The following is a 144,179-nucleotide window of genomic DNA, read 5'->3' as shown; positions in this document are numbered from 1 at the left end:
AGTGGGGTGTACCACTGCAGCACACGCCCCCCTCCCACTGTTATTACAGAGTCTACCCCTAGAGCGTAAGGGGTCTTTGGTTGAGTCCAGGCGTAAGCGTGGACACGCAAACTAAGCAATAAAAGGCCCAGGGAGCTGGGCGTGGCCAAGTTAGTTGCCGCCACCAACTGCAACTCATGTGTCCTGTGTCGTACTTATTCAGGCCTTGACCGGGACACTACATTGGCGACGAGGGTGGTCTATGTTCCACCCTACAGCGTGCCCTGCTGCACCACCGCGACCCAGGCGTGCTCCGCTGCCTAGCGCCGTGCAAGCCTGCACGTTGCGTACCGCCCGGCACCCCGGCACTCCACTCACCGGTGCCGGCTGTAGTATCCGGCCCGCCTCCCGAGCCGTCCTGCGTCACCTGCAGCTCCGCGGACCTGGTCGCTCTCATCAGGTACCCCCGGGTGCCCCCGCTACTCCACGCTGCCCCCAGCCCCTGGCTGCACCGCTCTACTCGGCCCCCCCGGGCCCCGGTCGGCTCATCGGCTTTCCCACGCATGCGCAGTGAGTTCCCGCAATACACTCCTGGCGCGCGACGCGGCCGCTCAGCCTTTTCTCACGCTTCTCGCGTGAGCACGGACCCTGCCAACCCTCACGCATCTCGCGGAACGGAGCCTCGGAACACTCCACACTGCTGGCTTCCATTCCCAGGTGACTGCAGCAACCTACGGTGCCTTTTGAAGCCCCTCCTGTCACCCAATCGACAGTGCTTCAGCCATCATGGCCACCGTGCCGCATCTAGAGCCTTTTGCTGTCACAGGAAGCCCCCCCTCTCAGGCTGCCCGGTGGAAGAAGTGGGTAGAGCGGCTTGAAAATTACTTCGTCGCAGCAAATATTGCGGTGGGGCGTCAACGCGCAATGCTGCTACACCTTGGGGTTGAACCAATCCATGACATCTCCAAGGACGTTACAGAGGGTGCCCCGCCACACACGTATGCAACCCTACGAGACGCCATCACGAGGTATTTTGAGCCATTTGCTAGTGCGGACTACGAATGTTTTCTACTACGCCAAGCACGCCAGCTCCCAGAGGAGTCCGTAGATGTGTTCTACGCTCGGCTCAAGAAATTGGCCAGCACATGCACTCTCCCGGATGCGGAAGATGAAATTCGCGCCCAATTCATACAGGGATGCGCCTCCCTGAACCTGCGTGAGAGGGTGCTAGAAACGGACGCGATGCCGATGCGCGACATCCTGGCCCTGGGGCGGTCCAAAGAGCTCTCCAAAGCACGTGCCGCCCACATGGAACCGACTCCAACTGTAACAATCAAGACGGAGCCCGTGTGTGCCGTCAGGTCGCAACCTACGGACAGCCGGATGAGAACCCCCAGGAAAGGGCGACCGAAACCAAGCCAGTCCACCCACGACCAAGCCTGCATGTGGTGCGGAGGTGTCACCCCCCACAAAGGCGCCTGCCCGGCCCAGGGAAAAATCTGCAGCGCGTGTGGAAAAGCAAATCATTTTGCAAGTGTCTGCTTATCGTCCCAACGGAAGAAGCAGAGTGGCCCGCCCAGGAGGGTACGACAAGTGGCGCCACTACAGAACACGTCGAACAGCAGTGACATGGACGACGACGAAGAAGACGCCACGACAGTCCACGTAGTGCGCATGCTCAACGCCCTAGAAGCCGCGTCGTCGACCGAACCGATGTGCACCGTCCAAGTGCATGGCCAGGCGGTCAGGGCCCTCATCGACACAGGCGCCACGATAAACCTCATGGCTGCCAGCGTGTACCAATGCCTCGAAGACGCCCCCACGCTTCACCCCACAAGAGTGCAAGTGTTTGCCTACGGAACCCGGCGCCCGTTGCGCCTGTGCGGAGTATTCCAGACGACTGTGGCCCACGACTCAACGCAGCTACAGACAAAGATCTACGTATCCCAGGAAGGATCAGGGTTCCTTCTTGGTTGCAAGACGGCACGGGAGCTCGGGCTCATACACTTTGCCCTAACAGTGCAAGCCCAAGGTTTGGACCATCTGGTTACAGAGCATTCCTCGCTGTTTGAGGGCATCGGATGCCTACGAGGCCCCCCCGTCCGGCTCCACATTGACCAGTCGGTAGCCCCAGTAGCCCTCCGGCACAGACTGATCGCTTTTCACCTCCGGCCGAAAGTCGGAGCTGAGGATGCTTGAACACGCCGGTATCATCGAACGAGTGACTGGACCCACACCGTGGGTGTCCCCCATCGTTGTAGCCAAAAAGCCGAAGCAACCCGAGGCTGTGAGGATATGTGTGGACATGCGCCTCCCCAACCTAGCAATTAAGAGGGAACGTCACCTGACACCGACCATTGACGACATCATCGGGGAGCTTGCAGGGTCAAAATGGTTCTCCAAGATGGACCTGCGGTCGGGGTACCATCAGATCCCTCTTCACCCAGACTCACGCCCAATAACAACCTTCTCCACCCACGCCGGCCTGTGGAGATATACGAGGCTAAACTTCGGCATCTCGAGTGCGGCGGAGGTGTTTCAGAACATCATTCACAATGTCCTCCAAGGCCTCGACGGTGTGCTCAATGTGAGCGACGACATCCTGGTACATGCCCCAACCTTGGAAGAACACATCGCACGCCTCCAAGCAGTGTTCAACCGGCTAAAAGAGAGAGGACTAACTCTCCACAAGGACAAATGCGAGTTCCTACGCAAAGACATCAGTTTCTTCGGATACAGGTTCTCCGACCAAGGAGTTGGCCCCGACCCGGACAAGGTCAAAGACATTCACGACGCGCCAGCCCCCACATCCGTGACAGCCGTCCGCAGCTTCCTAGGTATGGTGACATACTGCGGGCGTTTCATCAAGGATCTGTCGGATCTGACGGGGCCCCTCCGCGACCTTACGAAGTCAAATGCCGCCTGGATGTGGGGCCCGGAACAGCAAGAGTCGTTCACGAACACCAAAGCAGCCCTGTCGGCTGACACGACCCTAGCCTACTTCAACCCGCAACACGAATCACAACTACTGGTGGATGCCAGCCCCACTGGCCTGGGAGCAGTTCTATCGCAGCGTCAGGCATGCGGAGAGTGGGCCCCCGTAGCGTACGCCAGCCGCACGCTGACACCGACCGAACAACGGTACTCGCAAATTGAACGTGAAGCGATCGCCATCCTATGGGGGTGCCGCCATTTCCATATCTACCTCTATGGACATCCCTTCTCAGTGATCACTGATCATAAGCCCCTCATACCACTTTTCCAAGGTTCGTCCTCTCGCCCACCACCGAGAATCGAGAAATGGGTGCTGCAATTGCAGGAGTTCCACTTCACCGTAGAATACAGACCCGGCACGCGGAACCCCGCGGATTATCTGTCAAGACACGCCCGTCCAGTCACCGACGCTGAAGCAGCTGAAGCAGCAGCCACGGAAGAGTACGTCCGGCTAATCGTCGAACGCTCAAAGCCACGTCCAATGTCCCTGGAGGATGTAGCGAGAGCCACCAAGGACGATGACTGCCTCCAGATCGCGATCCATGCCATAGAATCCGGCGACTGGAAGGCGCTGCAAAGCCCAGCATCCTTTCGCACTCAGGACGCCCAAGCTGTTCTGAAGGCCCTGTATCAAGTCAAACATGAGCTATCCGTCTCAGCCGAAGGATGTCTCCTGAGAGACCCGCGCCTTGTACTGCCCAGTAGCCTCGCCCAGCAGGCTGCTTTGCTGGCCCACGGATCGCACCAAGGGATCGTCAAGTCTAAAAACAGACTCCGAAGCAAGTTGTGGTTCCCTGGACTCGACAGAGCCGTCGAGGAAGTGGTTCATAGCTGTCCGGTGTGCCTAGCGACGAGCCTACCAAACCCTCCAGCACCGATAATCACCGAAGAAGGGCCAACATCCCCGTGGGTACGAGTGAGTGCAGACTTCGGCAGCCTTCCCGGAGGCAAGTACATGCTTGCCGTGGTGGATGATTTCTCCCGCTACCCCGAAGTAGAAATTGTGACATCGACCGCAGCATCGGAGGTGATCCCAAAGTTCGAAAAGATCATTGCCACCCACGGGATCATGAAAGAAGTCCGCACAGACAATGGACCCCCGTTCAATGGCAGCGAGTTTACAGAGTACCTGCAGAGCCATGGCGTCAAACACAAACGGATAACACCAAGATGGCCGCAAGCCAACGGAGAGGTCGAAAGGCTAATGAGAACTCTGAACAAAACAATCCAAATTGCAGTCGCTGATGGTCACTATCTGGAGCTGGCCATCTACCAATTCCTCCGAGAATATCGCCAGACCCCGCACTGCACTACTGGAGTCGCCCCAAACAGGCTCTCCTTCAACCGGGCTATTGCGGACACCATCCCACACCACCCCACGTGGAAGCTGGCCCCTAACCCCAGCAACCGATCCATGGAACAGCGCACCAAGAACAACCAGGAAGCATCCCGAAGACGGAGGGCCGCAGACAGCCCCATTCAAGCCGGAGACGCAGTTCTTGTAAAAGACCGCCATCCCGGCGGGAAGTTCCGCCTGCCATTCGAGCTGGACCCCTGGAAGGTCACCGAGGTAAACGGAACAATGATCACAGCCGTCAGGAATGGGGAAGTAGTCACAAGAAGCATTTCGTTTTTCAAGCAAGTGCCCGAGAGAAGAGAAGACCCGGAACCGGATGACAGGCACCTGTGCCCACCGCGCAGACCATCAGGACCAACCGAAACAAGCACCACGACCCACCTAACAGGTGACCTCACCCCGAGCAATAATGGGCCAGAGAGACCAACTGAAGTCCCCAGCGCCGCTGAGTCTAGAGAGGCAGAAGAAACCCCCGCAGCCACGGCAGAAGGTCGCAGCCAAGCAAGGTACAGCTTACGTCCGTGCCCCAAGCCTTCCCAGAGGTACCGAGACTTTGTGGCCCAGTGCTGGCAGTGAAATGATCCAGATGGCTGACCCCACCGAGAATAAAGTAAGACTGTTCTATTTTGTATCTGATATGTTATGGTTTTGTCAGTTAATTCAGAGACTGCACCAGAGACTATTCAGCGGACTTTGTCAAACATAGCAGAGTTAATGGTCACAGCGCCTCCGCTGACCAAAGGGACTTTTGTGTGCCATTGTGTTTTTCCAGTTTGTTTTATCCCTAGGTAAAGGAGGAATGTAGTGTTGCTGCCAGTGGGGTGTACCACTGCAGCACACGCCCCCCTCCCACTGTTATTACAGAGTCTACCCCTAGAGCGTAAGGGGTCTTTGGTTGAGTCCAGGCGTGTGCGTGGACACGCAAACTAAGCAATAAAAGGCCCAGGGAGCTGGGCGTGGCCAAGTTAGTTGCCGCCACCAACTGCAACTCATGTGTCCTGTGTCGTACTTATTCAGGCCTTGACCGGGACACTACAGACGGTGTCCCATGACTCCATGCCCACCACCTACCTTTCACCATTAATGCGTGCACTCCAAGTCACCAGGGTCGCGGTGCACCAACTGGTAAGATATCTCAGTGGGTTCCGCACAGAGATCTCTGTGGAAGCATCCGGCAGCAAGTTTGATTTCTAACTGGATCGTCCTAGCCTTTCATCCTCCTGGAGTCGATAGAGTGAGCAGCGTTGAATTCGGTCGTATTACCACCAGTTATTGCAAGCCCCAAGAGGCCCTGCAGCTTGTGCTGAATGAGCTGTGTCTCTCTGTGGGGTGCAGGCAGGGATCTTCCCCCAGTGCCTCAGCTGTGCACTAGCCTGGGAGGAGATTTGCCTCGGCAGCAGCGACCCCCCCCCCTTGTGCACGGGGACATCATTCATCTCCTCAGCACTGGCGGGCCCTGCACGGCAGTATTTTGAATAAATAAGCACAGATGTGGACACAGAATGTGCTCTCATGTTGATGTTACACCTCACACTCACGTGGCACAGGTAGGGTGACCAGCTGGCATGAAGACACATTCTGGTCAGCGGTATTAGAAATTTCAGGCAAAGTGTCAAAATTCAAAAATTCAAGACAAAAGTTTAATTTCACGGGAGACACGTCCACACAATATTATCAAAGTAACTAAACAGATGGCCGAGGCAAGTATAGCTCAAAACAGGTCTATGTGTTTTTTATTTGCATAATGCCTGGAAGTCCTGAAAAGGCAAACTCGTGTCTGGGCTTATTTAAAGATGAAAACATTAGCAAACATGCACTCGAAGCAAAGTGACGTCACTGACACGAGGGGCGGTGTCACTATGCTCTACCTCTTATGAATGTCGGTAGCAGAAGCAGTGCTCTGTCGCTTCATGTTGGACTATTGTTCAAAATTGGCAGAGTGAGGAAGCGCCCCAGAAACAACAAATGTAAATCTGTGTCTGAATGTTTCATATCAGCCTGGATTCACAGCTCCAACCTTTGCTGTGCCCCTCTGGCTGGCAGCCCCTCTGCTCACCCACATGCAGTGTGCTCTGGGTGGCAGCAGGCTATTTCTCACACAATTAATCAAACCGGGCTTATAAAGCGCTGCTAATCACCAGTGAGCGTATCCAGGCGCTGAGGACCCTTCTGCTTAGGGAGTGTTCAGATGAACAACCTGAGTGATTTTATGAGTTCCAGAAGAGAGGGTGAGGTCCAGAGGTGAATGGGGGGGGGGGGGGGGCTGGTCTTCCGTCCTCCCCGGGGTTCCTTCTCCCACACATAGGGTCTCGTTGACAAGCCCATTGCACCGCCAGTGCATCACTTATTTTGACACACCGGGGGCACAGTGTGCCCACCCATATTTACAAGGCCACGTTAAGTCACCCTGCATGACTTTTCATGGCCTTTTAACCCCTCCCACGCTGGTGACGGAACCGCTCCATCACTCCCCTCGGGTGGGCTATGCTGGTGACGGAGCGGTGCTGATTTTGTGCCTGCGCGGAGCGTTCTATTGAGCGGGCGGGGTCATGACGGAACCGCTCCGTCACAAGCACAGCCCACCCGAGGGGCGTGACGGAGCGGTTCCGTCACCAGCGTCGGAGCGCCGCGTGGCCCCCCGCCCCCCCAGCGCTGCGGCGGAATTGCCGCCGCAGCGAAAGGGTTAAATATGGACCCCTTTCAACCATTACCCTGTGTGAAAGGGGCGTTCCATGGTTGTTGTTGTGGGTGTTCCCAAGCAACATCCATGGAACCTGACACATTTCCTTATTTACAATGTTTTGTAAATCTGGGAATGCTCCCCTGGGGAGGCGCCGGAGTGGCGCAACAAGGAGAAATGCTTTTATTTCTCCTAGTTTTTTCATCTTTTTATGCATGTTGCATTCTACAGTATGAATAGAACTAGGAAAATGTAATCAATGATTGCTTTTGTGCAGGATGGTTTCCCTTCCTGCAAAAAAACAATCATCCCCGCAACCCAGGCACCCTTGCACCATGGCACAAGGGTTTCTGCATTGGTGCACAGCTGCTGTTGTGTGCCGGTGCAGGGGATAAGGACAGGAATGCACCACAGTTTTTAGATACAGCGCATTCCTGCCCTTTTATTTTGATGCATGGCAGTGTAGCAGGAAGGCCTGCTGTGCGGCCATGCATCAAAATATGGTAAATGAGGCCCTACGGCTTCAGGTCCCTCTGAGAGGCACACTTTCTACACATCACCTATATGTTCCAGGTCCTCCAGTTCCTCTTCCCCCACATGCCATGTGCCCTGTGTGTGCCAGCCCCTCTTGAATGAATGAATGAGTTGATTTTATAAAGCGGTTAATACCCGAAGGTGTCTTAGCGCTGAGCGGATCAAAGACGGATAGGGGCGGCAACCAAGGAAATAAGTCAACAGGACACTTGGCTCTCACCGATGCCACTATGTATGCCCGGTGCACTTCTGCTACTAGATAAGTATCTTACACCCTTTCCAATTGGAAGCAGTGTCTCCACTCTTCTCATGTGGTGGGTGGGGGGTCTGGATTTCATTGTAGGATTCTCTTGTAAATAATCAATTTTATGAAAACATCGGGGTCCCCAGCCTCATCATGCCAATGATTCCCAAGCATAGTGATAAAAAGTTTTTTTTAAAGTTACCCCTGTTAAGTCTTGGGTTTGTTCACAGAAGGATGTGAAGCAGAAGACAGAAGAATGGAGTAATCGAGTTTGAGTCAGTGAAGAAGAGGTAAGAAACAATTAATTCATGTGGATACGTGTAATAGCCGCAGTCTGGTACAAAACCAGTCAAAAGAAGATGCAAAAAACACACCTTGGCCTAATCTATGAGATTCCATGTAACAAAATATCTGGCTGTAGGCTTTAACACAAACTAATAACACTCCACTCTCAAATGTCTATTGGCTTTAAGATTTGTTCATAACAAACTATGCCAGGCCTACTGCATAACTAACTGGGACCTTTGTTGGGCATAAGCCTTCTGACAAAGCATCCATCAGGCATAGTGTGATAAACTTACAAATATGCACAGAATTACAGTTGCCAAAACAATGGCAAATCCCCCGTAAGAGAACATAATAATCAATCAATAAATCAATCAATCAATCTATTTGTAGAGCGTGCTATTTACCCATGAGGGTCTCAAGGCGCTGAGGGGGGGGGGACGCGGGAGCTTCGCTACTGTTCGAAGAGCCAGGTCTTGAGGAGTCTTCTGAAGGCGAGTAGGTCTTCGGTCTGCCGTAGGTGTGTAGGAAGGGTGTTCCAGGCCTTGGCGGCAAGGTAGGAGAAGGATCTGCCGCCTGAGGTTGTTCGTTGGATGCGGGGGACGGCGGCGAGGGCGAGGCTGGCGGAGCGGAGCTGGCGGGTCGGGGTGTGGAAGCTGAGTCTGCTGTTCAGGTAGGCTGGTCCGGCGTTGTGGAGTGCTTTGTGTGCGTGGGTGAGGAGTTTGAAGGTGATCCTCTTGTCGACGGGCAGCCAGTGTAGGTTTCTCAGGTGGGGGGTGATGTGGCTGCGGCGGGGGACATTGATGATAAGTCGGGCGGAGGCATTTTGGATGCGCTGTAGTAGTCGTAGGTGTTTGGCTGGGATTCCGGCGTAGAGTGCGTTGCCGTAGTCCAGCCTGCTGCTGATGAGGGCCTGTGTCACCGTTCTTCTTGTTTCGGTCGGGATCCACTTGTAGATCCTGCGGAGCATGCGGAGGGTGTTGTGGCAGGAGGAGGAGACAGCGTTGACCTGTTTGGACATGGAGAGGGAGGAGTCAAGGATGAATCCAAGATTGCGTGCGTGGTCGGTGGGTGTCGGTGCTGTCCCCAGAGTGGTTGGCCAGCAGGAATCGTCCCAGGCTGAGGGGTTGGGTCCGAGGATGAGGACCTCCGTCTAGTCCGAGTTCAGTTTCAGACGGCTGCTCCTCATCCAGTCGGCGATGGCCTTCATTCCGTCGTGGATGTTGGTTTTGGCAGTGCGTGGGTCCTTGGTGAGGGAGAGGATGAGCTGAGTGTCGTCGGCGTAGGAGATGATGTTGAGGTTGTGGTGGCGGGCCACTTGTGCGATGGGGATGTAGATGTTGAACAGCGTCGGGCTGAGGGAGGAACCCTGGGGGACGCCGCAGATGATGTTGGTAGCTTCAGATCAGAAAGGTGGGAGGCGGACGCTCTGGGATCTGTCGGAGAGGAAGGATGTGGTCCAGTCGAGGGCCTTCTCTTGGATACCGGCTTCATGGAGGCGTGTTTTTAGAGTGCGATGGCAGACCGTGTCGAAGGCGGCCGAGAGGACCAGGAGGATGAGGGAAGATGTTTCGCCGTTGTCTAATTGGCGCCTGATGTCGTCTGTGGCGGCGATGAGGGATGTCTCAGTGCTGTAGTTTCGTCTTTCGTCTGAAACCGGATTGGGACGGGTCCAAGATGTTGTTGTCTTCGAGGTGGCGGGTCAGTTGCATGTTGACGATTTTCTCGATGACCTTCACCGGGAACGGGAGCAGGGAGATGGGCCGGAAGTTCTTGAGGTCCTTGGGGTCCGCCTTGGGCTTCTTGAAGAGGGCGTTGATTTTGGCGTGCTTCCAGCTTTCCGGGAATGTCGCTGTTTCGAAGGAGATGTTGATGATCTTCCGTAGTTGAGGTGCGATGGCTGTGTCTGCCTTGTTGAATATGTCGTGTGGGCACGGGTCTGTCGGTGATCCTGAGTGGATGGAGTTCATGACCTTGCGTGTCTCGACGTCGCTGACGTTGGACCAGGAGGTCAGGCGGTTGGTGCTGTTGGTGTTCGGGAGAAGGGTGGAGTCTGGCGTGGTCGGGTCGGTCGTGGTGTTGAAGCTTTCATGGATGTCGGCGATCTTACGGTGGAAGAAGATGGCCAGTGAGTCGCACAGTTCCTGTGAGGGCGGGATGTCGTTGGTGTTGGCGCTGGGGTTGGAGAGTTCTTTTACGATGCGGAAGAGCTCTTTGCTGTTGTGTGCGTTTTTATCCCCGCGGTCTTTGAAGGAGGATCTCTTGGCTGATCTGATGAGGATTATCATAGTACGCGTCCTCTATTCCAAAGTTTTGTTCATGTTAGCCACAAACTCCAAAGTTCTTACCTACTATGGGAGAATTCATGTAATAAAATACCTCCCTACTGGCGCTTGCACAGTGTAATAACAATCCACTCTTAAAAGTTTATTTCGGTTACCACATTCTTTTCGCAGTAAGTCAGGCCTACTGGCTTTGTTAAACATTTCCTAACCTACGGAGTCTGGCATGACTTTTGCCAATGAACCGATAATGCTGATTGCCTTTACCATTGACTTGACACCATAACCACCACAGGCTTGTTCAAGTGCACATAAATTGGCAACCATCATGCATGCAGTCGTAAAATTACAAATATATGCAAACATACTATATTCAAAACAATATATGACCCCTCTGAACAGGGCATAATAAGAACAGTGAACCCAAACCCACCCCCACCCCACAGGGTTGCCAAAGTGAGTGGCCAATGGCAAACCCTTGCCTACTATGGTAATCTGTGAGAACGAAATACCTGTCTATAGCCTGTTAAGCAATGTGAAAACAACCCACCTTAGAAGGCCTACTGGCTTTAACAATTGTTTTTCACTATACATAAGGCAGGCCTACTGCCTTTGTCATAAATGTATATCAAGCACCTATGGAATCAGACTTAGGGGCCCATTAGGATGGCGGGCGGACTTTAGTCTGCCCGCCACCCTAGCAGTGCTGGGACTGGGACTGGCCACCAATTAGGATGCGACTGCCACCCTGGCGGTCGCATTCATGCCAAAGAGGCATGTTGTGCATTGCCATGCACAACATGGCAGGCCCTGCGGGGTGCCTGCCACCTTGTGCATGGCAATGAAGGGGGTACCATAGTTACCCCCCAAGAGCACCACCCAACCTCCCTGGGGGCCCGCAACGGGCCCCCAAAGCACATCCCTGCCAGCCTTTCCATGGGGGCATCTGCACCATGGAAAGGCCTTTACAACCAGCCATCATAATATGGATGGTGGTACCTTCCATGCACCGCCACCATATTATACCCCAGCTCCGCCCGGCCGGCAATCGTAACGATTGCCGACCGGCGGAAAAGCGGCGAACGGACTTTCCGTTCGCCGCAGTACCCCCGCCATGGTAATATGGCAGGGGTAAATGAGGTTGTGATGGCGGGCGGAACACCACCGCCGACCGGGCAGTGGCAATCTGCCCGCCATCACAATCACCCCCATAATGTGCACCAGTACATAGGTTCAGTACACACACTATGACAGGCCAGCCAAAAAGAAATGCTCTGTGGTACATACTCCTTTACAATCAAAGAACATATTCACAAGTTTCCCATGCCCATATTAAATGTGTACGGCTCCAAGATGGAGCTCGATTGAGAAATCTTCAGCCTGCCGCTATGTGATGCAGGCTTGTGTTTGTGCTGCTGTAGGAAGCTGGCTCTGTATGTACTATAACAAAGTTAGGTATAGTGTGCACAGAGTCCAGTAGAACCCCAAAGGTAGGCAGAGGTAAAGTAGATAGCAGTAGCACCTCACTCTCTATTTGTGGTAGTGTGGTCGAGCAGTAAGGCTTTATCAGAAGACAGTGTTAAGCATTTGCTGCACACACTCAATCAGGAAATGATATCACACTCCCAAAACTGAACTTCTGACCGATTGGTTTTGTATAAAAATATTCTTTTAGTTATTTTATTTTCTAGAACCAACCAAGCCTTGTCCAGGTAAGCAATAAATACTTTTCAGTAGTAATGCAGTTTGTAAACAGTTTGAAATGCAATTGTACATGCATCAGGGTTGTGGGAGTAAAGTTCCTGGACTTAAGCTCAGGGCAAATGGGGGTTCGAACCACCACCAAAGGTGCACCCTCAACGGCACTGGGGCGGCCGGGTGAAGAGTGCTGTTTTGGCTTCGGGTGCCCCGTAGCTTTCAATGGGGAATCACACTGCAGGCTCGGGGACAAAGGTCTTCTGGGTGCGACCACCACTTGGAGAGGTAAGTTGGGATGCTGGGGGTTGGTTACGCACCATCAGTTGGGCCATCCATGGCCGTGGGGCATCAGGTGCAGGTGTTCCTTTTAGGGTCTGAACTTCTTACCAGCTCCTGGTCGCGGTTGGGGGACCTTCCGGTTTGAGGCTGCAGGCATTGGCTGGAGGTTTGAGGCAGGTCAGGTTTCACCGGCCCTCGGGTCAGTATTGCCAGGGAGACCTCCTCACGTTGTTGGGCCACTCGAACGTGGGCCGTTGGCATCGGGTGCCGAGTGGTGCAGACCCGTGGATCCATGCGGAGCTGGAGTCTGTTGGTGAACAAATCCGGTGTTAATAGGAAACAGAGTCTTTAGGATGATAGGCAGGCAGGTCTCCGGGTTTCTCAAGGTTGCTGGCTGCAGGACACACCAGGATTTCGCTGGAGCAGGTTCGAGGTGGGGACAGTCTGATAGGACTGGGGCCAAGTTAGTGAGCATCCTACTCTTGTTAGGCACGGCTGTTCGGTCCTTCTTCTTCTTTTTTTCTTGGTTGTGGCTTGTCTGAGGAAGTAAGGTTCAGGGGGCTCGTAAATACTAGATTTAGGGGTGTTACAGGTCTTCCCTGGGGTGGGTACACCCCCTATTATGCCACCCTCTAGTGGAAGGGGAGCATATGCCTCACCCTGGTAGGCTGGGTCCCACCATCCGCTAGATGGCGTGGACTGGGAGTTGTGCTTTACCTCGCCTCCCCACCTGAGGGGTGGAGTTGGCAGAGGTGGCCACACCTCCCTTCCTCACTTGGTTTTACTGCTGGTTCTCCCATCCAAAGTGGGGGTCAGAACCAGTGGGGACCAGTTGCTGGAAGCAGCAAGTGGCCTGGGGAAACTCACAAAGGCAGCAAGCCTTTGAAGCTTCCCCTTTGTGGACCCTGCCCATCCTCGGGGAGGAGGCTTGACACCCTGACCCAGGATGTGCATTGTTTAAGGGCCCCGAGAGCAGCAGGCTCTCGACCCAGGGGTCCAGAAACATGTCTGGTGGTGGCACCTGAAAGTAGCCACTCAGCCTGGATGCTAGTGGTAGGTCCTTTTTCAGGGGACATCTCTAAGATGCCCTCTGTGTGCATTTTTCATTAAATCCCACACTGGCATCAGTGTGGGTTTATTGTGCTGAGAATTTTGATACCAAACTTCTCAGTTTTCAGTAAAGCCAATATGGTACTGTGAAGTTCGTAATGACAAACTCCCAGCACCATTTACTCTTAATGGCAGCGCCGCACTTACAATGCCTAAGAATTGGCTTAGACACTGTAGGGGTACAGGGCTCTTGCACCTGTACCATCACCACTGGTATAGTTCACCCAGCTAGTGGGGTGACTGGTCTATGCCAGGGCAGTGGGTTGTAGGCTTGGCACACAGGGATGTGTGCCATGTTGACTCTTCACCTTGTTCTGCACTGAAACACGCAGTCTGCAGTGGCAGTGTGTGTGTGTAAAGGTACAGGGCCTCTAAGGGTGGCACAATAATTCCTGCGGCCCTTAGAGGTCTTCCCTGGTCACAGTGCCCTGGGTACCTGTGGTACCATTTACCAGTGACTGACCTGTGGCCAGAGATGCCAATTGGGTTTGGTCTTCTATGCGGTTTTAGGGAAAGAACATAGGACCTGGGTACCTAATTAACAGGAGCCCAGGGCACTCAGTCAAAGTACATCAGCAGTTCAGCAAAAAGTGGGGGCAACCATGAAGAAAGAGGGAACTTTCTCACAGTGGTGCCTACTTAAAAAGCCACCTTATATGAGTTGTGGTGCGAGTGTCTTAGATCGGTCTGAGTTTCAGTCTCTGTTAGACCTGGCATCCTTGGCGTGGGTCTCCTTACATTCCTTCCCCTAGGCCACCCCGTGTATGTCCCTTTCTTCCGGCTAAACTCCTTCATGCTCCACCCTCAGAACACCGTGCGAGGCCCCTTACTAATAAGTTAACCCCGGGGCTCACGGATTCACCCGACCCCGGGGAAGTAACAGAAACTCCAGTGTAGCGCCCCATCCCCAGGGCTCATGAAACCTATACATAGCAAAGACCTGTAGCACCCCCCAGTGTAGGAAAAGCACTGTCCTGTAAGATCCCGGACTCCCTAACCCCCCCACCGTACTCCGGGCCATGAGAACCGTGGGGGCCTGAAACATCCTGCCAAGTCTTCTCCCAGCCTGGTGTTAGCATGCAGGCGCTAAGTGAGGAGGGTGGAGGAGTTCCCCGCTGGCTGTCTGATAATCCTGCCCCCAACGTGAGAGGAGCCAGGTGCCATCTGGCAGGAAGCCTGGACAATCAGGGTGAGGACATCAAAGAACTCCCTAGCCCGATCAAAGAACTTCAAAGGGGTGAGGCCCTAAAACTGGAGGCCCCTTCCCCACTGGCGGCAGTTGACTTTTGGATCTCGAGAGCCCTGATGACTTTGTCGCGGCTCCGTCGACCCATACTGCAGTACGCCCGTATCCGGACCTCCAGAGCCCTGCTGACTTCGTCGCGGCTCAAGCCTGACATCTCCTCCTCGACGTGCACACCTCGGACGGTGCGCTTTGCCTTGTACAATCTGTAAGCCCAGGAACGTAAAGTACGCTCCGTACTCCTGGCCCGCACCCGCTGGTGCGCAACGAAACCTTTAAGCCCGGAACGTAGAGTACGCTCCGTACTCCTGGCCCGCACCCGCTGGTGCACAACACAATCATCAGCCCAAGAACACGAGTACGCTTCGTACTCGTGACACGCACCCGCCGGATCGCATCGCGTCTTCGCCGTCTTCAACGATGCTACGCCTCGGACGTTCCTCAGCCCAGCAGAATTGCAACTCCGGCTCGTGACCCATGAGCCAGACGCCAGGGGCGCCCCGCACTTGGTCATCCTCGTATCGCGCGGCTCGAGGATTGAGAGCCATACGCCTGATACTCCCCGCATCAGTCAATCAGAAATCCCCACGTGGCTCGAGGATTGAGAGCCGGCCGCCAGACCACCACATCACCGCTGCTCTTCACAGTCTTGCAGGATCGACCCGGGCGTTGGACATCTAAGGCCTGAGGACTCGTGACCCCACCCCGCCCTTGGCGGACTGTGAGTACCGCGAAAGCCACCACGATTATACACCGATCAACCTGTCTCCTGGTCCCCTCGTGTTGAAGAATGCCCCTACCCCCCATCCTCATTATACAGTGTACCCATGGACTTTGCAAACCTGATAACCTCTTTCACATAAAGAATCCTTTTATTCCTATAATTAACTGGTGTGTTGTCCTTTTGTGGTATAGTGGGATCTCACTGTGTGCAACTATCAATGCCTAACTCTCCCATCTGAGGGTCAGACTCCAAGTGCTCGGCAACGTTCCTGGGAGAGGGAGGTCCCTGTGTGGTCAGGAGTAACTACCTTTACCACCCAGAGATCACCCCCTTCCAACAGTCTCTAATAGGGGAAATACATGCAGGGCCAGCTTATTTCTACATTATCTGCAAGAGCCCTGTCAGTGATGCAGTGAATCCTTAGACAGTGAGAGAAAAAAGAAGTCGGCTGTGGGAAGGGCGTGTGCATAGCTGCCAGGTTTCCCAGGTTCATGCCTGATTCGCTGCTCCAGCCCGGATTTTGTTCCTTTGAATTCTAGTCCTGTTTTATAATGGAATGAGCAAAAAATACAAGTCCCAGAATGTAAAGAAAAAACCTGGAAGAAGTAACACATCACGCATGGATCTTCTGAAACTTGTCATGCCTTGCGTGTACTTTTTGTACACGATTTTCAGCAAATAGTTACCATTTCTGTGGATAGTGTGGCCTGTGGAAAGCGGGTATGGGCCAGGACGGCAGTGGTGCAGTCTTATCTACCAGCCTCTTTCAAATTATAGACTGATGCTGTCCGTTGAATACAAGAAGAACGGTGACACAGGCCCTCGTCAGCAGCAGACTAGACTACGGCAACGCACTCTACGCAGGAATCCCAGCCAAACACATACGACGACTACAATGCATCCAAAACGCCTCCGCCCGACTGATCGTCAACGTCCCCCGCCGCAGCCACATCACCCCCCACCTGAGAGACCTACACTGGCTCCCCGTTGACAAGAGGATCACCTTTAAGCTCCTCACCCATGCACACAAAGCACTCCACAACGCCGGACCAGCCTACCTGAACAGCAGACTCAACTTCCACAACCCCACCCGCCAGCTCCGCTCCGCCAGCCTCGCCCTCACCGCTGTCACCCGCATCCAACGAACGACCTCCCGCGGCAGATCCTTCTCCTACCTCGCCGCCAAGACCTGGAACACCCTCCCTACCCACATACGGCAGACCCAAGACCTACTCGCCTTCAGAAGACTCCTCAAGACCTGGCTCTTCAAGCAGTAGCAGCACCCCCCCTCCCCTCAGCGCCTTGGGACCCTCACGGGTAAGTAGCGCGCTTTACAAGTACTCTGATTGATTGATTGATTGATTGATTGATAGTTACCTATGGACAACGGACATTTGTCCTAAATAATAAACGATCTGTGTAAATTACGGACGGGTAGTCACCTTGAGCGCAGGGAAGATTACCAGATGACTCCTTGTCAACATGGATACAGTGCTAGATGGTCACTGAACAACCTAATGCATTCTGGGAGTTGTAGTCCTGGTGTGTTTTAGTTGATCTCATTCGACTGACACACAAGAAAGGTTTCCAGGTGAGTCCATGTCATCTCGGATGCAGTAATGGGTTGTCACCCAACTACCTAATGCATTCTGGGAATTGTAGTCCCAGCTGATCTAACTGAACAAGAGCACCAGAAAAACGAATATTTGTAACAGAAAAGCCCAGGACTGGAGCCCTGTGTCCTTGGTGACATTGAGCCTCAGGCACACAGGCCAGCGAGCTCCATAGGTACCAGCTGCCTGTGACGTGTACCATGTCATATTTTAGCTCTTCAGCACTGCCAGGGAAGAGTGGGGGCGCCCTTGGTTGTGCCCTATGAAATGAAAGGAAAGGAAGTGAATTGAAAGAGATTTATAAAGTGCTCTCTTTTGAGGGAGGTTCTGGGGGTAAGGGGGCGTAAAGGGTCGTGCCTCATTGCCGTGAGAAGGCTGCAGAAGCCTCACACGCTGATGCAAAGCACTAGTGTCTTTTACCTAAACACACACCTGCAGAGACAAACACACCTGTGTGCAGACAGGAGGCGCGGATAGGGGCAACCGTCAGAGAGCAGGCAGGGCACTACTGTATGGAGGGAAGGAAGAATAAAGGGGGAGGCAGAGGTGCATAAAGGGTTACTGGGCAATTGTGTACTGAAACCAGGACAGGACGCAGTCCCCTGCGGCACTCTTGTGGTGTTTTTGTGCGTCAGTGTGTCACACCGCGTGTTGTCCCGACGTCTGCGTCCCAGTGCTCAGACAGACGTCCAGAGGAGCAGGTTCACCCTGGGATCGCTTATCTCCGTTATTGTGAACTGAAACAAAACGTGCCCAGCCCTGCACCTGATCCTCTTATAGGTAAATCTGGACACCGTGTAGGGCGCGTGAGTAAAGAGCAGGCAGGGGTAATGGAAGACAGGCCTTCTGGGGTCTCAGGTCCTATGTCTGAACGCCTCCCCCCACAGACCACCTGCAGTGCAGTAACCCACTACCTGGAGATTAACCAATGCAATCTGGGGGTATCACATAACTTGTAAAGCACACCTTCACCCAAGGGTATCTTGGCACTGAATAACAGATGTTTACTCAATGGTACTCATTTTGTCAACCTCAGAAGGATGAAAGGCTGAGAAGACCTGCTGGGATTTGAACCTGTGACCATGCAGTTGAACACAGGCCTCTACAGCAGACACATTACTCCACTAAGCCAGCAGACCCAGCATCACACGACGCAAAGCGAACTATACAACTACCACTTGTTCTTGCCACTGCACAGTGCCAGTCACAAGGATGTGTGCAGAGCCCTACTGAGCTCCGGACAGACCCAAACTGGAGACAGCTTCACCTTTACCAATCAGTTACCACCTCAAATCAGGTGCCACAGAGTGGCTTGCGACCGCGGATTCCTACCATTCTCTGGGGGCGCTCTTTCGTGAACGCTCCTAATGCCCTATATCGGGGCTCAAAACTCCTTTTGCGAGTCAGAAGGACTTTTCTGACTCTCAAAAGACATTTGTACATTGTAAAAAGGTGTTCTGCAGCCACATAACCTGTTTGAAGGCTTTGGGACTGCAAAATACTTTCCCCCAGCAGGCCCTAAGTTCTAAAAAAAAAATGAATGTTCACATTAAAATAGATTATAGTTATGATATTTTTCTATTTTGTTCATACTGCACAGTAATTAATTCTTAATGATGTGTGCCACTAGTATTTCCCACCAAAAATGCAGAATCTGTCATCAGACTCCATAGCCTATTACTTGTCCTTTATGTGGCCCCGCTGCTAGACTGCAAAGGACCTGTGGTATTCAGTGCTCTTAGCCTGATGCTTTTAAAGTGGGGATGAGGGGGCGGCAAATGCAGCCATTGTGAAATATTTAAAAATGTGGGCACTGGCCACCAGTTTTATTTATTTTATTTTTAGTTCTGGTGTGAGCCAAGACCTTTGAATTTTACTAAAATGATATGTATAATGTATTTACTTAAACATGCTTGGGCACCTCTCTTCATCCATTGGTCTGCTATTGTGATATTCACTTTTTTTTCCATCCACTTTGGCCAATGGCTAACTTCACTGTGAGTGACATCATCCCGCCCTGTGTGCATTTTGCGACCACAACATATTTTTTAACCCTGGGCGTAGTCCGCGAAGTAGCGCTACGCATAGCTACGCGAAGTGCACTTCGCGCTACGCGAGCTATGCGTAGCACTACATGAACTGCGTAGTACCCTGTTCGCAATGTGCAAGATGCCGTTTTCAATTATTGCACAGGGTGGACAAGCATCCGGCACTGTGCATTCATTGAAAACGGCATCTTGCACAGTGCGAGCTGTAGTTTTCTGCCGCACAAGGAGATTTTTACTCGAGCGGCAGTTTTCTCAACGCGGACTTGTAGTTTCTCATTGCGAGCTGTCGCGAGCATGCGTGAGCTCTCGCAATGAGAAACCTGACCTCCCCGCGTTGAGAATCTCGTCGGGAGGTTTATTTTCCACGCTCGTGATCGGCAACTTGATGTTGCTGATCGCGAACGAGGAAAAAGTCTCGACAGGATGTCATTCTGCTTGCTCGCGGTCGCCATCTTGACGTTGAGGACCGCGAGCAAGCAAAAAATGACCGCTGCAGTACGCTACGCTATGTGTGTTTGCACTTTGCTACGTGCAGTTCGCGTAGTGCGAAGTTGCGCAAACTTCGCAAACTACGCGAGCGTAGCGCAGTGCTTTGCCCAGGGTTAATATTTTTGCTTTTAGGTCTTCTTTCTCTATCATAATAATAATAATTATTTATAATTGTTACATTTTTATATTACGTATAGGCGCATTGTCATTACTATGATGCAAGGCATCAAGAAAAAGATAATATCAGGATGAAAAAAGATGACAAAATGTGGGCACAGCAACGAGGTGTAAGGAAATATGGTGAATTATATGGTGTGGTTGTGAGACCTCACCGTGTGATACACTTACCAGGCCTTCTTAGGATCAGTCAGGCTTTGTTTGTCAAATTGTAGCTCAACCCTGGGTAGCTGTGGCTTCAACCAGCCAGGCTTCAACAAAAGAACAAGTGTAAAACATTTAAACAACACCAAAACAACTGAAGAAAAACAGAAACACGACTCGCTAAAAATCAAAAAATCAAAAACTGATTTGTAAAAATAGCTCATATATTTATGGATACCAAAATGAAATAGGTCCACCAGAGGGTTTCATAGATATAGATTTTACGAGGATCACTAGGTCAAGGCTTTCCACTAAATCACAAACAAGAATTGGAAAATTCAACAAATTTGATTCCTAGAGATGGAGTTACTAAGAAATACTTTGGGCAATCAACTCCGGTGGGGTGCCAGTCAAGGGGACAAGCACGGTCCAAAGAAACAGCTACCTTGGTCAGAAAAGCAGCCTTCAGTCCAGCTACAGTGTCAATGGTCTCTTCCGATTGGCTTCTATGAAGTGGTCCTGATGCAAGGGATACAGGATGTTGAAGATGCTCAAGGAGGCCGAAGAAGCTGTGTGATCAATGAGGATAGGGTTCCATGGGGCCGACTGGGGTGTTCCTTGGGGCCACTCCTCTGTCAATGGTCCTGGTGGGGAGAGTTTGGTTACCAGGATTGACGTTCCTCAAAGTCCTCCTTGGTCCAGCAAAAGTTCGGTATGCACTGTACTACTCGTCACCGGGTACAGCGAAACCAGCAGTTCCCTTCTTTTGGCGATAACTTTTCTTGTGGGTGACCAAACTGCACTCCAATGACTCTCCTACAAGATTCTGGTACAATTTTTGAGCATCAGGTTTGGGTTGCCTGGGCTGCACTGCAACGATCTGGTGATTTGGGTACCAACCCGCCCAGGCAAGCTTTCTCAGCTTTTGTGGCCCTGTGCTGCAAATAGAAGTCAACCAACTGACTGTTGGAGTCTCTGCTTCTGGATGGACTCAGGGGACGACCCTCTACGAGAAGGACACCACAGGGACAGTCCTATCTTCGCTAGCCCAAGGAGCAGCAGGTGCAAGCCAACTTCATGTATCCTCTTCTTTGCCGGTTCCAGGGTCAGCGGGCTGTCCTCCTTCGGTCCTCTTCTCCAGTCCAAGCGAGATCTGAGCTCTGGGTCCTAGTGGCCCAGAAAGTGCCCTTAGGGTAGGTCGCAGTCACTAGCCGATGGGCTACTTGGCTCGGGAAACATCCTTTATCACGCAACTTTTACCACGCAGTGCTTTTACAACGCAGGTTTTACAACAAAAACCATTACAACGCATTGCACCGGGGGGCGCTCTAGGATAGGGAATAGTTTTAATTTACTATCCAACACCTTCCCTACTATCCACGGGGACTGGAGTTGGAATAGTAAATTAAACTATTCACTATCCAGCACCCCAAAGCACTATGCGTTGTAACAGCATGCGTTGTAAAAACTGCGTTGTAACAGCATGCGTGGTAAAAGCATGCGTTGTAATGTCATACATCCCTTGGCTCCCTCCCGCCTGAAGACAACTTCCTGTGAAGTATAACATTTAGCTTTATTCTGCCCACCCCCAAGATTGCAAAGCACCTTTCTCTGTGTGCGGAGCTTGGCAGCCACCCTAAGGGTGTGGCTGCCTCTGGGCTCCATGCCCACAGAACACCTGCTTTGGCAACTGCTTTCCCTCTCTGTCCACACCCCCTGCCTGTCTATCTGGTGGAGAGGTGTGGTGTGATGTGGTGCAGTGGCTAGGGCAGCTGACTTCGGAGCACACAGTTCACAGTTTGATCCCCGGCAGCAGCTCAGCTCAGCACCATGTGACTCTGGGCAATAGCTCACTTAATTGCCACGACGCCCCCCCAGCACCTTGAGACCCATAAGGGTGAGTAGTTTGCGCTTTACAAATAATGGATTTAAATGTTACCAAAATAGAGCAGTCCCTTCTGCACGTGTGTACTACTTGCCCTTCAAACAAGGCCTTGGCACCACATACTAGGGACTTACACGTAAGTTAAGCTATGCCAATTGGGTGTTATCCAATCAACCATACACTTCTACAAGGGCAGGAGCGGCCGGTGCAGGTAAGGGTGGTGGGCAGGGTTGGAGGTTGATTCGACAGATGATCACGAGTGAAGATTAAATAAATAATTTCCCCTCATCCTCGTCTGTTGAACTCACCATACCCCCCCCACACACACACTGCACTTACCTGCACGAGCCGCTGCTGTAAGCGTCAGAGCACCTGTGTTGAGTCAACATTGCCTAGAAGTCAAAATGTAGGCAAACAGTGGGGGTTGAACCTGCAAGGAACCTAATCAAATCAAATCAAACAAATTTGTATAGCGCGCTACTCACCCGTTAGGGTCTCAAGGCGCTAGGGGGAGGGGGAGTCGCTACTGCTCGAACAGCCAGGTCTTGAGTTGTTTCCTGAAGGAGAGATGGTCCTGGGTCAGCCGTAGGTGGGTGGGGAGGGAGTTCCATGTCATGGCCGCCAGGTAGGAGAAGGATCTTCCTCCGGCGGTGGCTTTGCGGATTCGTGGGACGGTCGCGAACCTGTTTCCTAACAAAAAGTAAGAAGGAGGAAGAAGGGACCACGAAACCATAGAGCATGAACCCGTGATGCCTTGTACCTGAGTCTGCTGTCCATTTACTTACTTTCACTTTCACACGTGTCTGTGAACTTGATCTTTTGTGCTGAATGTTGACCCCTGGACCTGAACCTTTACTTTCACTGCCCAGAATCTGCCTCCGTGCCAGGTGCTCGCACTGGGCATGGCCTTTCATCCATTTCAGCTGCAAGCGGCCAGTTGGGGGTGGCGGCATGGGGGAGTCCCATGATGCAAGGCGCTTCGAGTCACCACTTCCAGCAGCACACAGATGGGTGACATTTACCTCACATTTTGCTAGCTTTATTTTTTGTAATGTTGTACTATTTTCCTCCACTAAAGTGCTTCAAAGCCTCAAGAAGGTTATGAAGCGCTATATTTATGCTACAATATGCCACACTGCAATGCAGTGTGATACCCGTGCTCGGCCAGGGTCCCCTGCTGCTGTAGTGTGGCCCCCACACCGATCTGAAATGACCCCCCTTATCTTCAGCCGGCCCTCGTTTTCCCCGCGGCTGCCGATGAGTCCTATTCTTAGGGCTGAGGTTTCCTCACTGGGCAGCTGGCAGGAAAGGGAGCCCCGCTGAGCCTGCAGATAACCCCCCCTCCCTACCAAGAGAGCCCCCCCCCCACCCATCCACCCGCAGAGCTGGCCTCCATGCCCTGATAGGCAGCGGACAGATGAGGGCACAGCAGCCGCCGGAGGGAAGGGAGACATGCCGAGGGCGGCCTGGGTGCTGCTGCTGCTCCAGGGGATGCTGGCGGGGCTGGGGCGGCTGACAGGTGAGCAGGGCATCACGGGGGAGGGAGGGGATGACTTGAAGCGGGGGGAGACATGGGCTGAGGTGTGAAGGTATAGCAGGTTGCTTTTGAGGAATAAACACATTAATCTATGGGGAGTCAATATATATATATATATATATATATATATATATATATATATATATATATATATATATATATATATATATATATATATATATATATATATTTATTTATATAAAAGCAAAACCCTTTCAGGCATAGAGTGAAGCATAAATTATGCATATATTACCTACTGGCGGTCGCCAGTAGGTATATATAGTTAGGATTTTTTCTCTATGGGTTTTTTGAAAATTCTATGTCTAATAACTTTGGCGTTTGTGGACGGAATTGGCTGAAATTTTCAGGAAAATGGCACATTTTGTTTCTGAGCAGCCCTTGAAAATTTGGGGGGGGTTCGTCAAGGGGGGGCCGAGAAAAAAGGGGGGTCCCAAAACGTGTTTTTAACATTGAGTTTTCCATAGGGCGGTTGGCCTCACTTTTAGCCCGAACGGCTGAATGGATTTGCACGAAACTTGGCAAAATTGTAGGGACTGGTAGCCCGATGTGCCTTTTGTAGGTCTCAATATATGTGCTCCAGTGGATTTTGAGAAATTAACGTTTAAAAAAAGATATATATCTGTAACAGCGGACCGGGCAGCGTCCTAGGACGCGTACTTTTCGCGCAACGGAGCTTTGTGAAGCGAAGCTGATTGGTTCTCCGGCGTCTGTCAACATTCCAAACAGTCCGTAGCGGCCGCCATCTTGTCTCTCGGTAGGATCGAGAGACAAGAGGAGGCCAAAGCGAAGGGGCAAATGACCATAAGGGGGAATAGTAGATCCTCGCTGACCCCCTAGGTTTGATGTGGAGGTTTTAAAAGGGCCCCGCGGGGCAAAAAAAAATAATAATAATAATAATCGAACACCTGAATGGATTTGCACGAAACTTGGCAAAATATTAGGGACTGGTAGCCCGATGTGCCTTTGCTAGGTCTCAATATATGTGCTCCAGTGGATTTTGAGAAATTAACGTTCAAAAAAAGATATATATCTGTAACAGCGCTCCGCTTCGCGTACTTTTCGCGTTACGGAGCTTTGCGAAGCTGATTGGTTCTCCGGCGTCTGTCAACATTCCAAACAGTCCGTAGCGGCCGCCATCTTGTCTCTCGGTAGGATTGAGAGACAAGAGGAGGCCAAAGCGAAGGGGGAAATGACCATAAGGGGGCATAGTAGATCCTTCCTGACCTCTTAGGTTTGATGTACCATTTTGCCAAGTTTGGTGTAATTCCGTTCAGCCATTCAGGCTGTAGACGTATGTAAATGTCCTATGGAAAATTGCATGGGGAAAACACATTTGAAAGTGTTGAAATTTAGAACCAATTAAAATGTTACTTTGGTTTTGTATTTGTGTGTGATGAAAGTTAATTGGTTATGTATATATGTCAAATGAGAGGAAACCACAGCCATTTTGTGATACTACTGTCTGAGGTACATTTGTGAGGAATTTTTGGTGGTGAATTTCTGGTGTTTGATTTACACAGTACTAACACTTCTGCTACTTTTAAAAAGGTGAGTTGTTAATTTGTAAGGGGAACTATGTTGTACACTTGAAGATAATTTGAAAAATGTTTTCTGTTATTTATTTGCAGTCCTTCTGTTATACTAAATACTTGATGAAGTTAGTTTTATATTATGTATTACTAAAAACGATAAATGAAAGTGATTATTTTTTTCTGCAATTTACAGCAAGCAATTTCAAAATAAAATGGCTCACAATGAAGAGACCGTGGCAATTTCTTTTGAATTGTCCACTACATTGATTGAAATTGAGAGCACCAATAATGAAATATTGTCACAAGGAGGACATGACTTGTATGATTCCATTAGATTGATTGAAATGGACAGCACCAAGAATGAAATATTGTCACAAGGAGATGACTTGAATGATTCCACTACATTGATTGAAATTGAGAGCACCAATAATGAAATATTGTCACAAGGAGGAGATGGCTTGTATGATTCCATTAGATTGATTGAAATGGACAGGACCAATAATGAAATATTGTCACAAGGAGGAGATGACTTGAATGATTCCACTACATTGATTGAAATTGAGAGCACCAATAATGAAATATTGTCACGAGGAGATGACTTGAATGATTCCACTACATTGATTGAAATGGACAGCACCAATAATGAAATATTGTCAGAAGGAGGAGATGACTTGAATGATTTTTTTGATCAATCTCTTGATGGCGAATTTATCGAGTGTTTGGAGACCATAGAGTTACAAGAATCATCATTGCAGACTTTTAATGAGGAGATTCCAGATGAGATGATTGAAGAGGAAATTACTGATGAGGACATGTTACTAGTTGTTTCAAATTTAGAAAATTTTGAAGAATAAATTTATATTTAGAAATCAAAAATTGTTTGAGACATTATTTATTTTTATTTTTAATTTATGAGGTTGTAGCGAAGTGATTGTAGTATAAAATGAGACTTATAGTATAGAGTGCAACATTTTTATGTTACATGGTAAGTTTACTCATATTTACTTCCCTTCTGCCACTATATTATCTCCAATGTGTATTTGACATGTCTTCTTCATCTCCGGCCTCCTTTCTCTCACTGTGTGTCTCCGATGCATCTTATCGCTGGTATTTTGTGTAATTACAGAAGAGAGTAAAATAAAATAGTTCGGAACGTGAAAAGGGGGCAAAGTAGAGTACTCCTCACCCCCTAGGCCTTTTTAGGCGGTCCCAAAAGGATCAGTTTCTGCTTTCCTGAGAGATTATGGTATGAGTTCCATATACCACAATAACTTGCATTACAACATGCAAGATATCTATCTCCTATTACCAACTTTTGGAGATATTCGCGCTAAGCGCGAATATCTCCAAAAAGTAACACCTGCCCTGAGCAGTTCTTAGCCATGTTATCCAATGGGAGGTGGATAACATGGCTAAGAGTATTAGCTCGGTAATGCATGAATATCGCTGAGTTTTTAGCGATATTCATGCATTGCGGCCGTTTATTATCGCATTTGCGATAAACCTTGATAATAGTAAGGTTTATCTTCGATAATTTCTGACGATGCTTAGTGGTAAAAAATTGGTTGGTAAGCATCGTTAGCGATAAATATCGCTTAACTTTGGTAATATGCCCCAACGTCTGTTAACGTTCGATTCGAAGGAAATGAGGAAGTGTTGAAAAACATTGTCTGCGCCATCTTGCCTTTTTTGAAATGCCACACTTTTGTCGTGCACGGCAGCCATTTTAGATGTCTTGACCAGACCCACTCTCTGCACGCTGTCGATTCGTAGCATGGCTCCTCACCCTCGCAAGCATCTTCCCCAGGCACTGGTCACCCCCGCTCTCTGTCTTATGCATGGGCAATAAACCTCCCCCCATCTGCGCTGCTCTTCCCTGAGAATCACACTGTGCCCGCCCGACACCTCCCTTTCGCCCTATTCACTACCGCACCCTGTGACACTCCTCTTCCTCTGTGTCCGATTGTCCAGGCTATCAGCTAGCCCTGCAGATGTAGTTTATGGCCCCAGCTGTAAAGAATCACCCCTCTTCAAAGGAGTTATAGTAGATCAAGGCCCACACCCGATGAGATCCGTCACACCACACGTGTTCCTACTATCTGAAAACTATCCTGTATTGTGATTGGGGAGGGGACCGAGCCTGAAGCGGAAGATTCCAGGAATGACTCTTTGTACATCAAAGTTTTTACAATTATGTGTCACATAAAAAATATATAGCACTCCAACAAAGTAGTAGGAATATAAAACTTTAATAACATATAAATATATACAACAAAACAAAAACAGTAATAGATTTATTGAAATTGACAGCACCAATAATGAAATATTCTTGTCAGTAGCGGTCTGTTGTGCGAATAGTTCCAAGGCAGCAGAACGCGCTGAAATCTGGATGTCACGAAGGTGATGTCTAGCAAGTTGCCGCCCAGCAAATAACGGCGTGGGGCGCCGCGGGGGTGAGTGAGTCCAGTAGGCACCACAGCTATTCTTACCGGCATTGCAGAATTACTGCTGGGGACAATGCCTGTGCTGGAGCAGGGTCACAGCAGAAACAAAAAGGATTCTGTTGAAGATGTTGTTGGTTTTCAATTTGAAAACAGTTCTGGTGTCAACTGCTATGCTAATGTAGTGGTTAATGTTTTGTTTTCTCTAGAAAATGTAAAAGAGGGGGAGGCAGTCCAAAGTTCCGTTAAAAGGGCAAAGGAAAGGATCGGTGGTTTGAACTATCAGTCAAAAAGGGGAGGGGGTGCAACAATTTTTCCTACCGGGTCACACTGTGCTTTCACCGGAAGTGAGGTCTGCAGGATTCTAGTAATTCAAAGTGAGGCTGGCGCCGACGTCCCGCGGATACAGTTTCGTCACTCCACGGGTGATCATGGCAGTCATTCCCCATCGGGGGTGGGAGACTCCCGCGGCTCCTCTAGAATCTTCAAGGTCGTGGAGGACTACGGTGGTGGAGTCAACCAGTGACCGGGCCATTTCTTTATGCTGGGCCCGCTCTTGCCAGGTCGACCGCCATTTTGAGAGTTCGGTAGCTACTGGCGATCGCGGGGTCAAATGAACGGACGGGCTCCACCCTGCCGGGCGAGACGTTGCAGCATGGCCACAGTGGAAGAACTCTTTTCCGGGCGCCTGGACCGCTGAGGGTGCAGCTGGGAAGCCTACACTGGGGAGGCGGGAGAGGCCTGTTCGCACCGTCTCTCCCTCCCAGTGCACCCCACGGCGTCTCGCTTGAGATTTGTTATGGCCGGACCAGGCGATGAGGACGAGGGGGGGGTCGGAGGCATGTGCAAGACATCCCCCCCCAGTGTTGTCGCAGCCATTATAAAAGAAAGAAGTGTCCCGTCCGTCTTCGGGCCGGGCTTCCGGTGGATGTCGGCCGGACGCCCCTGGCTCTGGCCCCATGAACGGGTTTCTTGGTTTATCGGCTGCAGCCGGATTCCGTCGGCCTCGGCCCCCCGACCGTTGGTGGCCGGACCGGAAGAGCATGTGGCGGGACTACCTGCAACTCTCAAGGGCCACCGCGGCCGGACTGGGAGAGAGAGGGGAGGGTCGAGGAGACATTCCCCCCCCCCTGCAACTGTTCAGCGTTGTAAAGGCAATCCCCTGGCCGGGTCCCGTTGGTCTCGGCCTCTCCTCCGGCTACACCCTACGTTAGGATCTCCTGGCCGAGGCGTGGCAGCAGGACCTGCCTTATATGGGCTGCTCCCGGCTGGGCGTAGCCGGAACCCTGCCCCACCTTGGAAGTTTCCAGAGTGGGGGCGGATGTTCTACTGACTTGCATTTTCCCTAGTCTATCGATTTTTTTGCCGTGGCAGGCGGTGGGACAGCGAGGGGTGATTTGGTTTCTCTTACTGTTTTTCTGGTCTCTCACCACTGGCATATTTTAACGTTTTCTTGTTTCTAGGACATTAATAGGTTTTATCATTACGTTATGTTATCGTTTCTTTGTTCGTTGTTTAATAAAAGTTCATGTTCATCAGTGGCCTACTGATTTTCGTTTTCCTATTCTTTTCTTTCCAGGTTGTTTCATGCTAAAGTTTCTGTTAACAGGATACAGTGATCACTTCGTTATTATTGCATATGTCCTTTTCACTAGGGGTGCTCTCTGGTCGGGCCAGATGACGTATGTCTAGTAAATGGTCCGGGTGAAACAGGTGCATCAATCAGTGGGGATAGGCATGATAGATTACAACGGGGGAGAAAGGTCCGCATTACGTACCCTTTCACTACTTGCAAAGATTTTCCTACGTTTATTTGCAAACAGGGAATACCTCCAAAAAGAACTAATTCCCAAACAGTCAATGTTCGGACAATCAATCAATCAATGAGGAATGAAATAGGTACGACGTGTTAAAGGCTTGCGTTACCTACCCTTCACTATCTGCAAAGGGAGAGAGAATATTCCTATTCTTCCTCGTTTGCAGGTAGAGAAGATCCTTAAGAGAATTAACATCGAACAATTCAATGCTCGATTGAAACAATCAACAAGGGGTACTGTGAACACAAATGAACGCCGCTTATGTACATACGCATTGCTATTTTCAACAGGTTGTTCCTAATGTTTCTATTTTAGCGAGGTCAAAAAGAGATCCCATTAGTGGCCTACTGATTTTGCTCGATTCCTTTTGTTTTTTTACACGATTTTTCGCTATCTGCAAAGACTAAACAGAGTATTGCGACTCTGTGCTTGTTTGTAAATAGAGAATGAACCAAAGAGAACAATCAATCAAATGGAGAGAGAAGCAGGCACGACGGATTACAAAGGGGGAAAGGGCTGCGTTAACTACCCTTCACTATCTGCAAAGAGAGAGTACTCCTAATAGAAATGAGGGGTGGGGGGCAGCAATCAAAGCAGATCAGTGTGCATAAACACGAAAAAAAAAATTCTTACCACGTACTTGACATTCGACAGCTTATGATATTTGCTATTAAAAAACCATTGAAATTCACTGAAAAAACCATAGGTTATAGACCATATATAGTTAGGAATTAGCATTTACAAAACCTTGAAAATTCACTGAAAAAACCATAGGTTATAGACCATATATAGTTAGGAATTAGCATTTAAAAAACCTTATTTTACTCACACAAAACCATTGAAATTCCATATATAGTTAGTTGCACTAACTATATATTGCGCACCCGCAATCCACTGCTGATGATGTCACATATTACATCATTCATGACATGGTCAGTGACATCACTGATGACATCACTGATGACATCTCAAATGACATCACTGATGACATCTCATTTGACATCAATGACCACATCACTGATGATATCATTCATGTGACAATACAATGCATCTCCTCACATTTTAATATAACCTCTGTTTCACCCAGTGTTAAAAACAGAGTATAATTTTTGAAACCATTGACACACCAATACTAGTTACTACATACGTACTCACTGATTCCTACGTCTACACACACATTCACTCATTCACCCATACAATCATTCATACATACAATCACTCATGTTTACAACACAATCATATGCACTCATACACCTATACAGACACTCACACTCTGCCACTCATCCATGGAGTTACTCACACACCTAGTCAGTCCTGTAAAGAATCAATCACACTTCCATTTTCTACTCTATACAGTTAAACATAGAGCACCTTACGTTTTCAACCATATACTAACACATACTTACTCTCTTATACAATCATTGATACAAGTACACATTGATCTGTACAGAGTCACACACCTCCCATCCAGCCACACACACACTCAGTCTCCCATGCAAATACTTGGGCAATCAATCAATAACCCATATAGTTACTCATATAGCTACTGATCAACACATGCAGCAGTTTACAGAACAACAGACATAATGATGCACAAATTAAGACAGTTTAGTCACTAACCCATGCACTCAGTGAGACACATTTAATCACTCACTCATACATTCAGTCATGCACCTACTAAATCCTTCGTCCAGACACTTATACATCCACTCATTCTTCAATATGTAAGACATATTTTAACTTTACAGAAACATAGTCACTGGATGTTGTCATCAGTGATGTCACTGACCATGTCATGAATGATGTAATATGTGACATCATCAGCAGTGGATTGCGGGTGCGCAATATATAGTTAGTGCAACTAACTATATATGGAATTTCAATGGTTTTGTGTGAGTAAAATAAGGTTTTTTAAATGCTAATTCCTAACTATATATGGTCTATAACCTATGGTTTTTTCAGTGAATTTTCAAGGTTTTGTAAATGCTAATTCCTAACTATATATGGTCTATAACCTATGGTTTTTTCAGTGAATATATATATATATATATGCTTCAATCCGTGATACCGCTGCAGCAATCAGTTAGTCGCGTTTGCTTTAGCCAACACAGACACGGACCAGAAAATTCGATGCGTAGTTTTCTTTATTGCGTGCTACTGAGTTGCCATATGTATATATATATATATATATATATATATATATATATATATATATATATATATACATTTTTTTTTCTGGGGATTGAGCCTTTACCGGCATAGGATTCATCAACCAGTGATGCCCTGTGTAGAATCATCAGCAACAGAGGACTAATCTCCTAATAGAGCACTCTATAGACCATTATCCGTAATGGGTCACTCTCTCAATTGTGCATTGTGTAGAACCATCAGCGACAGACTCGCCCTCCCCTCGCCGAAAACCCGCGCATCCGCAGACCCAGAGCGGGTGGAGGTGCCTTCTCCTACATTGCGGCCAAACCCTGGAACAAGCTTCCGATCAACATCAGACGCTTCCCTACTCTGCACACCTTCAGGAAGAGCCTCAAGACCCAGCTCTGCGACAGACTCGAAGCTGCAACCCCCCCCCCCCTCCCCCAGCCCCTTGAGGCCCTCACGGGTGAGTAGCGCCCTTTAAAATTCCCTGATTGATTTATTGAGTGATTGAGAGGATTCATCAACCAGTGGTACATGGGACAGAACCAACAGCAGCAGTGGATTAATATCCCAATGTAGTACGATGTAGAACCATCAGTGCCAGAGGATTCATCAACCATCGATGCACAGCACAGACCCAACAGCAGCAGTGGATTTGTCTCCCGATGGAGCACGATATAGAAGCTTCAGTGCAAGAGGACTCATCAACTAGTGGTGCGCAGCACAGAACCCACAGCAGCAGTGGATTAATCTCCCAATGGATCATGATATAGAACCATGAGGGCCAGAGGATTCATCAACTAGTGGCGTGCGGTACAGAACCAACAACACCAATGGATTCATCTCCCAATGGAGCATAATAAAAAAAGCATCAGTGCCAGAGGATTAATCAACTAGTGGTGCGCAGCACAGAACCAACAGCAGCCGTGGATTTGTCTTTAAATGGTGCCTGATGTAGAAACATTAGAAACAATGGGTTCATCTCCAAATGGTGCATGGTATAGAAATATTAGCAACAATGCATTCATCTTTCAAAGGTGCATGGTATATTAAATTAACAACAACGGGTTAATTTCCAAATGGTGCATGTATAGAACCAAATTCTGGGCAATATATGAGCCTTATGGGAAAGGGGTTCATCTGCCAGTAGAAAACCTAAAAAGGTAAATATTTTGTCCCCACTTTTTTAAGTTGTATTTGTCCGTCAGCTGGTGCATGTTCATTCATACTTAGCACTCTAACATCTGTGCGCTTTTCATGGCTTCACACTTAGGTTTGAGTGAAGGAGGGGGCAGTGTGTGGCGGTGACAGCCCTGCAGGACCAACCCTAGATGCAGGCTATGGGAAGGCTATGCATGTGCTGCTGAACAGAGTCTCTCCTAGCTCCTAGAAGTAGATTCTACACTGTTCAGCACTGGAATCTGCATCCCTTGCTCAGTTAAGACATAGGGTCCTAGTTTGAATTTGTATCCAGGGAACGCTGTTCTTGACCACTAGTGGCTCCGTGTGCCAAGAAGCGACTTATTGTGTCCTAGGCGCTCCATAATTTCAAAACCAAATACAGATAATTGCAAGGCCTTCAGATGGACCCCTGGGCATCAATTAGAGGTAGCCACTTGAACCAGCATGACGCTTGGGGCAGCAGTAGAAAGAAAAGATGGGTCATTGAGCTCTGCTTGGTGTTGAAAGGGTCAACCCTGTGATGTCACCGGGGAAGGGGAAAGGGTGTATGATCTCACTTCTGTGAATCAACCTCAGTGGGTAGGTCATCTCATTAATGGGGTCTGGTAGAAGTAAACAATTGAGTGCCAGGATTGACTTCATGCCCTGGAGTCGATGGTTATCCATCAGGTCTCAAGCCCACACAGCCCATGGAACTGCCCATGGAAGGGCCATTGTTGACAGGTCTAAGCGTTTTGAGCGCACAGAGAGCTTCATTCAACCAGACGGTGAGATGGCCATCTTTCAAGGTACCGGAATGAACTTTCAGGGTAGACCTGGATTGTAGTAGTCTCATACCTGAAGATGGTTTGCTGTGTCTCCTGGTGGGTGGCACACTGTTGATGCCACGGAGGGAGAATGGTCCCAGGGTTTGCCAGGAGGGACCAAATTACTTCCGTTGGTGATCTTCAGATGTGATATCAGCTTAAAAGAAGAAGATGCCCTTGGGCCTTGTTCGTTGCATCGCTGCGCTAGGAGGATGGGAGGATGTAGGAGTCCTTCAACTTTCTTGAATACTCTACTGGTCTGCTGATGCCTTGCCTGGCGTAAGGTGTGATTGCTTCTGCTTTAGCGTGAGTATCTTATTTCTTGAGGTCCAACAAGATTTGGTACGGGGCATGGTTTGGTTTTGCCTGGAATGATGTTGACTGTGTGTAGTTTATTGCTGAGTATGCGTTGGTTGCACATTCTCATTGGATTGTTGAGTCTGCCAGTGCTACCCAGGCTGTGGTTTCAGATGCATGTCCTCCATATACTGCTTCCTTGAGGTTTTTTGTTTGTCCGTATATAGGCAAGTCTCATCCGTTCTCTCCTTCCATCTTTGGCGGTTGTCCAGTTGAGTTGGTCTCCTCCATCGGCTGATTCCTTCTGCAGTGTTTTATTTGCCCATCTATAGGCAGTTCTCCTACATCCTCTCCTTCCTTCTTTGGTGGTATCCGGCTGAGTTGGTCTCCTCCATAGGCAGTGGTCTGTGATGGTGGTGGTGTTTCGTATAGCTATTGGCAGTCTTAATTTTCCATCTTTGGTGGTTGTTTGATTGAGCTGGTCTCCTCCATATACTGCTTCCTTGAGGTGTTTTGTTTGCCCGTATATAGGCAATTCTCATACATCCTCTCCTTCCATCTTTGGCGGTTATCTGGTTTATTTACAAAGTTTTATATAGCGCTGGCTAGACCCGGAGGTATCAGAGCACTTTACATGAAGATCAGAGCGTTACAGGTTACATAGTTACATCAAGTTACAGGCTTCAAGTAAAGATATAGGAGAAAACAAAAACATGAGATGCGGGTGAGGGAAGGAAACATAACGGGGGGCCGAGGAAAACAATGTCAGATGTCCGGCTGGGTAAGTGACGGCCGAGGGGGTGAACCAGAGCCAAAACTCCTCTAATGCTGCATAGGACAGCTCCACAGGGGCATCGGCCAAGGTTGCTCGAGCTCCGAGGTTAGTACAAACAGTTATGTTATCTGCCAAGGAGGCATCGTCAAAGGTTGAGCTGGTCTCCTCCAAAGACATTATTCTCTCACACTGGTGTTTTTCCCAAATACAGGCAGTTCACAGGGTGCCTTAACTTTCCCCTTTGGGTGTTCTGCATGTGACATTGGTCACCTTCATACACAGTGTTATCTGTTTTGAGGTTAGTTCCATGTCACACTGTTGTTGGCAGATTCACACTCACTTCCTGAAGGTCAGTGTAGGAGCGCTGATGTAGGGTGTTTACATGTTAAACACTAAAATTTGAGTGAGGAGTTCAGGCACTGTGCCTTAAATTGAAGATTATAATACTACACTCCCTTCTCCATTCTGCCTGTTTTGTTGCCCTTGTAGTGAACTGCTGAGTGCCTTGACGCAGTTGTGATGTGGTGGACCTTGAAGCGGTATTGCCAACTCTGGACCTGCAAGTGGTTGTATCCAGTCGGGAGCCTGGACACAGCTGTGTTGACCCATGGGACTTGATGTGGTTATGATGTTGTGGGTCTGGAAGCGGTTGTGGCAGCAGTTCACCTGGAAGCGCTTGTGGCCAGCCATGGGCCTGGAAGTGATTGACATGGCTGACAACACGGTTGTGGCCAGCTGTGCACGTGGAAGTGTTTGTAGCCAGTCGTGCACCTGGAATGTTTGGTGTACAGCCATGGACCGCGAAGTAGTTGCAATATCTGGGTCTGGAAGCAGTTGTGATGTCATAAGCCTGGAAGCAGTTGTGACCAGCCCCTGAGCAGGAAGTACTCATGGTCACCCATGGGCCTGGAAGTAGTTGTGGTCAGCCGTGGGCCTGGAAGTAGTTGTGGCCAGCTGTGGGCCTGCAAGTGGTTGGTGTACCTTGGTCCTAGAAACTGTTGTGATCAGCTATGCACCTGAAAGCTGTGGTGGCCTGCCATGGTCACGGAAGCAGTTGAGATGCTGTGGTCCTGGAGGCAGTAGTGATCAGCTGCGAGCTGTAACCAGGGATGTTCCTTGAAGATGTGGTATCCAGCTAAGGGCCTGCAATCGGTTGTGGACAGCTAAGAGCACTAAGTAGTTCTGGGCAGCCATGGGCCAAGAGGGCATGTTGGTGCTGTGGACCTGGCATCTATTGTGGACCCTAATGCAGCATTGTTGAGCAGTAGGCCTGGAAACAGTTGCAATGCAGTTGGCATGAAAGCAACCGTGGCCAGCTGTGGGTTTGGAAGCGTTTGTTTCCATCATTGGTTCAAGTGGTGTCACCGGGTGGCTTATATATATATATATACGGATGTATGATGTTACAACGCACACTTTTACAACGCATACCTTTACAACGCATTTTTTACACCGCAAAATCCATTACAACGCACACCATTACAACGCATACCATTACAACGAATTCTTAGAAACTACCTTTACAACGCATTCCACTACAACGCATACTACATTTACAATGCATACCATTACAACGCATTACATGACATTGCATATAAGGTAAGTGTTTGATAGTGTAGGGGTTAAAATTACTATTCTAACTCCAGGGGGTGCAACAGTAGGGAAAGTGTTGGATAGTGTAGGGGTTAAAATTACTATTCTAACTCAGGGGGTGCAACAGTAGGGTAAGTGTTGGATGGTAAGTTTTGCGTTGTAATGGTATGCGTTATAATGACTGCGTTGTAATGGTATGCGTTGTAGTAGTGTGCGTTGTAGTGTCGTGCGTTGTAATGACTGCGTTGTAAATGCATGTGTTGGAATAGATTTTGCGTTGTAAAAGTTTAGTTGTAATGGTAGTGCATTGTAAAAGTTGCGTTGTAAAGGTTGTTTCCCATATATACTAGCAGCCCATCCCGACATTGTCCGGGTATGAAATAGAATGTGTGTAATGTGTGTATTTGGCAAGGGCAATTTATTTTAAAATTTCGCGGTAGACAACATTTTTTGTTTCATTAGAATAGGGACGGAGAAGGCCCAGCTGCAGCCCTGGTTGATGTTAGCAGGCGCGTGTAATTGGTGTAGTGATCCGCCGCCTGAGCCCCGCTACAGCCCTGGTTGATGTTAGCAGGCGCGTGTAATGTCGTTGAATGTGAGAGTTATCAGCCGCGGGTAAATCCGTTTAATGAGAGAGTTGAGTGACAGCGAGTCGGAGAGGCTGCAGTAATTGCCCTCGCAGACACGCACATTTGTGTGATCCCCCGCTTGAGGCCCAGATGCAGGCCTGTTTGATGTTAGCAGGCGCGTGTTCCCCCGCTTGAGGCCCAGCTGCAGCCCTGGTTGATGTTATCAGGCGCGTGTAATTAGTGTACTGATCCGCCGCCTGAGCCCGGCTAGAGCCCTGGTTGATGGTAGCAGGTGCGTATAATTATGTTGAATGAGAGAGTTCAGTAACAGCGCGCAGGAGAGGCTGCAGTAACGTTACTTACCAGGCCTCCAGGTGAAGGTGTTTGTCACGCCCCCAGCACACGACCACAGCAGACGATCTTCTGTTTAATGTACGACCCACATGGCATGAAGGGCGGAATGTAGCACACGCCCCAGCATTTATGACGCCCCCAGCGTGCCCCTTGATGCGGCGCAATTGCGTTCACATGGCATGAAGGTCGGACACACGCCCCCAGCGTTTCTCACGCCCCCAGCGTGCAGCTTGATGCTGCGCAGCAACGTAATTGGCGCTTGTATGTACGACTCACATGGCATGAAGGGCGGACACACGCCCCCAGCGTTTGTCACGCCCCCAGCGTTTGTCACGCCCCCAGCACATGCCCACAGCCCACGATGTGATGGCCGTACCACACACCCCCAGCGTTAGTCACGACCCAGCCCACGCCCACAGCACAACGCAGACACGCCCACAAGGGACTACTTTGCTGGCACGGTTCTTTTACCTTTCAAATGTATAGAGGAGTTGGCCTAACGGCTAAGGCGCTCGACCTCGGACCTGGGGATCTGGGTTCGAGTCTGGGCAAATCAATCACTTAATCTCCCTGTGCCTAACAAAAATGAATGTGTGTCCTCATGTAACGTAACTGGTGCTATGTAAAGCGCTCTGATACCTGATTCCGTTCGGGTCAAGTTCGCGCTATATAAAACTCTGCAAAAAAAAAAAGAAATATGGTGGCCGTCTGCATAGCCTATGTCCTTCTGCTGCAACTGCCCTTTCCAACGCTGTATTAGGTGTTGTGATAGATGCTGTGGTTACTGAGATTACCCGCCTCAAAGGTTTGGGCTCTCTCTTGATAATATTAGTATGGATAGATATTAAAAAAAAATCAGATTCAAACATGTTTACAATTATCCTTTGCAGGTGGACCCGTCACTTTTATCTGTCTCTCAGCGCGTGTTCCCCCCCAAAAAAACACTTCGAGAGGCACTGCTGTTTGGACTTGGAAGTGGTTGGTATGCTGAGGTAGTATATCTACCAGTTGGTGTGCTTGTAGCAGCAGTGCTTACTTTGAGACTGTGGTGGCCTGAGAGAAACACACATAAGAAGGAAATAATAAAGAAAACAATCTGAAAGAGTGAGATAAAGGGGCAGAGAGTCTCTAGTGGGGGACAAAAGAGGTGGAATTCGGACTCAAGGGCATTGGTATCCTGCACCCCCGGCAATTAATAACATCGGGTTCTGACAAAAACTTTGGCTACCAGTGTTTATTATTTTACAAATTAATTACTGTGTGGTGGTAGTGGCAGCGTTTTGTCTGGAAGTGGTTGTTTCCAGTTGGCGTTGCAGTGCCATGTGCTTTGAAGATGCAGAAGCCCCTTGTTGAGTTGGAAGTGGTGAAAATGTTCTTGGCTTGGTAGTGGTTGTCCATTGTTGGAATGCCCTGGAGAGCCAGGGCTGTCAATCAGCCATGGAAAGCAAGGACCCTAAGTTCAGTAAGAGGCACATTAATGCTTCATCGATCCTTGTTGATGTTGGCACCTTCGCAGAGGACTGCCATTGCCTGCTCCGTCAGATTCACTAATGTTGTGTCTAAGAGGTGTTTCTAGTAGTATATCCAGTTTCTAGTGTTTGATTCTATGACACAAACCTCAGGGATAACTCATTCCTCTATACATATTTCACATTATCGACTCCAGAGACATGAAGGTCTAATCATTTGAGAGATCACATCACAGGCTCCTCAAAGATAAAGGATTATTCAACCAACATATCATGTTAAACAACCTCTGGAGAATTAACAATGCTCTTTTAATGGATGAATCCTTCCCAAACACCTTTCAGAAATTTGCTGTTGAGTTCTTCAATGGTAACTCTAATACTGATGTTTCTATACTAGTGGCTTGGGACTCCTTAAAGACGGCATAATCACCTGCGTATCAAATAAAGGAAGAATGCTAAATAGAGAGTTGTATAATATTACACAAAATATACAAAAAATAGAACATCTGTATTATTTAGCTAAATCCAAATCATGTTTAGATGAACTTATAAAAGATACATTTCAATTTCATAAAATTTCCACAGAAAAAGCGTCCTCTTAGGTTCTTATGTTTAAGCAAAATATTATGGCAGACAGAATATAGCTGGAAAACATTTGAATGATAATACCCCAAATGAATTCACCCAAGTTTATAATACTTTACACACTCCTGAACTAATACCTCAATACAACCAATTGATTTGGGATTGATTCTACCACATCGCAGCCAAAACCTGGAACGAGCTCCCGGTGAACATCACACGCTCCCCGACCCTGCACACGTTCAGGAAGGACCTCAAGGCCTGGCTCTTCGACTGATCATGAGCTGCCCTCCACTCCCAGCGCTTTGAGACCCTCACAGGTGAGTAGCGCGCTATATAAACCCCTGATTGATTGATTGAACCAAACAGTGGAAGGATTACAATGTTCAACCATTAGAAATGGATATCTCCTGGAAGCGATTATTAAAGCACTTAAATTAATTTTGAAAAAAACACCAGTTCCAGATGAGTCTTCTATTGAATTGCATTTATTTTTTCTCACATCCCAAAACTACATGCTTTGTACAATTACCTTTCTAAAACAGGGACATCTGAGGGTACCATTCAAGATGCATTGCTTTGTTTGATTCCTAAAAGTAGAGTTCCGAGATTCTCTAAGAATTTTAGACCAATATCCCTTGTTAATGTTATTTATAGGAGCTTCATTTTTTTGCGTTTGATCCACTCCTGCCGGATCTGTTGAAAGGAGAGCGATCTGGCTTTGTCAAATGTGGATTTATCTCTGATAGTACAAGGTTATTTTTTTATTTTAAGCAAATCCAATAGTTTTCGATCTTCTTGAACATTAATTGCACTTGATGCTGAAAAAGCCTTTGGTCCCTAAATTATCAGTTGAATATCTGTTTTGTATTCCCCATCACAAGCTTCTATGTTTGTTAATGCTTTAAATACCTGCCCTTCAAGTTAAAAGGAAGAGTTGGATAATCAATCAATCAATCAATCAGTGAATTTGTAAAGCACGCTACTTACCCGTGATGGCCTCAAGGCGCTGAAGGGGGGAGGAGGGGTGCTGCTACTGCTCGAAGAGCCAGGTCTTGAGGAGCCTTCTGAAGGTGAGCAGGTCCTGGGTCTGCCGTAGATGGGTGGGGAGGGTGTTCCAGGTCTCTTGGCGGCGAGGAAGGAGAAGGATCTGCCGCCGGTGTTCGTTCGTTGGATGCGCGGGACGGCGGCAAGGGCGAGGCTGGCGGAACGGAGCTGGCGGGCGGGGGTGTTGAAGTTGAGTCTGTCGTTCAGGTAATCTGGTCCGGTGTTATGGAGTGCTTTGTGTGCGTGGGTGAGGAGTTTGAAGGTGATCCTCTTGTTGATGGGGAACCAGTGCAGGTCTCCAAGGTGGGGGGAGATGTGGCTGCGGCGGGGGACGTTGAGGATCAGTCGGGCTGAGGTGTTTTGGATGCGTTGTAGTCGTTGCAGGTGTTTGGCCGGGATTCCTGCGTATAGTGCGTTGCCGTAGTCGAGCCTGCTGCTGACGAGGGCTTGGGTCACTGTTCTTCTTGTTTCCGTCGGGATACACTTGTAGATCCTGCGAAGCATGCGGAGGGTGTTGTAGCAAGAGGAGGAGATGGCGTTGACCTGCTTCGACAGGGAGAGGGAAGAGTCGAGGATGAATCCTAGGTCGCTTGCGTGGTTCGTGGGTGTAGGGGCTGCTCCGAGTGAGGTTGGCCACCAGGAGTCGTCCCAGGCAGAGGTGTCCTTTATCATCTATATTATTTATATTCGCTGTTGAACGTTCTTTACTGAAAATAAGATAAAATAATGATATACAATTTTTCATTTATGGTGAAAACCAAATCAAATTATCTGTGTATGCGCATGACATACTCCTATTAATTTCTAATCCAAATTTGTAGCTTCCAGCTTTTCTTGATGAAGTGAAAGGTTTTTCTCTAATCTCAGGTTACAAACTCAATATTGAAAAAGGTGAAAATTGTGTTTGTGAGAAGTTGGCCTGATGTATGATGTCCACAGTTCTGTGGGCACCCTGTATCAGACCAAACAATTCCCTTATGGTGGTGGTTGTAAGTCAACCTTATAGACAAGCTATCCTAGGGGTAGCATGGACTAAGCAGCCTTAAAGGCTTAACTCAAGAGGACATGTGAAGCCCGCTGTTTTACCATATGCAATCCTGTAATATCAAATGAAAGGACACCACACAAGTTATATATTATCAAAATATATGTATTTATTCTTAGAATAATCCCCACTACTCTTTTTGAGCAATGAAGCACAAGCGTTTAAATAAAAGCACAGTATAACATAGACAAGTTGCACGTTTTGGATGAGGCCGGTGGCCACTCAAACCATATATCAAAAAAGTGGTATAACAATCACTAATCAATCGGGGATAAGGCCTAGGGCCTTGTGAAATGCTGGGACTACACTGGACTAACGACAGTTAGGACGGGAGTAGCCCGCGGGATTCGGGTGCAGTGCGGGAAGCACGGCTTGCACCAATGTAAGTCAATGGTGCGTAAAAGTTACAATGTTATTGCAAAAGGAGTCTTCCGACTGGACTAGGACTACCAAACTTTAGACTTAGGCCCTAGAGGTGTGTACCAGTGTATGAACACCGGCGCTAGCAAGTTACCTCACCCACAGGAAGCGGGTGCACGGGTGCCAATGTGTGTCGGGTTTCGTCACGCAGTTCGATGGTGCCTGAGGATGAAGATGCTGCAGGCGTCCAGAAGAGAAGTGTCCGGTGTGATCCAAGGGTGGATCGAAGTTGATGGGTACCTGAAAGCAGAGGGGACAGAGTCTGGGTCACTAGCCAGTGACCAGGAAGGAACCAGGCGATGTCAGGCACAATCAGGTTGATGTCAGGTGCCTTGTCTGCGCTGCCACGTGGACTCTGGGGCACCGAGGATGTCCTGGAGTGGATCACTAGCTGTCCCACAAAGGGTCTCGCTGTCGGCGGTGTCGGCTCCCAGATCAAAGTCAACAAGCCTTGGCAAAGGCAACCCACGCAGGATTCAAAGAAGGCTTAACACTCGGACCGGCAAGGTCAGAGCGGGTGCTCCTTTTCAGGGGAGTGAGGGCTAGTCTGGAGCAACCAGACCAGCTGTGTAAATTCTTTGGTTCGTCGGTTCTGGGGCCACTAGCCAATGGGCAAGCGACCGGACCAACGCATCGAGCAGGAAGATGCAAAAGGGCCCCACGCAGCACTCGTCAAGTGTGGAGGGGTGAGCTTTGGTGCACAAGCTGCTCGGGGCTGGAGCTTCTCAAACTCCAATGCACAGCTTCGAGGGAGCCTCGGGTGCTGCACCGTCAGCGCTTCGTTGTTCCTCCAAGATGGCCGCTCCCACGCTTTAGGTCGCCTCCACGGGTCTCAGCTTTGCAGGAACTGTGGATCGGGCTGTTAGAAGGCAGGCACGCTGGGTCTTGTTGATCTCTGTTGCTCGAGTTCCGGCGGGAACTGCAACAAAGCAAACGTCGAGGTGCTGGATGGTGCCTGTTTGCACAGGGTGGTCACTCCTTGATGACAAGGGAGATTCTTCAGTCTTCTACGTCGAGTAGGATGTCGAAGGGTCCAGAGTTTCGTTTCATAAGTTTCAGTCAGGATAATCTGATGTGCATTGGCACTGCTTCCACCTATATTCCAAATCTGGGGGCTGGGTTACCTGCTAGGTCCCTCTTATGGGTGGGACCCAGGAAGGGGGTGGTTACACCCCTTTCCTTTGTCCAGTTTGCCGCCAAGATTGGGGCTGGAGTGCCCCAGAACTGGTTTGACTGGAATCTGCCCAGTGACACCTTGTGTGCCCCAGGCAGTGTCTAGTTTCTTTCAACCCTCCCTGCTACAATCCACTATCTCCTGTCTGGGGTGGTGTGACACCTCCCTGTGACAGGAGATCCTTTGATCAAGCCTCCTCTGTCGAGTTTCGGTCAGCAGCAGGAGGCCAGACTAGTGTCTGTGGCAGCAGCATCCATTTTGTGATGCTGGGGCTCTGGTTAGGATTAACCGCATTTGCAGTAAGTAACATGTCTTCTCCCTCTAGAAGGGTGGAATGCTACCCCCGTCGCCAGAACTGGCGAGGGGGTAGTATTCCAAAGTGTATGACACCAAACACGACATGTTTTGATAAAGCCAAACCAAAGTTAGCATTAACCGCGAGGATTATAATGCACTTAAGAGTATATGGTATGGCAGTATCACTGGAACAGCAGTAAGGAAATGGTTCCGAACACTGCAGACAGGCTCAGCTCATGCTAGAGCACCATCTCACATAAAACCAAGCACTCTGCCTCCAGGATTGTAAAGGCCTGCCATAGGAGTGACTGATAGGCATATATGTGTCCAGATATAGGTTTAGATATAGGTATACTATATCTAATCAAGGGGTGATTACACCACCTTGCCCCAGCTGTGTGAACAGCCAGTTGTGTCGATTTAAGTACCAGCCAGGGGTGGCAAAAGATATGCTGCAGCCCCTGGTAGGCCTTGGATGCACCTATGCCTTGGGCACCTATAGTGCACTGTACAGGGTCTGATAAGGTGTCCAGTACCAATTTGGTTATGCACCTAGGGTGCATGGAGTCCATTTTAAGTGAGAGCAGATAGCCTGGGGCCCTGATTAGCAGGATCCCAGGCCAACTAAGTCGAAAACCAGCTAAACACAAGGCAAAAAATCTGGGGTAACCATAGTCAGGTATCCACCTTTCTACATAGACCCCCCCAAACGAAAGGAGATAAGGCTATCCTTGACCAGGTAAGCCTATATTGCCTAAGTGGCCATATAAGGAAGTACCTGCACTAGCATGGTTACCCCCTGTCTCATAGTCCACTAAGCAATCCCTCACCCTAGGGGTATCAGAGGGTCTCCACCATAGGGAATCACTACCTTTGGTGTGTTTTGGCAAAGTAAAAGGCTGGTGTTGAAATGGAGTACTGAAGTGAGGCTCCACTAAATTAGGGCTCAGCTTCCTCCAATCCTCTTCCACCATGTATGCCTATCTTTCCTTGACTGAGTTGCACTGTGCTCTCAGGGTCAACCTCTGGCTGCCTATAGCTGGAGGCTGGGTCCCTTCTGTTGGCTTACTGGAGGGACAGGTCAGGTTTGGGGCCCTTAGGTCCCAGGTTTGGCTGTGCCCAACAGTTTCCATCTGTGGGAGGTCCCTAACTAGTGGTAAGGGGGATCCCTCAGGAGTTTTTAACTTTTTCACCTTGCTAGGGCTGCTAGCCTTGGTGCCCCTAATCTGCTGATGGGGGTGCTTTATTTGACAGGGGGCCCTTTGGGGCTCACTGACCTCCTTGACCTCTGCAGCCCTGGGCTGGCTGAGGCAGGATAGAGAGGGGCAGGTTACCTGCTCCAGACTGGGTCCCACCTTGGAAGGGTCCACTGACATCAGGGGCTCTGCCAGGCTAGGCCTGACTACCTCTGGGGCAGTTCCTTCACAAGGGGTAAGATCAGTTCCCTGAGGAGGCTGATCCTTTCCTAATGTCTGGTAGGGGGGAGATTTCTCTTCCTCCTCAATGCTCTCTGTTTGTGTGGAGTGATCCATAGTTTCAGGCTTCACAACACATTAATCGGTTTGAGTTTGGGCTGTGGCCATCACAGCCCCACCAACCTTTTCAGGAAGGGACTCAGTTTGGGTATGGGCTGTTACCATAACAGCTCTGCTAAACTTTTCAGGAAGGGATTCTGCTAAAGATGGGGCTGAGTCTTGCACAGCCCTACCAACCTTTTCAGGAAGGACATCTTGTATTGGGGCTGTGGCCATCACAGTCCCACTAACCTTTCCATGGAGATTTACCATTTTAAGAATGGGTTTCTTGTTCCACCTCAGCCCAGGCTGAGATTTCTAAATCATTCCCCAGTAGACAATCTACAGGCAAGTTTGATGACACTGCCACTCTCTTTGGGCCAGTGACACCTCCCCAGCTGAGATTTACTACTGCCATGGGATGATTTTTCTGAACTCCATCAATGTTAGTCACCTGATATGTGGCACCAGGTAAAAGTTACCTTGAGGGGACTAGATTCTCAGTCACCATGGTGATACTAGCCCCTGTGTCTCTGTAGGCCTCAACTTTTTGACCATTGATGATGGGCTCCTGTCTATACTTGCTCAAAGTGTTTGGGCAATCAGTGAAGTTGGCAAACCCCATGCCATTTTCATAGACAAGAGTATCTGGACTAGGGGACCTGGTTAGGCCAGAATCCACCTGAGCTCCAAAAGTAAACCCACCCAAATTCTTGGGGGTGCTCCCACCACCTGGGGGATTACTACTAGTAGTAACAGGAGGTGTTGGAGCTGTACTTGGAGGAATATTTTCCTTATTGTTATTCTTTGGACAACAGCTGTCTGTTTTCCAGTGGCCAGGCTTTTTACAAGCATGGCAATAAGGTTTCTTCTGGTCAGAGGAAGTGTTTTGGGACCCACCCCCATCCTTGGAGTTTTGGGGCCCTGTGGGAGACTTGTCTTTAGATTTATCCCCACCCTTCTCTTGTGCCTTGGAAGTATCCTTCTTTTGGTCATTACCCTGATTCTTAGGCCTAATCCTAGTTCTGACCCATTTGGCTGCCCTCTTACCAAATTCTTGTGGAGAGGTCAGATCTGAGTCCACCAGGTGCTGGTGTAAAAGCTGGTTCTGACAATTACTTAGGATCTGCTCCCTCATAATCAAATTATACAATCCTGTATAGTCATGTACTTTGCTGCCATGTAGCCAACCTTCCAGAGCCTTAGTAGCACAATCTACAAAATCAGTCCAGTCCTGAGTCTGAGCTTTCTGGGTGTCTCTGAACAACAACCTGTATTGTTCAGTGGTTAATCCAAACCCATCAATAAGAGCACTCTTCAGGACAGTGTAGTTTTTAGCATCCTCAGCTCTAACAGTGAGGAGCTTATCTCTCCCTTTCTCAGAAAAGGAGAGCCACAAGATTGCTGCCCACTGATCTTGGGGGACCTGCTGTACCATGCAGGCCCTCTCCAGAGCAGTTATCCATTTGTGGATATCATCCCCATCTCTGTAGGGGGGCACAATCTTACTCAGGTTTCTAGTATCATAGGACCTGTCTTTATCCTTTGGGATATTGCTGCCACCAGTGGGCATCTCCCCACTTCACTTCTGCTCTCTTGCAAAAGCTAGTCTAGCTTGGGCATGGCTAATTCCTCTCTTTCTATTTGGAGATTAACTGCTCTCATCCTGGCCTTATGCTCTCTTCTTTGAGGGGAAGTCATTCTTCTCTGTGATTCTCTTGAGGCACTAGAAATGTGAGAATCCCTGGAAGGGCTTCTCTCTCTCCTATTGCCTGGGAGAATCCTGCTATGTACTCTGGGGAGGTGCTGGCCCTCTCCATTTCCATGTAGATCCAAGTTGGCCTGGCTAAGCCTTGCCACTGGGACCTGGCTAACCCCTTGATCATGATCTGACTCTTCACCATTTGATTCAGGGTCTGCCTCCTCATTTTCTGCTTCTGGGGAGGTGTTCTCACTATCTGGGGGATGCACTCCTCCTGATCCCGAGGGAGCTACTCTAGCTTTCTCAAGGTCATCCTTTTCTAGGATGGCTATCATGATAGGAATGGTAGGGTTGTGACCCTTTCTCAGCTTCCTTGCAGTGCACAAGGCACTCAAGTCTTTGTAGCTGAATTTGTCATAGCTGGAGGTTGCCTGTGGAGGGTCAACCCTCACAGGTAGAGAGCCTGTAGGTTCTCCTGTGCCAGACATGACTCTAGTGTGGTGTAAGTGATGCACCTACCTACACTAAGTGTTTTCCTACTGTCCCTTACTAGTGAGTTGTAGTCAGGGTGTGCTAAGCCCTTCTACCTACAACCACTAAGTTCAGTAGAACTCAAATATGCTAAGCTTTTATTTATATGTATCTATGGTACTTAGTGTGATCTTTCAATTTGATAAAAAGATTGCAAAGGTAAAACAACCGCAAGCTCAAATCCGTACCGCTGCTCACCAATGTGAGAAGTTGGCCTGATGTATGATGTCCACAGTTCTGTGGGCACCCTGTATCAGTCCAAACAATTCCCTTATGGTGGTGGTTGTAAGTCAACCTTATAGACAAGCTATCCTAGGGGTAGCATGGACTAAGAAGCCTTAAAGGCTTAACTCAAGAAGACATGTGAAGCCAGCTGTTTTACCATATGCAATCCTGTAATATCAAATGAAAGGACACCACACAAGTTATATATTATCAAAAAATATGTATTTATTCTTAGAATAATCCCCACTACTCTTTTTGAGCAATGAAGCACAAGCGTTTAAATAAAAGCACAGTATAACATAGACAAGTTGCACGTTTTGGATGAGGCCAGTGGCCACTCAAACCATATATCAATAAAGTGGTATAACAATCACTAATCGATCGGGGATAAGGCCTAGGGCCTTGTGAATCGCTGGGACTACACTGGACTAATGACAGTTAGGACGGGAGTAGCCCGCGGGATTCGGGTGCAGTGCGGGAAGCACGGCTTGCACCAATGTAAAGTCAATGGTGCGTAAAAGTTACAATGTTATTGCAAAAGAAGTCTTCCGACTGGACTAGGACTACCAAACTTTAGACTTAGGCCCCAGAGGTGTGTACCAGTGTATGAACACCAGCGCTAGCAAGTTACCTCACCCACAGGAAGCGGGTGCACGGGTGCCAATGTGTGTCGGGTTTCGTCACGCAGTTCGATGGTGCCTGAGGATGAAGATGCTGCAGGCGTCCAGAAGAGAAGTGTCCGGTGCGATCCAAGGGTGGATCGAAGTTGATGGGTACCTGAAAGCAGAGGGGACAGAGTCTGGGTCACTAGCCAGTGACCAGGAAGGAACCAGGCGATGTCAGGCACAATCAGGTTGATGTCAGGTGCCTTGTCTGCGCTGCCACGTGGACTCTGGGGCACCGAGGATGTCCTGGAGTGGATCACTAGCTGTCCCACAAAGGGTCTCGCTGTCGGCGGTGTCGGCTCCCAGATCAAAGTCAACAAGCCTTGGCAAAGGCAACCCACGCAGGATTCAAAGAAGGCTTAACACTCGGACCGGCAAGGTCAGAGCGGGTGCTCCTTTTCAGGGGAGTGAGGGCTAGTCTGGCGCAACCAGACCAGCTGTGTAAATTCTTTGGTTCGTCGGTTCTGGGGCCACTAGCCAATGGGCAAGCGACCGGACCAACGCATCGAGCAGGAAGATGCAAAAGGGCCCCACGCAGCACTCGTCAAGTGTGGAGGGGTGAGCTTTGGTGCACAAGCTGCTCGGGGCTGGAGCTTCTCAAACTCCAATGCACAGCTTCGAGGGAGCCTCGGGTGCTGCACCGTCAGCGCTTTGTTGTTCCTCCAAGATGGCCGCTCCCACGCTTTAGGTCGCCTCCACGGGTCTCAGCTTTGCAGGAACTGTGGATCGGGCTGTTAGAAGGCAGGCACGCTGGGTCTTGTTGATCTCTGTTGCTCGAGTTCCGGCGGGAACTGCAACAAAGCAAACGTCGAGGTGCTGGATGGTGCCTGTTTGCACAGGGTGGTCACTCCTTGATGACAAGGGAGATTCTTCATTCTTCTACGTCGAGTAGGATGTCGAAGGGTCCAGAGTTTCGTTTCATAAGTTTCAGTCAGGATAATCTGATGTGCATTGGCACTGCTTCCACCTATATTCCAAATCTGGGGGCTGGGTTACCTGCTAGGTCCCTCTTATGGGTGGGACCCAGGAAGGGGGTGGTTACACCCCTTTCCTTTGTCCAGTTTGCCGCCAAGATTGGGGCTGGAGTGCCCCAGAACTGGTTTGACTGGAATCTGCCCAGTGACACCTTGTGTGCCCCAGGCAGTGTCTAGTTTCTTTCAACCCTCCCTGCTACAATCCACTATCTCCTGTCTGGGGTGGTGTGACACCTCCCTGTGACAGGAGATCCTTTGATCAAGCCTCCTCTGTCGAGTTTCGGTCAGCAGCAGGAGGCCAGACTAGTGTCTGTGGCAGCAGCATCCATTTTGTGATGCTGGGGCTCTGGTTAGGATTAACCGCATTTGCAGTAAGTAACATGTCTTCTCCCTCTAGAAGGGTGGAATGCTACCCCCGTCGCCAGAACTGGCGAGGGGGTAGTATTCCAAAGTGTATGACACCAAACACGACATGTTTTGATAAAGCCAAACCAAAGTTAGCATTAACCGCGAGGATTATAATGCACTTAAGAGTATATGGTATGGCAGTATCACTGGAACAGCAGTAAGGAAATGGTTCCGAACACTGCAGACAGGCTCAGCTCATGCTAGAGCACCATCTCACATAAAACCAAGCACTCTGCCTCCAGGATTGTAAAGGCCTGCCATAGGAGTGACTGATAGGCATATATGTGTCCAGATATAGGTTTAGATATAGGTATACTATATCTAATCAAGGGGTGATTACACCACCTTGCCCCAGCTGTGTGAACAGCCAGTTGTGTCGATTTAAGTACCAGCCAGGGGTGGCAAAAGATATGCTGCAGCCCCTGGTAGGCCTTGGATGCACCTATGCCTTGGGCACCTATAGTGCACTGTACAGGGTCTGATAAGGTGTCCAGTACCAATTTGGTTATGCACCTAGGGTGCATGGAGTCCATTTTAAGTGAGAGCAGATAGCCTGGGGCCCTGATTAGCAGGATCCCAGGCCAACTAAGTCGAAAACCAGCTAAACACAAGGCAAAAAATCTGGGGTAACCATAGTCAGGTATCCACCTTTCTACATAGACCCCCCCAAACGAAAGGAGATAAGGCTATCCTTGACCAGGTAAGCCTATATTGCCTAAGTGGCCATATAAGGAAGTACCTGCACTAGCATGGTTACCCCCTGTCTCATAGTCCACTAAGCAATCCCTCACCCTAGGGGTATCAGAGGGTCTCCACCATAGGGAATCACTACCTTTGGTGTGTTTTGGCAAAGTAAAAGGCTGGTGTTGAAATGGAGTACTGAAGTGAGGCTCCACTAAATTAGGGCTCAGCTTCCTCCAATCCTCTTCCACCATGTATGCCTATCTTTCCTTGACTGAGTTGCACTGTGCTCTCAGGGTCAACCTCTGGCTGCCTATAGCTGGAGGCTGGGTCCCTTCTGTTGGCTTACTGGAGGGACAGGTCAGGTTTGGGGCCCTTAGGTCCCAGGTTTGGCTGTGCCCAACAGTTTCCATCTGTGGGAGGTCCCTAACTAGTGGTAAGGGGGATCCCTCAGGAGTTTTTAACTTTTTCACCTTGCTAGGGCTGCTAGCCTTGGTGCCCCTAATCTGCTGATGGGGGTGTTTTATTTGACAGGGGGCCCTTTGGGGCTCACTGACCTCCTTGACCTCTGCAGCCCTGGGCTGGCTGAGGCAGGATAGAGAGGGGCAGGTTACCTGCTCCAGACTGGGTCCCACCTTGGAAGGGTCCACTGACATCAGGGGCTCTGCCAGGCTAGGCCTGACTACCTCTGGGGCAGTTCCTTCACAAGGGGTAAGATCAGTTCCCTGAGGAGGCTGATCCTTTCCTAATGTCTGGTAGGGGGGAGATTTCTCTTCCTCCTCAATGCTCTCTGTTTGTGTGGAGTGATCCATAGTTTTAGGCTTCACAACACATTAATCGGTTTGAGTTTGGGCTGTGGCCATCACAGCCCCACCAACCTTTTCAGGAAGGGACTCAGTTTGGGTATGGGCTGTTACCATAACAGCTCTGCTAAACTTTTCAGGAAGGGATTCTGCTAAAGATGGGGCTGAGTCTTGCACAGCCCTACCAACCTTTTCAGGAAGGACATCTTGTATTGGGGCTGTGGCCATCACAGTCCCACTAACCTTTCCATGGAGATTTACCATTTTAAGAATGGGTTTCTTGTTCCACCTCAGCCCAGGCTGAGATTTCTAAATCATTCCCCAGTAGACAATCTACAGGCAAGTTTGATGACACTGCCACTCTCTTTGGGCCAGTGACACCTCCCCAGCTGAGATTTACTACTGCCATGGGATGATTTTTCTGAACTCCATCAATGTTAGTCACCTGATATGTGGCACCAGGTAAAAGTTACCTTGAGGGGACTAGATTCTCAGTCACCATGGTGATACTAGCCCCTGTGTCTCTGTAGGCCTCAACTTTTTGACCATTGATGATGGGCTCCTGTCTATACTTGCTCAAAGTGTTTGGGCAATCAGTGAAGTTGGCAAACCCCATGCCATTTTCATAGACAAGAGTATCTGGACTAGGGGACCTGGTTAGGCCAGAATCCACCTGAGCTCCAAAAGTAAACCCACCCAAATTCTTGGGGGTGCTCCCACCACCTGGGGGATTACTACTAGTAGTAACAGGAGGTGTTGGAGCTGTACTTGGAGGAATATTTTCCTTATTGTTATTCTTTGGACAACAGCTGTCTGTTTTCCAGTGGCCAGGCTTTTTACAAGCATGGCAATAAGGTTTCTTCTGGTCAGAGGAAGTGTTTTGGGACCCACCCCCATCCTTGGAGTTTTGGGGCCCTGTGGGAGACTTGTCTTTAGATTTATCCCCACCCTTCTCTTGTGCCTTGGAAGTATCCTTCTTTTGGTCATTACCCTGATTCTTAGGCCTAATCCTAGTTCTGACCCATTTGGCTGCCCTCTTACCAAATTCTTGTGGAGAGGTCAGATCTGAGTCCACCAGGTGCTGGTGTAAAAGCTGGTTCTGACAATTACTTAGGATCTGCTCCCTCATAATCAAATTATACAATCCTGTATAGTCATGTACTTTGCTGCCATGTAGCCAACCTTCCAGAGCCTTAGTAGCACAATCTACAAAATCAGTCCAGTCCTGAGTCTGAGCTTTCTGGGTGTCTCTGAACAACAACCTGTATTGTTCAGTGGTTAATCCAAACCCATCAATAAGAGCACTCTTCAGGACAGTGTAGTTTTTAGCATCCTCAGCTCTAACAGTGAGGAGCTTATCTCTCCCTTTCTCAGAAAAGGAGAGCCACAAGATTGCTGCCCACTGATCTTGGGGGACCTGCTGTACCATGCAGGCCCTCTCCAGAGCAGTTATCCATTTGTGGATATCATCCCCATCTCTGTAGGGGGGCACAATCTTACTCAGGTTTCTAGTATCATAGGACCTGTCTTTATCCTTTGGGATATTGCTGCCACCAGTGGGCATCTCCCCACTTCACTTCTGCTCTCTTGCAAAAGCTAGTCTAGCTTGGGCATGGCTAATTCCTCTCTTTCTTTTTGGAGATTAACTGCTCTCATCCTGGCCTTATGCTCTCTTCTTTGAGGGGAAGTCATTCTTCTCTGTGATTCTCTTGAGGCACTAGAAATGTGAGAATCCCTGGAAGGGCTTCTCTCTCTCCTATTGCCTGGGAGAATCCTGCTATGTACTCTGGGGAGGTGCTGGCCCTCTCCATTTCCATGTAGATCCAATTTGGCCTGGCTAAGCCTTGCCACTGGGACCTGGCTAACCCCTTGATCATGATCTGACTCTTCACCATTTGATTCAGGGTCTGCCTCCTCATTTTCTGCTTCTGGGGAGGTGTTCTCACTATCTGGGGGATGCACTCCTCCTGATCCCGAGGGAGCTACTCTAGCTTTCTCAAGGTCATCCTTTTCTAGGATGGCTATCATGATAGGAATGGTAGGGTTGTGACCCTTTCTCAGCTTCCTTGCAGTGCACAAGGCACTCAAGTCTTTGTAGCTGAATTTGTCATAGCTGGAGGTTGCCTGTGGAGGGTCAACCCTCACAGGTAGAGAGCCTGTAGGTTCTCCTGTGCCAGACATGACTCTAGTGTGGTGTAAGTGATGCACCTACCTACACTAAGTGTTTTCCTACTGTCCCTTACTAGTGAGTTGTAGTCAGGGTGTGCTAAGCCCTTCTACCTACAACCACTAAGTTCAGTAGAACTCAAATATGCTAAGCTTTTATTTATATGTATCTATGGTACTTAGTGTGATCTTTCAATTTGATAAAAAGATTGCAAAGGTAAAACAACCGCAAGCTCAAATCCGTACCGCTGCTCACCAATGTGAGAAGTTGGCCTGATGTATGATGTCCACAGTTCTGTGGGCACCCTGTATCAGTCCAAACAATTCCCTTATGGTGGTGGTTGTAAGTCAACCTTATAGACAAGCTATCCTAGGGGTAGCATGGACTAAGAAGCCTTAAAGGCTTAACTCAAGAAGACATGTGAAGCCAGCTGTTTTACCATATGCAATCCTGTAATATCAAATGAAAGGACACCACACAAGTTATATATTATCAAAAAATATGTATTTATTCTTAGAATAATCCCCACTACTCTTTTTGAGCAATGAAGCACAAGCGTTTAAATAAAAGCACAGTATAACATAGACAAGTTGCACGTTTTGGATGAGGCCAGTGGCCACTCAAACCATATATCAATAAAGTGGTATAACAATCACTAATCGATCGGGGATAAGGCCTAGGGCCTTGTGAATCGCTGGGACTACACTGGACTAATGACAGTTAGGACGGGAGTAGCCCGCGGGATTCGGGTGCAGTGCGGGAAGCACGGCTTGCACCAATGTAAAGTCAATGGTGCGTAAAAGTTACAATGTTATTGCAAAAGAAGTCTTCCGACTGGACTAGGACTACCAAACTTTAGACTTAGGCCCCAGAGGTGTGTACCAGTGTATGAACACCAGCGCTAGCAAGTTACCTCACCCACAGGAAGCGGGTGCACGGGTGCCAATGTGTGTCGGGTTTCGTCACGCAGTTCGATGGTGCCTGAGGATGAAGATGCTGCAGGCATCCAGAAGAGAAGTGTCCGGTGCGATCCAAGGGTGGATCAAAGTTGATGGGTACCTGAAAGCAGAGGGGACAGAGTCTGGGTCACTAGCCAGTGACCAGGAAGGAACCAGGAAGGAACCAGGCGATGTCGGGCGCAATCAGGTTGATGTCGGGTGCCTTGTGTCCGCTGCCACGTGGACTCTGGGGCACCGAGGATGTCCTGGAGTGGATCACTAACTGTCCCACAAAGGGTCTCGCTGCCGGCGGTGTCGGCTCCCGGATCGGAGTCAACAAGCCTTGGCAAAGGCAACCCACGCAGGATTCAAAGAAGGCTTAACACTCGGACCGGCAAGGTCAGAGCGGGTGTTCCTTTTTCAGGGGAGTGAGGGCCAGTCTGGAGCAACCAGACCAGCTGTGTAAATTCTTCAGTTCGTCGGTTCTGGGGCCACTAGCCAACGGGCAAGCGACCGGACCAATGCGTCGAGCAGGAAGATGCAAAAGAGCCCCACGCAGCACTCCTCGAGTGTGGAGGGGTGAGCTTTGGTGCACAAGCTGCTCGGGGCTGGAGCTTCTAAAACTCCAATGCACAGCTTCAAGGGAGCCTCGGGTGCTGCAGGTCAGCGCTTCGTTGTTCCTCAAAGATGGCCGCTCCCACGCTTCAGGTTGCCTCCACGGGTCTCAGCTTTGCAGGGACTGTGGATTGGGCTGTTAGAAGACAGGCACGCTGGGTCTTGTTGATCTCTGTTGCTCGAGTTCTGGCGGGAACTGCAACAAAGCAAACGTCGAGGTGCTGGATGGTGCCTGTTTGCACAGGGTGGTCACTCCTTGACCACAAGGGAGATTCTTCAGTCTTCTACGTCGAGTAGGATGTCGAAGGGTCCAGAGTTTCATTTCATAAGTTTCAGTCAGGATAATCCGATGTGCATTGGCACTGCTCCCACCTATATTCCAAATCTGGGGGCTGGATTACCTGCTAGGTCCCTCCTATGGGTGGGACCCAGGAAGGGGGTGGTTACACCCCTTTCCTTTGTCCAGTTTGCCGCCAAGACTGGGGCTGGAGTGCCCCAGAACCGGTTTGACTGGAATCTGCCCAGTGACACCTTGTGTGCCCCAGGCAGTGTCTAGTTTCTTTCAACCCTCCCTGCTACAATCCACTATCTCCTGTCTGAGGTGGTGTGACACCTCCCTGTGACAGGAGATCCTTTGATCAAGCCTCCTCTGTCAAGTTTCGGTCAGCAGCAGGAGGCCAGACTAGTGTCTGTGGCAGCAGCATCCATTTTGTGATGCTGGGGCTCTGGTTAGGATTAACCGCATTTGCAGTAAGTAACATGTCTTCTCCCTCTAGAAGGGTGGAATGCTACCCCCCGTTGCCAGAACTGGCGAGGGGGTAGTATTCCAAAGTGTATGACACCAAACACGACATGTTTTGATAAAGCCAAACCAAAGTTAGCATTAACCACGAGGATTATAGTGCACTTAAGAGTATATGGTATGGCAGTATCACTGGAACAGCAGTAAGGAAATTGTTCCGAACACTGCAGACAGGCTCAGCTCATGCTAGAGCACCATCTCACATAAAACCAAGCACTCTGCCTCCAGGATTGTAAAGGCCTGCCATAGGAGTGACTGATAGGCATATATGTGTCCAGATATAGGTTTAGATATAGGTATACTATATCTAAGCAAGGGGTGATTACACCACCTTGCCCCAGCTGTGTGAACAGCCAGTTGTGTCGATTTAAGTACCAGCCAGGGGTGGCAATAGATATGCTGCAGCCCCTGGTAGGCCTTGGATGCACCTATGCCCTGGGCACCTATAGTGCACTGTACAGGGTCTGATAAGGTGTCCAGTACCAATTTGGTTATGCACCTAGGGTGCATGGAGTCCATTTTAAGTGAGAGCAGATAGCCTGGGGCCCTGATTAGCAGGATCCCAGGCCAACTAAGTCGAAAACCAGCTAAACACAAGGCAAAAAATCTGGGGTAACCATAGTCAGGTATCCACCTTCCTACAGTGTTTATATCATCACTTTATTTTATAACTTCTAGTTTTCCTTGGAGCCCATGTAAAATGTAATATTTGGGACTGTGGTAGTCTAATTCTGTGAAAGCTACAGTCAAAATGAATTTACCGGAAACTATTAATTAATTAAGATCATTACTAACAAGATGGGACATGTTATTTCTTTTCTGGTGGGAGTGTCTCGATTCTATAAAATTATGTGGGTTCCTGTTGTTTTATTGGCTCTAACCATAATTCCTACCAGTATACCATCTTATTTTTTTTCAGACAATGTATCAGTTACTCACATTTTTCTTGTGGAATAAAGGGAAACCATGTGTATGCTTACTGAAGTTAAAAAAGGGTAAGCACCACAGTGTAGTTAACTTTCTGGACTTTCAAATTTATAAAAATAAATTTTGTGTAAAACAATCCACTTATTGACTATTAGATAACATGGATGATGAATGTCCACTATTGGCTCATATAGAAAGATGTTTTACTTCTTCATTGTTTAAATCAATGTATATATTTTCCCAATGACCCTTAATTATGTCTCTACCCATCCTTAAAAACACCTGTAAATTAAATACCCATACTATTTCAATGTCTCGATGCTGGAGATCATTTCTTAAATTCATCTATCTGGCATAATAAACGTATTAAAATTAAAAACAAAACAATATTTTGTCAACCATGTAGATAGAAAGGGTTAATATTGGGTTGTCAGTTATTTAAGGACAAAACAGTATTATTTTTCTTTCTCTGATGCACTACATATATTTCAATTTCCACATTCACTTAACTAAAATGTAACAATTTAGCAGAAATTATATCTGCTCTATATGATAAAATTGTGATCACTAATGCAATCACGGTATCACACAATTGTCTTTTTGATGCTCTTGTTTCACGACCAACAGCATCCACACTATATAAAATAATTTGATCTTCTGATACTGAGAAGCAAAAATCATAGGTGGAACTGAAGTGGGCGGAAAATCTCAATGTTAACTGGTCTGTTAATTTGTGACATAAAATCTGGCTCAAGATTAAAAAAGCTTCAAGAGCAGGAAACACTACCCAATCCTTGGTTTAAATATATAATAGACTTGTTATAACTCCTCAAAGGTTGTCTAAAATAACCCCTAATACACCTACCACATGCAAGTCATGTAATGAATGTAACACAGACCACAAACACTTAAGGGTCTATTATGATCGCCCCGGGAAATGGGACCGCCCACTAAGGATGCGGTGGTCCCGCATGGGCAATTAGGATGCGCCCGCCACACTGGCAGGCGCATCCCGCATTTTTTGCATTGCGGCGGTTGGTGCTGTCAGCAGCCCCCGCTGCAATAACGTGGCAGGCAAAGCGCGGTGCCTGCCACGTTGTCCATGCAAATGCTCCACCCAACCCCCAACATCCTGGGGGCCCGCAACTGGCCCCCAACTCAGGAATACGCATGTTGCCACCACGGAAAGGCTGCTTCCCACTGTCATCGTAATAAGGCTGGCGGTGTCTGGCAGACACCGCCACAATATGCAACCCTTTTCCGCCCGGTCAACCCTTCGGAAAAGTGGCGGGCGGTCTTCCCATCCACCGCGGTCCCCCTGCCATCATAATATGGTGGGAGCAAATGGGAGGCGGGTGGGGGATGATGTTGGGCGGATCTCCACTGCCATGAGGGTGGTGGCGATCCGCCCGACATCATAATAAATCCCTTAATATTTAGTTGTCATTATACTCACAAATTTTAGATTAAGGTTTGGGAAGATATACATTTTGTTTCAAGCAAATGTTTTTTTTCATGTCAATCTGTTCCTTGGCAGCTTATTGGAAGACTGGAGTTATTGATGTATGTTAAATATTAAAATAATTGACCTTATCTTAGTAGTTGCATTGCAACAAATGACCAAAAACTGGAAGAACTTAAAATATTTAATTTCAAGCTTGGTTGCATGGAATATGGTATAACAATAGACTTGATAGAGCTTATATTGCATGTAGGAAAACAGCCTTTTTACAGGTGTCCCCCCACCCCACTTTTATCCCTATTTGGGCCCCAGCACTGATGGTTTTTGACTATGAAAGTGCACTGGAGCCTGCTAACCAGGTCCCAGTGCCAGTGCTCTCTCCCTAAAACTGACGTATGTAAATTGATAACTCCTATTGGCAAGGACTTAATCCCCTTTATAAGTCCCAGTGGTATCCAGGGCATGGGAGTTAAAGGGGTCAACATGACCTGAAGCACTGATTGTGCCACCATGAGTGACCCAAGTAAACAGATGACAGAAGGCCTACCATTGCAAATTGCAGAAGGAGTGCAAACTGCTCCAACTTGACTTTGCCCTCACCATGAGTGGCATGGTCGCAGTAGAATTTTTAATATATGTCCATTACCCCTAACTAAGGCCACCTGGGCCCAGGCTTCAGGGAGCATTATATTAAAGGTATGGACATATAAGTGTAAGCTTATATGTCCCTATAGTAGTGTCTTCCATTAGGGGCTACTATAAGTGTTCAGGGCCATAGGATAACATATGCTGACACCCGGTCACCGACAGGTTGCCAGCTTCATTATGGTCCCATTAAAAAGCCATCAAACAACTTGTCTCATCAAACCCAACCTTTTTCTAAAGTCGGAATTAATGTGGCATGCACTCAGATGGCTACCTTAGAGGTTGCCCACCTGGTTGCCCCAGCCTTTTCTGTGCCCTGGCTGGCAGCCTACAGAAGCTGCCGCCAAGTCAGGAATCTGACCCCCTGCCAGGAGGTGTGAACAATCCCAGGAGTCAGAAACAAAGGCCTGCCTGGTAAGCAGGTACCTACCTGTCTGACAGGATGGCTAGTGAAGTGGCATATCAAGGCGGTGCGCTTCAAAGCTTTTACAGCCTCTGATACGCATCCAAGCTGCCTCCCAGAGGAGGAAACAGCCACTTAGTGCCCCCAGGCACATTTGCTCCCACACAGGCTGAAACATGATGTATTCAGGCAATGATATAGCTTATATTGCGCCTATCTTTCTTGCTGAAACAAGGGAAGCTCTGATGTCTCCTGTTACAATTCACTTAAATAATACTTCAATTTCGTATACTTTACATCAACCTTTGACTGAAGAGTTGCCTAAACCCTCTTGAAAATCTTTCTTTATTAATTCTATTTTACATACAATTTATAATTAATTACCACATGCACCCACATTATCCCTCTCTTTCATATATATATTATTACTTTTGCTTAACTTCTTATTTACTTCTCAAAATTTCTAACTTTTAATTAATTCCCACTATTTTATCCTTTTTCTTCTATTTCCGTTTTACTTTCTTTTTATAATTTCCTTATTGATCAAATATGAATTTTCGTAAATATTCCTTTCGTTAATGCTTTGAACAATTCATAGGTCTACATGTGTTATTCTAGATATGATGTTCTATTATACACCATTTCCTATGTGAAAGCATGATTCTGTTGTCCATTATAGAATATTTATTATCTTTTATTTTAAATAACTATGATCAATAAAGTTTTTCTAAAACGTAAAAAGAAATTCAGTACAGGATTCATATCCCAATAGTTCATGTTTCAACTACTCCAAGAATGGAGGATTCATCTCTCAATCAATCATGGCATGGTTCCTGCTGGTAGAAAGGAAGAATGTTTAGAAAGATCATGGTAAACTCCTCCAGGAGTGGCACGTTCATCACCCAAGTATAGCATCTTTTAGACCAACCTAGGAGGAAGGATTCATTTCCCAATAAATGATGTCATTGATCATCTGGGGATAAGGCACTAATCTTCAATAGGAGTGCTTCTGTCCTACATTAAGGTAATTGACAAGTTCATTAATCCTTCCCCTGAGAAAGTGCAAAAATACACATGAAAATTGAAAGTATGACTTTTCAATTGTAATAATTAGTTCAAACCACTTGCTATCACCTTTGCTCCAACAATGAAAAGTGAATGGCTTGTAAACCATAGATGAAATGTTTTTTAACCTAGTGGGATCATGATGTGGGCCAACAGCTTAGAAAACAAAGAAAGGGCGCATTTCCCTTTCTTTATTGTAGCAGTTTAAGGATTTTGTAAATTGATCCATAGATTTTGCATATTGATCCATGGTTTAATGTGTCCTTGCGGCAGAGTCCAAATAGTGCAGGTTCGCAGAAATGTGAGACTGTTGACAATAAGTCCCACCAATGATGAAAAATTACCTGTAGCTTCTGATTTTTAGGAAAGTCAATACAGATGGAGTCAAACTGGTTTCAGATTTTAGCGGTGATGACAGTTCCCCTAGAGTATTTAATGTAAATCAGAAAAACTTCAAATACGGATAGGGTGGTTTTACTGACCAGGGGCCAGAGGTACGACGAGATTTTGCATTTGCAAATGGGTTTGTGACCCGTTTGTGAATGCAAAATCTGATAGGGCCATGTACTAACACTATTTTGAGAGTCACAAAATATTGTGACTCGCAAAATAGTGCTTAGCGACTCGCAATTAGGAAGGGGCATTCATAGGGCGTCCCTTCCTAATTGCAACTTGCTGCCCTATGTATGAATGTTTTGCGACCGCAATTGGGGTTGCAAAACACTCGCAATTTACCGCCCTCTTCAAGAGGTTATGCAGTCGGAAATGACCTCTTCCCCTTTGCAAATGCAGGGGGAAATATGTTTTAGGGGAAGGCAGTGGTCCCAGGGACCACTACCTGCCCTTAAAAAATTAAACAAAAACTTTTCATTGTGTTTTTTAAATGCAGCCCATTTTTCTTTAAGGAAAACGGGCTGCATTAAAAAAAACTGCTTTATTTAAAAGCAGTTCCAGACATGGAGGTCTGCTGAGCTCGGCCGGCCACAATACTTGGGAGGGCCACCCATTCCCAATGGGGTCACAAATTGCGAGTGCCTCATTAATATGCATGAGGCATGCAATTTGCGACCCCATTGGGAATCACAATCAGTGTCTCAGACATTGTTGTACATACCAATTTACGACTCGCAAATTGCAAGTCGCAAATTCCTTGCTTGTACATCTGGCCCTAAATTCTTACCATTAGGTTATTTATTGAGTTTGCAAAAGCCACAGCTTCTTTGCGCTATGTAACCTTCTATGCAAGACTAACAATTATCTAAAGCAAAGAAACTGACTGAACTCAAGGTGCAGCAGCAGGACGATTTCACAGGAGTGAAGATTATAAGAGTGCTTGTTCTTGCTGAATTTCTTAGCTAGCAGAGTGGGAGAGCCATTATAGACAACCCTAAGGCCCATGACCATGGGTTTGAAAACAAGTACTGGCTCCTGGCAGGGAGGGGGGCTATTTCACTGCAGGTGGGGGCCAGTTTTGTCGCTGGAGACCTGCTGGCCACGATCCCACTTCCAACATTTCTAAATAAACTATGGAAAAGCAAATAGTTTTAAAGCATGCCTAAAGTCTCACGAGTAACTATGGGGCATATTATCAAGGGGGTTTATCTCCGCTTTTTTTGCTTTAAAAGCCAAGAAAGCAGAGATAAAATTATCTCCCTATTACCTAGCTGTCGCTAACACCAGTTAGCGACAGCTAGTAGGAGATAGCGACCATCTTGGGCCCCGCTTTGCATGTCAGTGAAATTTATCACCAATGACATGCAAAGTGGGCGTGCCAAGATGTTAGAGACTGGAAACAGTCGCTAACATCGCTATCTCCTATTACCAACTTTTGGAGATATTTGCGCTAAGCGTGAATATCTCCAAAAGCTAACACCTGCCCCTGAGCAGTTCTTAGCCATGTTATCCAATGGTAGGTGGATAACATGGCTAAGAGCATTAGCTCGGTAATGCATGAATATCTCTGACTTTTCAGCGATATTCATGCATTTTGGCCGATTTTTATCGCTTAGGAGATAAACCTTGATAATAGCAAGGTTCCTAAGCGATAAAAATCGCCGCAGCTCGGCGATAAAAATATTGCCGCTAAGCCAACATAGCGATAATTATCGCTAGTTGTTGGTAATATGCCCCTATGTCCTGAGGCTGGGTTTTGTTGGCAGCAGAGTTTTTCTCCTTAGGGGTCGCCCCGCCGCCGCACCGCCAAACCTGCCGGAGAACCATCTGCCATATAATTACTTTTTTTGCCACTGGCGGGCGATTCCTTTGGTGTTCCCACAACGGTGCCTAAAAAATAGGCATCACAATGGGAACGTCAAAAACAGTTTTTGTAAGCCATGGACTGTTACGTCCATGCGGTGCTGGAACTTCTGTGCATGTACACAGAGGGGCACATGTTATGCGCCCCTGTGTGCATCCACAGGGCGTGAAGCACAAGGGAGCTCTGTACTGCCCCCTTTGTTTCCTCTCCACCAGGGGGTTTCATGGAGGAGGAACTACCATGAAAGCCCTGGTGGACAGGAAACTCGTAATATGCTAGGTGGGACCACAGTAATCCCACCAGCATATGGATGCCTCTGGACCACCGCGCTGTGATGTATTTCCTATGGGAACTGCATCAATATTCCTGTTTCTGACCCTTGTCCGGTTAATAAATCAATAGTAGCCATACAACGGCACGGAAACCCGTTTTCTGATTAAGTCATAGCGCATGCTATCACATTAGGCAAGCACTATTCCTCCAGCCCCCATAGAAAGCATACCGAGTTCTCAAAACAAATCAAACCTCCAGCAACCTGGGAAATCCCCCGCAGCTATTGTTTTGATTTAGGCAAGAATTCCAGTAAAGAATGTAAGAACGACCAGTTCTTATGACATCCTTATTGACGTATTTATGTCCATCCTTACGTCAATCTCGGCACCTTTCAGGTATAAATATTACCGACATTGCCCTAAGCAACACACGGTGGTGGTGACGAGATTGGAGCAGCGCGACTTGCCGAGGAGCCAAGCTGATGCAGAAAGCCCACGGACGCTGCCCCTCCCTTTTGACGCGCTGAGAGAGAGACGCTGCCTTTTCTCTTGCCGAGAAATCCAGCTCCGGCGTTTCCAGCCGCCCTCGCAGGCAGCTGGGATATCAAGTCCTGAGATAGAGATACCAACCCTCCAGCCTTCTAAATCCCAGGTACAGAACTGAATAACCCCTTACAGAGAATTCTTGAGTCAGACCCTTGGCAAAGCAAACTTAACTTAAACTGCTACTTATCTACTCCCGCCCACGTATTAGGCTTAGGTCAGGTACACCGGGGTAGGCGTAGTTAGAAGCACCAGTTGAGTACGATTAGTCAATGTATATATGTATGTATCTATTTTATCCGTTTTAAAGTATCATATGGCTAAGAAACCATATCAATGCTTTTACAGTATTATTTTATAATTCTGCTTTTACTGTATGCACTGTACTTAACTGTAAGTATTGCAATAATAGCGATTCATTTCTCTTGTACGAGAAAAGAGACTGATCAATAAATAACACCTTTTTATTGAACACGCCCGTCTCTTCCTTTTCTCTACAATCTGGTGAAGCTAAGAATGCACGTACTGACTGAGTAAAATAAGTTGTCTTTTGTTTTCACACAACTCTAGAGATATACTCTTGATTAGGGGAGAGCAAAGTTGTCATGTTCTATGGTTGTCAGAAACTAAATCCCTTCTTGTCTATCCAGGGAGGTTAAACTCCTCCTTGCCTATTCGAGAAAGTTTCTAGTGAACTCTGAGCTAGCTGGCACACATAAACTTTAAGTCTAATATCGTCAGTAGAAGACCTAGTTAACCCCAGTCCTACGTCTATACTATTGAAGATATTATTCCAATGCGCAGAGCCTATTGGGATAATAGGAACTACACTACATGGCGCCCAACTGTTTGGATAGGCGATAAATCTAACGTAAGACATTAGAGTAACTCAGTCGTGCTTTTTCACACATACCCTTTTTCCCACAATACTCCAAAGACGTCTGGAGTGGGTGAAAGGTTAAATCCGCCAAACTTAGTAGGAGGAGACTCCTATGTATGGTTCTTGGTTTATTCAACGTTGAAGGATACACTGTTCCAAAATATTGTGCATTTAATCTTTGTTTCCGTAGAAACCTGACCTGCAAATAAACAAAATAACCTTCCTGTCAGTAAAATGTCAGACAGTGAAGTAGAAAGGGAGACAGCTAGAGTATCAGCTCAACTCCTAGCGGATGACAATAGTCTCCTACAGCAAGAACCGGGGGCAATACTAATCCCGGTTGTTAGACGGGGACCTGGAGGGTCGGCCGAGCACAGTGATCGCACAGACAGGTAACTTCCCCCCCACAGATGGACACCACACAAAGATCAGGGTAACACCTTTTATAGGCACTTCTGGTAGTAGAGTGGTACGATACAAGGCGATCAGGACACGATGATCCTCTCAATTCTAGTCTCTAGTAAGGGAAGGGGGTAGCGGGACAGTCTTGGTACCCACGGGTACGGAGGTGTAACGGTGATAGCTCACAATCCTCGAGCTCGGTGTTCGGATGGGTCAGACCGCGGCAGCGCCGGCAGGTCCCGCAGAGGTCGTAGGTGGCAACGGGCCGCGGCAGCGCCAGCAGGTCCCAACGAGGATGAAGGTTACAACGGGCCGCGGCAGCGCCAGCAGGTCCCACGAGTATGCAGGTTGCAACGGGCCGCGGCAGCGCCAGCAGGTCCCACGAGGATGAAGGTTACAACGGGCCGCGGCAGCGCCAGCAGGTCCCACGAGGATGAAGGTTGCAGAGGGCCGCGGCAGCGCCAGCAGGTCCCACGAGGATGAAGGTTACAACGGGCCGCGGCAGCGCCAGCAGGTCCCACGAGGATGAAGGTTGCAGAGGGCCGCGGCAGCGCCAGCAGGTCCCACGAGGATGAAGGTTGCAGAGGGCCGTGGCAGCGCCAGCAGGCAGGACAATAGTCACAAGGCAGGGCTGTGGCAGCGCCAGCAGTCCGTCAAGGATGAGTTCGTCGCGGTGTCTCTCGACTCCAGGATACAACTGCCTTCCTGTCCTGGGGCGGCCTCAGTTATAGGTCTGGCGCCCTTTGATGTCCGGACCCTCGCTCTTGGAGGTCGGGAGGTCTGGGATGAGGGAGTCCAGACACCCAGCAGGGGGGTGGAGCCAGCGCCCGAGGAGGCTGGGGGTGCTCGGCACCTGGCGGGGGAGAGCCATCGACACTTCTTACTCCCATTGACCTGCCAAGTGGTCCGTTCACCTCCTGGGTGGAGGGTGGTGCCGGGATGTCGGGGCCTGGCCAGGCCCAGGGTTGGGGTCGGGCTGAGGCCGCGCGGCCGCGTGGTGCCGTGTCCAAGATGGCGGCTGGGCCGGGCAATGGTGCTGACGGTGGCCCGGGCCCTGTCCTGCGGGGAGGGAGCGAGCCCTTCATGTGGCCTGTCCAACATGCGTCCCCCCCAGCTGAAGGCGGGGAGAGTCACCCATCTTCTTGGGGACTCTCCTCGTCGAGGCGGAAAAAGCGGGACAGGCCATCCGCGTTGGCGTGGTCTTGGCCAGGACGATGCTCCACAGTGAAGTCCATTCCCTGCAGGGAGATGGACCATCGCAATAGTTTGGGGTTCTCCCCCCGCATCTGCATGAGCCATTGCAGGGGCCGATGATCTGTCTGTACCCGGAAATGGGTTCCGAAGAGGTACGGCCGGAGCTTCTTGAGGGCCCATACCACTGCGAAGGCCTCTCGCTCAATGGTGCTCCAGCGCTGTTCTCGGGGCAGTAGGCGTCTGCTGATGAAGGCCACGGGTTGGTCCACTCCTTCGGGGTTCAGTTGGGAGAGGACGGCCCCAATACCATGGTCGGAGGCATCGGTCTGCACAATGAACTCGCGGCTGTAGTCGGGGGCCTGGAGCACCGGAGCGGTGCACATGGCGGCCTTCAGCGTCTCGAAGGCCGCGTGACAGTCGGGAGTCCAGTTGACTCGTTTCGGGTTGTTCTTAGACGTGAGTTCCGTGAGGGGCCCCACAATGCTGCCATAGTCCCTCACAAACCGCCGGTAGTATCCGGTGAGCCCCAGGAAGGCTCGGACCTCTGTTTGTGTTTCGGGGGGTTGCCAGGACTGGATGGCAGCTACCTTGAGTTGGAGGGGGGCCACCAGACCGCTCCCCACTTGGTGTCCGAGGTAGGTCACGGACCCCTGGCCGATTTGGCACTTGCTGGCCTTTATGGTGAGGCCGGCCTGTTGGAGGGCCTGCAGGACCGCTCTGAGGTGGTGGAGGTGGTCGGCCCAGTGGCGGCTGTATACCGCGATGTCGTCCAGGTAGGCGGCGCTGAATTCTTCGAGGCCCGCCAATACCTGGTTCACCAGTCTTTGAAAGGTGGCTGGAGCGTTCTTCATGCCGAAGGGCATCACTCTGAAATGGTAGTGCCCGTCCGGGGTGGAGAAAGCGGAACGTTCTTGGGCCCTGGGGGTGAGGCCGATCTGCCAGTAGCCCGCTGTCAGGTCAAAGATGCTTAGGTAGCGGGCTGCCCCCATGCGGTCGACTAGTTCATCTGCCCGGGGGATAGGGTGAGCGTCGGTTCGGGTGACCGCGTTCAGCCCCCGATAGTCGATGCAGAATCGGAGCTCCGGCGTGGTGCCCGGTGCCGCGGCCTTGGGGACCAGGACGACCGGGCTGGCCCAGGGACTGTCCGAAGGTTCGATGACTCCGAGGGCGAGCATCTTGGAGACTTCTTCTTGGATGCATGTACGTACCCGATCCGGTACTCGGTACGCCCGGTGTCGGACAGGAGGACTGTCCCCCGTGTCCACGTCGTGCAGGCACCAGGAGGTGACTCCGGGTGCGAGGGAGAACAGGTTTGCGAACGGCAGCAGGAGGGCCCGGCAATCTTGACGCTGCTCTGGGGTCAGGGCCTCGGAGAGTCGGACCCCGTCCACCAAGCCATCTCTTTCCCGAGTCCTCAGTAGGTCAGGGAGGGGCTCGGAGTCTCCTTCTGTGCCACTGTCGGTCGCCATCAGCAGGCTGAGCTCTGAGCGCATGAAGTGGGGTTTGAGCCTGTTGGCGTGGAGGTCCCGGAGGGGGTTCCGGGGGGACTCCAGGTCGATGAGATAGGTGACGGGACTCCTGCGCTCGATCACCTTGAAGGGCCCCGTCCATTTGTCTTGCAAGGCACACGGTTAGATGGGGGACATCACCCATACCTGCTGACCCGGTTCAAACTCGATGGAGGAGGCATGTTGGTCGTACCACTTCTTCATGTCCTCCTGACTGGCCTCCAGATTGGCTTTAGCGATCTCCCTGAATTTCCGGGTCTGATTTCGGAGGGTCAGGAGGTATTTGTAGACGTCCGGAGGGGTCTTTAGGGGGGCCATTTCCCATTCCTCCTTCACTAGGCTGAGAGGCCCGCGAACGGGGTGTCCGTACAGGAGTTCGAAGGGGCTGAAGCCGAGGGACTTCTGGGGGACTTCTCGGTAGGCGAAGAGGAGGCACGGTAGTAGCACGTCCCACTGGCGGCGTAGGGGTTCTTCCAGCCCCATGATCATCCCCTTGAGGGTGCGGTTGAACCGCTCGACCAGTCCGTTCCCCTGGGGGTGATAGGGGGTGGTGAAGCGGTAAGTGACTCCGCACTGCTGCCAGAGGGATTTCATATACTTTGAAATAAAGTTCGTACCCCTGTCGCTGACGACTTCCCGGGGGAAGCCCACTCGAGAGAAGATCCCCATCAAGGCTCGACCCACTACTGGGGCTGTTATAGTACGGAGGGGGACCGCCTCAGGATAGCGGGTGGCGTGGTCCACCAGGACCAGGATGAAGCGATGCCCCTGTGCTGTTCGGGGGTCCAGGGGCCCCACAATGTCTATTCCCACCCTTTCGAACGGGGTGGTCACCACGGGGAATGGTTGTAGGGGTGCCTTGAGTTTGCGGCCGCTCTTCCCGCTGGCCTGGCAGGTCGGGCAGGACCGGCAATGGTTGGAGACGTCATTTCTCATTTTGGGCCAAAAAAAGTGAGTCACCAGGCGGTGGTAGGTCTTGTCTTGGCCCAGGTGCCCGGCCAGGGGGACATCATGGGCTAGGTTCAACAGGAAGTCTCTGAAGTGTAGGGGCACCACCAGCACTCGCCCGGCCCCCAGTTCTGCGATTTTCTGCTCGCTGTACAAGAGATCATTGTCCCAATAAACCCAGTGGGCCCCGGTGGTGTCTCCTTGGCTCTGGGCGAGCGCTTGCTGTCGCAATCCCTCGAGGGAGGGGCAGGTCTTTTGCTCCTGCCGGAATTGTTCCTGGGTGGGCCCCCCTTCTTGACGCCACTGAGCCAGGTCGGGAAGCTCGGGGGGCTGTGTGGACCCCTCTGTGGTGGGGTCCGGGTGGTCGGTCTGGAGGAAGTCTTCTTCTGGAGTGATCGAGGGCGGAGGTGCGGCCCATTCTGGTTCTTCTGGTCTAGGGATGGTGCGGGTGGCCATGGACCGGGTGGTTACGCACGCCCAGTCCGGGAGACCCAACATCCCCAGATGCTCTCTTCTTTCTACAGCGGCCCACGGGGAGCTCTCGAGATCGTTCCCCAGGAGGCAATCCACGGGGGCATCGTCGCGGACAGTTACTTTCAGCATGCCGGACACTCCTCCCCATTCGAAGGGGACGCAGGCCATCCGACACAGGCTCTCCGAGTTATCTGCCGATCGGACGGGGCAAAGTACGTTTGGTAGGATTTGTTCTGGGGTCACCAGGTGACAACGGACGGCCGTCACACTGGCCCCGGTGTCACGCAGGGCCTCGGCCTTGCGCCCATTGATGCTCACCCATTGGCTGTACTTCCGAGTGTTGGCGGGCAGGGGAGTCCGCGGGACCATGTCTCTTCCTCCCAGGCATGCCAGGGTCATGGCGGCGGGTTCCCACTCGAACTGCTCCGACTCATAGGTCTCCGTGTCTTCGGAGACTTGTTCTTCTCCCAGGGCGGCGGCCGCCATCTGGCGGGGCCCGGGGACCTGGTTCTTCGGGCAGGTCGGGTCACTGGCATAGTGGCCGACTCGCTGGCATCGATGACACGTCACGTTAGCTCGGAACCCCGGGCGCATCGGGGGGTTTCCCCGGCCTGCTGGGGCCGGGGTGGCGTTAGTGGGCGCGGCCGGGACGGCGTCTCTGCCCCGGCCCGGGCCTCCTCCTCCTCCTCGGGGACGATGATGACCTTGGTTGGTTCTGTTCTGCTCATTCGGCCCACTCCGGGCTATTCGGGTGCTCTCCCACCGGTCAGCCTCGGTGGCGAGCTGCCGGGGTTCAGTCAATTTACTGTCGAGGAGGTGCTGCCTGAGCTCGACGAAGCAGTTGTTGGAGAGGTGCTCCCACACAATGAGATTGAAGAGTTGTTCGTAAGTGGTTACGTTGTTACCCTTGATCCACCCCTCGAAGGCTCGGCTGAAATAGTTCACGTATTCCAACCACGTTGTACCTGGGATCCGGGTGCAGTTGCGGAACCTCTGGCGGTACATTTCGGGTGTAAGCCCATATCGACTGAGGAGGGCGGCCTTCATGTGGTCATAGGACGTCATTTGATGGTCTGGAAGCTGCAGCAGGGCATCACGACCCTCGTTGACGAATCTCCCCCATAGACCGGCTCCCCAGTCACTTCGAGCGACCCGGTGGGCGGTCATGGCAATCTCATAGGCCTTGAACCACTGCTGAATGTCGTAGTTCCGGTGATATTCTCGGACCACATCCTTGGGGATGTGGACCTTCTGCTCGGTAGGACCCGGGGAGTGCGGTTGCTCGGGCACCCCTAGGTTTTTGTTCAGTTTGCGTATTTCTATCTCCGCTAGTTTGCACTCGTGCTCGTATGCCAGTCTTTTTTCTTCGAGGTCTCTCTGTCTCTGTTTTTCCTCTCGCTCTTCTCTGAGCCGTAAGTGTTCTAAGTTTATTTTTTGTTCCGCCAGTTTCAATTCTCCGTCTAATCTGAGTCGTGCCAAGTCTAACTCGTGTAATCTATTTTTTTCCCGCTCTTGGATCTCTTCACGGGAAGGGCCTGTTCTCCGTTCCTCCGTCCGGGTGGTGTTGACTTCCGGGGCTGCGGGGTCCCGGGGGGTTGCGTTATTTGTCTCTGTCCAGGCCTCTAGGGCGTTTTTGAAGTCTTCTTTTGTGCTTAGCCCGGTGGTAGCAATGCCTAAGTCCATGCAAAATTGTTTGAGCTCTCGGTGGTTGTATTCTTCCAGCTTTTCCATCTGGAACTTCTCCGCCGATCCGCTCTCTTTGGTCGTCATTGTGGTTTCAGTCGTAGGGTGAGTTACTGTCTGTACGGTACGCGTTGGTTCGGATCGCGCCGCTAGCCACCAATGTTAGACGGGGACCTGGAGGGTCGGCCGAGCACAGTGATCGCACAGACAGGTAACTTCCCCCCCACAGATGGACACCACACAAAGATCAGGGTAACACCTTTTATAGGCACTTCTGGTAGTAGAGTGGTACGATACAAGGCGATCAGGACACGATGATCCTCTCAATTCTAGTCTCGAGTAAGGGAAGGGGGTAGCGGGACAGTCTTGGTACCCACGGGTACGGAGGTGTAACGGTGATAGCTCACAATCCTCGAGCTCGGTGTTCGGATGGGTCAGACCGCGGCAGCGCCGGCAGGTCCCGCAGAGGTCGTAGGTGGCAACGGGCCGCGGCAGCGCCAGCAGGTCCCAACGAGGATGAAGGTTACAACGGGCCGCGGCAGCGCCAGCAGGTCCCACGAGTATGCAGGTTGCAACGGGCCGCGGCAGCGCCAGCAGGTCCCACGAGGATGAAGGTTACAACGGGCCGCGGCAGCGCCAGCAGGTCCAACGAGGATGAAGGTTGCAGAGGGCCGCGGCAGCGCCAGCAGGTCCCACGAGGATGAAGGTTACAACGGGCCGCGGCAGCGCCAGCAGGTCCCACGAGGATGAAGGTTGCAGAGGGCCGCGGCAGCGCCAGCAGGTCTACGAGGATGAAGGTTGCAGAGGGCCGCGGCAGCGCCAGCAGGCAGGACAATAGTCACAAGGCAGGGCTGTGGCAGCGCCAGCAGTCCGTCAAGGATGAGTTCGTCGCGGTGTCTCTCGACTCCAGGATACAACTGCCTTCCTGTCCTGGGGCGGCCTCAGTTATAGGTCTGGCGCCCTTTGATGTCCGGACCCTCGCTCTTGGAGGTCGGGAGGTCTGGGATGAGGGAGTCCAGACACCCAGCAGGGGGGTGGAGCCAGCGCCCGAGGAGGCTGGGGGTGCTCGGCACCTGGCGGGGGAGAGCCATCGACACTTCTTACTCCCATTGACCTGCCAAGTGGTCCGTTCACCTCCTGGGTGGAGGGTGGTGCCGGGATGTCGGGGCCTGGCCAGGCCCAGGGTTGGGGTCGGGCTGAGGCCGCGCGGCCGCGTGGTGCCGTGTCCAAGATGGCGGCTGGGCCGGGCAATGGTGCTGACGGTGGCCCGGGCCCTGTCCTGCGGGGAGGGAGCGAGCCCTTTATGTGGCCTGTCCAACACCGGTCAACATAAGAAAAACTATAACTTTAAAACTTATAGAAAATGGACTGACACCGAGAGGTGGTACAGTAATATTCGTAATTGAGGCACACGAATATCGGCAGACAGAGGTATTCTACTCATGGATAAACTTTCCAGCAGCAAACGCTGTAACAAAGGAGTTCCACTACTACAAAATAGAGGAACCTCCGAATGAGTACACTCCTTTCGAGGAAGTGGAGATATCACTCAAATACCAAGAGCACCTGCTCTGGTTTAATGGCGCCCTAAAACATAATAATCACATCACCAGGCTCGGTCCACTAGGTAGACCAGGAGCAACGTGGCCGGTCCTAGCCGGATACACACCACATCCAGACATTGAAGAAATGCCTGCACCAGATCTTTTAGCACAGCTAAAACAACTAATTAAAATACATAGACAATTAGTCCAATTTGTAATGCGGACTTCAACAGTCCAACCAGCTATTAAAATTCCACAGATGACCCCTACTCAGGGGAACACAAATAAAATTACACCACAGAACATACAGTCCTGTCTAGGAAAAGTACCCTCAAAACGGGAGCAAATTCCATTCTGGTTAGCACAAAAAATCACTCAAATAGAGGCGGTATTTCCGGATACCACCCCGTTGAGAAACACAGGATTCTGACTATCTGCCTTCCAATGGGAATCGCACCACATGTGGAGGACTGTTACACTTGGGGTACAGCCTTTGCTTCCATTTACACAAAAACACATGGTGTTCCATCCATGCCAGTAATACCAGATGTGCTAAAACAAATTCAAGATGAATTCAAGATGAATACGGTCCAGAACCTGCTTTAACTCTTGGTATGAAATTACTAAAAGACTTCAAACAGGTCTCGGCAATATTACTAGCCAATATAAAGGGAGAAGCAGCAAATGTGGCGATCCGCCAGCGGTTGAAAGAGACAGATATAGCAGACCAACCATTTGAAATTGCCAGAATCATAGAAAAATCCTATGAAGAACTAGGAAGAGATAGTTTGAGATAGTTTGGGTGGGAAACCGGTGAAACCCCAACTAATAGAAAATCCTGAAAAGGTATTTATTAAAAATAATCTAAACACTCAAAAAAAGAGCTGGGATGGAAATAAACAATCCACTCCAAAGGAAAAAAGATTCCAAACCAGAGGAAGGTCTCCTCGGCGGAGAGAAAGATCTCCGGACCAAGGACACAAGTCTCCCCAAAGGGAGCCCTCTGGGGAAAAATACAACCTTAGAAATAGGGATAATATAAAGAAACCTGATAGATATCAAGATATTGATACACGTCCCTCTCGATCTTTTCAGACTTCCTCGCAGAAATCGGAAAGAAGAGGACGATCAGAACACAGGGAAGAGCACGTCAAGTCCAAAGACAAGGAACCTGCTCATCAAAATAAAAAATTACAATTCCCAAAGAAGAAGGTAGCCAGTATTAAAGTAATCAACCATGCCGAGAATACTGAGGACACAGCTGAAAAACGGAGAGTGGGCTCAGACAATGCTAGACAGCGCAGCAGAAGTGAGCATAGCTCGCAAGATCCTGAGTAATCATCTGGAGACAGTGGACACGAATGAATACATTCAGGTGGAAACTGCAGATACGAGAGTTAGCAAACCTCATAAAATATATGAAATAACATTACGTATAGAGGGGGATAAGACTAGGAAAATAAGGTGTCTATTTTGGGATAATCTCTCCAAGGGCTATGACATCCTTCTAGCTGAAAAAGACTGGCCACCAGAGTTTGTCAGGGAATGCCCTCATGGCAAAGAAATAATTATGCCTGCCTTCTCTAATCATATTACAATACATAAAAAATATACACTTGCAAGAAAGTGGGCAGTAGCCCAAGCTCCTGCATTATATAAAAACCATGTGGGATGGGATGAGGACTCTCCTCCTCACAAAATCCAGTTAAAATCACAACCTACTGCACAGAGGCAGTACCCAATTAAGCAAGAAGCTAAAAAACAGGTAAAAGAGATCCTAGATCAACTTGAATACCAGGGGGTGATTGAAACTTGCACCTCACAAATGAACAATCCTTTGTTTCCTGTCTCGTTTTGGACTACAGACACTTGAACTCATGTTGCAAAACTTTTGCAGTGCAAAACTCACACAGTGCAGCACTAATGAATAACATAGTGCGCAAAAAATACAAAACAACATTAGACATCTCAAATGGATTCTTTTGTCAAAATATAGCACCAGAAAGCAGATATTTGACCGCGTTTTCAATAAATGGCGCGCAAAAAAATTTCTGTCGTTTACCACAGGGGTTCAAGAACAGCCCAGGATTATTCTCAGCGAGAGTAACAGAGCTACTAAAAATATATGATGATGAGGCATTATCTTATGTCGATGACATCTATCTAACAGATGATGACTTGGATACTCACTTGAAAAGAGTGAACACCATAATACTTGGGTTCGCAGCAGAGGGTTACAAATTCAACTTTAAAAAGTCAAGAATTGCCCATTTAACTGTCCTGTTTTTAGGATATGAACTATCAAGTGAAGGCAAAAGCCTGGCTGACAATTTCCTAGAGAAATGTGCTGTAATCCAAGCACCCAGAACACTAAAAAACTTACAATCAATTCTAGGTTTCCTAAATTTCGGAAGAACTTACATTATAAATTATGCAGAGAGGGTCAAACCCCTCTATGATCTAATAAAACCAGATTTTGAAAGGATCAACTGGACTCAAAAACACACAGAAATTTTGAGATCTTTACAAACAGACATGTTAGTTAAAACAAAACTACAAACACGCGACAACACACGCAACCTTGTGATTCGAGTCATCCCAGGAAGATGCGGATTCACATACCTGACCTCTAATGAGGGAGAAAAGGTACCAATTGCATACAAATCACACTTGTACACAGAAGCTGAAAAAACATTCAGCATTAAGGAAAACATTGTTCATGCGGTTCAAACGGCTATAGCAAGAGAAAAATACCAAGCAGACGGTAGACGTATTACAGTCAGAACAGCAGAATCAGCTTTTGAGGCATTAACAAGCCCATGTAATTTACCTACTATGGCATTAAATCCAGAATGGATACAATGAGTAAATTCTATTGCTACAGACAAAGTGAAATACTATTTTGATCCAGAAATGAAAAAATTAAAATATCTAGAATATGAGAGAGAATACCCTCTGCCAATCGACATTCTGCCCTTACGACAGTACGCTTGTGTAATCTATACAGACGGACATGCTCAACCCTCAGTATGGGGAGAGCAAGCTTACAACGCCACATGCGAGATTGTAAAAGACGTGTGGCGCGGAGGTAAACTGAGACCTCTATTTACGAAAACACACTCAGTGGAAAATAATTCAGAACAACAAACTGAAATAATAGCGTTAAAAATGGCGCTAGATAATGCCGATCGCGAATTCCCGACACTTATAGTGTGCGATTCGTATTACTGCGTCAAATCATACAATAACGATTTACAGAAATGGATTCAAAACGGTTACAAAGATGACACAGGTGCCACAATAAAGCAGAAAGCGCTTTGGGAACAAGTAGTTCTTTTACAGAAAGAACTACCAAAAACCCACGTGATACATTCACTGAGTCATCAACGTGATGGCGTTCACGTTGCAGGGAATTCATTGGCTGAGACAGCCACAGCGGTAGCAACTAAATCGGCTTCCGTAGCTACAAAAAAGCATGCAGTAAAATACATTGACGGTGAAACTGTGCTGGCGGTGAAAACGTCATCAAAAGGCGACTGCTCAGCGCTACCGATCAATTACCCACTCAATTATACATACATAATCGATGCAAACTCAGTCCCTTTTGCTCGAATCCCTGGAGTGGGGGATAGAGTAATTCCAAACACGGACAAGAGAGTCTTGTTAATAGCAGACGCACATATGGGTGAGGGTCTTAGACACCTCAAGCTTAAAGATTCTCTGGAAGAATTACAATCAGTGTACTGTTGGCCAGGCATGAGCCTGCATCATCACATTTTTGTAAAAAACTGCCCAGACTGCAACAGAGATCGCATTGGCGACCGAGACGGTATATTACCATGGCGTTTCGCTCCAGATTGGATCAACAATAAAAAATAAAACCCAGTATGAATAATGCGTCAAACTAACATGTAAAGGCTATTTTCACTTATAATGTAGACCACCAACTCTCGGCTGACGTCTGAACTGTTATACAAAGATTTGCGAGTCTATAATGGCATATACGCTAGAAGCATGCTACGTTCTGACCAATATCTTTCCTTTAGCTCTCGAGCTTGTGGGGGGGGGTGCCTGGCCAGAATGAGCATTGCATTGCGGGACTCTTCTCACTTCCTTCCTGAGGGAAACGGGATGGTGTAAAGAAAAAACCAAGGCATAAAGCAATCTATAACAGCAAAGGTATTAGGTTCGGGAGCTGGGTGGGTCAAACATCTAATAAGTGTCCAACGTAGTCTAAACAATCTGCCAAGAAATTCTCTGAGAGGTCACAGTCCGTACGAACTATTGTTTGGGACTAGAATGTTAGTCCAGGACTTAGATAGTCAGACTTCAGTGGTTAAAGAAAAATGCTTTGATATCAAAGATCGCTTGGCTATTTTACAGGACTTAAATGAAACAAGAAAGGACCTGAGCAACATAAAGTTGAAACAACAGCCAACAACCACTGAAGAGAAACCACCTGTCCCAGCAAAGCCTGTCTGGATTCCAAAAATCGGGGATCTGGTCAGAGAGAAGATCGCGGTAAAGAAGGAATTTGGGCCTTGTTACAGAAAAGCAGTTCCTGTCTTGTCTGTCAACGGGACAAGATCAGTAGTACTACCGCCCCTTGCTGGTAAAAAGGAGAACCGAGTTGTATCCATCGACCTGGTTAAACCACAATCATGTGGCCGATAACAAGTAGTAGGCCAAGTGGACTCCCAAGAAGTAGCAGAACACCAAAGTTTGCTACATCCACAGAGGTTCAAACTGAAAGACTAATCACATTTGAAAAATCTACAGTGAATCAACAAGGACTATGCAACAAAGCAATAGAACCTGAACCTCTTAAAGCCCAAATCAAAACTTTTCATCAAGAAACACCTACCTACAATGAAGTAACAAATGACTATGCTGATGAAACAAAACAAATTCCAAAAGCAAAAAGTAATCCAGAAGCAATTAGAACAATTGACAGAACGGCATCAGGCTACTTCATCAACTTCGATGATTTTTCTGAAGATCCAAGTGAACCAGAAGTACAACCGACAACCAAAACTTTTAAAGACAAAGCAAAGGAACTTTTTCATCAACTAAAAGAAACCTATCTGATTTCTCCATGGATTGAAATTTGGGTGGCACTAGGTGTATTTATCCTCATACTTTGGCTCATCATGGTACTATGCTCGGGACATTTCATTGAGGAAAAATATGCTACAATGGACACAGCAAGCCAGAAAATCAACTTGATCCTTAAACCACACACATCTTCACACGTCGAGAAAAGAGAACTTTCTTCAGTCAACTTCACAGCCAATCCTATACCCGGCGGGGTAGCATGGGACAATACTGAATACGAAATATATGGTCCGGTTGAACTTTTGAAGTATCCACACCAATTTAAGATTTCATTAAGTGACTTTGTAAAACCAAGCACATTTGCTGATGATTGGGACTTTGAAAGTATTAATGATATGATGTCTGATCTAGTGATGTCAGCTAAATTTACAGAACATGATTATTTGCAAGGTCCATCTAATTATGATGAGATGTTTTGCTACAACCACTATGGTAACCATTATCTGCATAAATCTTCTCAACCTAGAAATGTTTTAAATTTTAACCAATGGGAACATTGTGCAACTCCACCAAAAGGCAGTTCAAAAACATTTTATGATAAATATTCATACTTTTCAGGGTTTAACACAAGTAATGCAGAAACATTCTATTTCAAATTGTTAAATAAGACAGGAGTGAAAACCATGCTTACAAACACAAAATTGATATATTCAGACTCATTTTTTGAAAAAATGAATACATTTGGTTTTGATTTCTGGAACAATAACATTGAAACGAAAACGATCTGGGGCACAAAAGATTGGCAAGTGCAGGGTATAGAATCATTGTTTAGAGCCTGCATGATCCCAGAACAAATTATATTTTTGAATGACACGATTCAACAGACTACCTGTCTTGGCCTAGCCAAAATCAAAGACTTAAACAAACCGTCTATTCCAAAGCCAACAACGGACAGTAATAGCACTACGGATGTTGAGATAGACGTAAACCATATTTTAAACCAAAACAGAACACATCCGGAATGGAAACAATGGTTGATCTGGCCCACAGACACGAATAACTGTCAAGACAGATTCCTGAACAAAATACAGGGGTTCAAATTGACCAGGCCAGACCCTAGATATGCCCAGAGACAACATCCAGGGATAGTAACTACTTACAGTGTGGGAAAGCTCTGCCTTCAATGGCTACATACATCCACACTGGCAGAAATTAAGCAACACCTAACTTTACTTCAAGAAGGTGCTGACTTGCGTGATTTCATTATGGGACCACGCAAACAGCGTCAAAAACGTTTCATAGCGGCCTCTATATATGCAGCTTATAACGAAGCTTGTAAAGAAACTCAAATTGAGACAGCAGAAAAAATACGGGAAATTGACCGTATTAATTTGGAAAAATCACTTTCTGTTGTGGACAATGGGTTAATGACTCTGTCTTCCAGAATATATTCACTGGACAGTATTGTGTCTTCAGCAATCGATATAATAGAGCAAGACTTACTGATGTTACAACACGGTCAGTCTCAATTACGTTCTATTGTACAGCTTGGCTGGACGTTACAAAATCTGCGTTCAGGCTATGTGCCTTGGCGTTTAATCAACACAACGTCACTATTTATTATCTTTAACCTTACTGATAAACAAATCAGTTTGGCACAGAAGGGTGCTGACTATACAATTCTGAGCATTGAAAAACTTGAGAGATTACCATTGACAATGTCAGAACGACCTGTCATTGAATGGATAATACATGGGATAATAAATATTCCGATAACGACTTTCCAGTTTCAATACTGCCAAAAATATATACAGGCAGGTCATTATGAAAGGTTGGGTAAAGGATATATTAAGTCAACATGGAACTTGCCCTATACACACACATGTGTCAGTAATAAAGGACAGAATGTATTTCTTAGTGGCAATAATTGTGCAAATTCACTAAGTGGTATACTTCTGTGTCAGGGTATAAGTTTGCATGGGGCCTGTGAAGGGACTTCAAACAACCTTTCATGTCACCAGTTAGACACACCTGCAACACAAATAGAACCATTCTTTAGGAGACTCTCAAACGGGAGTTACATTCTAATTGTAGATCGCAGATGTTGCAGCCTGCTGCCCGGAAAACCTTATCTCGTAAGCGTGACTACCAGGGTCATGTGCTGTGAAAGAGTATTGTTCCCGAACGATACTCCAGACAGGGAGGCAAGGTTATGGCCCAGTTTTAATTTCTCTTCTATTCGAATTGATACTTTAAGCAGAATGAAGACTGTGCTCCTACAGACGCCAACCAGGTTGACGTCATCAAAAGAAACGTATGATCTCCAAGTTGCAAGGACAACGGCAGAGATTCATTCATTATTATCAACGAATAGTCCCATACACTTCGCAGAAATACTAAACTAAATCTTAAATATTTCTGATACGAGCCGTATCGCAAGTGTATTTAAGACAGTTTTTTCAGGCGCTTTGATCCCATTCAAAGCCATCCTTGGTATTTTTCCTAACTTCGTCCATTCCATCTTTGGCGGACTACCTCTCCTGTTGGGAATAGTAGCAGGGATCCTATTTTTGCTACTTTTGCTTCGCTATGGCAAACCATGTCACACACATGACTCCAGCAACAATGGAAGAAACGATCCTAGCTACCCGCTACCGGGACCGCATAACTAAAGTCCTTGGACTAGCACGGCTACGAGATTTAAATATGACCTGGTTTCTTTCATTCAGACCCTTGTGGCAGTCTTGTGTTATGCCTGTATTAAGGTGCTTGCTATGCGGCGAGGAATGCGTGTTGGACACCTGTCTCACACTACAATCAGAAGTGCCATTGGATGCAGAGACTTTGTTGAGTCCAGTTAAGGCTCATGCATTGTGCTGTCCCCAGCGGCTACCAATCCTGATGACGGCATTCGTGGAGACTTCACCACTGCGATTGAAGGGTAGTGAAGTACAAGACGAAAGCAGCATCGATCAGGTACGACCTTCTGTCAGCAATGCTGATCAAACCATCACTGAAAGCGATCATGCTCATCACTGCATGGTAGCGTCATTTTCCAACCTAGTCGAACTCTCACCAGAAGCTGTTGACTGTTTTTTCGAACATCTTAATGATATGATGTTTTCACCAGAACAGAAAGAATGACTTTGAGCAAACGTGCACACAGCGTTCCCTGAACTCTGAATTTGGCCTTCAAAACTTCAAAACACAGCCACTAAGAATTTTTGCAAGAAAATTTGAACTTTTTTTCCACAAACCAAAATATTTACAAATTTTTTGGGCACTTATCTTCTGCTTAAAAGTAGCCTATTCTTAGAGAACAGAAACTTCTATTTTTAGGTACCTCTAGAAGACATTACCTCGACCTCTAGGTTGTTTTCAAGTAGAATTACATTTCTATGTGATGAAATGGTCTCGCACTTTTTCTTCTGTATTAAGAGCCATTTCATGTGTTATTTTCGCAAATCATTCGTGCTGATATAAAAAGTGCATCCTCTTTGAATGATTACACTGCTTGAATGCATACAGTAACTATATTCATATTTTTCAAGTGTTACGCTAATCCAATTAATGCAAATTAATGTATTTTGGGGCAGTTTAAATACACATACATTATTAGTTATGTTTACTATGCTTAGGTTAGTAAATATGGACATAGATTCCGTGGAGTGGGTGTGATGTATTTCCTATGGGAACTGTATCAATATTCCTGTTTCTGACCCTTGTCCGGTTAATAAATCAATAGTAGCCATACAACGGCACGGAAACCCGTTTTCTGATTAAATCATAGCGCATGCTATCACATTAGGCAAGCACTATTCCTCCAGCCCCCATAGAAAGCATACCGAGTTCTCAAAACAAATCAAACCTCCAGCAACCTGGGAAATCCCCCGCAGCTATTGTTTTGATTTAGCCAAGAACTCCAGTAAAGAATGTAAGAACGACCAGTTCTTATGACACCCTTATTGACGTATTTATGTCCATCCTTACGTCAATCTCGGCACCTTTCAGGTATAAATATTACCGACATTGCCCTAAGCAACACACGGTGGTTGTGACGAGATTGGAGCAGCGCGACTTGCCGAGGAGCCCAGCTGATGCAGAAAGCCCACGGATGCTGCCCCTCCCTTTTGACGCGCTGAGAGAGACGCTGCCTTTTCTCTTGCCGAGAAATCCAGCTCCGGCGTTTCCAGCCGCCCTCGCAGGCAGCTGGGATATCAAGTCCTGAGATAGAGATACCAACCCTCCAGCCTTCTAAATCCCAGGTACAGAACTGAATAACCCCTTACAGAGAATTCTTGAGTCAGACCCTTGGCAAAGCAAACTTAACTTAAACTGCTACTTATCTACTCCCGCCCACGTATTAGGCTTAGGTCAGGTACACCGGGGTAGGCGTAGTTAGAAGCACCAGTTGAGTACGATTAGTCAATGTATATATGTATGTATCTATTTTATCCATTTTAAAGTATCATATGGCTAAGAAACCATATCAATGCTTTTACAGTATAATTTTATAATTCTGCTTTTACTGTATGCACTGTACTTAACTATAAGTATTGCAATAATAGCGATTCATTTCTCTTGTACGAGAAAAGAGACTGATCAATAAATAACACCTTTTTATTGAACACGCCCTTCTCTTCCTTTTCTCTACAATCTGGTGAAGCTAAGAATGCACGTACTGACTGAGTAAAATAAGTTGTCTTTTGTTTTCACACGACTCTAGAGATATACTCTTGATTAGGGGAGAGCAAAGTTGTCATGTTCTATGGTTGTCAGAAACTAAATCCCTTCTTGTCTATCCATGGAGGTTAAACTCCTCCTTGCCTATTCGAGAAAGTTTCTAGTGAACTCTGAGCTAGCTGGCACACATAAACTTTAAGTCTAATATCGTCAGTAGAAGACCTAGTTAACCCCAGTCCTACGTCTATACTATTGAAGATATTATTCCAATGCGCAGAGCCTATTGGGATAATAGGAACTACACTACAGCGCCACCGCCAGGGAATGGAGGTTCCCTGACAGTGTCGGTGGTCCCAGTGCGGCACGACCACTAGGGTCGTATGATGTCCGCTGCCCCACCACGAGTCTGGCGTTCCAAGGACAACCAGACTCATAATTGACCCCTTTGTGTCTTGCACTAAGAAAGCACTTACTTCATGGCCTAGTGCTAAAAAAATGAACTGCTGTACAACAGGGGGGGTGGTGATGGACGGAGCATCAGAACCAATCAAACACTCACACCCAGTCAAAAGATCTGGGTTTGATCCATCACCGTTCTTTAGCCCACTCTGCCACCCCAGTTCAGACATGGCTATATGCAAATCAGTCTGACCCTGTGCCTCATGGGAACAGTCCAGCCCGAACTGCCAAGCCATGCCTTCCCTGGACCGGAAACAAGCTTCCGAGGACCGGTTTCTGGCATTCCAGCCTTCTTCAGCCCGGCTTGTTTGAATCCAGTGGCAAAGTGAGCAAGGGACTCACGTCTGAGAATACCCTGCCACACTTATGGTGGCCAAATGCGGTACAAAAGCTGCCCCACCACGAGTCTGGCGTTCCAAGGACCACCAGACTCATAATTGACCCCTTTGTGTCTTGCACTAAGAAACCACTTACTTCATGGCCTAGTGCTCAAAAAATGAACTGCTAACAGACTTCCAGGCCGAGTTACCTAATAAGGTTACTAAACCCACAAGGTATCCACTTGACATGTTTTCTTAACCCGTTGGCTGCGTCGAACGTTCAGCTCCAGTGCTGAACGTTCGAAAAATGGGTGGGGCAGCGTCGGTCAACAGAGGTGCGCAGCACTACCAAGGTAGTGCACGCGACGAACGTTGTCCGACGGCAGCAGCCAACGAGTTGAAGTAGGAGTAATATATCTATTTTAGGTGTATGTTTTTAATTTGTGAAAATAACTGTGTTAACCTGGGGAGGCAGTGTTGATGGCTCAATGGACTAGAGCAGTGGTTCCCAAACTTTTCACTCCTGTGGACCCCCATTGAGTCACCACCGGAAGCCGGGGACCCCCAAGCAATTTGTGGGATTTAAATTTCAAACATTAAAACAGTAATTCGAACAAAAGAAACACAGGTGTACACAAAAGAAAAACTCAAATTACTAACAATTTTTGGGGTATATTTACAAGCCCCTATCCCCATGGGAACGTCACTTTTTGCGGTGTTCCAGTGGCGATATGGGCTTCGCCTTTTGTACAAGGCAGGTTTGAGCCACTTACTGTGGCTTAACGCTGCTTTGCAAATAAGACCCCCTTTCATGCAATACTTAACGTGAAAGAGGTGAGCAGTGGGTGTTGTGATGGGTGTTCCACTGCAACACCCAGTGATTTTTTTAACGCTGCTCCGATTTACAATGGCAGGGTAAATAGGAGGCTGCGCCAAAATTAAAACCAGGAAACACCTGGACTTAACTTGACGAAACAAGGAGAAATGCTTTTTCTCCTCGATTTTGGTTTTTCCATGTGTGCTGCCTTATGCAGTACACATGGAAAAAGCAAAACGCCTTGGGTTGTTTACGTTCAGGAAGGAGGATCTTCCTGTACATAAACAATCTTCCCCTGCACGCAGTCACACTTGCACTATGGTGCAAGGGTCCCTGCTAAGTGTAGCGCCAGCGCAGGGGGAAACGCAGGGCTGCACCATATTCTTGTAAATATGGTGCAGCCCTACCTTTCCGAAGTGGTGGACCGTGTCATAAAGCCAAGGAGGCTAACGACACGCTCCTCCACTTCTGTTGTAAATATCCCTCTTAAAATTTTATATTGAAAGAATTTGCAAAAAACTAAATAATTTAATGGGAAGATTGGTGCTGCATCCCAGTGACAAACTTTTACATGGCTGGTTTTTATTTTGCAGTTCGAGGCTCCTGCTCCTGCCAGGGCCAGCCTGGACACAAAAGCAGCCCTAGAAAATGTTTTCAGACCAGTCCCCATACGGTGCATACCAAGTACAATGAGTGAGCCTGGCCACTACAGAGGGGGCTTTGGAATGCTCTCCCCCAAACGTTTTTGGGAAACAATGGTGCAGTCTACAACACAGTTATCATTACATATTGAATTTTATTAGCTTTCAAAGAATAGTAAATGAAGACCTTATTATGCACCAGGATATGACAATCTGGGAAGAAAAATAAGTTACTGACAAAAGCAGTAAGTAACAGACTGACCTATGCACATGAAATTTAAAAGAAATTAAATGCATGGTACATGTTCTTTGCAGTAGGCATATTAACCCTCTGTGCTACATTAGATAAGTTAAAGCTGCCACTGGACAAAACTCTCCTCTCATCTCCAGCAGATACATTAATCATTGGTGTTATCTTGACACTTTTATTGTTGCTCAAAAACTGCTAATTCTGCAAGGAACTTTCCAGTGCTTTTAAAACTGCTGCCTGCGGACCCCCTGGGAATGTGTAAAGGACCCCTGGGGGTCCGCGGACCTCAGTTTGGGAAACACTGGACTAGAGCATCCGCTGCAGTTTGGTCCATGGTCTCAGGTTCATGTCCTAGTGGAGCCAATCAGACTTTCATTATTCTGAGGCTGATATTAGGCCTAAAGTGAAATGTGCGTTCAAGAAATACACCTTTCATTTTGACTTCATTTTCATCATGTAATGCAGTGGTGCTGTGGTACAGTCAACCAGATCTATGAATGTGCTTGGGACATGACTGACTCTGCCTATAGCCCTATAGGAAGCAAGACTTTGGCTAGAACTGATACTGTCCCGGCCCAGCCGGCCTTTCAGATGTGATCATGATGTGTGATTGACAGTATACAGCACTACTACTAATTCACTCACTGGTCTGACATGTCTCTGAATCTGCCCAGTTAGCCTTTCAGAGGCAATCTGTCATGTGACTGACCTTTACCTAGCCCTAAAGTTGTGCAGTATGCTAATCACACTTGAAATGGGGACTGTATGTAGATATGGGACCGACCTCTTCTGAGCCTAATAAACGTTCATAGGCAGGTAAGCAAGAGAGGAAGTTATATATGCAATAAAATACAAATAATTCCTTTAGGAACACGAGTCAGGAAAGTATTGCCTAAGTAAATGCACTCATTATTAAAGTTGTACACAAATGGCAACACCACACGTATACACTTGGGCCGCTAAAGAGGTCAAACCAGGACAACCTTAAATAACTCTTTTGGGCTTTTCCAGCGAAGGAGATATTAGGAGGTCTGTGATTAATATTCTAGCCTACAATGTTGAGCTCTTTAAACGAGTTTCTGTTACTTCTCGACAAATCAATGTGGTGTGTCTTTTCTTAATAGTTTTGTTGTATCTTGTTCTTCTATATGGTGTCAGCTTGTTTTATTAAGTTTGTTACTAACTGACTTTTCCAAATCGTAAGTACAATCACCTTGCTCACGTATTCTGTGACTCTCTGAGGTGCTTGTAGCTTCACAGACCATGCTCATTGACATAGGACTACTGTACATAAATCTCCTCAATTTGAAAGATCTGCAGCTTTATCTGTGAGATACACTCAGCCCATGTAAGTCCTTCTGAGTGTAATGAGTAGTGATGGATTAGGCAGAATTCTGTCTGGATCTAAGTGACTCTGGTAAAAGACCTTTCTGAGTTTGTGACTTACAACAGGTTGAATCACCACTGCTGGAGGAAAAGTGGTTCATATCCAAACTCAGCAGAGCCCACAGTTGCACATACTGTCCCGCTTGGGGAAACTGAGTTAGCGGATCAGGGCTATGATCATTTCTGTGAGTGGGTAACTAGGGCGCTCGACGCCCTTGTTCCAATAGCTTTGTGTAAATCTGGGGCAAGGAATTCCAGCCCATGGTACGACGATTCGCTGCGGGCACTTAAAAAGACCTGTAGGCGCGCAGAGCGGGAATGGCGCAAAACTTATAACATCGATAAGAAAGTTTTGTATATGGCCACTGTGAAATTGTACCATCGGACAGTGTGCAGAACCCGAGCGGCGTTTTATGCCCTGCAATTCAGTACCAGTGATAACCCCTCCAAAACTATTTTTAAGGTGTTGAAAGATCTCACCACCAAAAAGGTGATTACGACCTACCAGAGCTCAACTGCACACTGCAAAACTCTGGTGGATTTCTTTCTGGAAAAGGTTCGTTCCATACATAGAGCTTTTCCATCGGCTGCTCCGTCTGTTGAGGGACCACTTAAGTCGTTGGTATCTGACACCTTATACTCTATCCCGAGCCTTACCCCAGAGAGTCTTAGTAAATTGGCTCAACAGGTGAAGTCAGGGTCCCCGGCTGATCTGTTGTGCCCGGCTCTGTTTAAAGACCTAGCCTTGCATGATACCTCACCGGTTTGCTCGCTGATTAATACGTCATTTACATCGGGCGTAGTTCCACTGAAGTGGAAACAGGCAGTTGTTATGCCTATTCTTAAGAAGCCATCTCTGGATGGAAGCAAACCTGAGAACTATCGACCAATATCACTTCTGCCGTGGCCTGCTAAAGTAGCAGAGGCGCATGTCAACTCTGTCCTCTCGGGTCATCTACTTCAGGCCAACATCCTAGACATGACGCAGAATGCTTTTCGAGCTGGGCACAGCACCGAGACGGCACTACTGTATACGGTAGAGCACCTGCGTTCCGTGCTTGACGCGGGTCAAACGGCGGCGCTTGTGCTGTTAGATCTGAGCGCCGCCTTTGACACCGTGTCCCACCCCATCCTTCTGCGTCGTCTAGAGGAAGTGGGTATTGCTGGCCCTGCCCTCCAGTGGTTCCGTTCGTTTCTTGCCAATCGCTCCTTTAGCGTGGCTGTACCGCCCTACCAGTCCAAATTCCATCTTTTGGATCTGGGGGTTCCTCAAGGCTCCTCGCTGAGTCCCACGTTATTCAATCTTTACGTGAGACCGCTAGCTGAGGTAGTCAGGCAGTGGGGTATGACCATGGTGTCATACGCCGATGACACCCAGCTAGCGGTTACGATCAGCGGGGATGCGGAAGTGGACGCCCCTAGATTCCAACAAGGACTTCGGGCGGTCGCCGGCTGGATGACAGATAACTGTCTCTAGCTAAACGCTAGTAAAACCGAGGTGATGATTTTTGGCAAGCGAGCGGAACTCTGGGGGGACAGGTGGTGGCCATCAGATCTCGGCCCTACACCAACCCCGGTTGTCGAGCTTAAAAATCTTGGGGTTTGGTTGGATCCCACTCTTTCCTTCGTCTGTCATACCAAACGTATGGCGGCCTGCTGTTTTGGCATCCTGCGGGGACTTCGCCCCGTGCTTAAGTTTTTCGATGCCACCACGAGACAACTCGTGATCCAAGCCACAGTGATCTCTAGGCTGGATTACGCTAGTTCCCTCTTTGTGGGCCTGAACCAAGCGGAAATCAGTCGCCTTCAGCGTGTTCAGAACGCGGCAGCACGAGCGGTGGTGGGATTACCAAGATTCTGTCCCACCACTAATGCTCTCCGTTCGTTGCATTGGCTCCCGATGGCACAGAGAATTCGTTTTAAAGTCCTCTGTGTCGCTTATAAAATTCTTAAGGGATCCCCGGCCGCAATCCTGTCCAAGCTCATGTCTCACTATGTCCCCACTCGGGCTTTAAGATCTTCTGACCTTGAATTTGCGATTGTTCCCCGTTTTAGGCTCTGCAGGGCTGGCGGACGGTCTTTTCAAGTCCGTGCTGCTCTGCTCTGGAATTCTTTGCCCCCGGCGATCCGCGCCCTTGGGGACCTGTTTTCCTTCCGCCGTGCGGTTAAAACGTTTCTGTTTCCCTAGTGCTTCTCTTTTGTTTTGTGCTGTTTAGTTGTGTTATGCTGCTACCTTGTCGGGCGCCAGGACGCTCCTTCGCTGGAGCATCTGTGCGCTTAATAAATCCGCATAACATAACATAACATAACATAACATTGGCCAAGATATACGACGGGAAGTCATACTCCACTGTATGTTCGAACCAATGCTATATCGCCTAACAATACTAAGTTTTATGTATTCAAGAAAATATTAGTTTCAAAACTCAGCCTTGATTATTGCATAGGTTGTGTAATTTGAATTTCCTAAGCAGTTACAAAGGCAATTTGACTAGAACGTTATCTAAATAGTACTTGTGTCTGTGTTGGGGCTAGCAGCAGCTTTACGAAGGGTGCATCAATCTATAGATACACTGTGGAGAAAATTCCTCCCGGATCTTATTGGGTGTAGAAATATTTGTTCGCAAGGGAGAAGACAATTTATTTCTTAAAAACTCCCTATGAGTCTTGGAACAATTTTAAGGCCCTGTATTATCAATTTAAGTCTATGTGGCATTGTCACAGTTGGAATTTCAGCTCAAGTCTCTCGCCAAGCGTTATCCTAAATTTAGATATAAAATACTATTTAAAAAAAGATAAATATAAATGTATTTTTTTTAGTGTTTTGAGAGAAAACCATAGTCCTATCTAACATGAAATGGGTCCACAGTGTGCTTCTATTTTTAAGAATGAATATGTTACCGCTAAGAATGATTATGTCACCATTAATGGTTGTTCCAGGCACTTGTCAAAAAATGTATGTAAAAAAAGGACTTGTAAAGTTTGCAATTGTGGTGTTTAGGGTCTTGATGATGTCATTATTTCTCCAGCATTGCACTTTATGGGTTGTCAATTCTTGAAACCTCTTTTTATTTGATTTTGTGCGTTGTCTGTATATAGATCCCGTCAATTATTAATATTTCTGGAAAAGTTATGCTTTAAAATTGTTACATTTCTATTGAAACTACATTATTATTGTATTGAATGATTGTTTATTTTGTATAAAATAGGAATGTATATGTGGATCTCTATGAATATTCAAATTCATAAATTTGTGGCAGATAAAAGAGGAAACCTACTTATAAGACTTACAACAGGTTGAATCACCACTACATGAGGAAAAGTAATTCCTTTTCAAATTCAGCAGAGCCCGCAGTGTTCTTTCATTGGCCAAGAGATAGGTTACTGAAGGGGGTGTCATACTCCACTGTATGTTAAATGAATGCATGTACAGGACTAATGTAAATATTGTGTTTTTCTCTCATCAGCTTTGGAGTTGAAGAGGGTGAGGATGGGGCGGTCAGTGCATCTCCCTTGCCTGCCGGATGCTGGAATCGCACACTGGATCTGGACCCCAAAGTTCCCAAGGTGTGCTGGAGTCAGCGGGGAGGCTTTGCTGATCACCCCTGGAGCATCCACCAGGCTGGTGCAACCAACCCGGTTCAGAGACCGCCTCACTCTCCAAGACGAGTCGCTGGTACTGAGTAATGTGGTGATGAGCGATTCAGGGGTGTTCACCTGCTATCAGAGGAACGGCAAAGACGTCAGCACAGACCTGCTGGTGGAAGGAGGTAAAGGGTTTCTGGAAAAAGAGCAATGGGGCCCCTGTAAATAAGGATAATACCCTAACAAGGAAAATAACTTATTTGGAAAAAGGTTTGCACTGGGCAGAAGTGTTATTAATACATTAGTGCTGACAACTATATCATAGGTAGGCTGTGGGGTTTTAGGTTTAAACCTATAATAACTGATAAAACCCCACTGAAAGAAAAATAGCCCTCACCGGTGAAAACATATAAACACTGAAAAAACACCTGGACAACCACAAACTAAATGCCATTCAAAGAAAGGAAAAAGAGTGAAAGTCATTTTTTTCTTCCTGAAGGGGTCAATACAATGTAACTTTGTTATACAAGTAGCAGTAAGAAAGACTGGCTAACATTATTCGGCTTGAGTTTTGTTCTTTAGGAATGCCAATAAAATATTGTTTCTTCTTCCTTTTACTTTTTCAGTTTTGTGGCCTTTGTCCTAAAGATGCATGGTTTAGTTTCATGTTTTAGGTCTAGTTTAATTATTTTATAAACTATAGAGAATCAGGAAATATCAAACCCAAATTCAAATTCAAAGATGCTTTATTCGGTTTGTAAAAAAAATACAACCATATAGCAGCATACATTTAAAAGAAATTTGACACAATACTAAATTAGGCTTTCCAAAAGAAATAAAAAGGAATACAATCTTACATAATAGCACTCATAATGGGACATTTTAGCAGTATCAATAGAGCATAGTCATTGGGTCGTACAATTATTGGTTTAAGATTTTAGCAGTCCTACGACCGTTAATTATGTGCAATATGCGATTTAAAGTGCTAAATATTGTCTCTAGATTTAGTAAATGTGCAAATTGGCAATTCTAAAGTGCATATGCGAATAGCAGCACATAGTCTGACCAGTAACTAAGACAATAATAAAATACATGTGATAAGCCAACCCTATGGAAAATATAATAGAAGCAGCAGTGAGTCGAACGGACATATGTGTGCAAAATACAAATACGTGATATAGCAGCATCGATTTTAAAGTGCATAATACATTTAGCAGCTAGAGGAACTCATATAATCATTGATTTTCTTGCAGAGATACATTTTAAAATATAAGTAGCCACATAAAAGCATACATCTGGGGACTCTAGATTAAACACTAGCGTCATTGCTGTTTGTAGATGATGCGTATTATATTTTAAAAAGATGGGTTTCAAGTAATATTTCCTTAAAAAAGTATAAAAAGTACAAGACAGCATAAAGTGACACGTGCCCTGTTTGGATTTGCCATCACAAGGGCATACACAAGTTCCGGGTTTTTTAGGCTCAGGAAAAGCCACAAGGTGATGCACAATTCCTAGGCGGAGACGGGTTAAAACAAATCGATGTGAAGGAATACTAACTGTTGTGAAATGAGAATGAAAGCCTACATTCATATTATATTGCTGGTTAAAAATGAATGTACTCTGTTTATTATATTTTTCCATCCTGGTCTCTTCTGTATATTTCATAAACGAGACCTTCAGCTCCCGCTTTGTTAAAATGGGGTCCATTATTAATTCATTGTAAATGTCCAATCCATATAAAGTTTTATACCAGTGGTGTATATGCTTCAACCAGGGAATGTTCGAACGGCGATCAAGTTTGATACAGTCTGTTATTATGTCCTGCGTGAACTTGGTTTCCTCTTTTGCCCATATTGAGCGCCACAAGGATAGAGGACGAAGGGCAATTAGATCATTGATGTAGTACATATCTAATTCCTTGTGTATTAGCTCCGTTGAAGCCATAACTGGAGCACTGATTATTCTTTTTAAAAACACATTCTCCCTCACCTGGATGGATCTGGTACACTGTGCATCATATCCCCATATTCCAGCTCCGTATATAGCTGAGGAGATGCATCTGGCTTTAAAAAGGGTTAACATTTCACGAATTCTGCGATCCCCTAACTTAGCTGCAAATCTAAAAATACAGTTTGTATTCCGGGCCATTTTAAAAAGGACACTATTTTGTTCATTAATCCATTTCCCATTTCCCGAAAAGGTAACTCCTAAATAACAAAAACTATTAACAGATTCTAGTTTCTGTCCTTCTAGGAAAAAGGATTTATTTTTCCTATTGTTCTTACCACAAACCATAGTAACAGTCTTTCCTTTATTAATTTTCAAGTTTCTGTTTTTAGTAAAAATATGGAATTGGTCAATTAATTGTTGTAGTCCATTATGTGTCCTAGAAAGGAGGACCGCGTCATCCGCGTATAAAAGAACGGGGACGGGGTTTCCATTTATAGTTGGAGCATCAGATTTAATCAATTTTAAAAATGTATCCACATGATTAATAAAAAGTGAAAATAGTAAAGGGGCAAGTACGCATCCTTGACGGATGCCTCTCTTCACTTCAAAAAAGGGGGTGCACTCACCATCTGTTCCAAACCTTACTTTGCATGATAAATTACTATACAAGCGAGCTAGCAGATGGATAATTTCAGTAGGGGCGCCCATTGATAGTAATATGGGCCAGAGCAGTGCGTGTTCCACCAGATCGAACGCGGAACTCAAGTCGGCAAAGCATAAAAAAAGGTTACCAGATTTGGCTTTAGTATACTTGCCGACTATGAGTTCCAGGTTCACGCACTGCTCCATTGTTCCCAGTCCCCTACGAAACCCATACTGCACTGGGGACAAAATGTTGTTCTCCTCGACCCAGGCTTCCAACCTCACTAAAAGGACTCGACTAAGGATTTTAACTGTCGAGTCCAAAAGAGAGATTGGACGATAATTCCTTGCCTCTGACCTTGATCCTTTTTTATAAAGGGGTATAATAATTGATTGGCCCCATGTCAGGGGTAGTTTATCTTCCACCGCTGCGTTAAAGTAACGAGTTAGGATTGGGGCCCATAATGTTATTTCATGCTTAAAAAAGTCCATGGGTACCCCATCGGGCCCGGGTGCTTTACCACCCTTACTATTTTTAATTGCATCTGTCACTTCATTTAAGGTTAAAAACAAGTGCATTTTCTTCCAATTAAAACATACCGTAAACCCATCAGATTTAAGATCTGAATTAAAAATCTCAGAAAAATGTGCAATCCATGCAAGACAGCTGACATGGGAACTGACCTCAGGGGTATTTTCATTTTTTAGGAATGGGCCATTAATAGTTTCCCAAAAGAGTTTATGGTTTTTAGTTACAGCGGCCATGTCAAGTTTATTCCAGGCCTCGTCCTGTAGCTCCCTTTTCCTACTTGCCAGGGCCAGTTTATAATTAGTACGTTCTTCTCTGACTCTTTCTTTGTTTCTTGGTTTAGTATTAAGTACACTTTTTAATTTATTCAGGGTCTCGGCACAATGTTTATCAAACCACGCAGTTTTGTTTCTTTTGCCACTTCTGTTTTTTCTTAACAGGGAATTTTCAACTGTGCATGTAATTTTCATAAAATTGGAGAGAACCTCAGGTGCTATCACATTAGGTGCAAGGCAGTATTCAACCTCTCTGGTACATTTACCAAGAATATCCTTTGTAAGTTTATTAGGGTCAATCTTAATCCACTTGATTCTTGTACCATTTGGTCTTTCGGCGGAAATCCCGTGAACTGCTTTGCCTTTCACAACACTTTTTTGACCCCATCCCATTAACTCCACAGAGATGCTATTATGATCACTCACAGGCTGCTCTATTACCCAGACATTTGTGAAAATGGAACCACTGGACACCAAGATGTGATCAATATTAGTATGAGCATCTCTCCCCCTAAAAGTTGGACAAATTTCATTATTGTTGTTTTTGGTACAATCGAGCAATTCCAGATTAAATTTGGCTATTAAATTATTCAGTGCGCTGCCATAGTTACTATGCGGAAAGTGATTGGCATAAATAATGCCACCCTCTTCATAATCCTCGTGGTGACCACATATCCCCTTCCGGGCATATCTGCAGGCTTGGATGTTAAAGTCGCCTGACCACAGAATTACAAAGTTATTCTTGGAGAGAATGATTGCAGCTTCAATAGCGCGTTCGACATCGGGGACAATCATATCACGTTTTGGGCCCACAATATTGTTATAGAAATTTACAACAATTAGATCCCTACCATGACTATGTTTTAAGCGCACAATAGATGCATGCTGACAAACTGTCGAATGCTCCCCAAGAGTAAATTCTGTCAGTTTAGTTGAAACCAAGGTCAGCAGACCTCCCTTAGCTCTACCAGCTTTGGAAGCTACTGCTGCCACATTATAGGAGGTGTAACCCTCAACTTCTATTAGACCAGTATGCCATGTCTCTTGGAGACAAATTATGTCATAGCCACATATGATGAAATTATCCCAGAATGGGGTACATAATTTAGAGGCAATTCCGGCTATATTCCAACTATTAAGTACAATAGAATCAACATTATTATTTCCAATACTTTCTAGGTGATTAGACAAGATTGAAACCTCAGATATTCCAGTCGGAGTAACATTGACATTATCATTGGTTACAGTTGGTTCGTTATCTACAACATTGCCTATACACAGCGTGGTATGTGGTGAGGTTAATTGTGGTTCAATTATATTATTTGCACAACTTTCATCACCCAACTCTTTCTCTAAAGGTAATGTAACACCTATAACAGTATTTCCAGACCCCTGTGTCAAAGATGGATTACTCAGTCAGTCGTTCTCCTCAAGTGAGGTGAGCGGCTGGAATCTATTAAAAGTTGGGACCAAGAAGTTATCATACAGGTTAGGTAGTAGGGGGGGACAAATAGGTACAACATTGGGATATTTAGTGGGGGCCACTCTTGGATGCTGAAAGTTATGTGTAAAAATTTGTCTTCCTGACTGGTTCCTATAAAAATAGTCAAGTGGGAACAGCGTGATGTTGTATTCGTGATTCGATGGCATCGGTGCATGTAAAATCGAATCTCTCGCCCATTCTGTAGTCCTAAAATTTATAATTATACAGTCCCCATCTACCTCCTTTTTGTTAGGCCCAACCCAACCTACCCTTTGCGTAGTTATGATCTCTTCCGCACCTCGTAATGGAAACCCACAATTTTTCGCCAACCAATACAAGGTCTTATTTTTCAAGGTTTCTTGATTTTCAAATTGGTTAGGCAACAACTTGGGGACATTCGCAAGTATCGCTACAAATGGTCTGCAATTAGGCGGCAAATTGATAGTGGCTGGGATGACATTATCAATATGGCGCCTTGGTACAGGTAGGCTCTTGTAGGTGGGAGTTGGTTCACTGATGTTTCTTTGAACCCCGTCTATATTTTGCCCTCGTGTTACCTTGGGGACGGTAGTTGTTTGCCTCTGCCTTCCACTTGTAGTTGGTACCGGATTTCCCTTCATAATGGGCACACTAGGAGTACAATTTACTGTACTTAATTTACCATTACAATGATTCCCAGATTTTAAATTACTTGAATGAGATCTAATTTGCGAACCCAGTTGTTCTAAGACATCCAAGTTAGCTATTCCCAATTTCTCTAGATTTTCTATTTTTTTACTTAGAATTTCCAGAGATTCCATCACCGGTGCAATGCAGACCCTTACCATTTTCTCGAGACATTCTTTAACCGCCTCGATATTACTAGAAGCCTGCACTTCTAGTAATTTTATATCTTTTTCATGTCTCCCTCCACTGTTCTGCTGTATCGCACCTTCTCTTTAATTTGTATCTAAAGTTTGTATAGCCCTCTTCTTTTTCTTTCTGTATATTTTAGCTTGTTTGTTCATTATTAACCTATTTCGACTTTGGGTTAATTTCCTTTTAGAGGGTACAGGCTCACAATCAGTTTCACTGCTTGACAGACTAATATCACTAATGTGTACAGTTGGAATAACAGGATTAGTAGCATAGTCATCCAGATCCCCATTTGTTACAGACACAATACTAGATATTAGGGGCTGTGGTAATATGCTGGCTGATAGGTCAGGTGTTATAGACAGTCTAGTCTCCCTAGTATCGGGAACAGTAGAATCTGAGGGTTGTGGTACAACAGATTGTATTAGATCATACCTTGGTAAACCTGCAAATGATTCCAATAGAAGTGAATCATGTGACATTATTGTCTCATTCGGAATGCTAACATGTGTATTATCAGTATATGGTATTTGATTAGATAAACACATACTGGCTGGTAGGGATAATCTTCTTTCAGTACTTTCAATAGCATTGACAACGACACCAATTGTCTGTTGCAGCATCCTATCGATTGCAGTCAAGGTGGGCAAAGGGGTTGGCGCCAAAGTTTGTTTCCTGGTAGTTGACCGAGTGAGCATAGGTGTTTTTTTGACCGCCACCCTACTTTTACTTTTGGCCTCCATCATGCCTAGAACCGACAATTTACCATATAAGACAAGGAGAAGTAATATACCTTCGATGAAGTGGAAAGGTAAATATCAGGGGGGTGGCCCGGTCCGGTCTCCTGCGGTCTCTGAGGGCCTCAGAGGGCCCGCCCTTTGCCCGGGCTTAGCCCCGGGCGCTCCCGCGCGCGTCCCGCGGGACGAGGAGGCGTGTTCTCCTTTATGCGCCTCCCGGCGCTGCCCTTCTGCGTGAGCCTCGTCCTGTAGCGCTGGGGCAGCTGGGGATTGTAGTCAGGGTGGAGCCAAGCCCGGCCGGTAACACCACGGTGCTGGGAAATGCCGGCGGAGCCAAGCCCGGCCACAGGCACCACGGCGGAGCAAAGCCCGGCCGAGTACAACAGCTGATGAAAACAGAAATGCACCTCCCAACACACCCTGTCGGCGTGCTCTCCTTTATGCGCCTCCCGGCGCTGCCCTTCTGCGTGAGCCTCGTCCTGTAGCGCTGGGGCAGCTGGGGATTGTAGTCAGGGCGGAGCCAAGCCCGGCCGGTAACACCACGGTGCTGGGAAATGTCGGCGGAGCCAAGCCCGGCCACAGGCACCACGGCGGAGCAAAGCCCGGCCGAGTACAACAGCTGATGAAAACAGAAATGCACCTCCCAACACACCCTGTCGGCGTGCTCTCCTTTATGCGCCTCCCGGCGCTGCCCTTCTGCGTGAGCCTCGTCCTGTAGCGCTGGGGCAGCTGGGGATTGTAGTCAGGGCGGAGCCAAGCCCGGCCGGTAACACCACGGTGCTGGGAAATGCCGGCGGAGCCAAGCCCGGCCACAGGCACCACGGCGGAGCAAAGCCCGGCCGAGTACAACAGCTGATGAAAACAGAAATGCACCTCCCAACACACCCTGTCGGCGTGCTCTCCTTTATGCGCCTCCCGGCGCTGCCCTTCTGCGTGAGCCTCGTCCTGTAGCGCTGGGGCAGCTGGGGATTGTACTCAGGGCGGAGCCAAGCCCGGCCGGTAACACCACGGTGCTGGGAAATGCCGGCGGAGCCAAGCCCGGCCACAGGCACCACGGCGGAGCAAAGCCCGGCCGAGTACAACAGCTGATGAAAACAGAAATGCACCTCCCAACACACCCTGTCGGCGTGCTCTCCTTTATGCGCCTCCCGGCGCTGCCCTTCTGCGTGAGCCTCGTCCTGTAGCGCTGGGGCAGCTGGGGATTGTAGTCAGGGCGGAGCCAAGCCCGGCCGGTAACACCACGGTGCTGGGAAATGCCGGCGGAGCCAAGCCCGGCCACAGGCACCACGGCAGAGCAAAGCCCGGCCGAGTACAACAGCTGATGAAAACAGAAATGCACCTCCCAACACACCCTGTCGGCGTGCTCTCCTTTATGCGCCTCCCGGCGCTGCCCTTCTGCGTGAGCCTCGTCCTTTAGCGCTGGGGCAGCTGGGGATTGTAGTCAGGGCGGAGCCAAGCCCGGCCGGTAACACCACGGTGCTGGGAAATGCCGGCGGAGCCAAGCCCGGCCACAGGCACCACGGCGGAGCAAAGCCCGGCCGAGTACAACAGCTGATGAAAACAGAAATGCACCTTCTTTGCATGATAGTGTCTTATATACAAGAATTGTTAGTATGCCACTGGTAGATTCACCCTGAGGAAGGTCCAAGACTGAAACGCGTTGGTGACATCGCTGTCTTTCAACCAGTGTTCCCATTTAATTTTGGACATTAACATCTATTTACAACTTTACACCCCAGGATCTACTGATTTACTATTGTTATTGTCAACAAACAGTTTTCCCTTTTTTCCTTAATTTGTTGTTCTTATTGTCTTTTGTGTGGTTATACCTCATCATAATCATAGATACATCAAATGGAGAAAAAAAAATTTTTTGTTGATCAATTTTATTGTTGCTTGATCAAATGTATTGTTATATATAAAAAGAAAAAAAATCTTTTTGATAATAACTATAAACCAAAGAAACAAAAAAGAGAGAAAAAATATAAGAATAATAAACAGAATATATTTTTGTATACTATGTGTGTCCAGATTAGTTATTTGTTTTGCATACCTATGATATAGTTGTCAGCACTAATGTATTAGTAGCACTTCTGTCCAGTGCAAACCTGGAGGAAGGAAGGAGGTAAAGGGTACATAAATGAGGTAGCATGATCCTTCCCGACTGCGATGGGCTACTATGGGCCGGTATATTAACCAGATTCCCTAGCACACGTGAATTTCGAGTTAATATCATTGTAACAACAGTAACAAAGTAAATCTAGAGGAACATATGTCCACAACACAAAGTAAGTTTCTTAGAATCTTCAGTCTTTAATTGTTTTGGTGATTCTTCTTATTATGTAATGTAATGTAATGTAATGTAATGATGTCTTGTAAAGCGCATGAATCACCCCACATGGGGTATCTTCGCGCTGTAGACCGCTGGGGAACCCGTCCTGGCTTTCCCTGTGAGATGGTCCCTACTGGGTATCTCCAAGGTGAAACCAGGCATCCCCAGCGTATGTGGGGGGCCGTTGTGGAGATGAGGCAAGCTAATGCCCAGAGTTGCCGAGTGTGATCCCTGGTTAGAGTAGGCACCGAGGCGAGAATTATCGAGTCCGCTGACCCTGGTCCACGACCCTGCCGCGTCGGGAATTGAACCCTGGTCCCGGGCCGTCCTCTGCTTCCGGGTCTGCCGCCTCTAACCAGTGAGCCACACCACTCCACTTCAATCATGTGACATCACCATGCCCACGATCTTCCCATCCAGGTACATGAACCCACCAATGTAACTCTCTGCACTGTGTGCTAGAGGCTCCACAGGCACAACATTACACACCAATCACTGTCGCTTCAAAGCTGGAGACCATCTAGCCACATCCCTTCAGTACTAGCACCTTCCTTTCTCTTCTGAAGACCCCCCGTGCCCCCGTCTCACTTCACTCCTCTAATCCCAACCTGATGGTCCCTGTTGACGAACTCTTCACTGCTACCTCCGAAGCCTCCCCTGGAACACACTCTCACCTCCAGCACTGGAGCCATCAGGATGCCATGCAACTAATGTTACTTTGCATGAGCTACAGATTCTGCAGAGACACGCTGCAGCCACCAGATTGTGCACCTGTGTTCCTTCCAAAATCCACATCAGTCAATGTCCTTTCTCATTATACCGCCTCATCCCTGCCCGTGAGAGATGTAACACACTAAGGGTCCAATTAGGAGTCTGGCTATCCGAGGACCACCAGACTTGTGTTGGTGCGGCGATGGCGGTCCAGGCACCGCCGCACCATCGGTCCGATCGCCCCATTACGACTTGGGCGGTCAGAACCATCATTGGACTGCCAATGCCACCTGGCGGAGGTCCTGAGGACGCAATATGTTTGGCGGGACCGCCGTGGTCCCGCCAAGAATATTACAAGTTTCCTCTCCACCACGGTTTTCGTGGTGGTTCCCCCCATGAAAACCCTGGCAGAGAGAAAAAAAGGGTGCCCCTGTGTGAAAAGATAGGTCAGCTTAGGTAAAACTGTCATTTTAATCAGGTTTACTCGCCCCTAGATGGATAATGGCAAGTTTCTCCACCTTCTAAGGAGCCTATCAATCTCCTTTGCCACCCGCCCTAAATGATGTGCTGGAACCTCCCCAGTGAATAAACTATTGAAATAGCCAAATACCTAAACTCTGTCCCCTCCCAATTCCAATTAGTGATATTCTAGCACATAGTCGTATTAACAGCATAACCTGACAATGCCCTAAAATTCTTCTGCTAACTTTTCTACCCTGAGGATGGTATGAAAAGGGTCTGATGTATAAATTATTAAATCATCTGCGTAAAGCACTATCTTAACTGGGCAAATGGTTCGATATAAATATCAAACAAAAGACGAGAAAGGGGGCACCCTTGCCTCGTACCTCAGGTAATCCTAAAGTTCTCTGTCAGAGCTCCATTAAATAAAATTTGTGCCCACAAGTTTGCATACATTCTCTGAAGAGTCAAAATAAAACATGAGCTAAACCTTAGAGCTGCCAAGACCTCTCACAAATATACCTAATAAGCCTGGTCAAAGGCTTTGGGCACATCTATTGTGGCAACAGCCAATGGAGTCGAATGCTCCATGGCCAGGTCGACGCATCCAAATAATTGCTGTGTGAGATAATGGATTTGGTGCTTAGTGACAAACCCTTTCTGATCTGGATGGATTAGTTGTGGAGTAAAACAAATATTCCTTTGGGTTATCTATCACAGTTTTATGCAAAACAATTCATAAAACCAATTCATAAAAAGAATAAATGTAAAATCCCCAATTACAATCAGTTTACACAGTATACTATGACATAAAAAGAGAACAATGGTTAGACAGTATACTTTGACTTTCAAAGGAACATATCCTATGAGACAGTCTAGAAACCTGGCCTGAATACACTTATTTTCGTACCTTCCGGTCCAAATTTTCCCTTGGCTTATGTACAATGATGCGTCGACGCATTTTGATGGGTTTGATTATTATTTATCTTTATCAAGACAATAGTTAGTTCGTTTCTCTCTGTATTCCTTATTGTATAGCTTGGTTTATATGCCTTCTTGAGTCAAACTTTATAAGTCCGTTCAGTTCTTCTTCTGATTAGAACTGTTTTCTGTTCAATTTCTCTTCAGTTAATGCAGATACTCTGCTTAGTGCACACAATGTACTTATACGTTCTAACTTCCTTTTGGCCTTCCCGAGAGGTTGCTTAGATTTCCTGCTGAGTGGCTACTGTATTTAAATGCCTTAATTACGTATTCACTTTCTTGTTCACTCTACCGTGTCCGTTCGTTCCTCGAGGGTAGAGGTTTTTTTTGATTCTACACCTCCTCTAACTTATTGCACTCTTAAACGACAGAGAATCACCGAACGAATGCTCCTCTTCATGGGTGGGTGCATTGAAGTTTTAACATTGTGACCATTTTTTTTAATAATAAAAGATTTTTGTAAAACTTCAGTGCTATTTAGCAATTGATTCAAATACTAGGTGGGATTTTCCTTGACGAATTGTATTATTGTACGCCTTGTGAGGTACGACCTAGTTGTGCGTTGAACCTTGTATCCTGTTCCTTTCATAACCCAAGGGAATATTTGTTTTACTTGTCAAGAGTACCCTACTCCCTTGGCTACAACAAGGGGTCTCTCTCTCCTTTTTACATATGTGAATTAGTTGTGGAGCCAATTTATTATTATTATTATTATTAAGCTTGTAAAGCGCCCGATTACTCCAACGGAGTATCCCCGACCTAGGACACCATAGACCACGGCAACTGACCCAGACCCCCTCTCCAGTCCCATTGGCCCTAAGATGCGAGAGGCCTGCTACCAGCCCCCAGGGGGAGATAGAAAGAGACAGGTTTTCAGTTTTTTTCAAAACATTGTCTCTGATGGACATGTCCCCAGTTCATGGGTAGGTCATTCCAGGCCTTAGCCGTGAGAAAACCAAAGGAATTACCTCCTGACCGAACCTTAGGCACGATCAGCTTTTCATTGCCCAACAACCTCAATTTCCGAGGAGGTCTTGTTGAGGATCCTATGGCGAAAATAAAACACCTTAAAGGTGACTCTAGCCTGTATATGGAGCCAGTGTAATTCCCTCAAGGCTGCCCCAACCAGTGCCCGCCTAGGGATATTCAATATCAGGCATTCTGGACCTTCGGCAAAATGTTCAGATTTCTTTTGGTCACCCCTCGATAGAGGATGTTGCAATATTCCAATCAGGACGTGACAAGTGCCTGCACAATGGTCCTTTCGGCGTCTAGTGGCAGTAAATCCAGAATATTACGCAACATTCTAAGAATGTCAAAGCAGGTTCCGGCCACAGCTGATATCTGCTGTGTATATGATAGGGTGCCAGTTCCACCGTCCACCACAAATATGACCATATGGAGGGCTATTTGCAACTACCATCACCTCTGTCTTTCCTGCATTCAGTTGCAAGCAGCTAAACTTCATCCAGTTAGCAAGATCACTCAAGCAGGCCTTGAAATACGATGCCGCTCCTGCCTCCTTTTGCTCCAATGTAACAATCAACTGAGTGTCATCGGCATATGGCACCAATTTCACCCCATGTTTCAGCACAATGTCTGCCAGGGGGCGCATGTAGACATTGAATAGAGTAGGGTTAAGGGCCGAGCCCTGTGGTACCCCTCGAGACAGAGGACACACCTTGGACTTAAAAAGGGGTTGTAACGATCTATTCTGCAAGAAGTGTTTGATCCATTCCCAGGAGCTGCCACCGAACCCAGCCTCCCACAACCGTGAGAAACCGTGTCAAATGCAGCACTCGAGTCCAGTAAAATAAGTGCGAATGTCCTTTCCTCATCAGGGGAAACATCCTTTACAACGCGGTGTTTACACAGCGCGACCTTTACGACGCAGCCATTACAACGCAAGTCATTACTACGACTTGCGCTGGATGGCGCTCTTGCTTAAGGAATAGTTTGATTTTCTATTCCAACACCTTCCCTACTGTTACGTGGGCTGGAGCTGGAATAGAAAATGAAATTAATCCACAATCCAGCGCCCTCCAACGCAAGTTGTTGTAACGACTTGAGTTGTGAAAACCGCGTTGTAAAGTACCCCGATCAAAATGATCGCATTGTACTGCCGTACATCCCTCATCAGCTGCAATTTACGAAGCCTCAGATGCCAAAAGTAAGGACGATTTGGTACTGTGAAGCTCAGATAACCTACCTGCTATAATACTAGCTCGCAAACTACGGCCTCCGTAATTTGTGCTTCATTCCTATCTCCATAAGCCCCTAGAGGATCTTATCCTGAAGCCACACCTAAGACTTTCCAGGTCTGGAGTAATCTACTCGATATACAGCGCAGAAAAGAGAGAGACCTGATGATCTTGCTTGACCACCCCATTTTTAGAGACATCACCCTGAGAGTTAATGATAAATTCCTTGATATTATTCCACGCCCGCTCTGATCTACATTTCCAAGGTAGGAGTGCTCCTGCTCTCTCCCCATACTCAAAGACCTTCATACTCTTGTCTTGCCACCTATCCATAAATGTCTTTCCCAGCTTGAGCTTGAAATTTAGCTGAGCATCCTCTAGCCTCTTTCTCACATGATCCCTGCACAGGGGGGAACTTTGCACTTGCAGGGCAGCCTCCAACACCCAAATTTCCTGCTATAGGTCAATACATTATACTCTCTCTGCCCTATTCTTGGAATAACCCAGGTTTTGCATAACTCCTCTCATGAAAGCTTTACATGTATCCCAGACTGTTGTGAGGGTAGCTGACTCAATATGGAACCCATATTGTCATCAAAAATACTGCTAACCACCATTGTAGTATTGTGAAAATCTTCTAAACAGGCTAAAAATGTCCCAGGCGTTAGGGGAAGGAAACTTCCTGCCACCCAGATAAGAGTGACCCATCCCCTAATTCCTACTTTAGAGTGATGGCTGCAACAGCTCAAAATCAAAACATGCAAGGAGCGGATACTAATAATACGTACACATCTATCACAGTAGTAGGGCTGGGTAAGAATGGGGACACTCAGTCATCTGCGCAGTCCTCTGAACAGATTACTACTAGAAATAGGTTTGAGGTGCTAGCCTGTTTAGAAAGTCCTTGGGAGGTGGATGAAGTGCCCCAGGTGGATACAGTCGCCACTCAGGAGTCTCCCGGCGAGATTGGCAGGGGAGATAGGGTTGAGGTAGCAGGAGGAGGAGTCATTATCCACCATACTACCGAGTAGAAGGACTGAGATTAAAAACAGATTTGAGGTTTCCGAGACCAATCAGTCTGGGATACAGGCCTCCTGTCTAGCCCTTGAACCAAAAATTGGATGAAGTGCCCTCACAAACTAAAGTACTGGATCAAGAAGTGGCACTGGTTAAGTAAGATGAACAGAAAAACGCACGCGAAATCTCGCTGCTAATTAAACAAAATCAAGGCCTGAGGGAGGATCTAGAAAGAATCGAGAAACATTCGAGGTGGAGTAACATCCGGATTCTGAATGTCCCAGAGATGAGGAAGGGGCTGATATAAAGTCCTTTGTGGTTGCATTGCTACGGGACAGAGTTTTCAAGGACAAGTCGGACATTAACCTAGAACTTGAGATCCAAAGAGTGCACAGGGAACCATTTATTTTTTATTTTAAAAGTTTTATATAGGATTAGCTTTACCCTTATGTATCAGAGTGCTTTACATACACACTGTAAAAACAGAAGGGAATTGCATTACATAGTAGGAAGGCAGTAAGGAAGCAATACAGAGATGAAATAAAAAGGAAAAGGAACCTGAAATGTAAGAAACCTAGGAGGATTCTGGTGAATTTTCTTACTTATACAGTGAAGGAGACCATCTCGGCATAGCTTAGAAACGCCGCCTCGCACTAATAAAGATAACTCCTTCACTATTAGGTCAGATGTCTGTAAGGCCACTGATCAGCGGCAGTGGGCTCTTAGTAAAAGGTTGGAAGAGCTTCATAAATTGGGGGCTAAAGCAGCAGCTGTGGCCCGTGCAGGTAAGAGCGGTAGGGCAGTGGGGCTTGGTGAAGGGGGTTTTTCGACAGACAACGATGAGGGAAAATGAATTATTTACTTAGTTTTCCCTCATGGTCGTCTGTTGAGTCCCGTCCCCCATCCGTCCCCACCGCCTCACCGCTCTTATCTGCATGGACCACGGCTGTAAAGCCCATCTTAAGTTCCCAGTAATGCTGTGTATCATATGGAACAACCAGATGTTTAACTATCGCAGAGGTGGATGCTCTCCTTGATACAATCAGAAAGCATAAGCAGTAGGGGGCGGCGGAGAGATGGGATAGAGAGTGGGGGGATTTATGTGTTTTTAATTGTTTGTGTGTTTAGAATCCCCTCCCCGGGGAAGCCCCATAGTAGAGGGACGGTTCCTCGAGGGTGGGGTTGGGTGAGGGCACTGGGTGGGGAGCAGTGGATTGTTGTTTTAATCGCTCTTATATATATATATAGGGGGTTTGTCCTACAAGACAATGGGGAGGGTTAGGAGCTATGTTCTTTAACATGGAATGTTAACAGTCTTAGATCAAACGGAAGGCAGAGGCTGGTATTCCAATATCTTGAAGAAAGTAGGGCCCACATCATAATTTTGCAGGAGACAAATTTAACAGCAACAGAAAGTAGACAACTGTATTCATAGTGTAGATGGATGGAGATTTACGCAGTTTCCGATCAAGTAGAACTTTGTAAGGGCGTCGCCATTCTTTTGAGGAAAGGAGCAGGGTTAGAGATGCTATTGTTTAAACCGGATGGCTCCAGTAGATGGGTTTTGGGGGCTATAAGATGCTCTAACAATGAATTTGTTTGTGGGGACTTTTATGGCCTGAATATGATGAGCTCTCATATCTCGCGGCGCTGGAGAGGAGTTTGTTGGAGGCTGCACCACCGACAGTATGGGGGGAGACTCTAATACTCTGCTTAATCCTATCCTAGAAAGATCTACAAGGAGAGACTGTATCTCTACACCTAAAACTAGGCAGGCACTAAGGAGTATGCTCTAAGATCTGGGGTTGGTCGTTGTGTGGTGCCACCAAATGGGCCAGACAAGGGGTTACACATTTCATAGCAAGAAATATGGCCATTTTGCTAGGCTTGACTATTTCTTTGTGGATACCGCAATAGCAGATAAGGTCTAAAAGAAATAATCATTGGCCAGGGTACATCTCTGACCACTCACCTGTAACTATGGTTTTCCAGTGTCCTGCCTATAGGCACAACCCTAGATGGACGTTTAATTGTGCCCTTCTCCTTCACCCAGGATTGGCTCAAGACAAATTCTCAGTTGCTGAACATCATTGAGCGAGACAATTTTGAGATAGAGTTGAGTCGGTGTACTAATCGATCTTCATATTGTCACTGGTTAGTGCGGCCCGCGATGGTGCATGGAGAGGTGGAAGGTGATGAGAGAAATGATGAAACCTTGAGCAGTCCAAGAAGAGAGCATTCCTGGGAAGTGATAGTGGTTATCCATATGAGTGACAGAAGTTAGTGAGGTAGAACCTAAGCTATTACAGGACACCATGGTGTGGATTAGTGCTTCATGGTTGACTGTCTCCGAGGCTGCAGAAACATTGAGTGGTAAAATCAGGTGGGGTATTTTCTGTCATTGAAGAAGCCTGGTCTGTCCCAGTGGCTTGCTGAGACAGCTTGCTCAGTAAATTCATCTCTGAAGGATAAATAGGTGATTAGGTGGAAAATAGCAAGCTTATGTGGATCCAGGGTTGATTTCACAGCAGTGGAAGGATCTTTTCAGTCTTCAGGGGGTCTGGGTAGGTTTTGTGCCGGAGCGTGGCACTGACAGTGCTAGTCAATGGCATGAGGGCATCTACTCCAGGAGATTAAATTACAGAGGAGGGAACAATTGTATCTCCACAGGAGGAATTCTTGTGTGAGTAATTTGAAGGTATTCCACTTGGGTGTGGAGCAGAGGAGCATGGGAGATGCACTGGATGTCTCTTTCATGTTGTCAGTGACCTGGTGTTTATTGTCTCAGTGAAGAAGTGATTGATGGCATTGCATTTCTCTACTGATGGTGGAATAACAGGGGCTTGTAATGAACTGCAGCAGTGCTTTATGGGTTTGAAGAGTTATTGCTGCTGTTGGCTGTTTTGCTGATAGGGGTCTTCTTGAAGATGGTCCTGCTTGTAGTGATGAGGTATCTGTGTGGAAAATAGCACTTTTGAGTTGGGTGAGGGCAGCTTGGAGATTGGCCCTTCTCCATTTCTTTTCTTTTCGGAGTAATCAAAAAAAAAGTTGCATCAAACTGATATGAACATAATCACTTTCAAAAACCTGCAATAAACACAGTGGTAACTGCATTCAAGCAATGCCATATGGCAAAATAATTCAAATTCCTGCACTCTGTTTAAAGGGGAAAAAAGAATACATTTTAACAAAAACACATTTTTAACAGTTGTTTTATAGAACAACACTGGGTTAACCTGGAGGTCCCCCATTAGCAGAGCAGTATGTAAATAAATATTTAAATGCACTTCATGTGACATACGTGTAATGCAAGTTAAATGCCATCATATTAAATATATTCTATATTGTGTTTTTCTGTTCTATCCTTTTTTCTTTGTTTCCTGTTTTATTCCCCTTTCATTTTCTTTATACCCTTTTCCTCATTCTTTTTTTGTTTTTTGCCTCCTTCTCTCAATCTTTTCTCTTTGTTTCCTTTCTCTGTCATTCATATCTATCTTGTAATTTTCTTTCTTTTTTCTCCGTTACCATCATCTACCTGCCTTCATCTTTTCTGTTTCGTTCCCTGTCCCTTGGTTTCTCCTCCTTCTCCAGGATGCTTCAATAATATCTCCATCAGCTTCTTCCCCCAGCAGAAAGTCCTCTTCTGCAAAGTCTGCAAGACGATAGATCCACTGCCCGATGCCGCCCTGGCCTTCTCTTGGACAATTAATGGTTTACCACCCCGGAAGGACGCGTTACTAGGAAAATCTGGAGCTCGGGTTGTTCTAGACCTGGGAAGTAAGGAAGACTGGGGGAGATGGAGGTGCTCAGCGCTGGAGAACCCAACCTGGCAGGCAGAGCATTGCTTTGAACCCACCGACAACTATGACTACCACCCCCCCGCGGATATAGAAACTGAAGGCGGTAAGCAACCAGCGATGATTGCTACATCAGAAAAGTAGATTATTGAAAAAAAGAAATCCCTAAGAGGTGTCAAAAAGGTTCTTTAATGCCCATTTAATCGCTGGCCCATTGGCAGTTCTATCCAATGAACATCCAATCTCTAGTGGACCTTCTCACAGCCCCTTCGAGAAGGGCAGAGCATGTGTAAAGAGGGCAAAAGGACAGTGTGATTGATAAATGGAGAAGTGAGAGCATATTGTCTCTGAGTCAAGTCTACAACCACCCTGTGCCTGAAGCCATGGGGAGAAAAAAGAGGCCAGCCGAAGGATTGAGGACAGGCAAAGGTGGGACTTTTGGGAATCACAGGTCTTCTCTTCCCACTGGTGGGTAAATTAAAAATGTTAAAACCCCAAAGTAAGCAGATGAGGGGTTTACTCTTTATTCTATTTAGACCCCACTTGCTGCATACTTTAACCTTAGCTAGATGAGAAATTGAGAAAAATGTATTCCCAGTCAGAATCCCTGAAAGATCCTCGGTTAACAAACTTCAACACAGCCTTCCTGAGTTCTAGAGAACGTGCCGTTAACTAGTTAACCTGACATCTTTTTGGGTCACAACATACGAAAGGAACACTATGTTGGTTGGATTTATTTTCAATTATTTTATTTGCTTTTATTTTATTAATTACTCTTCTGCTTAAACATATGATTTGTCAATTGCTCGCACAAATTCTAAAACCTTATATACACAACAAAATTCACAATCTTATTGTCAAAAAATAATTTTTCTATTTACAATAATATACTCAACATTTCTTCATTCAAACCTCAATCATCCATCAATCATACCAGTACAGACAAAAACAAATATACATCAATGATTAGATATATGCAGGAATTTCAATATTCACAACAAAAGCCAATATATATTTAAACCAAAAAATATATATACAATTTACTGATTCCTATCACTTTTTAATTCTTTGATTTGGCTTATTGATGAAAGTCTACGCGTTTCGAACTCGCATCAGTTAGGAGTTCTCATCAGGACCAAAATCTGTAATGGAGAACACAAAAAAGGCTTTTTTTAGAATACTAGTTATTTTCCCAGCTGCCTATCCCCAAAACTACAAGCCTCCACACCTTACCTCTCGCTCATCAGAGATTGAATTGTTCACGACGTCAAACTACAACAAATACAGGGAAAACCAAAGTCAAACAACCAGTTCAGACCACGTCTTCCAATTTTCTGCCACAAGCAACTCTACAGTCACTTACTTGTTAATTCATTTTGGCGTCATGTTTTTATGTAACGCTGCCTGGCTCTCAGCACTCTAAAGAACGGGGTGAAAAAAGGGGGGGGGGGGGTTGGCTCTGTCAGTCATACTGTCCTATTAAAGTTGGTTCTGTTTCTGCATGCATGGCCGCTGCGAGGCAGCGCTTACCTTTGTGAGAAACTCTGGCTGGTTGTGTAGGTTTGGTTCTTTGTGTGCTCCCGCCGGCGTTTCTGCAAACAATGGATGACCCAGTGTTAGAGAATATATGATTCTCCGTCAAGTTGGTACATTAGAATCTTAAACTGGCGTTATTTTATTCTTTCTTACTGTAATGAGACGAGGCACAATGCGGTGTATTCGAACGGCTGTTTCTTTCCGTGGAGAATGCTTCTGTGTCGCAATCACTTCCTGGTCCGCATAGGATCATGGGAAGTGTAGTGCGATCGGGTCAAGATCTTTATACAATAATTTAGAGCGTCTCGTGGCGCTTTTTGGTGAACACTCACGGTTCGTTTAGCTTTTAATTACAGATTTCTTGTATGTTTCGTAAAATCAAAATCTTGTTGTGAAACGATCTCGTATGTTGTGTTGGTATCGTTCGTGTCATTCCGCAATTTCTGGTTGGGGTGCCATGGGAAGTGTAGTTTTCCTTCAATCACATGACGTTTCTCCTACGATATTGTACAGTCTCACCTTGCATTTCTTCATATGTTATATACATTGCTGTATGTGTTTACATATTTGTATAGATTTTTTGCACGGGCGTCGCGTGTTTTGTGCTGATAGATTGACGCTGCTATCTTCCTTATACTGGGCGATTTCCATTGTATTTGCATAGAATTAGTTAAGTCGTCATTGTCTGATCTCACATTAGGTTGTTTCTTTGGTGTCTGTATTGCAGCATGTAGTAACATATAGTTTTTCTGTTGTGGTGTATTGTACACAGAAATTGAACATCCAGGGTACTGAATTTAGAGTGCTGTTTTTTATTTTATTTTCAGGCAGTTCCATAGATGCCTACAGAATGTAGATCTTCTTTGTGCTGATAATTTTGAAGGATCAAGTTAAAGTTTGAACATTTCAGACAATTCATTCAGTCCTCGAATTGCCGTGTTAAACTTAACTATTAACATGGCTTCTCTTTTTGTTAGTTTGGCATCCAAATCACCGCCTCGTGCATCATTTTCCACCTTTGAAATGACTGTCCATAATATATCAGAGTCCTTGTCATTTTTTTCCCATGCCCATTTGCCCCGGAACTTGCTGTGCTATTCATGTCCATGTTCATGGAGAAGTGTGGCTCAGTGGTTAGAGGCGGCAGACCCGGAATCTGAGATCGACCGTGGACCAGGGTTCGATTCCCCGCCTCGGCGGGTCTAGGGCTCATAAATTCCACGGTCTCGACAATTCTCGCTCCGGTGCCTACTCGACTCACGGGGTCACACTCTGCGACTTTGGGCAATAGCTTGCTTAATCTCCACATCGGCCCCTCGCGGCGGGATGCCTGGCTTTCACCTTGTGGATACCCTGCCGGGGTTTCTCACAGGGGAATACCAGGACGGGTTCCCTAAGCAAGCGCGGAGATGCCCCAAGGTAAGTCCTGCGCTATATAAGTTTCATACATTTACACATTTACATTTACATGTCCAAATATGAGGAAACTTTTGTCTACAAGAACAATCCCTTTGCACAATGAATAACACACTGGTATCGATTTATAGACAATATTTTCTTCGTCTGGACAGGCTCAGAAGAGGATTTGAGAAATTTCCATGAGTGGATTAATAACAGCATGCCCACAATCAAATTCAGCATGGAACACTCTAAAGACAAAATGGCGTTCTTGGATGTTGAGGTCTATCCTTCATGTGGAGGTCTGGTGACAACACTATATAAAAAACCAACGGATCAAAACAAAGCCTTGCATTTTGGAAGTAATCATCCACGTAGCCTTAAGGATAATCTCCCATACGGGCAATACCTTAGAATTCGGCGTAATTGCAAAGAGAAGGAAGAATACCCAAGGCACGCAGAAAATCTTACATCTAACCTCCAACAACGTGGTTACCCAAAAAAACTGCTTAAAAAATCCCTCAAGAGGGCTTGGTGGACACCAAGGGAAAGCCTACTAGAAAGAAGACCTAAAAAGGAGAGTAAAAGAATGGTATTTGTATCGACATTCTGTCCAAATTCAAACACTTTAAAGAAGGTGGTTAAACAATATTGGCATTTGTTAAGAAATTTGGACCAATCCTTCAAGAACGAACCACTATTTGCATTCAAAAAGAACCATAGCATTGCCAATCAATTAGTGAGAGCAGCGGTACCACATACAAAGAATCCAAACTTGCGCACCATGCTAGGTTTACCCCCTGTCCGAGGCCATCACAAGTGTGGCACATGTTCATGCTGCGATACAACAAAAGAAGGAACAGTGTTCACACATAATCAAATAAATTGGAAACATGAGGCCTTCTCTAACTGCAAATCCCGATTTGTGGTATATGGAATTACATGCCCGTGCAATTTATTATATATTGGGAAGACCAACCAAGAGGTACGTCTAAGGATACAGCAACGTAAATCAAGAATAAAAAATAATGTTGCTACAGCACCTTTGGTAAATCATTGCCGTGAAAAAAATGACAAGGACTCTGATATATTATGGACAGTCATTTCAAAGGTGGAAAATGATGCACGAGGCGGTGATTTGGATGCCAAACTAACAAAAAGAGAAGCCATGTTAATAGTTAAGTTTAACACGGCAATTCGAGGACTGAATGAATTGTCTGAAATGTTCAAACTTTAACTTGATCCTTCAAAATTATCAGCACAAAGAAGATCTACATTCTGTAGGCATCTATGGAACTGCCTGAAAATAAAATAAAAAACAGCACTCTAAATTCAGTACCCTGGATGTCCAATTTCTGTGTACAATACACCACACCAGAAAAACTATATGTTACTACATGCTGCAATACAGACACCAAAGAAACAACCTAATGTGAGATCAGACAATGACGACTTAACTAATTCTATGCAAATACAATGGAAATCGCCCAGTATAAGGAAGATAGCAGCGTCAATCTATCAGCACAAAACACGCGACGCCCGTGCAAAAAATCTATACAAATATGTAAACACATACAGCAATGTATATAACATATGAAGAAATGCAAGGTGAGACTGTACAATATCGTAGGAGAAATGTCATGTGATTGAAGGAAAACTACACTTCCCATGGCACCCCAACCAGAAATTGCGGAATGACACGAACGATACCAACACAACATACAAGATCGTTTCACAACAAGATTTTGATTTTACGAAACATACAAGAAATCTGTAATTAAAACCTTAATGAACCGTGAGTGTTCACCAAAAAGCATCACGAGATGCTCTAAATTATTGTATAAAGATCTTGACCCGATCGCACTACACTCCCCATGATCCTATGCGGACCAGGAAGTGATTGTGACACAGAAGCATTCTCCACGGAAAGAAACGGCCGTTCGAATACACCGCATTGTGCCTCGTCTCATTACAGTAAGAAAGAATAAAATAACGCCAGTTTAAGATTCTAATGTACCAACTTGACGGAGAATCATATATTCTCTAACACTGGGTCATCCATTGTTTGCAGAAACGCCGGCGGGAGCACACAAAGAACCAAACCTACACAACCAGCCAGAGTTTCTCACAAAGGTAAGCGCTGCCTCGCAGAGGCCATGCATGCAGAAACAGAACCAACTTTAATAGGACAGTATGACTGACAGAGCCAAAACCCCCCCCTTTTTTCACCCGGTTCTTTAGAGTGCTGAGAGCCAGGCAGCGTTACATAAAAACATGACGCCAAAATGAATTAACAAGTAAGTGACTGTAGAGTTGCGTGTGGCAGAAAATTGGAAGACGTGGTCTGAACTGGTTGTTTGACTTTGGTTTTCCCTGTATTTGTTGTAGTTTGACGTTGTGAACAATTCAATCTCTGATGAGCGAGAGGTAAGGTGTGGAGGCTTGTAGTTTTGGGGATAGGCAGCTGGGAAAACAACTAGTATTCTAAAAAAAGCCTTTTTTGTGTTCTCCATTACAGATTTTGGTCCTGATGAGAACTCCTAACTGATGCGAGTTCGAAACGCGTAGACTTTCATCAATAAGCCAAATCAAAGAATTAAAAAGTGATAGGAATCAGTAAATTGTATATATATTTTTTGGTTTAAATATATATTGGCTTTTGTTGTGAATATTGAAATTCCTGCATATATCTAATCATTGATGTATCTTTGTTTTTGTCTGCACTGGTATGATTGATGGATGATTGAGGTTTGAATGAAGAAATGTTGAGTATATTATTGTAAATAGAAAAATTGTTTTTTGACAATAAGATTGTGAGTTTTGTTGTGTATATAAGGTTTTAGAATTTGTGCGAACAATTGACAAATCATATGTTTAAGCAGAAGAGTAATTCATAAAATAAAAGCAAATACAATAATTGGAAATAAATCCAACCAACATAGTGTTCCTTTCGTATGTTGTGACCCAAAAAGATGTCAGGTTAACTAGTTAACGGCACGTGCATCTATATTGTTCAATATAAGCTTGTGGCAAGCTGTGCCGTTGGGAGCCCAGACCCAATGGTGGTTTTTCGTTCCTGAGTTCTAGGCCATTCCACCGCAGAGCATTTACCATCATATGTGCCAGTGACTGCCTTGGGGTGAAATCTCCACCAAGCCCAGGCTAATTTTTTTTTTATTTTGCCACCCTTCCTTCCTACTTCAACTTTCTTGTGTTTTGTGTGTGGAGTTGGTAAAGTGACATCCAAGCTAAGTAGGTAAAAGCAAACAGTGAAGCTGTTGTGAAACCTTATTCCATGGCCTGTCTGCACCATTTTATTAAGCCCCCCCCAACCTCCCGGCCTCCAAGACTCCCATTCTATTTTTTTTAGCTAGGTCTGATGTTAACCAAAACCTTTTGTTTCGCTATAAAAATGATGGACCTGATTCACAAACTGCACATTGTAGTGTGTTTGGTAGTATTATAAAATGTACTACAAAGTGTAAGTTTTGCCTATATGTATATATCTGGAGTTCTCCACCCCGACTGCAGATTCTCTGCTCTTGTAAATACAGATTTTAGTAGTAAATGTGGGCGGGACACAGGAATGAGTGGTAACATTGGCAAACGTTCTATGAAAGGAGATGGGATTAGGGAGTAATAAGAGTGGTTTAGGGTAGGTCAGGAAAGGGGTTTAGGGAGGGATGTCATCCCCCACATAAGACTAAGGACCTAATTTATATATTGGCTGAGTGGGTACTCTGTTGCAACGGTAACAAGGTTTACTCCCCGCCAATACAGTGTTCTGTCCGTCAAGTTTAATTGTGGGCGGACCTTAAGTTTGGCCACGCTGGAGACTACTCTGTCTCCGCCATGGCCAAACTCCTCTGACGGCCCTTGGGAGTTACAGCCATCTGAGAAATAGCTACATGTCCACCCGCCCAATTTGGATGGCGGACATGTAGTCATTTTGATACTATTTCCAACCACCAGGTAAAACCTGGCAAACAGAAACAGTAAAAACATCATAATGCTCGTCCCTCCACGTAGAAGCCTTCCATGGCGAGGTGAGCGTTGCTTTTTTTCTTCCAGAAAGAAAATCCTGGTTTGGCATTTTCTTTTTGAAAAGACAAAAATACTGTTTGCTACAAGGCTGCGTCCTTCTGACGCAACCCCGTAGCACACAATAAAATGCATCTGGCATGAACCGTTGTGACGGTGGTTCCTGCCAGTGCCTTTATAAATGACCGCCTGCTTCTTACTTGGAACTTGTGAATACCAAACGTAATAAACATACTACAGAGTGTAAATATACTCAAAAGTGTAACTTCCTTTTGGGTTTCGGGCCCCCTATGTATAAAGCACTTATAGGGGTTTTCAACCAGCCCTCTTCATCCATTGGTCTGTTATTGTGTCATTCACATTTTTCTTCTGCCCGCTACAGCATAGAGCATGGGGCAACGATTCAGCCCACTTCAGTTTTTCGCTAACTTCACTGTGACTGACGGCATTCTTCCTTTTCACTAGGAGCAAATCCACAACTAAAGCAGTTCCCTTAAGTGCCAGGAACCACTATGGCACTGCCTATTTTTGAGACCAAAACCTATTTTTGTTTTTAGCCATTTTTTTTAATATTGAAGAGGCCCAGCAGCTTCCCAAACAAAATAGATTTGCAAAACCAAGACAAAACGAATTGACAAACCATTGACAAAGCCAAAATGCTGCTGGCCAATACCTTACTAATTGGCTTTGCCAATGCTTGTTTACCTTGGGATGCCTCCTTCCACCACCCTCTGCTCCTGTTTCCCCCTCTGTTTTTTATTTTACTGCCCGCACCTCCTATGTTGTGTTATCCCACGGTATGGGGCAAGGGGGAAAATCTTTGTCAGCGAGGAGGCAGCAAAATTAAGACCGTTTGCCACTTCAAACAAGAGACTGAGCAGACATTTGAAGCAACCATACTTACAGGACTGTGTCTTTTCTCTGCAGATGCTGAATCAGAGGCCTCCTGGAAGTCATTCATCCAAGTCTTGATGGTGGGAGGTGCTGTTCTCGTCCTCTTCTTAGTGGCCATTTTATTTACCTGTTATTTCAAGAGGAAGTCGGCGCAGAGGTGAGAAGGAACCCATGATGAGGGAACAAGGGGGGTGAAGGCTCAATCGTTAGTGTAAACCTACTGACTTCCACAACACTCTTGAAGACACTGTCCATTGTTTTCAACTCAATACATGCCATTTGAGTGCTTTGTCAGGCTAGAAAATCCCTAAAGAGAAGATGCATTTAAAAAGAAGTTGGACAGAAAAGTTAGAAATGAGAGAGAGAAAGAGGATAGGAAAGGCAAGTAGAGAGGTATACATTCCTTACATCTACTTCTCTACCAAAATCTAACCAGCAAGAGGGTAACCGCATAAATAGGACTGTACTAATGTTCTAAGCCAGTTGTGGCTAACCCTGCAGAAGTATTTGTGATTGTATACAGTATATAAAAAAAAGGAAAAAAAATAAGAACTTTGTATAATATTGAAACATCCCCATACCAAATGCTGAAAAGTGGTAGAAAGTTATGTATGAACCATTTTTGTAGGCGCAAACCGCCCGATTTGCAGAATCGGGCCATATGCAAATGCCAAAATTCTTTGTTGACAGGTACAAAGCCCAAATAGTGATTGGATAACATGTCACTGAATGGTGGTTTGGGTTTTGCGATTCAGTATAAGGAAAGGACGTGTTTAGGGCACCCTGGCCTAAAACTGAATCGCAGTGGTATGTTTGAATGTTATTCGACCGAAATACGGTTCCAAAACATTCGCATTATACAGCCATTCAAAAAACGGTGGTAATTCATTCACAAATGGGAAGGGGTCCTCATGGGGCCCACTTTCCCTTTGAAAATGGTTTGAAAAACATTTGTTAAAATTTCTTTTTTTTAATACATCCCATTTTACTTTAGGGAACATGGGCTACATTTCAAAAAGAAGACCGCTTTATTTAAAAGCAATCGCAGACATGGTGGTCTGCTGACCCCAGCAGGTCACAATCTTTGTGATGGCTGCGATTCTAATAGGTCATAAATTACGACCTACCTCATTAATATTTAAGAGGTAAGTCGATTTGTGACCGATCAGGAGTTGCTATTGAAATCTTTTAAGTTTTCTTACATTACGAATTGCTATTTCCTAATTACGATTCACTAAGAATCGCAATTAGGAAATCACATTCTGAAGTTTTGTACATCTGGCCCATTGTGTTCTTTCTGAATAATCTTAATTAAACTAAATATTAGTTTAAAAAATAATGAATATGCCATATCATGAATACAATAAAAGTCTTTTTTTGAAAGCAGATAATAGAGAAACCTAGGGTAAGGATGAGTTGTTATTTCAGCCAAGCATTCTGACTGATGTTAGGATGCACAATATTACACCCCTCCTATTTTTCCTGTCCAATTATATTTATCATTTTTATAAACGCCTTTTGAAGAGTGATCGGGTGGAGTAGAAGAGTGTATATAATGTCCCACCAGGGAGAAGTCTTGGTGTTTCAGGCTCCTCAGTTTTCCAGAGGTTCACTTACCTGTCCCAGGTTATTTAGCACCCAAATATGGGCACATAAATCAGCAGCCCAGAGCCACAGGTAGGAAATCGAGCAGGGACAGAGAAGCAAGAATGAATGAAAATGGAACTGCCTGTCACAGCATAGCTTATGCGATCTGCCTGCACTCTCTGGTGTGCCTCACTTGCAGGCTGGACCAGCACCAAAGCTGCTTGAACCCTCACGTGTGCCATACTTGCTGGTGGGACTCCCTAGTGTGCCACATGTGCTTGCGGGAGGAGCACCGTAGATGCCAGTGCTTTCTGGTGTGCTGCATGTGCTTGAGGAGCAGTGCATGAGCTGCCAGTGCTCTCTACTGTGCCACACACGCTAGTGGGAGCAGCACACAAGGTGTCTGAGCTCCCTAGTGTGCCATATGTGCTTGCGTGAGAAGCGCGTGAGCTGCCAGTGCTCTCTGGTGCGCCGGATGTGCTTGTGGGAGCAAAGCGTGAGCAGCCAGTGCTCTCTGGTGTGATGGATGTGCTTGCAGGAGCATTGCGTGAGCTGCCAGTGCTCTCTAGTGTGCCATATGGGCTTGCGGGAGCATTGCGTGAGCTGCCAGTGCTCTCTAGTGTGCCATATGTGCTTGCGGGAGCAGCCCATGAGCTGCCAGTGTTCTCCGGTGTGCGGATGGGCTTGCGCGAGCAGCGCGTGAGCTGCCAGTGCTCTCCAGTGTGCGGATGAGCTTGCGCGAGCAGTGCGTGAGCTTCCAGTGCTCTCTAGTGTGCCATATGTGCTTGCATGAGAAGCTCGTGAGCTGCCAGTGCTCTCCGGTGTGACGGATGTGCTTGCGCGAGCAGCGCGTGAGCTGCCAGTGCTCTCCGGTGTGCGGATGAGCTTACGCGAGCAGCGCGTGAGCTACTAGTGCTCTCTGGTGTGCCGGATGTGCATCCTTGTATGAACTGGGCACGGATTTCATCAGCCACATCTGGAAGGGTGCATTCGCATGCCCACTCCTTGAGGAGACTGTGGAACTCGTAAATAGATTCTTCTGATTTCTGTTTCATTTGCCTCAGGAGGAACTGCTTGTAATCGGGCTTGGCAAATGCAGAAAAATAGGCATTTAGGGCTGTAACCAAAGTGGCTTATGTGAGTGGTGGGCTGTTTCACCTGCTCTGTGGGAGAGTTTGTAGATCTCGTCTGCTGGGTGGAGTCTCTGAGATGATCATCTGTAACAGTTGTCACAGCAGAGTATGCTTCTAGGCCAGGGGTCTTCAAACGTTTTAATGCTGCGCCTCCCCCTGTGGAAAAGAAAAAAACATCAGGGACCCCTCAAATTATTTCACAATTATTCAATTACATTGGGAATGTTTAAATATGTTTAGACTTATTTGAACAATGCTGTTAAATTCTGTTACCGTTTAAAAAATGTAATCAAATAAATGATTACCAAACATACTATTCTGGTCAGGCAGGCCTTACTAACGTGTAAAAGTATCCACAGTGTGATTATTAGAAATGGGGGTGGGGTTTTGAATAATAACCATAGTTGGAGTCCCTTCCCAACTGACACATACTCCCAGCTAGAATGACAAAACATGTTAGTGATGGCCCATTACACAGCAGCTTACTGCTACTCATTTTTTTCAGCTTAAAACAAAGCACTGCTATCAGCATAATGCTTCTTTTTTTCAGAACCTGCCTCCCGCTGGGATCACTTGGGGACTCTCTAGGGGTCCCCCAGTTTGAAGACACCTGTGTACTAGGACAAGGAGACGATAATTAATTAAGGAATTTATTGTATATATAGCATAAATATCTAAGGGGAACAAGCGAGTACCAAGGAACCCGACTTGACATGTAACAGCCAGTAGAAGAATGAGGCAGTGATGTAGAACCTCATGTGCATGGGGTTTAGAACATTTCCATGCTTTTGTTTGGGGTAAACCGATAATTATTCGCATAGATCATCGACCCTTCGTACGCATTTTAACCACTGAAGGTAGTGTGGGAGCCTCTGCTCGATTAGCCAGAATTTCAATGCGCATGAAGGAATATATTTATAAGATCTGTTTTCTACCTAGAAGAGATAATGTTGTTGCAGACTGCTTGTCTAGACTACCAGTTCCATTGGAGGAGTGTCTTGATGATCCTTGGGGTAATTACAGCATAGCACTTATTCATGATTCTGGTGCACCTGCCATCACCAAGGCAGAATGGCTGGATGAATTGCAAAAGGATGATAATTTAAAGCTAGTTTCTGATTTCATCTGTAAAGGTTGGCCTAGGAAAGACAACATCACGGCTGAGTTGAAATCCTTTTGGGATGTACGTATGGAATTGTCTTGTGACACGGATTTATTAGAGAGGTGACCGTGTTATTCCCCCTAAAACTTTACACAAAAGGGTCCTACAATTATGCAGTGAATGTTACTTTGGAATTGTCAGAACCAAATTGGTTGTCAAAGGTGTTTTTTGATGGCCCGGAATAGACAGTGAAGTTGAAAAATGTGTCAAGACATGTTTGGTTTGCTCTTCAGCTGACAAGTCTTTAAAAACTCTGAGACCTCCAATGTGTGAGGGTTTAATTCCCAGTCTTTCATGGGAAACTGTTGCTATTGACATTTTTGGACCAGTTGGTGATTTGAAGGAGTATGGGTTAGTGTTAATTGACCTTTTTTCCAAATGGCCTTTTGTCATAATTTTAGACGTCGAATCCCATCTTCGTCGCCAATTGTAGTAAGGCAAGGAGACGATGATTAATTAAGGAATTTATTATATATATAGCATAAATATCTAAAGGGAACAAGCGAGTGCAAAGGAACCAGACTTGACATGTAATAGCCAGTAGAAGAACGAGGCAGTGATCTAGAACCTCATCAGAAGGAGCTACATACAATGACACAAGGCTAAACTATGTCTCGTGGAAGCACGAGTGTTAAAGGAAAATGTAGAAAGCATACACAACAACCTGGCAGTCAACCCAAAGCTTCCGCAGTGGTAGTATTCATCCAGAAATATTCATCCACCTCTCGCTTCACTTTTGATGCGCTTTGTTTTGTCAGTGCTGTCGATAACCTATTTTTCATTAGGTTATCGTGAGGTCACACTGCCCACTAGTGGTGACTTGCAGTCATCGTGGGCCCTCCCATAGTGAGGGTGCTGATGTGTCAGAATCGGCATGCTTCTTATTCCCCATTAGTGTAATAACATGAAGTGCATTCAATTATGACCCTTTCTGGCAGCTGAGGTAAGTTAAAATAATGCTTTCAAATGTATATTGTGTGTGTGCTTGCAGAGGAAAGTGTGTTTATGTCAGACAGTGTGTGTGTGTGTGTGTGTGTGTGTGTGTGTGTGTGTGTGTGTGTGTGTGTGTATGTGTAAGTGTGTGAGAGAAAGTAAAGGTCAAATGGCGTATGATTTCACTTCCACTACCCCTGGTATTTTGGTGAATTGGCGTCCAGCCTGTTCTTGGCGCTGGGACGAAGTAGACGGAGTTGTCCGCGGGATCACAGGCAATTTCGCTTGGGGGCATGTAGGAGGTGTAAACATGCCAACATTTCAGAACAGGAGGCGTGAGAATTTGAAAACAAATCGTGGGAATGTATTTTCCCCATTAACCTCTATTGAAGCAGAGTCAATTTCAGATTGGACACAGCTAAAATAAAGCCATTTGTTACTTTAAAATTTGGGAGCCTTCTGCCTGAATGGGGTCTGTTGGCATGTATGGGTCATAACCATGCACGGGACTCCGCATAGGGGCTGGTGCTCTATCTCAGTAAGGCCTACATACAACAAGAGATAAGTGGGGGATTTTAAAAGACATAATCAAGAGAATATATTTTCCCCATTCACTTCTATTGAGACAGAACACATTTTAGGCGAGAGTTAGCCATCATAAAGCCACTTTTGGCTTTAAAAATCAGGAGTCGGTCTATTGGCATGTATGGTAAGGTGCAGGCAGGCAGATGGGTGTATCTGACTGCGGAAACCTCATGGCTTCTGTGTGTCCCATGCTCGTCACCAACACAATAGGCAGCAGGTGCACGAGCGCATGCAAATAAGAGGCACAGCACACAGTGAGGAACGTTAGGTGGCACCCCTTTGAGGTCAGAGCTCAGTCCTTTTATTGTCGCCTCCACATTACCAGAACCAACCATTTGGTAACCAATAACAAAGGAGGAAACTAAGTGGATTATACCATTAGTTCTATACATACACGACATAACACTGATGTGTGAGTTGGCACATCTGCCCTGGGCAAAGGACAAGGTGTGTCTAGGGATAGCGTGGGAAAACTACAATCCGAGTATCTAAGCAATGCCCAACACAACACAACTAGGGTTGCCACCTGGCCGGTTTTATACTGGCACGAACAGTGCTGTAAATGGGTAGATATTGGGGAAACATCGTTTACAACGCGGGGATTACATCGCAATGCTATTACATTGCGGTTTCCACAACGCTAGCCGTTACAACGACTTGCGCTGGATGGCGCTCTAGGACAAGGAATAGTATAATTTACTATCCAACATCTTCCTTACTGTATGTAGACTGGAGTTGGAATAGTAAATTATACTACTCCTAAGTCCAGCGCCCTCCAACGCAAGTCGTTACAACTCCGATGTAATGTACCGCGATGTAAATGTATGGGTTGTAACGTCACACATCCAGATATTGTCTGGTACTGAGTACCCGCACTTTTTTAATTTCAAAGGTAGAGTACCTACACTCCTCAGCCCTGCTACAATACATTTTAATGAACAAGCACTGTCACTTGGGAAACGTCCTTTAGAATGAAGCCGGAATCCGGCTGTGCCTTCACAGCGCCGGCAATAGAACAAACCTGTCTTTAGTACGCATTTGTTCAGCACGCAAGTCGTTATACCGACTTGCTTTAGGGGGGCACATTGGTGGAATGGTGTTGGCTTTAAAGTCCAACACCTTCCCTACTGTTGCGTAGACTGGAGTTGGAATAGTACATTAACCTAATCCAAAATCTAGCGCCTCCCTAAGGCAAGTCGTTATAACGAGTTGTGTGCTGAACGAATGCGTACAAAAGATCTGTTTGTTCTAATGATGGTGCTGTGAAGGCACAGCGTGATTCCGCTTGCAGAATACCATCATACATTCTCATCACTTAGGACCAAACAGATTCTCTCAATAGAGGGTACCTGCCCTTCTATATTTCCACTTAAAGCACTGGGCATGACTTGTATTTTAATCAGACCACCAGGATTTTGTGGTTTGCCGCGAAATCGGCACTTTTGTAAAAACGCCGCGACTTTTACAAAAGTGCCCCATAATAGCAAAATACCTTTGGGAGCGGTGTTTTTTTTCACATATACAACCTGCACTTCTATGAACCTTTTAGCTGAGTTCATGGCTACTTTGCATTTGTGGTTAAACATAATGGTTACTGCACTAAGATCTTGGTTCAGCGGGATACATTGTTTCCCACATTTCAAAAGTCTCCTTAAAATGTTATTTTTTTAACATAAACATGTAAGCATTGGGAGATACAGTATTTGAGATGCAGCATACATGCCTATGTTTAACTGACTCATTATCAACGAACGTTTTCATTCTGGTGGAATGAAGTTGATTAAATACACTGCTTTTACCTTTAAAAAAGAGGTGTGGGAATAGTATCACTCACGACCTGGAAATAATATTTGGGGTGACGAACAACTATTTTTCAGTATATTTTATTCTCTGGACAAGAAGACCCAACCCCCCGCAGCACAAACCCTTTGGCTTACTGTTTAGAGAGGTACGGCATGGATTAAGGAGACTCCCCTGCTACTAAAATAAGCTTTGTGTCCCTGTGCTTAAGTTATTCAAATTTCTGTACATGATTCATTAATGCAGAGCCTTTACAATCGAACTGCACCCTGTAGGTACACTCACTGAGCTCAGTTTTCATCACTGACAGTGGTCCACTCCCAGTATAGCAATGTGTACACACTTTTGCAAAATATAACACTTTGAGGCTACTGATATTACTCACAGAATACTCCTTGATTATATGCAAATACATGCAAGATTGGGCAATATTTACTTTTAAAATAAAAAGCATACAAACAAAAGTGCAACTTCGAAAACAAGTTTAGATAAACTATTGTGTACTTTTAAATGCCATCCCTAAGGCATCATTTAGTAAAATCTATTTAATATCAAGCCAATATTAGGAATAGATCAGTTATGGAGAATGAATGTAAAACTATTTTGGCCAACATTTTGGATATCCCTAGAAAAAGTTTTAGTACTGCTCTTATAAAGAGTTAAAATCCAACCTTTTTCAGTGTGACAAAAGATTGGAGAGAAGTTGGTGAATACCCTAAACATGTTAGTTTGTGAGTTTGGTCAATCAAGCAAGGGCCACCTCACATTGGGTGGGTGTATATCCGGATGTCATTGGAATACACCTTCTTTGTTAAAATACCCTTCACACACCAAAAGGGCCCTTGGTGTCATGCTTCATCATCGGGGTCTTCCCGTCCCGCTGCGGGGCGGGGCAGTGCTGCGACTGGCGGATACGCCGGAGCACCTTCAGGTGGAAGTGCTATGTGTTGGGAGTGAGTGTCAGTGCGGTCAGGAGTGATATAATAGTGAGTTGTTAAAAAATACCTGGCCTAGTGGAAAAAGAAATTTTAATAAACACTGGCTGGTATTGTTAAAAGAAAAGTGAAGCGGAGAGATGGAGCTAGTTAATGGGCTCTCTCTCCTATGTGGGTCAACATGTTTCGAGGCGCAAGGCCTCTTCGTCAGGACCTTGGGGAGTTCCCCCTGTCACTCACTAGTGTTTTCTCCACAGAGGTAGAAAAAGTGTATATACAAAAAAGTGCAAAAAGACTATGTGTGTAACTACAATTAATAATTACAACACTTTTATGCTACCACACTAATAATGTAGTATGCTTATCAATGGAGGAATCAATGCCTCATGAGCCAGCTTTAGACAGAAGGGTATAGTGGGGTCCCAATGAGCCCTTCGCACGCTTGTGCTTCCTCCTTCGTCTGCTGCTTCCGTGGTTATCGTATCCATAAAAGTGTTGTAATTATTAATTGTAGTTACACACATAGTCTTTTTGCACTTTTTTGTATATACACTTTTTCTACCTCTGTGGAGAAAACACTAGTGAGTGACAGGGGGAACTCCCCAAGGTCCTGACGAAGAGGCCTTGCGCCTCGAAACATGTTGACCCACATAGGAGAGAGAGCCCATTAACTAGCTCCATCTCTCCGCTTCACTTTTCTTTTAACAATACCAGCCAGTGTTTATTAAAATTTCTTTTTCCACTAGACCAGGTATTTTTTAACAACTCACTATTATATCACTCCTGACCCCACTGACACTCACTCCCAACACATAGCACTTCCACCTGAAGGTGCTCCGGCGTATCCGCCAGTCGCAGCACTGCCCCGCCCCGCAGCGGGACGGGAAGACCCCGATGATGAAGCATGACACCAAGGGCCCTTTTGGTGTGTGAGGGGTATTTTAACAAAGAAGGTGTATTCCAATGACATCCGGATATACACCCACCCAATGTGAGGTGGCCCTTGCTTGATTGACCTGAATCCCTACTAAGAGGAGGACGTGCCCACCTCGGTGCCCATTGGCACCACCTCTTCACTCCCCCCTTTTGATTTCTTTGTAGTTTGTGAGTTTGCACAGACACACAGTGCATTCCAAACCATGTGCTAAGACTTTCAGCCTACTTATGGCTCCTGCATTTAGATTTGTGAAAACGTGGCAAAACCAGGGCTTTGCTGGAATCCAAACCATGGCATATTTTGTTTGCCAACTCATCAGGGAGGCTGTTCTCAGAGCTCTGATATAAAGAGAACACAGCTATAATCTTACATTTCACTGCATGGCAGCAAAAGGGAAAAGTAGATCTTCACTGGACAAGTACATTTTTTAAACATTCCATTCCTTGGACAAGTAGATATTTTATAGCACACCCGTTTATTTTTGTGTGCATGTATGTCTGTATATATATGGTATTTCTACCTTTTGAACCTATCAAAAAGGCATTGAAGTACAGTGCTTGGTCATAGACAAGCGTAAAGTTAATGAGTAAGAGGAGTGGAACGAGGTTGAGGATGGTTAATGCATCATGATGTAGTGTTCTTAAAGAGATGAGTCTTCAACTCTCTCAACTGGAGCAGCATTGGGGGTGACCTTGATGGATACAGGGATGTTGTTAGAGATTCTAGGTGCATAGAAGGATAAGGCCCACTGTCTTGTTATTGTCATTTTTAAATTTCTCAGTCTGATGGTGTCCTGCTGCGGATGCACCAAGATCAACCCGAGATGGTGAGCTTGTCTGCAAGATAAGTGTGAATACTGGTCCTGATAGCTTGTATAAATGTTGCAGCTGGTTTTGAAGATGGTACGTGCCAGTAAGGGACATCACATCAGGGCCTATTTCAAAGTGGAATACTCCGCTAAAACAGTTTCCATTGTTTTAAAGCTGAAAATGAATGATTATGAGTAAAATAAAGTGCCGCAAAAATGCTGCTAAATTTCCATATTTGTGCCGCTAAATTTCCATATTTGTGCCGCTCAATTTGCTAATCCATGCTGCAATATCCTGGGGGGGTCTGTTTAATGCCTCGTCGGTATAAAAATGAGAAAAACCACCTGAAGCTGGTATTTTTTCCCTTTTCTGTACATACTTTTAACAATAAATGTTAGAAATGTGTTCTACAGCTGCCCTAATGACTACCAGCTAATAGAGACAGACAGAAAAGGCATGTTAAAAACGAATACAGACAATTTTGTATATAAGTTTACTTAAGAATCATGTCTGAGCCTTTGAAGAATCTTAAAAAGTGAACATATGGCCAGTATTTTTCTCTGGAAAAGGTGGCAACCCTAATCACAAGGAGGATCCGAGTTTAGGTATGGATTTGCCTGGACAGGGGTGGGATCTGCTTTAAGTCGGCCCAATACTCCAAGGGAAGCAGAATGTAGGTTTTCAGGTCCACGTAAAAGACAAGGACAAAATGAAGGAAGACCATTCACGCCCAAGTGGCCCCTCAGCCATACAACATATGTGTAATCTACAAGACACACCCATCCAGCAGACATTAGATGGAAGTAAGGACCCAGGTATGGGATACTGGCTTGGGTTTAACAGATGCAGCCTGCAGGTTCAGGTAAAAGGGCTGGTGTCCCATGATCCCAGAGCCAGGCTGCCGCCACCTGCCAGCCACCAATATCCAGGTTGGCAGGACCAGTAGCTACTGTCAGAAGGTGCTCTCTAAGTGAGACCTCTCACTCCTCATGCAGCAATCAGATGCTGAGCACATATTTTGTTGAATCTACTAATCACTGGGTAGGCCAGTGAACATCTAACAGCGCTGGGTGTGTCTTGCACGGACTCTCGGCGCTACATGTCCATCTCTATTTAACTCGTTGGCTGCTGCGCGAATTCCGCCGCGGTGCTGGACATTCCAATCGAAGGCGTGGCTCGGACATCCCCCAGCCGTCGTGCGCAAAAGCCCACCGTGACTCATGAGGGTCGGGGGCCATCATGAGCACGGAAGGGGTTAACTGAGCAGGGCGTACAAAATAGCACAGAATTGTCCTTAACATCTCATTCACACCTGGGAAACAAACTTACTGTGCAAACAGGTTCTGGCAGGGAGATGGCTGAAGGAAATGTAGGCTGAGGGTTTTGCTCAATCTCCTTAACAATGTTGCACCAGTGGGAAGTGCTGGATAGTATGTGAGTCCTGCATGAGGCTGGTTCTGGCAGCTATTTCTGGGCCCAGGGAAACATGCTGAATTTATCCTGGTGTCTTTTTCCGACACAGGGACATAATTCAGCAGCTGCATTCCGGATCCCAAAACAAAGGCCTGAATTAAAGGGTCTTCATCCCTTCATTTTATACAAGTATAACCAGGCTGTGAGGCATCTGGAGCCTAACACTTTGATGCCAATGTAATGGAGGAAAACACTGGTGCACAGCATGTTATCACTTCACAAGTACTTAAGAGAAACTGTGATATGGAGGGACGTTTCAACTTTGTTAAACACCAGGATATAAGAGATGCACATGAAATGCAAGAATGCAAGATTGATCTATGCGTATGAGTAATTACACCAATGTGGCACCTATTGAAATTCTTTCATAGCTCTACTCATCCCATTGCAGGGTGTCAGAGTGCTTTTCATTACACACAAAGATACAATAAATCATATAAGTGTATGAATAAATGTACTGGAAATGTTATATAAGACAATGATTGTTATAAGATGTAGGAACCGCATCTTGTCCTTTTGTAAAGACACTATAGTCCCCTCAGATTTGCTCGGCACACAAAGATCTGATAGCAGGTGTCCAAACCCTTTAAGGTATTTTAAAATACAACCTGTTTGTGACCAACTAAGTAAGCTAGAACAGATTTACTAACGCATATGTCCCCGCCGCCAATTTGACTTTAGTTTTCCCCTTTTTTTGTTGCCACACCTTGACCTCCAATTTAAGGGTTTCTGGAGTGAATTTTTTCCAATTGCAGCTCTGCTCATGGGTGAAATATTTGCTACTCCGAATTAGTAAATGAACCCTTTTTCAACAGAAAATTAAAATTACAAATGTGTGCCTTTGACGAGAGTGTATATTATCTTTCAGGGAGAAGACGAAGAGGTCGGAGGAAGAGCTGAGGAGCATGGCAGGTGAGAAAGTGACCACCCCTGGGATCATGGCCATGTTCCCGGGCAGGAAGGGTGGATGTAGAGGTCAAGCCAGGCTCGAGCCTGAAGCCTGGCTCTGGCTCGAGGTCCTGTTGGAACCTCGAGCCCATAACGAGTTGAGCTTTCATGTGGCCTCTGCCTGCCTCCCTCCCTCTATGCAGGGTGAGCTGCCAACTGTAGAATTGGCAGCCAGGTTCGAGTCTCTGCGTTGGCTCAACTTCCTGTGATGCTGGGCAAATCACTCAATATGCCTATAAATAATGTATGTGACCTTGTGGGGAAACAACCTTTACAACACAACCATTACATCACACTACACTTACAACGCAGTCACTACTACGCAGGCATCCTTTACAACGCAGTCACTACTACGCAGGCATCCTTTACAACGCATGTCACTACTACGCAGGCATTACAACGCATACCATTATAACGCATACCATTGGAGTTAGAATAATAATTTTTAACCCCTACACTAGCCAACACTTACCCTACTGTTGCACCCCCTTGAGTTAGAATAGTAATTTTTACCCCACATCTATCCAACACTTACCCTACTCTTTCACCCCCTGGAGTTAGAATAGTAATTTTTACTCCTATACTATCCAATACTTACCTTAAATGCAATGTAATGGTGTGCGTTGTAATGGTATGTGTTGTAAAGGTAGTATGCGATGTAGTGGAATGCATTATAAAGGTAGTTTTTCAAAATGCGATGTAGTGTCATGCGATGTAATGGAATGTATTGTAGTGGATGTTGCGATGTAAAAACTGCATTGTAAGTGCATGCGTTGTAAATGTATGCGTTGTAATTTCATACATTCAACCTTGTGTAATATAACTGGTGCTCATGTAAAATACTCGTCCTTCGGGACGAGTTTGCGATACATTAAAAAACTACAGAAAAATGCACTATGAAGTAAAAACTAAACTTTAACTTAAGGAACGACATATAGGTACCTATTTACTGACTGATTTGTACAAAATGAAACCATAACATTTGGAAAAATCGCAGCTTCCTGCATAAATTGAGTGATTTTAGGCAAATATTTACGTTACCAAAATCTTTTTTTTCATTGTCATACATAACAACACTTTCAAATATGTGAGCTCAAACTACCAATTATATAAAACTATAACTTTTAATAGTACTTCTCAGGTCAGTGCTATAATGTGCCCTATTAATATCAAAGTTTCCGCATGTTAAAAAAATACACTTTTTTGAATTTTGTTGAGACTTTCTCATATTTTACATGATGTTTATTCTATAATTTACATAGCAAATATTTTCAGGGCTCTGCTCGTACACAGGCTCCAAGATCCGAGCCAGACCCTTGGCTCGGCTTTGCCTGTAAATTAGTTGGCTCGCCCACCTCTTCCCTCCAGTGGCGCATGTGACCACAAGAGAGTTTGTGGACTGGCCGGGCGTGGAATTTGAGTAAACACTGCTATCTATGGTGCTTCCTGGGCTTGGAAAGTGTTGGCACTCTGGGCCAGCTTGGGTAGTATGTGGAGCAGTATGAGCCATAAACGAAGGCCACTGAATTGCCGATGCACTACCACCGTCCTTGCACCACCACTGTCTTTGTCCTTATCACACCGTCCTTGTCAACCACTTTGTCCACTGTCCTCTGTAAGATAGCTCAGCGGGATAACCGCTGCTTTTAATGCGCTGTTTGTAGCATTGAGGCTATGACCTGCAATCTTAGAGTAGCCAGCTCAGCCCAGTTGCCTTCTGAGGCCAACACATTGTGCATCTTTCAGTTAGACAATAGTTACACCTGCCATTTAGACTCTAAAGGAAATGTGCCGGGCATCAATGCTACACCTCTGAATAAGAGTTAAGATGGCCAAAATAAGGCCTGTCATGGAGTGTAAAAACATTCTATATTTATTTTACACCAGAGTGATTCTATGTGCACATTCCATGCACGGAACCCACACACCACTGGATTTGTGCCTGATAAAGTGGACGGCTCTTACTGTGGGACCTCCTTGTTCTCACCTCTCTCGAGTGCCTCCAGTGTCACGAGAAAAGCAGTGGATTCGTGGATAATCTTGTGTGGCCATCATCTTTCCAGTCTCTTGGCCAGGACATTAACTATAGGGGGGGGGGGGGGGCAGAGGGGGAATGATGATCCAGGCTCTGCACTTTCCAGAGCCACACACTCCATAAGCAACATTTATTTATAGATTTTTTAATATAGACTCATAGCCCACTGCCGAGACCTCTATTGGTTGTTAAAGGCCCTTAACCCTAGTTATAGGCCTGACCTACAGGTAAGGTCCTATACCAAGAGTGAGAACCTTTAACAACCGGTAATGCCTGAGGCAGAAAGGCTATTAGAACATTCCAGCTACTAACAGGAATGTTCTAAATTAAAAAGGGAGAAACATGAAGACAAATATTGGAATGTTGAACTCCCGGTATTATACCAGCCACTATAAGCCCTGAGCAACTACATTGTATTCAACGGAGCTCTCAACAACCCAATGTTTTTATTGGAGTAAGCTTGCCTTCTTCAATAATAATGAATTGGGTTACAAAGCCACACCCTACATTGCCCCTTTTTTCTCTTTTTTGGGAGTGCCCGAGTCCTGTAAGGGAGCTGCAACGTTTTTTCTCTGTTGTGGCCAGGCAATGACATTGCTCAGTCCTGCGGGATCAGCTAATCAGAATTCTCTTTTTGTCATCCCACAGGAGTCCCATGTCAACAGATTTTGCTATTTTTAAACCTTGATTTCTCTAAAATAGCTGAACGGATTTACAATACACCCCTAAAAGTATGCTTTCTTGATACATAGCTAGCTATCTGTCATATTTGGTGTAATTCTGTTTAGCCATTTTTTTCTGCATTGTTGTCTAATTTTGAAAACTGAAATGGGATGGTGAAAAGTGTTTTGGGACCTCCCTTTTTCTCTGCCACGGCGTAATGGATCACCTCGAAACTTTCCAGGAAGAAGCAGAGGTGGATACACTTTTTTGTCCAGAATCGTTAAAGGATGCCAACGTTAGTAGCAAAACAAAAAAGCTCTTCCTATGGAAGCACTAATTCACGTATATCTACAGAGTTGCTACACGTTGGACTCCATTTTGCAAAGCAACTGATGTGCTTATCAGTTGCATCGCAAAACGTACATTAGCAGAAGGTCTCAAAAACTCCTACCCCATTATTATTGTTGACATAGATGCATTTTGTGACCCCTACAAATGCCTATCAACTCAGAGATGGAGGCCGGCTAAGGACAGCATGCCCTCCATACCTGTATTAGCATTTCTTACATGTAACATTTTTTAAGGCGACCCATGTCCCTTAAATTTACAGGGAAATTCTTTATGAAATCTATACATGTGAGGAATGACATGGGAGGTAGGTGAGGTTCCATGGACTCCTGTCTGCTCCTCCCAAGACCCCTTGCCCGGTTTCACAAAGTGTGAGTCCCAAAAAATGATGGTTTGGAAAATGTTTTATTTTACATTTAGATCACTCATTTTCTGGTTGCAAAGTTTGTGGCTTTGCAAATTGAGGCTTTATGACTGTAAAACAGCTTAGTACATCAGGCCCTTGGAGTGGTGGTGCGTGAGGAGGATGAGACAGGGAGGGAGGTTTGAGCAGGGATCCAGAAGTCCTCAGCATTTGAGGGAGAGGAGTTTGCATGAGTCCCGATATTTCCCATCCCCTCTACACATTTGATGAGTTTCCGGAAGTGGGAGAGGGCGGAACAGGGAGTCAAGAGGAGGCATATAATATAAAATGATAGCTCAGGCGGTCATGTTTATGTTGTTGTGGTATCTCCCGGTCTGGGGAGCCTCTCTCTGCTCCCATTCGTTTCCCCTTACCTTACCTTTGCTGGTGGTTTTTCCCTCCTCCTACTTTCCATGGGCCAATGGGGCTTCTGGAATGTTTTTGTGTCGGGATTCGATGTCGAGCGCCTGAAACTTGGCTGTGTGAGGACGGCAGGGCAGGCTGTGTTGCTGTGGCTGAGGTGGGAAACATCGGTTACATTGCGGTGTTTACACCGCAATACCTTTACAATGTGGGTATTACAATGACTTGAAGTAGATGGCGCTCTAACCTAAGGAATAGTGTGATTTATTATTCCAACACCTTCCCTTCTGTACGTAGACTGGAGTTGGAATAGTAAATCATACTATTCCTGAGTCCAGCGCCCTCCAACGCAAGTCGTAATGACTTGCGTTGTAATGCCTGTGTTGTAAAGGTATCACGGTGTAAACATCGCAATGTAACGTCATAAATTCACTGAGGTGTTCTTCTTTATGCCTAAAATAAACCTTCTTCACTTTACTTAATAATACCAGTCTCCGGATCTTTATTTCAATAGTTGTCAACTCAAAAAACAGCCCAGGTAGAAATCTAATAATTCTCCGCCTCTAATTTCATAGAGTCACGGGGGGATATGTACAAGGAAGTGGGGGAGCGTGTAGTTAGCCTCCTTCGCTGAACGACATGCTCCACTACTTCTGAAACACAGGGCTGCACCATCTTTACTAAGCATGGGCGTAAAATCCGTTCCGCCCGCGGATTTTGCGGATTTTCGGCAAATTCGCAATCCGCGAACTCTCACGAATTTACCGAAAATTCGTAAATCCGTGCGAAGCGGATTTTTTGCTTGGTCGCACTTGCCAACTAGAATACTATACAATTTTGCGGCGCGCAGCGTTCACTTACCATCATTCAGTGTTTGCAGAGTTGTTTTTCTCCATGTTTGCGTGTGCTGCGCCATTTTGGATCTTGCTGCGGGATCCCGCGGGAGTTTGTCTAAGTCATCGTGGCTTGCCACCTTGCACAGCGAGAGTTTTTCAACGCGAGTACGTCATAAAGGTCCGTGATCACGCATCGCGGGAGTAAACACTTGCGAACACATAGATGCGGCGGGCAGCGACATTCTCGCAATTGCGAGATTGCAAAATTTGCAATTTCGCACAAGAAATCCACCAGCAGGCAGCATAAACCTTGAAAATTATGATTTTTATCAGAATAACTCCTCAGGTTGACATTTGCCTGCACTTTTTTTTTGCAAGGAGTCCATTTTTGGGGGGGGGGTGGGAGGAAGGAAGTGCCCCACAGTCTCCAACTTCCTGTTCCTGTCCAGCAGGCTCCTCCCAGTGCTTTCTTCATGTGCTGGTCACTTTGATTTGCATCTTGACCTGGAAGGATTACTTTTTGTGGATGCTGCTGGATATTTGGATTTTTGCAAAACTGAAAGCACTCAGCAGGTGCAAAAGTTCAATCTTATCATTAGTAACCATTCCATGTAGTGCTTCCTGAGGGGCCCCTTCAGAGTTCAGTTGCCTACTTGCAACTATTCTATGACCCTGCTCTGACCCTCACTGCAGGCTCAGAGAATAGCTACAAGTATACAACAAAGGTCCTGTTAAAAAAATTACACTGCAACAGAAAGCAATTACAGATAAGGAAGCAGGTGCCAGCCTGGAAGTTCAAATTCAGTGACACATTAATCAGCCCCTAATTCATTCATGTCAGTTGAGGCAGGGCAGGTGTGCTTTTCCCCCCATAATCTACAGTGATGACCTATAGGGTGGCATGGGTGAGCCAGAGGTTGGCATGGGTGAGCCAGAGGGTGGCAGTGGTGAAACAGAGGGTGGCAGTGGTGAAACAGAGGGTGCTGTCCTGAACCAGACGTAGAAACAACATGGTCGCGACCGTTGCTACCCGACAAGTAAGTTCGCGTATGCGAACTGGTAAAAAACCCTTGCGAAATGGCAGAAACACTTGCGAAAACAAAAAAAAAGGAATCCGCAACATTCACGAGAGTTCGCGGATTGCGAATCCGTAAATACGCAATTCCGTGGATTGCCAATTCGCAAAATCCGCCCATGCTTAATCTTTACAAGAATGTGGTACAGCCTTGCATCTCCCCTGCGCTGGCGCTAACTTTAGTAACTTAGCGCCAACGCAGGCACCCTTGCACCAGAGCTTGCACCAGAGTGCAAGGGTGTCTGTTTGCAGTGGAGGATTGGGTATGTGTAAGAAGGTGTCCCTTCCTGCACATAAACAATCCTAAAATGCATTTTTGTCACTTTTATGCGTGTTGCTTCATGTAGCACACATGAAAGTGACAATATGCCATTTTTTGAAAGGTTTGTTTATGTACAGGAAGGGACACCTTGCTGTACATAAACAAACCATGGTGTTTTGCTTTTTCCATGTGTAATGCACAAGGCAACACACATGGAAAAAGCAAAAACGAGGAGAAATAATGCATTTCCCCTCGGTTCGTCTACTTAGGACCACGGTTTTCCTGGTCTTAATTTTGGCACTGCCTCCTATGTACACTACTCTTGTACATATGGGGCAGCCTCAATTACAAAGGGTGATGGGGTGGAATGCCCACCACAGCACCCGTTGCCCTCCCCTTTCACGCTAACCATAGCGTGAAATGGGGTCTTATGTACAAGGCAGCATTATGCCACGTTAGGTAGCTTAATGCTGCCTTGTACATAAGGCGCAGCCCCTATCGCCACCACAAAGGCCATAAAAGTGAGGTTGTGGTGGCGATAGGGGCTTGTACATGTGCCCCAGAGTTTGAATTCTCACATTTCTATTACTTTTTTCAGGGTCTACACCCGCAGGTGCCGCGGTGCCAATCCCTGAGCGACGCCCTTCTGGGCAGAGGAGCTGCCCCCCACTGTCTAGAAGCACTTCCACAGGGGTAAGTCATTAGAAAGATCCAGATAGAGGCTGGTATAGTAAAGGTGCAATGGCACCTAAGGCAAGCACAGAAAATGGGCACCCTTCACCCCAACAACGGGCCCGTCGAGCCCTGGTGCCACCCCGTCTGCTGCGCCAATGACAGCTGCGCGTCTGTAGATCTATCCGCTGGCTCAGCAGGAGCAGCTCCCTGGGGATGCCCACTCACGAGTCAGCCTCCCTTTCCATCTCTCTTCTAAGAACCCCACTTATTCTGAGCGTCTCCCCCTTCACACTTCAACATGGCCCTAAGAACACCTGGTAAGTTAAGAAACACATGAATGAGTCACTCATGACCAAGCTAGCAAGGAGCAATTACTTTTGGTACTCCATGCAAAACAAAATTTTGAAGTTTGAACTCTGCCTGTCACCTAAAAGAAGCTATTTTCAGGCTTTTTCGTATATTTTTGTGCCAACTAGTTGTGCTGCTGCATGTCTGTTATGGAACCCTAACCTAGAACCCTGCGCCCAATGTGCAAAAAGGAAAGTTGTAAACAGTGGCCATAAATTGCACACGAGGGCCAGAGGTGCCACCATTTTTAGGTGTCGCAAACAGGAAATCAGGCCATTTATGACTGCTAAAAACTTTTGTAGCATGCACCAAACCTATTTTGCGAGGCGGTAACCTGTTACAGCCGCCGCCGGTAGTGGGAGAACCTGCCGGGCGGTGACATGGGGAGGGGGAGGGGCAGGGTGGGGGGTAGTAATGTATGGATTACGGAGCTTTACATAAATAAATAAAACAAATTTCTTTGCGTGCACTGCATCACCAAATGCGATGCAGTGCGCGCAACGAAATTCGTTTTATTTACTTTTATGTTTACTTACCTGTAAAGCTCTGTAATCCATACATTACAATCCCCCACTCTGCCCCTCCCCCTCCCCACATCACCGCCCGGCAGGTACTCCCACTACCGGCCGCGGCTGACCTGTTACCAACTCGCAAAATAGGTTTTGTGAGTCGCTATTATGAAGGGGCGTGCCAAGGGAGCCCCTTCCTAATAGTGAGTTGCAGGGGGATGTAAGATTGTTTTGCGACCGCAAAGGCAGTTCCAATACAATTGCAGTTACTGCCAATTTCAAATTGGTGGTAAGCCAGTCACAAACGGGAAGGGGTCACTTGGGGCCACTTCCCCTTTGTGATTGGCAGCAAAAATGTTTTTTAAGAGCAGGCAGTGCCTGCTCTTAAAAAATGAAACAAAGATTTCATTTTTATTTTTGAAATGCTCCCATTTTCCTTTAAGGAAAATGGGAGCATTTCAAAAATAAAAATGAAATCTTTGTTTCATTTTTTAAGAGCAGGCACATTTAAAAAAAAAAACTGCTTTATTTAAAAAGCAATCACAAACATGGTGGTCTGCTGACCCCAGCAGGTCGCCATCCCTGCGAGTGCCAACCATTCTCAACGGATTGTAAAATGCGACCTGCCTCTCGAGGCAGGTCCTATGTGGCCCATTTGGGAATTGCAAACAACAGTGTCCCAGACACTGCTGTACATCAGTGTTTGCGAGTCACAAAATGCAAATTGCGGGTTGCAAACACTGAGGGTCGTACATCTAGCCCTGAGTATTTGTGCCCTATCTCTGAATTTGTAATGGGATGCAGAATGCCCAGTCACAGGAGATCAGAGCACAATCTCCCTAATGAATATTAATTAGGTGGGTGGCTATTTGTAACACCTTGTGATTGGTTACCAACATAGTTATGGTAGCCTGCAAGGTACAACAGACAACCATCCCAGTGTTTTCATTTTAAAATGGCAACTTTAAAGGAACTGATGCTGCTTTTATAACACACAATTACAATGCAATCAGTCTTGCCTTTTGGACCTCATATGCAGGACATTAGCCTGGGTGCTGAAACATCTACTGTTCTTTAACATGGAAGGAAAGTAAGCACCACACTGGGGACCATTTCTTTGCTTCTGTTGCTTTTGGCATCGATGCAATTTTCCAGAACGGCACGTTTGGTGGTCCGAATCAGTTGGTGGTCGCGTCTCAGGGCAGATTTGAATGTGCTCCTATATCTGTATTGTCCCGACTTATTTTCAATTTCTGCTCCAGTTTTTGTTTGCAACATTTTATTAATTATACAGCATCAAGGGTCTGTTACATCATACATCTTGCACCAAATGCGCTGATATAGTGTGAACATGCAAAACAAACTCAGTCCCCCTTCACCCCTACCCCCCCTCTCACCCTCCCCCCATGTAGTTCAGGTGTGATAACGTGTTAGCACTATCTTTGAACTAGACACATGTACATGACAAGGAGGCATCGCTTTATACAGTTAACAGTCTTCACAGCATTACTTTCTGGACTCTGAGTGGGATTCAGGGTATCACAACATAACAGTGCATATGACATGAACCTTTACTATTTATAAGTCAACCACTTTATCCCAAACCGGTGTCCCATCATCCCCTGTATGCAAATCCAAGACAATCTGCCTCCATGCCCTTAGATTATCCTCTAGCTTCTCATACTGCGGATTTGTTTCATTCTGACCTCTTCCGCTATATCTTCTCCGACATTTCTCTCATCCACTCCCATGACTTGGCGTGCATGCATTCAGCCATTTGATAGTAATCCGCTGCTTGGCAAGCACTTGTCCCAAGAGCAAGAATTCATGGTTCTTTTTAACAGGGGCAGGGAGAAGGCCCAGGCACACTACCTGAAGAGTACCCTTAAAACCCCAGCCGGTAGCTTGTTTTAGAGTCAGTAGAACCTCCTTCCAGAAAGGTATTATGCCTGCGCATCGCCACACCACATGCAGAAAATCGGGCTCCTGGGTTCTGCAGCGTGGGCACCCGTCCAAACCTGTAGGGTATATAGCATGCAATGTCTTGGGGGTAAGGTACAACTGGTGAACAATAATTGTATTTTATGAGCTTAAACCAAGAGTCAGAGCTAACCTTGCATGTCTCTTCGTGTACCTTATGCCAGTCACGTAGGGTCATGTCTCCTTCCAGTCCCTTCTCCCTTCTGGCTTGTGCTTTCGGGGTGACCGCCCCGGCATCTTCCCCAATCGCTCTGTAGAAGTCTGTAATAAGTCTCCAGCCCCCAGCCATATCCAACAACCTATTTAATATCTGAGAGGGTACAGACTCATCTGGGGAACTAGGCCAGAGCTCGCGGGCAGTGGCCGACATCTTATTATACTGTAGGCACTGTCCCATGCCCTGTGCAAATTAGTCCATTCCATCGTCCTGGTTATTAAACTGGCCCCCAGGTACAGATTGCCCAGTACTTCGCATCCTCCTTCTTTCCATTCTCCCATCGACATAGTACTCTCTATGACTACGAAGGGTTTGAGTGCCTATATTGGCATATCTGGTGCAAATGGGGCCCAACGAAAGGCTATCATGACCACTCGCTCCCAGATACAGCCCATCTGCCTGACCAGGTAAGGGTAAGTGTCTGGGATACGTGCCCCACACATGAGGAGCTCTGGGAGACCCCAACGACCATCCAATCCACCCAGCAACCTCTTCTCCCAATTGTTCCCCTCGTCCAACCAGTGGACTGCTGTATAATAGCACCCTTGATTGGGGAGTGCGATGCCCCCTCTTTCCCAGATTTGCTGCAACATGTGCAGTTCAATTCTTTTCCGCTTCCTGGACCATAAAAGATCCAAGACGCTACTGTCCCAATTACAGAAGTACCATTGAGGGATCTCATGTAGCGCACCTTGCAAGATATTTAAGCAGCAAGGCAATACCACCATCTTGATCAGACCTGCGTAGTCCAGCAAGCACCCTCCCTATGTTCAAATTCAGGACTCTTTGCTTCGCTCTGGCTATCCTAATACCCAAGTAGCGCACCCCCTCTAGGCACCACGGTAACGGAAGGTTTGGGAGTAACACAGAGTCCATGACTGCCAGTGTCCCAAGTGACATGAGCTGTGACTTCTGGGCGTTCACCAAGAGGCCGGAGACTAACGTGAATTCCGATAGTACCACCTGCAGCACAGTCAGTGCCTCAGCTGGTTCCCATGGATATACCAGGGTGTCGTCCGCATAGAGTGAGATTATATGCACGGAGCACCCTACCTTAATCCTCCATTGCACAATCATATGTCACAGCAGCACCGGGAGTGGTTCCACTGCCACTGTGAATAATAGCAGCGAAAGGGGACAGACTTGCCTCATGCATTGGTAAAACGGGAAGGACTCCGAGTCAAAGCCGGCAGTTCGTACTCTGGCAGTAAGCGCAGTATACAATAGCTTTAGCCATGCAATGAATTTGGGCCCAAACCCATTTTCTCCAAGACCTGCCAGATAGAACCCCACACTACTGAATCAAAGGCCTGTTCCATATCAAGGAATGCTAGGTGTGTATGGACCGCCTCGTATTTCAGGGGCCTAGAGGACATGAAACAGTCTACGTAGGTTAAACATGGCTCTCCTCTTGGGGATGAACCCACACTGATCTTCATGTATGAGTGTAGGCACGTAGGAACGCATTCGGGATGCCAACAGGCTACTCAGTATTTTTTAATCTACATTTAGCATCAAGAGAGGCCTGGAAGATTTCACCTCATTTACCAGATTGCCCAGTTAGGGCACCAGTACCAATAGTGCTTCTTGAAAAGTATCCAGAAGGCGTCCCGTTCTGCATGCCTCCTCGTATACCTCCAACAGTCTATCAGATCAGTATATTTATGATAAAATTCTGAAGGTAGGCTGTTGCTCCCGGGTGTTTTTGCCAGCTTCTGATTCTTCAGCGATGCAAGAATCTCCACCCTACTCAGGTCCGTCTCGAGCATGGACCTATCCTCCATTCTCAGGCAGGGTAATTCTAATCCTACTAAAAAGACCGCCCGCTAAACCCTGATGGTGTACAACAGTTTGTTTCTAGCTGCTTGTGATGTAACTAATGTGCCTACTGGGTTCTGCAACATCAAGATGGCTTCCGGGAGTCCTGCTGCCGAACCAGTCTCACCAATAGGGCTCCCGCCTTTCCCCCCTCAGCGTGGAGTCTCTCTCTGTGGGCCGTATAAGTGTATTTTTCCAATCTTCCCTAGTCATCAAGCACCGCACCACAGAAGCGGCGCCACTCTTCTAGTCGAAGGGGTTGTCGGGAGTGCCTTTTCTACCTCTAACAGTTTTAATTTGTCCCGTTCCAAGTCACCTAGCAGTTGTTTCTGCACCCCGAATAAAGTATTCATACACACTCCCCTAAAGTACCGCTTTCATTGCTTCCCAGTCGTGAGCCCTGCTGCTACAACTTCCTCAGTTTTCCTGGAAATAATGTAAGCTGAAATGTGGTCTTACCAGTCTCAATGGGGGTGGAACTGCACCATATAGTACTATGGGGAAACATCCTTTACAACGCAACTTTTACCACGCAGTGCCTTTATGATGCAACTTTTACAACGCAAACAAATTACCACGCATTGCGCTGGGGGGGCGCTCTAGGATAGGGAATACGTTTAATTTACTGTCCAACACCTTCCCTAGTGTCCACGGGGACTGGAGTTGGAATAGTAAATTAAACTATTCACTATCCAGCGCCCCAAAGCACTATTCGTTGTAAAGGTATTCGTTGTAATTACCGCGTTGTAAAAGCATGCGATGTAAAAGTATGCGTTGTAACGTCATACATCCAGTACTATGTCACATGCCTCAGGTGTTTTTTAATTACATGTGTGCCTAATTTTCAGATCTGTGTTTGTATTATAGACTTCCTGTGATCTGCTCTATGTTCAGCTGGATCATTTTCCAGTCCAGCATGACACCAAGCAACCGCGCCTCGGCGACCGGGCCACCATTTACGCTACAATTGTCTGAGCCAACATCCTGCCACATGCTCCGGCATGGAGAACCACACCACTCGTGCTTCAGCCTGGGGAACTAAACACGCCAAGTGCTCTGGCATGGAGAACCACCCGCCACGTGCTTCAGCCTGGAGACCTACACACGCCACGTGCCCTGGAATCGAGAACCACATGCCACTTGCTCTTGCCTAGAGAACCACACGTTCCTTGCTCTGGCATCGAGACCCATACCAAGTCTTGTTTGCTGTTTGTATGTGCTTGGGGTGAGAGCACTTGTTGTAAGGGTGGGGCGTCTTCTTTCCCTACCAATCACCTGCATTGTCAGCACTTCCACTCCCCACTTGGAGTTATACATGGCAGCATCTATCAAGTGGTTCCCAGATCTTCATCTGACCTTATGGGGGTAAATGTTTGATTTTTGCACAGAGCATTGCTAAGGAGGTAAGTCGTTTCCAGGGGACCACTGCATGTTCCTCAAACTATCTGGTCACATGATGCCAAATTTGTATTGCAGCGCCTATTCCTCAAAGGGGCAGGTGCAGCCATTCAAGCATTCTACAAATATGAATGCATTCATGGAAATCAAGTGTCCGCTGCAAGCCTTCATCAATGCATTTTCAGGCCCTCATCAGTGCCTTTACAGTCCTTAGATCTGGATGGGCATGAGGTATTTTTTTTGTGAACATCAGCAAATTACCTTTTTGCCTTTGTTTAAAGGAATACATCTTAGACTAGAATCTTGATGCTCATTGGGTATATCAAACATTACTAAAGCGATGTTGAAAATTCCATCTTAGATAAGATATAGTATAAAAAGATGGCCACATGATCACTTGTGAGGAAAGGTCCTTCATCCCCAGATTATTGCAAGCAAGATACTGCCAGAGGAAGATCCTACCTGCCAGAGATACTGCCGTATCGCACTTTCTACTGATAGCTGATGCTGATCCGAGTCAAGAAGGAGCTGATGCTGAGGCGAATCATGTTTGTTTTTCATAGGGAACACTGTCTCCTTGACTGATATTTAAAGCACTTTGCTGTAAACAGGTACGCAGTGTGCTCATTCTGCCTAAAAAAATCTATTTGCAAGTTATTCTACTCTCCATGCTGTCCTAGAGTAGTGCATAGATGTTGGTTTTAGAGCATTAGGTTTTTTAGAGTAAATTTTAACCTTTGTAGAACTGTTCATTGTATTCTTGATGTTTGCAACTTGCATTTGTGCTGTTTTAATCGTATTCTGTGTGGTTATTTCAGATGTATTTAGCACCTGTTGAAATAAACACACTTTTTAGTTAAAGTGTATTTTTCTAGCCACATCTTGTGTGTGCGTTATTAAGGAGAGCGAGAAAGGTTTGTTTCTGATCACCATTGTGTCCCTGGATCCCTGTTTAGCGACTGTTAGTATGGACTATACTCTTAAAGGGTACCCCCAATGTTCCTTTAAGGCTCAGGCTCGGGGGACAACACATCAAAATGTACATTCAAGAACCGCTTGCCTACTCATTTATAAAGAATCAATCTGCACTCATTTCTAGCCCACTGTTAACTCAAAAAATCTTTTTATTTCATTTCATTTAGCTTGATTTATTCATAGAAAATTCATAGAAGATTCATAACAATAACATAGATAAACTTCAGTAGTATATACCTTCAAAATTGATCACATCTTCCAAAATCACATTCATAGCAACCACTTTATCATGTAGTGTAGCTCCTATTTTCCCAATAGGCTCTGCGCATTGGAATAGTACCTACAGCAGTAAAGGCCTAGGCCAGACGTTAACTAGGTCTACTACTGTCGATACTAGACTTAATTTTTGGGTTTGCCAGCTAAGCTCAGAGTTCGCTAGAAACTTTCTCGAATGTTCAAGGAAGGATTAACTTCCCTGATTAGACAAGAAGGGATTTAGTTTCTGACAACCATAGAACATGACAACTTTGCTCTCCCCTAATCAAGAGTCAATCTCGAGAGTCGTGTGAGCACAAGGCAATTATTTTACTCAGTCAGTACGTGCATTCTTAGTCTCATCAGAATGTAGAGAAAAGGAAGAGACGGGCGTGTACAATAAAAAGGTGTTATTTATTGATCAGTCTCTTTTCTCGTACAAGAGAAATGGATCGATATTATTGCAATACTTATAGTTAAGTAAAGTGCATACATTAGAAGCAATAGTATAAAATAATACTGTAAAAACATTGATATGGTTTCTGAGCCATATGATGTTTAAAATGATTAAAATATATTTACATACACATATACATTTGACTAAACGTACTCAACTGGTGTTTCTAAATACGCCTACCCCGTGTACCTGACCTAAGTCTAATGCGTGGGCGGGAATAGAAAGTTACAGTTTAAGTTAAGTTTGTTTTTGCCAAGTGAATAACTAAAGAATTCTCTGTGAGGGGTTATTCAGTTCTGTACCTGGAATTTAGGATGGATGAGGAATGGTATCTCTTTCTCTGCTCTCGATATTCCAGGCTGCCTGCGAGGGCTGCCCAGAAGCGCCGGTGCTGGGTCTCTCGGCTTGAGATAGCAGCGCGTCTCTCAGCGCGTCAGGAAGGCGGGGCTGCTGCCAGCGGGGTCTGCTTCTGCTCTCGGCTTCGGCAAGTATGGCTGCTCCGTCTTGTCACCACGCGTGTGTTTGCATAGGGCAAGGTCGGCAATATTTATACCTTAAAGGTGCCGGGATTGACGTAAGGATGGACATAGATACGTCAATAAAGATGTCATACGACTTGCTCGTTAGCACATTCTTTACTAAAGTTCTCTGTGAAATCAAAACAATGGCCGCACGGATTATCCAGGTTGTCATAGGTTTGATTTGTTATGAGAACGTCGTATGCCTTATCAGGGGCTGGAGGAATGTCGCTTGTCTAATTAGATCTCAAGCGTTATGACCTAATCAGATAACACGTTCCTGTGCCGTAGTGTGACTGCGTCAGATAACGGTATCTGCATCATGGGGGATTTCTTGCCTCATGGGCTGACTGTTAGTTAACTAGCTAGTTAGTTTAACCAGAATAGGGTCAGGAATAGGGGGATCGATTCAGAACCTATAGAAATACACGACACCCACTCCACGCTAACTATGGTCATATCTACTAATCTATGCATATTATAACATAGTACAACATACTATAGAGTATAGTGTATACCTTACCACCCCAAAATACATAAATGCATTTTGAAATTTTCAAATATACTGAAAAATTGCAGTCATATATATTGTATGCACTTAAGCTATGAATTAAATGCAAAAGTAAACACGCATTTTTATGCATTATTGCTTATTGGTATATGAGAAATACACATGAAATGGCTCTTAATATGGCTATACAGAAAGGAAGTCCGAGACCATTTCATCACATAATAAAATATTTGTGAACATACCAGCGGGCAGCTAAAGTCTATAAAGTATCTAAAAATAGAAATTTTAGTTCTCTAGGAATAGTTTCTTACTTTAAGCAGAAGATCAGTGTCCCGGGAAAAAATATATAGAAAAATATTTTAAGGGGCTTGCTGAAAAAAAATAGCTGTCCGTGAACTGGAGTGAAATTGTTCATGTGACTTTATTTTTAAAGTTGAAGGCCGAATTCAGGGAACGCCGTGTGCGAGTTTACTCAAAAGTCTCTATTTCTGTTCTGGAGAGAACATCATATCATTCAGGCTTTCGAAAAAACTGTCAACAGCTTCATGGGAAAGTTCCACTAAGTCGGAAATAGGGGTAACCATGCATTCGTGCGCATGATTGTCTCCATTGACATTCTGATTCGCATTGCTGACAGAAGGTCGTACCTGTTCGATGTTGCTTTCATCTTGAACTTCACTACCCTTCAATCGTAGTGGTGAAGATTCCAGGAATGCCGTCATCAGGATTGGCAGCCTTTGAGGGCAGCACAAAGCGTGAACCTTGGTAGGAACCAACAGTGTATCTGCATCCACCGGCGCATCCGATTGTAGCGTCAGACAGGTGTCTAACACGCATTCTTCTCCGCATAGCAGACACCTTAGTACAGGTAAAACACACCTTTGCCACATTGGTCGAAATGATAGAAACCAAGTCATGTTTAGGTCTCTAAGCCGGGAGAGTCCCAGGATTTTTGATATCCGGTCCCGGTATCCAATGGCTAGGATCGTATCTTCCATTGTCGCGAGAGTTTGATCTGTGACATGGGTTGCCATAACGAAAAATAAGGACTAGGAATAGGATTCCTGCAATTAGTCCCAGGATCAGGGGAAGTCCGCCAAAAATCGAATGGACGAAATCTGGAAAAATACCCAGTATGGCTTTGAATGGTGTTAATGCCATCGACAATACTGTCTTAAATACTTTTGAGACCCCAGTGGTATCAGAAATATTTAAGATTTCGCTCAGGATTTCCGCGAAATGTACGGGGGAATTGGTTGATAATAATGTATGTATCTCTGCAGTCGTCCTTGCGACTTGTAGATCATACGTTTCTTTTGATGACGTGAGCCTTGTAGGCGTCTGAAGAAGCACTGTTTTCATTCTGCTTAAAGTGTCTATTCGAATAGAAGTAATTTTCAAACTGGGCCATGCCCTCGCCTCCCTGTCTGGAAAGGAGCTGGGGAACAAAGAACGTCCACAGCACTTGACCTTCGCCGTCGTAGTGACGAGATAAGGAGTCCCGGGCATAAGACTGCAACATCTGCGGTCTACAATAAGAATGTAACTCCCATTATAGAGTCTTTGAAAGAATGGTTCTATTTCAGTTGCAGGTGCGCCTTGCTGGTGACATGAAAGGTTGTATGAATTCCCTTCACAGGCTCCATGCAAACTAATACCGTTACACAGAAGCGTGCCGCTTAGTGACATAGCACAATTGTTGCCACTAAGAAACACTTTCTGTCCTTTATTACTGACACATGCATGTGAATAGGGCAGGTTCCAAGTTGTTTTAAGGTACCCCTTTCCCAATTTCTCGTACATGCCAGCCTGTATATATTTTTGGCAGTATTGAAACCTGAAGGTTGAGATTGGAATATTTATTATTCCGTGGATTATCCATTCACTGACAGGTCGTTCTGACATTGTCAACGGTAATCTTTCTAGTTTTTCAATGCTCAAGATTGTATAATCAGCACCCTTTTGCGCCATACCGATTTGTCTATCAGTAAGGTTAAAGATTTGGAATAGTGACGTTGTGTTGATTAAACGCCAAGGCACATAGCCTGAACGCAGATTTTGTAACGTCCAGCCAAGCTG

At 46.5% G+C, this 144,179-nt stretch overlaps 1 protein-coding gene across 1 annotated transcript; it reads left to right on the top strand.

Moving 5' to 3' along the window:
* The first annotated feature begins 23,198 nt into the window (after window positions 1-23,198).
* LOC144754003 (uncharacterized) lies at window positions 23,199-139,010 on the top strand. Its single transcript, XM_078641521.1, has 7 exons — window positions 23,199-23,284; window positions 88,188-88,490; window positions 106,078-106,389; window positions 114,186-114,309; window positions 126,375-126,418; window positions 133,038-133,132; window positions 138,854-139,010. Exons 1-7 carry the CDS (start codon window positions 23,218-23,220, stop codon window positions 138,959-138,961), a joined length of 1,053 nt encoding a protein of 350 aa, XP_078497647.1. The 5' UTR covers window positions 23,199-23,217; the 3' UTR covers window positions 138,962-139,010.
* The last annotated feature ends 5,169 nt before the right edge of the window (window positions 139,011-144,179 follow it).

This window comes from Lissotriton helveticus, chromosome 5_1 (genome assembly GCF_964261635.1).
Source record: "Lissotriton helveticus chromosome 5_1, aLisHel1.1, whole genome shotgun sequence".
NCBI classification, from domain to species: domain Eukaryota; kingdom Metazoa; phylum Chordata; class Amphibia; order Caudata; family Salamandridae; genus Lissotriton; species Lissotriton helveticus.
Note: the sequence above shows the minus strand (reverse complement) of the source record. Positions and strands in the feature narration are given on the sequence as shown.

Bases quoted from the DNA above. Each gene is read 5' to 3' on its own strand.
- LOC144754003 (XM_078641521.1), top strand. From the start codon at position 23,218: ATGCCGAGGGCGGCCTGGGTGCTGCTGCTGCTCCAGGGGATGCTGGCG. The intron at 88,491-106,077 runs GTAAAGGGTTTC...CTCCTTCTCCAG, and splicing joins AGACCTGCTGGTGGAAGGAG to GATGCTTCAATAATATCTCC. The intron at 133,133-138,853 runs GTAAGTCATTAG...TTTGTATTATAG, and splicing joins CTAGAAGCACTTCCACAGGG to ACTTCCTGTGATCTGCTCTA.